This window comes from Paroedura picta, chromosome 1 (genome assembly GCF_049243985.1).
Source record: "Paroedura picta isolate Pp20150507F chromosome 1, Ppicta_v3.0, whole genome shotgun sequence".
Classification (NCBI taxonomy): Eukaryota; Metazoa; Chordata; class Lepidosauria; order Squamata; family Gekkonidae; genus Paroedura; species Paroedura picta.
The window spans coordinates 3,639,730-3,780,525 of record NC_135369.1 but is presented as its reverse complement, the minus strand read 5'-3'; the positions used below and the strand labels follow the sequence as shown (position 1 = coordinate 3,780,525).

At 49.6% G+C, this 140,796-nt stretch overlaps 5 protein-coding genes and 1 non-coding gene across 9 annotated transcripts in view; 2 read left to right on the top strand and 4 right to left on the bottom strand.

Annotated features, from left to right (window-relative positions):
• The window catches only part of LOC143829362 (hepatocyte nuclear factor 6-like), an 82,824-nt gene extending 42,630 nt beyond the window's left edge, over positions 1–40,194 (top strand). The window contains exons 1-4 of one of the 2 annotated variants that reach the window (XM_077320122.1): positions 5,574–5,751; positions 5,912–5,958; positions 6,446–7,536; positions 39,663–40,194. In XM_077320122.1, the coding sequence (XP_077176237.1) occupies positions 6,582–7,536; positions 39,663–39,970 (1,263 nt within the window). In that variant the 5' untranslated portion in view covers positions 5,574–5,751; positions 5,912–5,958; positions 6,446–6,581 and the 3' untranslated portion in view covers positions 39,971–40,194. Of the gene's footprint in view, positions 1–5,573; positions 5,752–5,911; positions 5,959–6,445; positions 7,537–39,662 lie in introns of those variants that run through there. The other variant, XM_077320114.1, reaches the window with a different exon arrangement.
• A 15,509-nt stretch (positions 40,195–55,703) lies between these two features.
• GOLPH3L (golgi phosphoprotein 3 like) lies at positions 55,704–78,476 on the bottom strand. The gene is made up of 5 exons (XM_077320170.1): positions 78,318–78,476; positions 72,196–72,394; positions 58,769–58,900; positions 58,561–58,675; positions 55,704–56,700 (listed from the first exon to the last, which is right to left on the bottom strand). Exons 2-5 carry the CDS (start codon positions 72,376–72,378, stop codon positions 56,273–56,275), a joined length of 858 nt encoding a protein of 285 aa, XP_077176285.1. The 5' UTR covers positions 72,379–72,394; positions 78,318–78,476; the 3' UTR covers positions 55,704–56,272.
• Positions 75,117–75,185, top strand: TRNAA-UGC (transfer RNA alanine (anticodon UGC)). Its single transcript has one exon. It is a non-coding gene; the product is annotated as a tRNA-Ala (tRNA).
• Positions 78,477–84,336: 5,860 nt separating the features above from the next.
• Positions 84,337–112,707, bottom strand: HORMAD1 (HORMA domain containing 1). The gene is made up of 15 exons (XM_077320106.1): positions 112,566–112,707; positions 110,151–110,221; positions 108,085–108,229; positions 106,988–107,051; positions 105,881–105,917; positions 105,732–105,752; positions 105,600–105,626; positions 102,902–102,969; positions 100,968–101,119; positions 99,126–99,370; positions 98,900–98,972; positions 97,329–97,405; positions 95,759–95,842; positions 92,906–92,992; positions 84,337–85,379 (listed from the first exon to the last, which is right to left on the bottom strand). Exons 2-15 carry the CDS (start codon positions 110,181–110,183, stop codon positions 85,299–85,301), a joined length of 1,194 nt encoding a protein of 397 aa, XP_077176221.1. The 5' UTR covers positions 110,184–110,221; positions 112,566–112,707; the 3' UTR covers positions 84,337–85,298.
• A 2,560-nt stretch (positions 112,708–115,267) lies between these two features.
• Positions 115,268–129,515, bottom strand: LOC143829350 (cathepsin S-like). 3 transcript variants are annotated; one of them, XM_077320083.1, is made up of 8 exons: positions 129,351–129,515; positions 124,764–124,909; positions 124,019–124,141; positions 122,911–123,063; positions 122,036–122,260; positions 118,936–119,101; positions 116,686–116,788; positions 115,268–116,305 (listed from the first exon to the last, which is right to left on the bottom strand). In XM_077320083.1, exons 2-8 carry the CDS (start codon positions 124,890–124,892, stop codon positions 116,206–116,208), a joined length of 999 nt encoding a protein of 332 aa, XP_077176198.1. In that variant the 5' UTR covers positions 124,893–124,909; positions 129,351–129,515; the 3' UTR covers positions 115,268–116,205. The 3 variants fall into 3 exon arrangements, with proteins under 3 accessions (XP_077176198.1, XP_077176187.1, XP_077176208.1); XM_077320072.1 differs by having other exon boundaries at positions 124,764–124,913; positions 129,351–129,514; XM_077320093.1 differs by having other exon boundaries at positions 124,764–124,913; positions 129,376–129,503.
• Positions 129,516–139,416: 9,901 nt separating this feature from the next.
• CTSK (cathepsin K) overlaps positions 139,417–140,796 on the bottom strand; it is a 13,854-nt gene continuing 12,474 nt past the window's right edge. The window contains exons 7-8 of the mRNA XM_077320004.1: positions 140,579–140,684; positions 139,417–139,686 (exon numbers count right to left, since the gene is read on the bottom strand). Of these exons, the coding sequence (XP_077176119.1) occupies positions 139,587–139,686; positions 140,579–140,684 (206 nt within the window). The 3' untranslated portion in view covers positions 139,417–139,586. The remainder of the gene's footprint in view (positions 139,687–140,578; positions 140,685–140,796) is intronic.

Here is a 140,796-nt window from a genome sequence, read left to right as displayed (position 1 = left end):
TAGTGCAGAAGAGGGCGGCCAAGATTTCGGGGTCGGAGCCCCTTCCCAAAGGAGGAAAGGCAGAAGAGTCAGAGACTTTTCAGTTGAGAAAACAGACAACTAAAGGCGGACGTGGTGTAGGAAAAGTTGACAAAGAAAAATGATCCTCCCTCTCCCCAAAAACTTGAACTCGAGGGGTGATGGGCAGTAGGTTCAGAATGGACACAAAGAAATACTACTTTACACAGATAGTGATGAAAATGTGGACACTGCAAGAGGGGTTAGTGATGGCCACAGGGATAAACAATGTTCAAATGGGATTAGATAGATTCATGGAGGATGCTGATCAGTGACAACTAGCATGGCAGCTGACAGGAACTTCCACATTCAGTGGTACTAAACCTCTGACTCACAGAGACAGGAGGCAACATCAAGGGAAGGCCTCGGCCTCTCTGCCCTGTGGCTGGCCCTGCAGAGGAAGTGGCTGGCCCCTGGGTGAGACGGGAGGCTGGACTGGAGGGACCCTCCCTGGCCTACCCAGCAGGGCTCTTCTGAGGGTCTTCTCAGGGGAAGGCCTCGGCCTCTCTGCCCTGTGGCTGGCCCTGCAGAGGAACTGGCTGGCCCCTGGGTGAGACGGGAGGCTGGACTGGAGGGACCCTCCCTGGCCTGACCCAGCAGGGCTCTTCTGAGGGTCTTCTCAGGGGAAGGCCTCGGCCTCTCTGCCCTGTGGCTGGCCCTGCAGAGGAACTGGCTGGCCCCTGGGTGAGACGGGAGGCTGGACTGGAGGGACCCTCCCTGGCCTGACCCAGCAGGGCTCTTCTGAGGGTCTTCTCAGGGGAAGGCCTCGGCCTCTCTGCCCTGTGGCTGGCCCTGCAGAGGAACTGGCCGGCCCCTGGGTGAGACGGGAGGCTGGACTGGAGGGACCCTCCCTGGCCTGACCCAGCAGGGCTCTTCTGAGGGTCTTCTCAGGGGAAGGCCTCGGCCTCTCTGCCCTGTGGCTGGCCCTGCAGAGGAACTGGCTGGCCCCTGGGTGAGACGGGAGGCTGGACTGGAGGGACCCTCCCTGGCCTGACCCAGCAGGGCTCTTCTGAGGGTCTTCTCAGGGGAAGGCCTCGGCCTCTCTGTCCTGTGGCTGGCCCTGCAGAGGAACTGGCTGGCCCCTGGGTGAGACGGGAGGCTGGACTGGAGGGGCCCTCCCTGGCCTGACCCCGCAGGGCTCTTCTGAGGGTCTTCTCAGGGGAAGGCCTCGGCCTCTCTGCCCTGTGGCTGGCCCTGCAGAGGAGCTGGCTGGCCCCTGGGTGAGATGGGAGGCTGGACTGGAGGGGCCCTCCCTGGCCTGACCCAGCAGGGCTTGTCTGAGGGTCTTCTCAGGGGAAGGCCCTGAGGACAGCCTCATTGCGGTACAACAAGGCCATGGAGACCACCCCCCCCCCTGAAAACAAACATCCATTTTATACAAAGGAAATGATTTCTGGAGATGAGCTGTAATTCCAGAGAATCCCCAGGTGCCACCTGGAGGCTGGCATCCATAGTTGGTGACCCTTGCTCTGACCAGGCGTTTTGCAAGTCTCTTAGCCCAGCGTGGCATCATGGGTAAGACCAGCAGCCTCTAATCTTGAGAGCCAGGTTCGATTCCCCACTCCTCCTCTGCTTGCAGCCAGCTCTTCCCACAGAGCAGTTCTCTCAGAGGCCCCTTAGCTCCACCTGCCTCATTGGGTGTCTGTTGTGGGGAGAGGAAGGGAAGAGCATTTGTAAGCTGCTTTGGCAGTGACAAACGGGGTATTAAAAAAAACTGCTCCCAGTGGATCTTGGCTGGTGTATCAGGAACATTGCTGTTGTGACAGGGGCAGTGCAGTAGTGGGTGCCCCTTGGGGTGGGCCCACGGGTCCCTGCATGGAGCCTAGAGTGCACCCAAGCCCTTTGGTCTGACTCTCACTGAGACAGGATCCCAACTTGCTCATGGGGTGCAGCTAAGTGCAGGTCTGGCTTGGCTGTATATATTACAGGCCCCGGTCTCTCTTTTGAAACGCAGTTTTAAAAAATGGCGACGTAATTATATAGGAACACAGCTGCTACAGACAGAAGGGTCTGCAGAATGCACAAAAGAGAATTCTTCAGGAGGGTGTACTTAGAAAAGTAGCAGAGCTGCTGTTGGAAGGGCTGTGAAATTTCAGGGGGCAGGCGTCTTCGACGGTTGATTGTATACATTTTATTGATTATTAAATATTTATTAGTCATCTCTCTTTCTTTGGGAACGGAACGTGGCTTGCAAGAGGAATAAAAGACGCTTTGCCGATTACCTAAAAGCACAGAAATCAGAACTGGAAACCACAATGTCGGGCTACCGAAGTATTTTATTTACTATTTTATTTCTTGCACTGCCCGGGGGGGGGGGAGGGATGATCGTAGGCATCACGCCGTTTGCCTTGCGGTTCCAAAAATCGTGTGACCTGCCTCATGTCTGATTGAGAAAGAAAGAAAGAAAGAAAGAAAGAAAGAAAGAAAGAAAGAAAGAAAGAAAGAAAGAAAGAAAGAAAGAAAGAAAGAAAGAAAGAAAGAAAGAAAGAAAGAAAGAAGGAAGGAAGGAAGGAAATGAACGAAGGGGTGGGAGGAAAGAAAAGACAGAATAGAGGGAGGAAAGAATAAAGGGGTGGGAAGGAAGGAAGGAAGGAAGGAAGGAAGGAAGGAAGGAAGGAAGGAAGGAAGAAGAAAGAAAGAAAGAAAGAAAGAAAGAAAGAAAGAAAAGAAAGAAAGAAAGAAAGAAAGAAAGAGGGAGGGAGGGAGGGAGGGAGGGATGAAAAGAAAGAGGGATAAAAGGAAGGAAAGAAGGTGGGAAAGAAAGAAGGAAAGAAAAGACAGAATAGAGGGAGGAAGGAGGGAAGAAAGAAAGAGGGAAGGAAGGAAGGAAGGAAGGAAGGAAGGAAGGAAGGAAGGAAGGAAGGAAGGAAGGAAGGAAGGAAGGAAGGAAGGAGGGAGGGAGGGAGGGAGGGAGGGAGGGAGGGAGGAAGGAAGGAAGAATATCCAGAGATAACAAAGGACACCTTGGGGCACAGATTTGAAATCCCGCCTCTGTTTTGTAGCATAAGTGGAGTGAAGCCCTTAACTTTGAGTGAAAAACAAACAAACAGATGAGGGCAGAGTAGGCAGGGTAGACATCTTGTAAATAAAATTTAAAACACTCCCTTCACCACCACCACCCTCAATAAATATCACGTCCTCCTGATGTTGAGACACAAGACGATCAGAGAACTATATCCACGTTGCATCCTCCGTTCCTAGGTACGTGTTTCTGTACAAACGTGAACTTCTTTAGAATATCGAGCAGGAAAATCCTTCATTATAATTTTTTTAAAAAAACAGCCTTCTTTGATTTTTAATTTGGCTTGCAGATTGTTCCCAGAATCAAGCGAAGGTAGGAAATAGAAAATACCTGAAAAGAAGCATTTTGCTTCCTCTGTCGGTTCTGGAAGTCACAGTCCTTTGGAGATGACAAAAACAATAGATTTGGGACACGCAAAAGAAAGCCATGCTGTGTTAACTTACGGAACTCATGGCCACAAGATGACCCCCTGGTTTTTAATGGGGATTGGCCAGATTCATGGAGGAGGGGAAGCCGCTCTTGAGCTATTGGCCACATTAACTAAACGGAACCTCCAAGGTCAGAGGCATTATACCTTTGAGAAACTGAATCGTTTGCTGGAGGCAAATAGCCACAGGTTGCCTCAAAGCCTTGCTTGTGTGTCACCCAGAATCGTTTTGCTATCCACTGTTGGGAAAAGGCTAGATGTTCCTAGCTTGATATATTATTAATTAATTAATTGGATTAATTAATTGGATTTATAGGCCGCCTTCCTCCAAAGATTCAAGGCGGGTTACTATAGTGGTCAAAACCGGCAGCTTCTAATCTGGCATGTCGGGTTTGATTCCCAGGTTCGTGACATGCAGCCAGCCTTGACCTTGGGCTAGTCACAGTCCTGATAGTGCTGTTCTCACAGAGCAGTTCTCGTAGAACTCTCTTAGCCCCACCCACCTCAGAGGGTGTCTGTTGTGGGGAGAGGAAGGGAAGGTGATTGAAAGCCATCACTAAAAAATGCATTCCTGAGAGCAAATATAGACGTGGTAATTAAGGATGACACAAATCTCTAATAATTAAACCACAATAATCTATTCTACACGAATCCCTACAACAGTATTTTATATGTATTTATTATTTATAATTATATTTATATACCGCTGCTCTCAAATGTCTCGTGGTGGTTTACAAACAGTAACAGGAAAAGTGCTCTCAATCAAACCAGTAGATGGGGTGCTGTTGCCAGTCTTCCAGGGGAAGGCTGGAGATTTGCCCAAATTACAGGGTTCAGTTCCCCAAGACAAAACTGCTGTTTGGAAGGTGGATTCTGTGGTGTTATAGCCCACCAAGGTCCCTCCCAAGTCTCCATCTCACTCCCCCCCCACCCAGTCTCTAGGACCTTGGGCCACTCCCAGTTCTCACAGAGTTTTTCTTGCAGAGCAGTTCTTCCCGCGCTCTCTCCACCCCATCTACCTCCCAGGGTGTCTGTTGTGGGAAGAGGAAGGGGAAGGAGTTTGTAAGTCAGTTTGGAACTCCTTTGGACAGTGAAAAGCTCTTTCTTTCTCTTTCCAATGTTCCTTTCCTTCTTTCCTTCCTTCCTTCTTTCACTTCCTTCCTTTTTGCTTTCATTCGTCTGTCCTCCCTTATTCCTCACTTCCTTTTTGCCGTCTTCCTTCCTTGCTTTTCTCTTTCTTCCTTCCTTTTTGTTTTCCTGCCTTATTCCTGCCTTATTCCTTTTTGCCTCCTTCCGTCTTCTCTCTTTTGTTCTTTCATTCCTTTGTTCCTTCCTTCCTTCTCTTCCTGCCTTATTCCTTCCTTACTTTTTGCCTCCTTTTTCTCTTCCTTCCTTTCTCTTGCATTCATTCTTTCTCTTCCTTCCTCTTTCATTCGTTTGTTCCCTCTTCTTCCTGCCTTCATTTTTGCCTCCTTCCTGCCTGCCTGCCTGCCTGCCTTGTTCCTTCCTTCTTTTTTGCCTTCTTCCTTCTTTCTTTCTCTTTCTTCCTTTTCCCCTCCTTCATTCCCCTTTTGTTCCTTCCTTCCTTCACCACTTTCCACTCCTTCCTTCCTTCCTTCCTTCCTTCTCTTTCGTTCCTTCCTTCACTTTCCAGTCTTCCCTCTCTCCCTCCCTTCACCACTTTCCCTTCCTTCCTTCCTTCCTTCCTTCCTTCCTTCCTTCCTTCCTTCCTTCCTTCCTTCCTTCCTTCCTTCCTTCCTTCCTTCGCGCCCGTCCCTTTCCCCGGCGTTTCCCGCCACGGGGCTCCAGGCCTCAGCGGGTTAAGCCGGCTTGGCTCCCGCTCGCGACCTGCCAGGCTCCAGCGGCGGCTGACGTGGGGCGGGCGGGCGAGCGCGGGCTTTGGGCTGGGGGATCGATACGCGTGGCTCTGGGCTGGGAAAGCAGCAGCAGCAGCAGCAGCGAGGCTGGGAAGGGCTCTCTGGAGAGGCAGGGCGGGCGGGCGGGCGCGAGAGACAAAGAGGAGGGCAACGCGAGCCGGACCCGCTTCAGAGGCGCCCGACTGCGCCGGGCAGGAGGCTGCGGGCCGTGGCTCACGGGGGACCCTCCGGAGGCGCTGCTCCGCCCGCCGCCGCCACTTGGCCGACAGACGCCCCCTGGCCGGCGCGGAGAGGGACTTTTGCCCCGTGCCTGGCGGCTGCCGGGCTCCTTCCTGACCCCAAGCGAGGAGTTTGCCTGCCTCTGCCCTGTAAGGCACCGCTGAAGGGGAAGAGGGACGGAGGGAGGGAGGGGGAAACGAAATCCGACCTGCCGTGTTGCTTGAGATTCGATTCGATTTTCCGCACGGATTTGGGAAAGACTCGCTTTCCTTCCCTCTCTTTCTCTCTCTCTCCTTTCCCCTCCCGCAGTCCTCTATGCCGCTCACCTGCCCAGGAAAGACAACCAGCGACAGTAGGTGAGCCCCATGGATCTGGGCCGGGGAATGGGGGTGGGGGGCGGGGGGTGGGCAGGGGGGCGCATGTTTTGACTTTGGCATGAAGCTGGCAGCAGTGATTCCTCCCTGGCTGCTTCTCCGCTCCATCCTGTGGCTGCCAGCCCAGCCACCTTGTGCGGAAGGAGGCATGGAGCTCTCCTTCACTTTGCATGCGGGAAGGGAGGGGAGATCTCACCGCTTCCTGGGAGGGTGGGTGGGGAGAGACGCCGCTGGGGTCCTCTGCCTGGCTCCGGTTGGGAAACTGGAGGCATCTTGCCGGGGAAGGGGGAGTGGGGGGCCGTCCCCCCCTCTGGTCCAGATCTGTCCATCTCCGGAGCGGGGGAAAAACGACTTGAGCGCGGAAGTTTGGCGCATGCATGCTTAATTGGGGCTGCCGGACGACAGCCAGCCTCCTCCTCCTCCTCCTCCTCCTCCTCTGTCTCTCTGCTCTCCTCTCTCTCCTTCTCAGGCTCCTTCAGACGGCCTGACAGCCTGCTCCTTCTGCTCCCGCAGGCGGAGAGCTCGGCGCTCCAGCGGCTGAGGGCCCGGAGGTTCTGATCCGGTGGCCGGGCGGAGCGAGGGAGGATGTCCTAGTGGCCGGGAGGATGAACGTCCAGTTGAGTTTGGAGAATGGCGGGGAGATGTCCGCCCAAGACCAGGACCTGATGCACGGTGACAGCCGGGCCCTGCACACGGCCCTGCAGAGGCCTTCCCTGATGGCCTCCGTCCTCGAGGGGGGCGACTACCACCGGGCCGAGCACGCCCTGGCCACCTCCCTGCACCCGGGCCTCGGCTTCGGCGGGGACTCCCCCACGGCCGGGACGGGCAACAGCTACACCACGCTGACCCCCCTGCAGCCCCTGCACGAGAAGTTCCACCACCAACACCACCACCACCACCACCACCACCAATGTCTGCCCATGGGCAACGTCATCGGGAGCTTCACCCTCATGCGGGAAGAGCGGGGCCTGGGGACCGGCGGCAACTTCTACAGCCCCTACCACAAGGAGATCGGGATGGGGCAGAGCTTGTCCTCCCTGCCCAGCCCGCAGCTGGGCCCCATGCACAACTACACGGGACACTCGGCGGGCCACCTGGGCAACGAGAAGATGGTGCTGGGCAACGGCTTCGAGGCCCACTCGGCCGCCATGTTTGGCCGCATGGACCAGCACTTCCCGCGGGAGATGTCTCCCTCGCAGAACTCCACCATGGCCTCGCCCAGCGCCATGGGACAGGCGGCCTACGGGCACCCTAGGTCGGACATGAACGCCCGGCCGAACCCTCCCATCGCCACCCAGACCACGGTCCTCTCCAGCCAGCTGGAGGAGATCAACACCAAGGAGGTGGCCCAGAGGATCATCGCGGAGCTCAAGAGGTACAGCATCCCCCAAGCCATTTTCGCCGAGAGGGTCCTCTGCCGGTCTCAGGGCACCCTGTCGGACCTTCTGAGGAACCCCAAGCCCTGGAGCAAGCTGAAGTCCGGGAGGGAGACCTTCAAGCGGATGTGGCGGTGGCTGCAGGAACCCGAGTTTCAGAGAATGGCAGCTTTAAGGTTAGAAGGTAAGATAATTTATTTAACAGCCGCGATCGGGGTGGGGGCGGGGGGCCAGAGGCCGCAGCCGCGTGATGGGCCGGGAGACCAGAGGTTGGAGGCCGAGGCAGATGAAGAACATCATGGAAACAGGGTGTGGGAAAGACCGCCAGGGACATCGAGTCCAGCCCTCTGTAGGATGCAGGAAACTCACGATTACCAGCCCACCCACAGTGAACCCAATTCCATGCCCAGATGATGCCCCCCCCATAAAGCAGAATTCCTGGCCAGAATCTTGATGGATCAGGTTAGGATCCATCTAGGCCCTCAGCCAGTCGCACAAAGAGGCCAACCAGTTCTTCTGGAAGGCCAACAACAGGGCAGCGAGGCTGAGGCCTTCCCCAGCAAGGAACTCAGGAGAGCCGTCTTGGATCTGTCCAGTGGTCCATCCCATCTCACACAGTGGCCAACTGGTTCCTCTGGGCAGCCAAAAACAGGGCATGGAGGCCGAGGCCTTCCTAAGGACCTCAGAAGAGCCTTGCTGGTCAAACCCAGTGGTCTACCTAGCCTAGCATCCTCTGTCAGTCATTGGCCAACCAGTTCCTCTGCAGGGCCAGCCACAGGGCAGAGAGGCCGAGGCCTCCCCCTGAGAAGACTCTCAGAAGAGCCCTGCTGTGTCAGGCCAGGGAGGGGCCCTCCAGTCCAGCCTCCCGCCTCACCCAGGGGCCAGCCAGTTCCTCTGCAGGGCCAGCCAAGGCAGAGAGGCTGAGGCCTTCCCCTGAGAAGACCCACAGAAGAGCCCTGCTGGGTCAGGCCAGGGAGGGTCCCTCCAGTCCAGCCTCCCGTCTCCCCCAGGGGGCAGCCAGTTCCTCAGCAGGGCCAGACACAGGGCAGAGAGGCCGAGGGCTTCCCCTCAGAAGACCCTCAGAAGAGCCCTGCTGGGTCAGGCCAGGGAGGGTCCCTCCAGTCCAGCCTCCCGTCTCATCCAGGGGCCAGCCAGTTCCTCTGCAGGGCCAGCCACAGGGCAGAGAGGCCGAGGCCTTCCCCTGAGAAGACCCTCAGAAGAGCCCTGCTGGGTCAGGCCAGGGAGGGTCCCTCCAGTCCAGCCTCCCGTCTCATCCAGGGGCCAGCCAGTTCCTCTGCAGGACCAGCCACAGGGCAGAGAGGCCGAGGCCTTCCCCTGAGAAGACCCTCAGAAGAGCCCTGCTGGGTCAGGCCAGGGAGGGTCCCTCCAGTCCAGCCTCCCGTCTCCCCCAGGGGCCAGCCAGTTCCTCTGCAGGGCCAGCCACAGGGCAGAGAGGCTGAGGCTGAGGCCTTCCCCTGAGAAGACCCTCAGAAGAGCCCTGCTGGGTCAGGCCAGGAAGGGTCCCTCCAGTCCAGCCTCCCGTCTCCCCCAGGGGCCAGCCAGTTCCTCTGCAGGGCCAGCCACAGGGCAGAGAGGCCGAGGCCTTCCCCTGAGAAGACCCTCAGAAGAGCCCTGCTGGGTCAGGCCAGGGAGGGTCCCTCCAGTCCAGCCTCCCGTCTCACCCAGGGGCCAGCCAGTTCCTCTGCAGGGCCAGCCAAAGGACAGAGAGGCTGAGGGCCAGCAACATACCCCTTGGTGTAGTGGTTAAAAGACCCACAGACTCTAATCTGGAAAGCTGGGTTCAATTCCCCACTCTTCCTCCACATGCAGCCAGCTGCGTGACCTTGCCCCAGTCCCAGTTCTCTCAGAGCTCTCACAGCCCTACCTCCCACACAGGATATCTGTTGTAGGAAGTGGAAGGGAAGGTGATTGGAAGCCACTTTATAATGCATGAGTTCTTCTGGGTGACTTTGGGCTAGTCCCAGTTCTCTCAGAGCTCTCTCAGTCCCACCTCCCTCACAGGGTGGCTGTTGTGGGAAGTGGAAGGGAAGGTGCTTTAAGACATGTGAGTCCTTCTTTGTGACTTGGGCCAGTCTCAGTTCTCTCAGAGCTCTCTCAGCCCCACCTCCCTCGCAAGGTTTCTGTTCTTCGGAGAGAAAGGGAAGGCGACCGTAAGCCACTTTGAGACTCCTTCGGGTAGAGAAAAACAGGGTACAAAACCCAAAATAACAGCTCCTCCCCCTCCTCCTCCTTCTTCATTCCCTGGCAGTAAATCCCCGGTGTTAATTGCTTATAGAATTGCTTCTGTTGAATAATAATTTCCATAATTGCTTGTCGGGTTGCCAGCCTCCAGGCGATGCCTGGAAATATGAACAAGGGCTCCAAATAACAGAGCTCAGCTCCCCCGGAGGAAATGGCTGCTTCAGAGGGTGTACCCCGGGGAATTTATCTGGCTGAGTTCTCTCCCCTCCCCAACCTTCAACCTTTCGAGGCTCCACCCCCCCTCCCCCCTAAAAAAAATATCCAGGTATTTCCAACCCAGAGTTGGCAACTGCGGAATGTCAGCTGGAATGTCGCATGAAACGTTTCCGCCTTTCAGGGTATCAGATCTATAAAAGCAGGACAGGAGGAGACATGCCTCTAGCAGCTGGAGAGTTGGATTTGCTTCTGTTTTCTCCCAGCCTGGACAGAGAGTGGCTCAGTTTAAAAATGCCATTGTTTTATTTACACTTCCAATCTGATTTTTCTTCCAAGCCGATCCTGTTAAATACATGAGATCCCCCCCCCTGGTTGACCCTCATGATGACCCTTTGGGCTAGGTCAGGCCTGAGAGATGGCTACCAGTCCAGCTTCACCTCATGGAACATAAAGCTGGAAGGGTACACTGAGGCCATCTAGTCCCACCCCCTGCTCAGTGCAGGATCAGCCTGAAGCATCCAGGAGAAGGATATGTCCAGCCGCTGATTGAAGACGGCCAGTGAGGGGGAGCTCCCCACCTCCTTAGGCAGCCCCTTCCCCTGCTGAACTAGACTCCTAGAATCCTAGAGTGGGAAGGGGCCATGCAGGCCATCTAGTCCACCCCCTGCTCAGGGCAGGATCAGCCTCAAGCATCCAGGAGAAGGATCTGTCCAGCCGCTGCTTGAAGACGGCCAGTGAGGGGGAGCTCCCCACCTCCTTAGGCAGCCCATCCCACTGCTGAACTAGACTTCTAGAATCCTAGAGTGGGAAGGGGCCATGCAGGCCATCTAGTCCACCCCCTGCTCAGTGCAGGATCAACCTCAAGCATCCAGGAGAAGGGTCTGTCCAGCCACTGAGCATGGATTCGCACCCAGGTTCGCCAAGCTCCATTTGCTATCCCTCCCTGGGTCTCTAAACCATCCCTTTCCCAAAGGCTCCAAAACCTGCTTAAGAAAGACCCCTCCCAGAAGCTATACCAGAGAAGAAAGGGACAGATACAGGCCCCCTCTGCGATTTGCTTCCCCTAATGAACCACAACAGCATTAAGACGTTTTTTTTTTTTTTAAATCAGATGGTCAAAATTCCCGTTCGGTGCCCATCCCTGTGCAATAATTAGAGTTTCCAGTGTTCCTTCCAAGGGTGCTATGATGGCCTCCAGCTGTATGAATCCCATTGACATCTGGAGATCTTCTCCAGAGGAGGAGGGTGGGCCAAAATTTTTGGGAGTAAGAAATGCCCCAGATCATAGACCCTAAAAGCAGGGGTAGTCAAACTGCGGCCCTCCAGATGTCCATGGACTACAATTCCCAGGAGCCCCTGCCAGCGAATGCTGGCAGGGGCTTCTGGGAATTGTAATCCGTGGACATCTGGAGGGCCGCAGTTTGACTACCCCTGCCCTAAAGGTACTAGACAGCCTCAAATTTCAGTCCACCCCCCCCAGCCCTCCCCCCCACCAAAGAACTCAGGGGGAACAAAATGGCGACCCTAAAATGGGACCCTGCCTACTAAATTTGCCACCCCAGACCTCTCCTCGGCCTGCAAGATGGCCGCCGGAGGGGAGAGCAGGGGGCCGTTTCCGCGGTCAACAGCTCCGCTGGAAGGCAGGATGGCCGATGGGGGATTTCACGGAGGGCTGGGGGTCCTGTGCCCACCCCCCTGCAGCCGTGGGGGGGAGATTCTTGTAAGAAAGCCAAAGGGTGGGGGGGGGGTTTCTCATTTTGACCAGGGAGAAGGAGGGAAGGTGACCAAAGGTGTCCTCTTGCAAATCAGGGATGGAGAACTATATCTATACGAGAAGGGAGGGTTTGCGGGACATCGTAGGCACATGCTTCACATTCGGGACCTCTGCTCTGCCTTTCCTCAGATGGGTCCGGCCGGATGACAAACCTCTTTCGTTGCTCCCCCTGTGTGCTGTCTGTCTGCAGCTCCTCCAAGAGGAGCCCTGACCTGATCTTGGAAGCTAAGCAGGGATGAGCCGGCTAATATTTGGATGGGGGACCCCCAAGGAACTGCAGGGGTCACACCGCAGAGGCAGGCAAGGCCATACCACCTCCAAACATCTATTGCCTGGCTGCGGGATACTCCTGGGATTTCCTGGGATCACACACTGCACAGTGCAGGGGGTTGGACTAGATGACCCAGGAGGTCCCTTCCAACTCTTTGATTCTATGATTCTATGACCCCAAATAATGAATAATTCTCTGAAAAGGGACCTCCCTGGCTCTCCTCACTCAGATTCCAAACTCCCTGATTATTTCTTTTTCAGAAATTGGAATCTTCTGGATGATTTTGATACTATTCAATCACGTTTATTAATGTTCTCATATTTTCTTTTATTTGTTTGGGAGAAGTGTGATATATGAAAATATACAGACAGAAATAGGAATCTTTATAATCTGGATGCAAATAGCGTTTCCTTCTCTTGGTTTTCCTGGTGGTGATTTTGCAAGTCCAAGGAGAGATCAGGTCAAAGTCACGCCCCATTTCTTTCAAATGGCCTTGGGGTTTCTGTTGACCTTTTCCCAAGATGCTTTGCCTCCTGCCCCTGTGAAGTCCGGCCCCTGGATTTCCTGGGTGGGAGACCACCCAGGAAATCCAGGGGCCGGACTTCACAGGGGCAGGAGGCAAAGCATCTTGGGAAAAGGTCAACAGAACTTTGCTCCCGAGATATGAAGGCATCAGCTTAGCCTGAACCAGCCACGTCGGGGCAAGAAAGACATGTGCCCAGAGGCCCTTGCCCAACTCTGCATGGTAACCCCGGGCTTTCTTGGTGGTCTCCCATCCAAGTATTAGTCTGAGCCGCCCCTGCTTAGCTCCCCTGCTTAGAGTAGCCCCGGGTCATCCATGCAGGGCTTGCACAGTGGATATTTTTATTTTTACGTTGATTGATGGTTTTGAAGGCCTGGCAAGCGGAAGGTTCGTCCCACTGAGTGGGCGACACCAACATCATAGTTCACCCGGGGGGGGGGGATGGAAAGTGCCATCAAATCACAGCTGACTCCTCCTTCTCCTCCTCCTTATTCTTCTTTTTCTTCTGCTCCTCCTCCTCCTTCCTCTGCTCCTCCTCCTCCTTATTCTTCTTTTTCTTCTGCTCCTCCTCCTCCTTCCTCTTCTCCTCCTCCTCCTTATTCTTCTTTTTCTTCTGCTCCTCCTCCTCCTTCCTCTTCTCCTCCTCCTCCTTATTCTTCTTCTTCCTCTTCTTCTTCCTCCTCCTCCTCCTTCTGCTTCTCTTCTTTTTCTCCTCCTTCTCCTCCTCCTTATTCTTCTTTTTTCTTCTGCTCCTCCTCCTCATTCTTCTTCTTCTTCCTCTTCTTCTTCCTCTCCTCCTCCTCCTCATTATTATTATTTGGTTTATTCCCCGCCACTCCCAGAACCGTCTTGTGGCGGGTTACAGGCGTCCGATAAAATCCCTTTAAAACCCCTATTAAAAGGACACAAAGACCCTATGGGCATTCAAGGGTGTTTTGCCGTTTCCGGCCTCTGCATAGCAACCCTGGACTTCTTTGGGGTCTCCCATCCAAATATGAATCAGGGCCAACCCTGCTTATTTTCCAAAATCACATGAGGTCAGGCTAGCCAGGGCCATTCAGGACTGGACAGTGCAAAAAAGAGGCCCTCGCCTACCTCTGCACAGCAACCCGGGGCTTCCTTGGCATTCTCCCATCCAAATCCCAACTGGGACCGACCCGGCTTAGCTTCCAAGATCTGAGGAGGTCAGACTAGTCATCCAGGGCCCTCCGGGTGAAGGCAGGAGATATTCAGATGTGGTTTTCCCTCGCCTGCCTCTGCAGAGCAACCGTGGACTTCCTTGGTGGTTTCCCTCCCAGATATTAATCAGGGCCAACCATGCTTAGCTTCCAAGATCTGATGAGATCAGGAGCCCGTGGGCTCTCCAGGTCAGGGCACTATTCACCTAGGGCACCAAGACCCCTTGGAACGGCCCTGCAACCTCGATTTGTGCTGTCATTGGCCTGGTTCAAGCCAAGTCTCTCTGGTGGCCCGGCAGGAGCTTTATGTGGATGTTCTAGGCAGTGATATCAGCCTAAGAGGTGATGGGAGGGGGTCTCCAGGTTGACATTGGGCAACAGGCTGGCCCTGTTGGTATTCCCTGCTAGGACTCTTCTTGGCCCTGTGCTCCACACCCCCGCCTTCCCTGCGTCTCCACTCATTTCCCCCATCAGTCTGAAGTCTTCCCCCCCTCTTCTGTCCCCTCCAGTGCCCCAGATGTGTCTCTGCAGGAGAGAAGGGGGGGTGGAGAAGCAGAGAGAGAGAGAGAGAGAGAGAAAGAGAGGCCGCAGAGGGAATCGGCAGGTTTGCTATACTTAGATATGCTGAGATGACGTTCTTCTAATAATATTTCCAGCCCTGTCAGAAGATGTCCATAAACCAGGGTTTCACGGTGCTGACCACTGCAAATGATATATAATGGGAAACTTGCCTTGATGGGAAATTAAAAGAGTTTCTTTTTCTTTCCCCCCCAAAGTCACTTAAGCATGCTTGCTTGGAAGTGATTTGCATAAATCCCAGGGACTCTCAAGAAACTGGCCACTGTTCCTTTGGAGAGAAAGTAACGGGGCATTTGTGAGCACAGGGGAAGGTAACCCACAAGCTCAGGAACAGGTCAGCTGTGAACCCAGAAACAGGACAACCGTGAGCCCTGAAACAGGAACAGATCAGCCGCAAGCCCAGGGACAGGTCACCTGCAAGTCTAGAAACACGTCAATCACAAGCCCAGGAACAGGTTGCCAGCAAGTCTAGAAACAGGTGAACCCCAAGCCTAGGAACAGGTCACCCACAGGTCTAGAAACAGGTCAACCATGAGCCCAGGAACAGGTCACCCAGAAGTCTAGAAACAGGTCAACCACGAGCCCAGGAACAGGTCGCCCACAAGTCTAGAAACAGGTCAACCACAAGCCCAGGAACAAGTCACCCACAAGTCTAGAAAAAGGTCAACCACAAGCCCAGGAATAGGTCACCCGCAAGTCTAGAAACAGGTCAACCATGAGCCCAGGATCAGGTCACCCGTAAGTCTAGAAACAGGTCAACCATGAGCCCAGGAACAGGTCACCCATGAGCCCAGGAACAAGTCACCCACAAGTCTAGAAAAAGGTCAACCACAAGCCCAGGATCAGGTCACCCGTAAGTCTAGAAACAGGTCAACCACGAGCCCAGGAACAGGTCAACCATGAGCCCACATCGAGGCATACAGAGAAGCACTAAATGGGGGGGGGCACCTTTCCTTCCAGAAGCCTCCCACCCAGGAGGCTGTCTAAAGCAAGATCCTGTGCATCTTCCAGAATTAATGAGACATGTCTGGTCATTTCAATAGTGCTCATTAGGGAGGGGGAAGCAGCAGAACAACATGCCCCTCAGGGGGATAGGACTGGGCCTGGGTTGCCAGATCTGGCTTGGGAGATACCTGGAGACTTTTGGAGTCTAGGCCTGGGGAGGGCGGATTTTGGAGAGTGGAGGGACTTCCATCTGGTGAAATGCTGTAGAATCCTCCCTCCAAAATATCTGTTTTCTCCAGGGGAACTGATCTCTGTCATCTGTAGATCAGTTGTCATCACAGGAGATTTCCAGCCACTGCTTGGAGGTTGGCCACCCACGCCTCACCAGCTCAAGGACTCCTTTTTGTGCCTTAGGTTGCAACTCCTAAGAGTCCTCCCTCCAAGGCAGCCGTTTTCTCCAGGGGACCTATCCTGGTCATCCGGAGATCAACTGTCATGGCAGGGGATCTCCAGGGGCCACCTCCTAGAGACTTAGAATTATAGCTCACCTCCGGACTCTGGAGATCATTTCCCCTGGAGAAAATGGCTGCTTTGGGGGGGCTCCATCGAATTGTACTCTACTGAGGACCCTCCCCTCCCCAAATCATGACCTTCCAGGGCGCCACTCCTGAATCTCCATGAATTCCCCAACCTGGAGTTGGCAACCCTTCTTCCAGGCCACCAGTGGGTATGTAGGCAGGGTTTAACAGGGATGACCAAACTGTGGCCTTCCAGATGTTCATAGACTGCAATTCCCATTTTTGGAGGCCCTGGTTCAGGTGCTCCCACCTTCTGAGATCAGGTGGGAGAGCACCGCAGAACGGAGATAAGTGTAAAGATAAGGGTAAAGTTCTGCATCTGGGTCAAAAAAATGAAAAGCATGCCTACTGGATGGGGGATACGCTTCTAGGTAACACTGTGTGTGAACGAGACCTTGGGGTACTTGTGGATTGTAAACTAAACATGAGCAGGCAGTGTGATGCAGCAGTAAAAAAGGCAAATGCCATTTTGGACTGTATCAACAGGGGCATCACATCAAAATCACAAGATGTCATAGTCCCATTGTATACGGACCACACCTGGAGTACTGTGTGCAGTTCTGGAGGCCTCACTTCAAGAAGGACATACATAAAATTGAAAGGGTTCAGATAGGCTAGATATCAGGAAAAAATTTTCACAGTCAGAGTAGTTCAGCAGTGGAATAGGCTGCCTAAGGAGGTGGTGAGCTCCCCCTCACTGGCAGTCTTCAAGCAAAGGCTGGATACACACTTTTCTTGGATGCTTTAGGATGCTTTGGGCTGATCCTGTGTTGAGCGGGGGGTTGGACTATTATTATTATTATTATTATTATTATTATTATTATTATTATTATTATTATTATTATTATTATTATTATTATTTAATTTTTAGACCGCCCTTCTCCCAATAGGTCTCAGGGCGGTTTACAACATAAATAGTTAAAACACAATAAAATCCCCATAAAAACCCCAATTAAAAGTTACATATAACATATCACATAACATATAGCGGCGGTGGTCACAATTCTGATCTTAGTTCAGCCTGGTGGAGAGCATAATGATCAGAAGAGGGTGGCACCAATACAATAGATCTAACCATGATCTCGGTGTTAGAGATCTCAATATTGGAGGGGATCCTCTGATGGATTAGTGGGAGAGCTGCCCTGGCCTCAACCATATGCCTGGCGGAAGAGCTCCGTCTTGCAGGCCCTGCGGAAAGCTGGTAGATCCTGCAGGGCCCTTAGCTCTTCTGGGAGCTTGTTCCACCAGGTTGGGGCCAGGACTGAAAAGGCCCTGGCCCGGGTCGAGGCCAGGTGCACATCCCGTGGGCCCGGGACAACCAGTAAATTCATACCCGCAGAGCGGAGTGCCCTGCGGGGGGCATAAGCAACCAAGCGGTCCCGCAGGTAGACGGGACCCAGGCCGTGTATAGCCTTAAAGGTCAATACCAATACCTTGAATCTGATTCAGAAACAGACTGGTAACCAGTGCAGATGACGAAGCACCGGCTGAATGTGGGCCCTCAAAGGTGTTCTAGTGAGGACCCTGGCAGACGCATTTTGGACCAGCTGTAACTTCCGAGTCAAAGACAAGGGAAGGCCCGCGTAGAGCGAGTTACAGAAGTCTAATCTGGAAGTGACCGTTGCATGGATCACTGTGGCCAGGTGGCCCCTTCCCACTCTATGATTCTGTGATTCTGTGATTCTGGAGCCTTCTCAGTCATGGCACCAAAGCTCTGGCATGCCCTCCCAGATGCTGCTGGCAGGGGCTCATGGGAACTGTAGTCTATGGAGACCTGGAGAGGGTGCTCTCCCTCTCTCTTTTGTGGGGGCAGGGCAGCAGAAGGTGGGTGGGACCACTAGGTCATGGACCTGCTCCCTCAACCTATAGGATGAGTGACACAGGGTTAAAAACCATAAAACAATTTAATAAAAAAAACTAGAACACTTGCTGGTGGTCCCTGGCCCCAAAGAGATTCACCTGGCCTCGATCAATAAAACCGGGGCCTTTTTGGCCATGAATCCTGCCTTGTGGAGGCCCAGCTGCCTGTGGACACCCAGGCCCCGACAGAGTCACCAAGAACCTACAGGGCCTGTGAAATGGCCATCTTTGACCAGGCCTGTGGTTGAAAGCCGGGGGGGGGGGGGGTTCAGATCATCCATACCCTGGGCCTCCCTCCTCCCTCCCTGCTTGCCCACGAACGTGCATATGGCTGGGAAAAGAAAGGGGGGAGATCGCCAGCAAGACAAGGGCAGCCGAACAAAACAGCAGAATGCTTTTAGCCTGATCCCTTTTTATTGTATCTTGATATTTGTGGAATGTTGGCTTTAAATGTCGTGAGCCACCCCAGCCCTTTAAGTGGGGTGGGTGTGGACAGTAAATGGAATGCAATAATTATTATAATTATAACAACAACAAGAAGAATAAAACGATAATAATACTGAACTCTTCCACCGAACTTTGGGTAGGGGCCAACGATCCATCAGCAGCGATAAACCTTTCAGCCGATAACGATATAGTGCAGTTCTATTGATACTTCTAATTATCAATTGGGTTTAATTGTTAATGTACCATTAACGTTTAATGTTTTATTGTTTTAACTGTACCCACAACTATGTGTATACCCCACCCTGAGCCAGTCTCAGAAAGACAGCCTAGAAAATAAATAAATAAATAAATAAATAAATAAATAAATAAATAAATAAATAAATAAATAAATAAATAAATAAATAAAAGGCTCTTCCACTCTCTCCGAGTGGTTATCTTTAGTACTGTCCTTCAGTTTCCTTGCAGAACAGATCCGCAGAAAGAAATCTGTTCTTTTGGCTGGGTTCCATGGATCAGTTCCAGTGACAGTGAATCCTGTCTCCAGAGGGAAGTCCAGCTGCCCCCCCCTATCAACCCCTGCAGTATTTTCCTCTTTCCCGCCCCTCATTCTCATTTTAAAAGGCCACGCAGATAAGTTTAAGAGAGGATGTCTTCAGGTAGGAGGGTCTGGGTCGCAGCAATGAAAAACAAAGAAGGGGAGGAGGGAAACAATCCCAAAATTGAGTTGAGACCCAAAAGGTTAAAGACATCCAAAGAAATCCAAATGCATCTTAAGGCATTTAAAAATGTGTTCTCAAATAAAGGACAATACATGTATTTATTACAGATAAATTAAAAGCACATGGGCCCATATAACAGTCTCAAAGAGTGTGGTGGTTAAGACCCATGGCCTCTAATCTGGAGAGCAGAATTGGATTCCCCATTCCTCCTCCACATGCAGCCAGTTGTGTGACCTTCAGCCACTCCCAGTTCTCTCAGGGCTTTCTCAGACCCACCTCCCTCACAGGGTACCTGTTGTGGGGAGAGAAAGGGAAGGCGACTGGAAGCCACTTTGAGACCCCTTCCAGGAGTAAAAACCAGGGTACAAAGAAACAGCTCTTCTTCCAGTCAGAATAAAATCATACAATTTAAGTCGACCCTATGAATTCATATCCTCCAAAACATCCTATCATTATCAGCCTCGCTCAGTTCTTAGAAACGGAGGGCCGTAGCTGCCTTGAACGAGCCCATCCATCCGGCCATCACTCCAATTTCTGGATCATGAATTTCTCTCCGAAAGAGTGCTCTGTCTCCACACTTAATCAATATTTATTTATTATTTATCTAGATTAGATTTTTATACCGCCCTTCCATTCGGCCCAAGTACTTGATGCAGGTTTGTCTGGAATCATGACAACAGCCTTGCAAGGTTGACCGAAAACCATTTCTCTCAGCCGCAGAGGGATGCACCGAGAGGGAGCCCAGGGTTATCCTGATAACTGAACGGGGGATTTCCGGCTCTTGGGTGCTTTCCACGCGGGGACAGGCATTTGTGGTTTCCCGGTGGCTGTTGTGGCTGCCGGTACATAGTGTGTGATAGCAAGGGGGTTTCCACGAGGCAGGTCTTGATTTCTTTGTACGTGTTTTAGCTGTTTTATATACATTTTAGCTCTGCCTTTTTTAACTTTTAAAAGTTGTTTCAATGAGGTACCATTTTAATGGTTTTTCTTATTGTAATTTCATCCTGTATATTTTAAATCGTTAACTTGGTGTGGGGGTCAAGAGCAGCGGCTTCTAATCTGGAGAGCCGAGTTTGATTTGCTCCTCTGCCACAAGCAGCCAGCTGAGTGACCTTGAACTAGTCACAGTCCTGCTAGAGCTGTTCTTACAGAGCAGCTCTGTCAGAACTCTCTCAGGCCCTCCAACCTCACAGGGTGTCTTTTCTGGGGAGAGGAAGGGAAGGCCATTGGAAGCTGCTTGGAGACTCCTTCAGGTAGAGAAAAGCGGCACATAAAAAAACAACTCTTCTTCTTTTAACTGCTTTGGAAGCTCCAGTGAAGGCAGAAAAGTGGGATATAAATTCCATAAGTAAATCCATAAAGCCAGAGAGCTTAAGACACCGATTGTTACGATAATATAACTATACATCAAGATTCAATTGCTTTAGAGCAATGCCCCTCAAAAGCAACAGAGAAGGTTTGGTAAAGAAGGGAGAAGATATGGGAAAACCTTGATGATGTCAACACTGGTCAACACTGATGTTGTAGAGAAGTGTGGTGGGGGGAGGGGAATCTCTGCCTCCTAATTAGGTTTATCAAAGTGACCACCTGAATTAGCCCACCTTTAGACTGCCATATAGAGGGTGGAGCAGAGGTGTTCTCTCTTGCCCTGGAGAGACGGACCAGACGGGATGAAATTAATTCAAAAGACATTCCGTCTAAACCTCCGGAAGAAGTTCCTGACAGTCAGAGCGGTTCCTCAGTGGAACAGGCTTCCTTGGGAGGTGGTGGGTTCTCCATCTTTGGAGGTTTTTAAGCAGAGGCTGGAGAGCCATCTGACGGAGAGGCTGATTCTGTGAAGGTTCAAGGGGGTGGCAAGTGACAGTGGATAAGCGAGAGGGTTGTGAGCGTCTTGCATAGTGGACTAGATGACCCAAGAGGACCCTTCCAACTCTATGATTCTATGACCCAGTAGGGCTCTCCTGATGGTCACGTGACACCAGTTCGCTCCTCCTCTCTCACTGCCGTATGGAATGACAGTGGGGACAGAGATGTTTGGTGGATGTTGCCTAGCTCCTGAAAACCTCCTATGAGGCTCAGGCGTTAGTCGTGTCCACTGTAGTCCCAACAGCATTCAAACCAGCGTAAATAACCAGTGTGGAAACGGGTTTTGTTTGTGCTCCGAGTCACGAGGGCATGCCAGTTTTAAGCTAAGTTCAGAACCAGGAGCCGAACTCCAGCCGCAGCTGGATCGATAACAGCCAGGTTCACCCCGGGAGCACAGCCACCCTTTACTGAAGGATCTTCTGTCTCCGCTGTATGCCAAGTTCGCTTCTCATGCAGCAAATCACCGGTACTGATCCGGAAGGTTCTTTGGCTTGCGGATCGATGAACTCCAGCACAGATGTTGCCGGTCCCAAGATGTGTAATGGCAGGTCAGGGAACCGAACGTGACTTCTGGCTCATGCACGACGTCCATTGCTCGTGTCCGTTTTAGTGCTCATGCGCATGATGCTTGATGCTCGTGCGTGTGAGTTTGGTGCGTGGGACAAATATGAACCCGCGTGGGGCTCTGGGGCTTAGACTCTGCTTGGCACACAGAAGGTCCCAGCTTCAAGCCCCGGCATCTCCTGTTAAAAGAATCTGATTGCAGCAGATGTTTAAAAAAATCCGCCTGGGAGGCTGGAGGGCTGCTGCCGGTCAGGGTAGACGATACTCGGTGGACCTAAAGTCTGATTCAGCAGAAGGCAGCTTCGTGTGTGTTCATGTGCATGCGTGTGAACACATAAGATGCAGCCTTATACTGAACTGGACCAGCATGCATGCATGCTGAGGACTAAAATTGACTGAAACATTAATCTCCAGGCCCCACCTGGAAACTGGCAACCACGGGTGCACATCCTGCTTTGGTGATGGGTCCGGTGAGCACCAGTTGCTGCTCCTTTCACGTCGTCCGCCTTTGCTGACTCTTCCTCGCCCCATTGGGTGCATCGGAGGCCTGAGCCCGGGTGCATAGGTCATGCCACAGGGACAGTGCTGTCCTGACACCGCAGGTCACAGTTTGACCTGTGCTGAGAAGTGCCGCTCATTCGTTAGTGGCTAATGAAACCGCCAAAGGGGCGATGGATCCATCAGAAGGACGGTCATGCGCCAAGATGCAGGAGATTTTCTTCAGATCCCCACCTTTCCTGAAACAGTAGGAAGCTCCGGAAGAAGCTGGTTTTTTATACTCTGCTTTTCACTACCGGAAAGAGTCCCAAAATTTCCCCTTCCTCTCCTCACAATACTCTGCGAGGTAGGTGGGGCTGAGAGAGCTCTGAGAGAACTGCTCTGTGAGAACAGCCCAAAGAGAACTGGGACGGGCACAATGTGGAGGAGGAGTGAGGACTCAAACCCGGCTATCCAGAGTAGAGGCTGGCCGTCTTCACCACCACACCAAGTTGGCTCTCACCTTATCAGAAAGATTGAGGGAATGAAAATGGGCCTTGAAGATCTGGTGGGGACGGATTGGTCAACTGGATTTCTTTGGGAAGAATCATGGAATCATAGAGATGTAAGGGACCGCCAGGGTCATCTAGTCCAACCCCCTGCACAATGCAGGACACTCACAATGACCGTACATTGAACATGAGTCAGCAATGTGAATCGGTGGCTAGGAAGGCAAATGGGATTTTGGGCTGTATCAAACGGAGTATCGTGTCCAGATCATGGGCGGTGATGGTTCCGCTTTACTCTGCTCTGGTTCGGCCTCCCTTGGAGTCCTGGGTTCAGTTTTGGGCACCCCAGTTGAAGAGGGATGTAGATAAACTGGAGGGTGTCCAGAGGAGGGCAACAAAGATGGTGAGGGGTTTGGAGACCAAGATGTATAAGGAAAGGTTCGGGGAGCTTGGTCTGTTTAGCCTGGAGAGGAGACGGCTGAGACCCCTCTTCTGAGAACCCTCTTCAAGTATTTAAAAGGCTGCCATGTAGAGGATGGAGCAGAGTTATTTTCTCTTTCCCTGGAGGGATGGACCAGAACGAATAGGATGAAATTAATTCAAAAGAAACCTCCGGAAGAAGTCTAAACCTCCGGAAGAAGTCCCTGGCAGTCAGAGCGGTTCCTCAGTGGAACAGGCTTCCTTGGAAGGTGGTGGGTTCTCCATCTTTGGAGATTTTTAAGCAGAGGCTGGATCTCCATCTGAAGAAGAAGAAGAAGAAGAGTTGGTTCTTATATGCCGCTTTTCCCTACCCGAAGGAGGCTCAAAGCGGCTTACAGTCGCCTTCCCATTCCTCTCCCCACAACAGACACCCTGTGGGGTGGGTGAGGCTGAGAGAGCGCTAATATCACTGCCCAGTCAGAACAGTTTTATCAATGCCGTGGCGAGCCCAAGGCCACCCAGCTGGCTGCGTGTGGGGGAGTGCAGAATCGAACCCGGCATGCCAGATTAGAAGTCCGCACTCCTAACCACTACACCAAACTGGCTCTCTGACGGAGAGGCTGATTCTGTGAAGGTCCAAGGGGGTGGCAGGTGACAGGGGATGAGTGATAGGGTTGTGAGTGTCCTGCACAGTGCATGGGGTTGGAATAGATGACCCAGGAGGTCCCTTCCAACTCTATGATTCTATGATTCTATGAACTATCTGCCCATCCACCATGAGCCCAATTTAATTCCCAAATAATCCCCCCACCAAAGATCTCCAGAATCCAGCCCGGCCTGGAGGGAATTCACCTCCCATCCCACAGTGGCAACCAGCAATTCCCTGGGTGTGCAAGGAAGGGCCACAAGAGACAAACCATGGCACATCCCTTACTGCCCACCCACTCACCATCTGCCTAAATTCATGGTTGCAAAATTATTTAGGATTTAATAAATCTCAACAAGACACAACATTTTGCCTATTGGTTTTGTTTGCTTTGGGTGTAAGTTCATAAAATTGGCATTTCTGTCAGATGACTATCCAGCCTCTGCTTAAAAACTGATATCATATTGGCCTTCTTAGCTGACTTGTATTCATAGGATCATAGAATCACAGAGTTGGAAGGGTCCATAGAGGCCATCTAGTCCAACCCCCTGCTCTACGCAGGATCAGCCCTATTCGACCTTTTGTCCACCAGAACTCCTAAGTCCCTTTCACAGGTACTCCTACCAGGCCAGGTGTCCACCGTCTTATATTTCTGCATCACATTTTATTCCCTGAATACTTCATACTCCTCCCTATTAAAATACATTTGGAGAGCTGCGGCCCAATTTCCCAATCTATCCGGGTCTCCTTGAAGGAAAGAAAGATGCAGGAAATTAACTCTCCCCTGTTCCATTAAGGGGGCCCAAAGATATTTTAGGACCTTGCCACCGGATACTTGCTTTTAAGGAGAAAAATCAATCCCAACCAAACCCTGGAGCCTTAAGAAACCCAGAGTCAAACTGGAAGAAGCCCAAATTGCATCGTTGACATTAAACAGTTAAGTGTATTTATGTTAATGTCTCCTTGGCTGTTTAACGAAGCCCATCGATTCCGTCCATCATACGTACGAATATTTAAGGGATCCTGTATAGGAGACTTAAATCATTATTCGGCCGTACAACACTGACGGGACAGGATATCTGGCGCCCTTTCGGGGTTTGGAAATCTACACCCTTGCCGAATTGGGGGGATGAAGAGAATCATTTCACACTCACCCCCAATAAATTGGCAGGTGTCTGTTATCATCCGCTATCAAATCTAACTTAAGACGAACAACCCGCTGTTAACCAACTCAAGCAGTTCTCTGATTTCAGAACGCCGGCCTTTCATATTAATAAGAAGACGGCATACCTTCTTCAGTAAATGAATTGGAGGGAGACTGGTTTTTGTGCGATTGCCAACATCCAGATGTGGCCTAAAGAGCCAGCTTGGTGTAGTGGTTAGGGGTGCGGACTTCTAATCTAGTAACCCGGATTTCATTCCTCACTCCTCCACATGCAGCCAGCTGGGTGACATTGGGCTAGTCACAGCACTGATAAAACTGTTCTGACCGAGCAGGAATATCAGGGCTCTCTCAGCCTCACCCACCTCACAGGGTGTCTGTTGTGGGGAGAGGAAAGGGAAGGCAACTGTAAGCCCCTTTGAGACTCCAGGTAAAGTGGCATATAAGTACCGACTCTTCTTCTTCTTCAGTAATATCAGGGCTCTCTCAGCCTCACCCACCTCACAGGGTGTCTGTTGTGGGGAGAGGAAAGGGAAGGCGATTGGAAGCCGCTTTGAGCCTCCTTCGGGTAGGGAAAAGTAGCATCTAAGAACCAACTCTTCTTCTTCTTCTTCAGTAATATCAGGGTTCTCTCAACCTCACCCGCCTCACAGGATGTCTGTTGTGGGGACAGGAAAGGGAAGGCAACTGTAAGCCCCTTTGAGACTCCAGGTAAGGTGGCATATAAGTACCGACTCTTCTTCTTCTTCAGTAATCTCAGGGCTCTCTCAGCCTCACCCACCTCACAGGGTGTCTGTTGCGGGGAGGGGAAATGGAAGGAGATTAGAAGAGTTGGTTCTTATATGCCGCTTTTCTCTACCCGAAGGCGTCTCAAAGCGGCTTCCAGTCGCCTTCCCTTTCCTCTCCCCACAACAGACACCCTGTGAGAGAAATGAGGCTGCTTTCCCAGTTAGAACAGCTTTCTCAGTGCTGTGGCGAGCCCAAGGTCACCCAGCTGCCTGCACGGGGGGGGGGGGGAGCAGGGAATCAAACCCGGCTCGAAGTCCGCACTCCTGACCCCCACGCCAAGCCGGCTCTCCAAGCTCCAGAAGAGTAGCCGCACGCCTTCAAAGCCAGAGACATTTCAGGTGTGTCAGCCATGTTGTTGAAAACCCATCAAGAAGGCAAGCCCATAGAAATATCATGCTCGCTGGGGGGGGGGAAGCATTGTCTGGAAACAAAGGTATCCTTTTAAGGAGCAGGCAGCTTGGTATTCCCCCCCCCCTTATTCCAAAATCCCCTGCTGCAATCTGGCAGCTGCGTGAACAGGGTAAGGGAAACCTCTCTCCTGCCTCCCCCCCCCCTTCGACCTACTGAGAGACTTTGTATAAGGGAAGTCATCGATTTTATTGTCCGAGGCAGAGACTGCCACCAGCTCGCAGCCGTACAAGTCCCCCAGAATTCCCTCTGCTCTCTTCCCTGGGGGGGTTTTTCTGCAAAGCAAAACATTGATTTTTTTCGTGTTTCGATTGGCCCAAAATTGCCCCTTCTCGGTTTTAACCGTGCCCTCGAATGTATTTTTTTTTCCCGCAAGGAGGGGGGGAAAGAGAGAGAGAGAGAGAGAGAGACAAAGCCAAAATTGGCAGCTCATTCCGACTCCAATTTGACCTGTTTCTCATTGAAAAGGCTGGGAGGCTTTTCGGGAGCTGCAAAAGAGACTCCTTGCCACAAGAGGTAGAGATGGCCCCTACCAGCCCTGAGAGCTCTGAAAAGGAAACGGGGAAAGAAATGCAAGGAGCAGGATATATCTGTCCATGGTTATTAGCCACGGCCTCCTCGATATTCAGATTTATCTGGTTAAACAAACAAACGACAACAATGCATATCTGAAATGACCAGAAATTTCAAGGGGTGATGTTGTCAAATTCAGAGCCAGTCATAGAATCATAGACTCGTAGAGTTGGTAGGGACCTCCTGGGTCATCTAGTCTAACCCCCTGGCATGTGCAGGGCATTCCCAACCCTCTCGCTCACCCACTGTCACCTGCCACCCCCTTGAGCCTTCACAGAATCAGCCTCTCCGTCAGATGGCTCTCCAGCCTCTGTTTAAAAATTTCCAAAGATGGAGAATCCGCCATCTCCCGAGGAAGCCTGTTACACTCAGGAACTGCTCTCACTGTCAGGAACTTCTTCCGGAGGTTGAGACGGAATTTCTTTTGTATTAATTTCATTGTTCATGGTTCTTGTCCGTCCCTCTGGTGCGCTTGCTTCTGCTCCTCCGGAAATATCTGCTTGACTTCTTCATTTGTACCTAAATGAGTGATAACGAACTTTGTTTCAGATGATTTGAACAGCTGGATTTGATCCCCTTGACCCCTTGGGAACCAGCGAGAATTTCGGGGTACAGATTTCCGAGAGGCAAAGTGAATCTGTCACTTAGCCAGATTCTGTCGCTTAGCCAGAAAGGCCCATCCAGTCCAGGAGCAACTTACGGAGCGGCACGATTTTTAGGATACGAATTTCCAAGAGTCAAAGTATATCTGGCAAAGGGTACTTTGATCTCCAAAATCTCGTTGCTCTTTAAGGTGCCACCTTAATCAAGTCCAATTTTTCTGGTTTGCTTGGCCAAATTCAAGTCCAGGCACAAGCAGATGTTTGAGTCATGAGCGTTCGCTGGCAGGGGCTCATGGGAATTGTAGTCCGTGCACATCTGGAGGGCAGCAGTTTGACTTTTGTTGTTGTTGTTGTTGTTGTTGTTGTTGTTATGTGCGAAGTCGTGTCCGACCCATCGCGACCCCATGGACAATGATCCTCCAGGCCTTCCTGTCCTCTACCATTCCCCGGAGTCCATTTAAGTTTGCTCCTACTGCTTCAGTGACTCCATCCAGCCACCTCATTCTCTATCGTCCCCTTCTTCTTTTGCCCTCAATCGCTCCCAGCATTAGGCTCTTCTCCAGGGAGCCCTTCCTTCTCATGAGGTGGCCAAAGTATTTGAGTTTCATCTTCAGGATCTGGCCTTCTAAGGACCAGTCAGGGTTGATCTCCTCTAGGACTGACCGGTTTGTTCGCCTTGCAGTCCAAGGGACTCGCAAGAGTCTTCTCCAGCACCAGAGTTCAAAAGCCTCAATTCTTTGACGCTCGGCCTTCCTTATGGTCCAACTTTCACAGCCATACATTGCAACTGGGAAGACCATGCAGTTTGACTACCCCTGGCTTAAAGAAAGTGGGAGGCAAAATGCTCTCGTTCGGAGACCCCGATCCGCGTCCTCTTCCTGCAAACGGACCCGAGTCCTTTCCTTCAACCCTCTGTCCACCCACCCCCCAAACCTCAGCGCTCCCAAAGGTGAGCAGGAGCTAGGCCGTTTCTCACCTCGCCCTTCCCCCTGCCACCAATCCTGCCCGGCAAGGGTTAACAAAAGCCAGCTGCTCTTTACTGCACAACCCAGAGCTTGGATCTGATCAATATTTTCTATCAGCGTGCAGTCAAAGATGAGGCGCAGAGGTGGGGGCGGGGGGGGGGAGAGAAGCCGAGGCTGTTTGGGGAAGAGTCGGAGAGCAGGAAAGGCAGGCGGGCAGGGCGGGGCGGCAAGGCTGTCCGTCACGTTTCACGGCCACAAGACAGACCCATCCATCAGGGCTTTTAAAAGTCTCTCTGCTTTGGGCCTAGCAAATATTTCCCTTCTCCCCCAAGCCCGTTTCCACCCCCTGGTTCCTTCATGGCAGCCCTCCGGCAGCTGCCCGTTCATCCGAGCGATTCTCGTTTCGGATCGATCGACTGTGCTCGGTCGGGTTCTGGCCCGCTAATGGTGGCCCCTTCCCCCGGACAGAGGGATTTCACACACACACACACACCCTCGCGGGAAGGTTGTGGAAGTAGGTTGCCAGCTTCCAGGCAGGGCCTGGAGGTCTCCAGGAGTTACGGCTGACCTCCGAGCTGCAGGGATCAGGACCCCTGTAGGAAATGGGTCCCTTGACGGGTGGCGATCCCCGAGCTTTTGGGCCTCGAGGGAACATTTGGAATTCTGGCGCTGCTTGGGAGGGCGCGGCCACAAAATGGCCGCTGCAGAAGGCGGAGCCAGCTACAAAATGGCGGCCCACAGCTTAACTCCAGTCCCACAGTGAAGGTCCTTGTGCTGGGGTGTCAGATTTTGCTTTTGACAAACTCTGCACAGCCAGTCAGGTCTCCAGTGGACAATAAGAAGCCTTGCTAGGCAAAAAAAAAAAAGACATTTTAGAAAAACACGGCAGCCAAGAAAGATGTCAGCAGATGACATGGCGCTCATGGGCACCCCCATTGGGGACTCCTGGTCTATGGCTTTATACCCTGCTGCAGTGATTCCCATCCCAAGCCCCTGGCCTCCCAAAGCTCCTCCCCAAACCTACAGGAATTTCCCAGTCTAGTATTGGGAACCCTGGTTGCAGGGGAGCAGTTCCAATTCGGCCTTCTCAGAGGTCCAATAAGGTACAGGCAGCTTCCCGCTGTTGGTGCTGTAGCCACAACGGTAGCATAAAGACAAGCTGTGAGTTTGCTAATGTGGGGGAGGGGCATTTAATGCACATCAAAATGCACATGAGGCCCTGGGAGAACGGTGCTCCAGCCCTCCCTGCCCTTCTGCACACAGGGGATAGTGAACTTATAGTGCGCTTTAGAAGTAGATTTTCCCGTTTTGCAGCGGAAAATTCACTTGCAAGAGCACATTGACCAACATGTGCGGAATGGGGTCTGCCTCCAGGCAGTTCTGTGGAGCACACCTGGGTACAGCAATTCCCACAAAAGTGCCAATTCTGGGCTGGGAAATCCTTGGAAATTTTGACCGGGGGGATAACCTGGAGAAGATGGGTTTGTGGGAGGGACTTTTATTTATATTTATTTATTTATTTATAATTTGATTTCTATCCCACCAGTCCTGTTGACCGGCTCATAGCACCTAACAGATTGCAAAGCGAAACCCACATTATAACCCATCGTAAAGCCGCTTAGATTATATAAAACATTAAAGCAATCCAGGTCGGTGGGGAGAATCCACTAAGGCCACCGTCCCAAGTAGCCACGTTCTGCCGCCCGGAGGGCAGCCATAATCCTAAGAAATGTCCAGGTCCGACCTGGAGGATGGCACCCCTAGTGCCGCTCTCGGGAGGACAGAATTCAGCCCGTTTGGCTTAGCTCACGTCGCCAGAGTGAAAGCTGAAGACGAATTGGGAAGTTTCGGCAGGAAGGACGGATTTTCAGAATGTGCATTTCAAGAGAGTGAAAAAATGCGTTTCAGGGGCAGGAGGAATTCCCATTCCATGCCCCAAAGGGGGCGCCTGTTGCTTTATTGCCCCAGTGTAAATTCAGGTTGCTGGTTGCTCCCCCAGGGTTGCCAACTCTATGGCATTAGACCCTGCTGTAGCCCCTCCCCTTGCCTAGGCCCCACCCCCAAATCTCCTGGCTGGAATTTTCCAATCTTAGGATCCTCCAATGTTGGGATATGTGAGGGAGGGGAGAGGGCAGTCCTCCACCACAGGGGTAGTCAACCTGTGGTCCTCCAGATGTTCATGGACTACAATTCCCATGAGCCCCTGCCAGTGTTTGCTCCACCGTCACATGCATGGAGTGAGAGAAAAGGGGCTAAAACAGGTCTTCCAGACAGGTCCTGGACATCTCCCAGAATTACTACCCTTTACCACACTTCAGAAAGCGGTTCCTTTTGAGGAAATGGGTACGTGAATGGTGGATTCTGGGGCATTGTACCCCACTGAGGTCTCTTCAGCCTCCCCCCGGATCCACCCCGCCCCCAATCTCCAGGAATTTCCCCACCTGGAGTTGGCAACCCTAAGGCAGGCAGAAGAATGCCAGGGTAAGCAGGAACAGGCATGGAAAAGATTCTCTCTGTTCATTGGGAACCCCCCGAAATCTCTTCAGATGGGGCCTGGGGCTCTCCCCAGAATTAAAAATGATGGTGAGGGTACAAAGGAGGAAACAGCTCCTTTTGGGGGAAGGATTCTATGGGATTGTACCCCGCTGACGTCCCGTCCCCATCCCAAACCTAACCTTTCCTGAACACTGGCAGTCTTCAAGCAAAGGTTGGATACACACTTTTCCTGGATGCTTTAGGATGCTTAGGGCTGATCCTGCGTTGAGCAGGGGGTTGGACTAGATGGCCTGTATGGCCCCTTCCAACTCTATGATTCTATGATTCTATGATTGTCCCCGAATCTCCAGGAATTTGTTGGCAACTCTAATTACACTCCTATCCAGGATTTACGAAAATGTTAACGCAGATTGTTAATTAAGATGGAAGTTGATCCACTCGGCTTAGATGACAGAGGGGGCTGAGCGCTGGATTTGAATCTTTCGGGTGAGGTTCTTGATCGGACCCACAAACCCTGTTTGAGCTCGGGGTTCCTGGGTTCGAGCGAGGACCCAAACTGAAGACTCGAATCCAGTGCTCACCTCCCACTGTTGTCTAAACTAAGTGGATTAGGGGGAGGGGGAGAATGCCAGAGGGGGAGTATGAATCAGACTGAGACGGCTGCCAGCAGCCATGCTGGTCACTCGCCCGATGTTTCCGACCTCGTTCTGATGGATAAAGATTGGATAGAAATCTGGCAAAGAACTCCCCCGCCGAAATCTCAGCCACCTTCGCGGAATCCCCCCTCCCCCCCCCCCACAGACGGCCTGTCCGACGGCCAATTGTTAATTAAAATAAAAGTCTCGTTTAGAAATCAAAAAATGTGCAGGGTTTTAACAGGGGGCGATAAAATCTCGGCCCATTAAACCTTAATGGAGACCCTTCTGCCAGGTTTGCTCCGTAACATCTGAGCTGTGCAGAATTACATCTTGTTTTAATAGGATGATGGACCTGGGCCGTGAAGGCAGGCCCCTCCCCTCTGCTTCGAAATGGTTTCTTTTACAGCCATCCCAGGTAGCTGCCAAACAGGCCTTGGTGGGGGACGGGGAGAGCTCAAGAACATAAGAGAAGCCATGTTGGCTCAAGCCAGTGGCCCGTCCAGTCCAACACTCTCTGTCACATGGTGGTCAAAACCCAGAGGCTATCAGGAGGTCCACCAGTGGGGCCGGAACTCCAGAAGCCCTCCCACTCTTGGCCCTCCAAGCATCAAGAAGACAGAGCATCACTGGCAGAGGGTTCCATGTATACATTGGGGCTAAGAACCATTCATGCACCCCTGGTCTTAAAAAGAAGGAGAGTTAGCTCTTATATGCCGCTTTTCTCTAACCGAAGGAGTCTCAAAGCGGCTTTCAATCCCCTTTCCTCTCCCCACAACAGACACCCTGTGGGGTGGGTGAGGCTGAGAGAGCGCTGATATCACTGCTCGGTCAGAACAGTTTTATCAGTGCCGTGGCGAGCCCAAGGTCACCCAGCTGGTTGCATGTGGGGGAGCGCAGAATCGAACCCGGAATGCCAGATTAGAAGTCCACACTCCTAACCACTACACCCAACTGGCTCTAATAAGAACATAAGAGCAGCCATGTTGGATCAGGCCAATGGGTCAACTAGCCCTGTGCTCTGAGACACTCAGTAGCCAAAACCCAGGGGTCCCCCACACTCCCCCCAAGTACCAGGATCACAAAGCATCGCTGCCCCAGCCATAGTGTTCCGCCTAGTTCCCATAGCAAAAAGCCACCGATGGACCTGTGCTCCAGATGTTGATCCAATCTCCTGTCTAGGGATGCCAACTGATGTGATAAAGCAGCCGTAGCCTGCTCTTGTGCCCTTCCCAGAAATGGGCGGGCTCAGCCAAAGAAGACAGTCCAGAGGGTTCTCCAAGGGGTACCCCGTCAACACTTTTCCTGGTGCTCACCTACCAGGCTTCTGATTGGCCACCCAAGATGGGAAGGGTGCTGCCAATATTTTTAGCAGCAGCTTCTGCTACAACACGGCTTAAGGTGAGCCGTATGCATGCAAGAAAAGGAGACATCCAAGTCCATTCTGTTTTGGGAGCCAATCCAAGGCAGGGAAGGACTCGGCTAACTAGGGGGGGGCAACTCTGGTTAGGAAATAACAGGAAATTTGGAGGGTGGAGGCTGAGGAGGGTGAGGTTTGGGCAGGGAAGGGAATTCAGCGGGGTCCATCTTCCAAAGTGGTAATATTATTACTATTTAATTTGTTACCCACCACTCCCAAGTAGGCTCGTGGCAGGTTACAGATGTCCAGTTAACAGCCTCCATTAAAACCCCATAAAAATGGACAAAAAATACCACTACAATAGACCAACCACCCAACAACATGGTGGAGAAACCCCCTCTATCTCCAACCCCCACCCCAGGGCAACTGATCTTTGTAGTCTGGAGATGAGCTGGCAATTCGGGAGATCTCCAGGCCCCATCCCCTAAATATTGTCCACTGTCGGTGGTAATCAGTGATGGGCATAGGATTGCCGGACCTCCTGATCGGGGTGGGGGTCCCCCGCTGGGTGCCCACAGGGCTAGGAAGTGGCTGAGGTAGCACCTCCCCTCTACCCACAGGGAGGTGGGCGGGCAGGGGGTAGGTTGAGCTCTGGCAGCCCTGCCCCCGTGCGGGACCAGGAGGCTTTGGGGAAGGCCCTGGCCCATGCAGCTGGTCTGATACACAAGCTGCAGGTAGGCTTGGATCACGTGGAGGTGGACAGCCAGGCAGTGGGGAGGTTTCAGGGTATGGTGTTGGCGAGGCCTTTCTCCCCACTCCCACAGGCAGTGTCAAGGCTGGGGATGACCTTCGTCCCAGGCCCTCCCTCCCTTCTCCCAGGGCCGCACCTGCGCATTGCGCAAGCGTGGCCAGGGCGCGCAAGCGCACATGCAGTATGCACGGCCGAAATCGCGCATGCGTGGCACTTTGGCAAGCTTGCGGCCCGGGAAGCTTCTTACTGCGAGAGGGGGAGAGAGGGAATCAGGGCCATGGCCGGGCTGCGCATGCGCACATGTGCCATGTGCGGCTGAAATCACGCATGTGCGGCACTTTCATAAGCTTGCGGCCCGGGAAGCTTCTTACTGCGGGAGGGGGAGAGAGGGAATCAGGGCCGTGGCCGGGCTGCTCATGCGCACATGCGCCATGCGCGGCCGAAATCACGCATGTGCGGCACTTTCGCAAGCTTGCGGCCCGGGAAGCTTCTTACTGCGGGAGAGGGAGAGAGGGAATCAGGGCCGTGGCCGGGCTGCGCATGCGCACATGCGCCATGCACGGCCAAAATCGCGCATGTGCGAAACTTTCGCAAGCTTGCGGCCCGGGAAGCTTCTTACTGCGGGAGGGGAGAGAGGGAATCAGGGATGCGCCCGCGCATTGTGCAGGCGCGGCCGGGCCATGCATGCACGCTTGCGCAGCATGCGCAGGCGGGCAGTTGTCCTGCCGGTCCCCAGCCTCAAAAAGGTTGGGGACCACTGCTCTAAGTCATCGTATCAGTTGCTTTGGCATATGGAACTCTCTGGATCGCCAAGGTGCAGTTTTCCCATTTGGAAAGAGGGATGTGAATTTTTACCTCCTGCCTTGTTTTATATGGGATATTACTGGGGGGGGGTATGTTTTCACGTGGGCCTTTTGACGTTGTGATCCACCACGAGACAGCTTTGCTGTGGGTGGTGGAACATCCATAAGCAAATAAGTAAAATAATTAATAAATAAAAATGGATCGGATGGAAAACGTCCATTTATCAGATCACAGTCCCCTTCTTTCAGGCTGCCAAGAAATTCTGCCCATGAAATCAGTACATGCATAAAGGCAGTTTGGTATACCACAGTATGGTATATCATAGACTTCATGGTATACCATAGACTCAGGCAGGGGTAGTCAAACTGCGGCCCACCAGATGTCCATGGATTACAATTCCCATGAGCCCCTGCCAGAGAATGCTGGCAGGGGCTCATGGGAATTGTAGTCCATGGACATCTGGAGGGCCGTAGGTTGACTACCCTGAGTCTAAGGGAAATCCCTCCCCAAATTCCCCCCTTCCACAGTCACCGCCCCTGAAGTCTCCTGAAATTTTCTCAGCCACGGATGTCAACCCCATCTGCTCCTGGCCAGAGAACCTCTCCTCTCCTCCCCTCTCCAAGGAGGGCCTGGCAGGCCAAGAAGGAAGCCGAAGATTTCAGTCACCACCAGAGCTATCGATTCGGCATTAAATTTCCACCCTCCTCCCCGCGCCCCTCCCTTCCCCACAGTTAAGTGCAGCCGTAAAAGCAGGATTCAGCAAGGTCGTCCCCCAGCTAGGACAGTAAATTTGGAAAGGTTCATTCTTTTGGGTTCCGGCCGTTCTGCGAGAGGAAAGCAGACCCGGGCACGTAGCGGGGGATGCGGTTCTCAGAGAGGGATTCACCTCTCCCCCGGGGACACGAGCCTTGGAAGGCATTCGGCATCTGTGGATTGTGGCCAGATTTGCACAGAGGCCCGTCAAAAGGGTTGCTAGAAAGGACAAACCCACTGAAGAAACATATTATTATTACTATTACTATTACTATTACTACTATTACAATTACTACTTCTACTACTTCTACTACTACTAGTAGTAGTAGTAGTAGTAGTAGTAGTAGTGGTGGTAGTAGTAGTAGTAGTAGTAGTAGTAGTAGTAGTAGTAGTAGTAGTAGTATTTCTATTTATTACCCGCCACTCCCAATGGCTCATGGTGGGTCACAATTGTCTGAATATAATCCCAGTAAAAAACCCCATTAAAACCCCCAGACATAAAATCATAACACAAACCCAACCCAAAATAGCAAAAAAGGATACAGTGGAAAAACTCTTAATCATAACACAAAAACTTAATCATAACACAAAAACCCTTAATCATAACACAAGGATGCAGTGGAAAAACTCAAAATCATAACACAAAATCATAACACAAACCCAACCCAAAATAGCAAAAAAAAACTCAACTTTCAACTATCATTCCCCCAATAAAAACCTCCTAGAGTGGGGTGGGAAGAGGGGTGCGGATGAAACCCACAAGACGCCACGCATACTGCTCTATCCTGGAAGGGGGACCATACAGATCTTACTTGCCACGCAGGCCTCAACCACAGACCTGGTGGAAGAGCTCCGTTTTGCAGGCCCTGCGGAAAGATGTCAAATCCCGCAGGGCCTGCAGCTCCTCCGGGAGCTCCTTCCACCAGGTAGGGGCCATGACCAAAAAGGCCCTGGCCCTGGTCGAGGCCAGGCACGCTTCCCTGGGGCCGGGAACAACCAACAAATTAGTGCCCGTAGAGTGTAAGGCCCTGCGGGGGGCATAGGGCAACAGGTGATCCCTCGGATATGTAGGTCCTAGACTGCGTAGGGCCTTACAAAGCCCTCAGGGTTGTCAGGACCCTCCCAGACCCCAGCAAGGGATGGGGAGGGGGTCGGGTTGCCAGATGCAGGTTGGGAAACCCCTGGAGACTTGGGGTCAGAGACTGGAGAGAACCAGGACCTCGGTGGGGTACAAGGCCTCATAGCAGTTGTTTTCTCTAGAGGAGCTGATCTCCCTTGTCTGGAGCTTTGGAATTTTGGAGGATTCTCAAGTCCCACCTGGAGGCTGACCTCCCTAGGGGAACTGATCTCTGTAGTCTGGAGAGGAGCTATAATTCCAGGGGATCCCCAGGTCCTGCCTGGAGATTCGCATCCCTAGGAGGAAGGGGGTAGGGTCAGCAGGTCCAGGTTGGGCAATTCCTGTAGCTTGGGGAGGGCAGGGACCTTGTAGGGATGCAAGGCCCTAGAGTCCACCCTTCAAAGGATCCGTTTCCTCCAGGGAAACTGTAGTCTGGAAATGGGCTGTATTTCTGGGGGATCCCCAGGTCTCACCTGGAAGCTGGCATCCCTAAAAGTCCTAAATAACGTTGGACACTCATGTCTGCAAAGCCACCTTTCTCCCTAAGCTCCACCACAACACTGTCACCCATCCGAGCAAGGCCTTCTGCGGGTGCCAGTGGGCAAACTCAATGCCTCCCCGGCCTCATGGAACGGCCTGCCCAAGGAGGTCAAGGAAGGATTTCATTGTCCTGGCTTTCTGCAAACTGCAAATTAGAATCATGCAGAGCTGGAAGAGACCAGAGCGGGCCATCCAGTCGGGGGTCCCGCCTTCTTTGGGACTTAAAAGATCACACACTCCTCCAATCTCCTCCTAAAATTTTCCACCACCCTCCGAGGCAGCAGGTCCCACCAACAAACAGAAAATGCTTCCTTGTGTTTAACTGGAAACTCCTTCCCGTAATCTGAACCCAGTGCTCCTAGTCCTAGTCACGAAGCAGCAGGAAGCAAGTTAGCCTCCTGGTGGTGTAGTGGTTAGGAGTGTGGACTTCTAATCTGGCGAGCCGGGTTTGATTCCTCACTCCTCCTCCACGTGCAGCCAGCTTCGGCTTGCCACTGACCGAGTAGTAATATCAGGGCTCTCTCAGCCCCACCCACCCCACAGGGTGACTGCTGTGGGGAGAGGAAAGGGAAGGCGACTGTAAGCCCCTTTGAGACTCCTTCGGGTAGGGAAAAGTAGCATATAAGAACCAACTCTTCTTCTTCTTCAGTAATCTCAGGGCTCTCTCAGTCTCCCCTCCCTCACAGGGTGTCTGTTGTGGGGAGAGGAAAGGGAAGGTGACTGGAAGCCGCTTTGAGACTCCTTCGGGTAGAGATAAGCGGCATATAAGAACCAACTCTTCTTCTTCTTCAGTAATCTCAGGGCTCTCTCAGCCTCCCCTCCCTCACAGGGTGACTGCTGTGGGGAGAGGAAAGGGAAGGTGACTGGAAGCCGCTTTGAGACTCCTTTGGGTAGAGAAAAGCGGCATCTAAGAACCAACTCCTCTTCTTCTTCTTCTCATTTGTGTGTCCCAGAGGCAGAACTCTGCAATTTATTGCCCACCAGAACTCCTAAGTCCCTTTCACCTGTACTACTATCAAGCCAGGTAGCCCCATCTAATAATTCAAATAATAATAGTAAATAATAATAATTTGTATTGATGTATCACATTATAATTCCCGGTACCAGTCTGTGGATCAGTCGGTACTGGGCCACAGCTCCTCCTCGTCCTCCTCCCCGGCTGCTGCCTCGGGGGCCGCCCTGCCACTCTGCCACCGGCTCATCTTTGGTGCTCTCTGGCAGCCGCCGTGGCTGGGGCTCCCCCTCGGCGTGGCACTGCACAGCTGCTGTTGGCAGCACCCCCAAGTGGGCGGCGGGAAGTCAGGGCCGCCGACAGGAAAGCAAGTGGAGCAGGGGCTCAGGCGGCAGCAGCCATGTCTCTCGGCAAAAGACTACCCCCCCCCCCGGGCCTCAGTAAATTTGTCAAGCTTTGACTGGCCCCTGGTGATAAAAAGGTTGGGGACCACTGCTTTACACTTCTCCCTTGTAAAATTCATTGTGTCTGTTATGGCCCAATTTTCCAACCTATCACAGAATCCTAGAGTTGGAAGGGGCCATACAGGCCATCTAGTCCAACCCCCTGCTCAACGCAGGATCAGCCCAAAAGCATCCTAAAGCAAGATCTCCTCTCCTCTGGGGCAGTAGCCACCCCACCCAATTCAGTCTCGACTGCAAAACTGAATTATTCAAGAGGACTTTTCTACTTGGGCAATCGAGTCTTGGCAGGGCACTGAACGTTTCACAAAATTAGCCGGGTGAATTACTAGAGGCGGACTCACAGCGACCAGGTCCCGACTGCGTGGACCTAGCTGCCACAAGGATCCATTTATGTAATTTTTGCTTCACTTAATGGGTAACGTTAATTCTTTGGCTTTTCTTCACTCTGTTTTCAGACTCCTGGTTCATTCTCCAACCCTGTTTCTAATTGTCTTATTCACTGAGCTCCCCATATCGGTGACTGTATGGACCAGGGGACGGGTCCCCAAGCCAGGGGTCTGTGGACCCCTAGGGGACTACTCGAGCTCCAGAGGGGGTCCGTGGCATGTCCCCTCCTGCCTAAATGGACTTTGCCACAAGCTAGGGAACTGGCTGCCTTCACCCAAAGGACTTGGTGGGTAGGGAAGGTGTCCAGGCCATCTTCTCAGCTCCTGCCCTTCTCTCCGGCCTACCCAAGGCAAAGCCAACATGGTAGTAGTAAAGGTGGGAGGTCGGAGTGAAAGAAGGGCGAAGGGTGCAGGTGATATCACTTCTGGGGGTCCTCAAAGCCTGAAAATTTATTTCAGGGGCTCCTCTGCGGTCAAAAGGTTGGAGAAGTCCCATCCGGCCTCACGGCTTTCTAATCCAACTTAAATCCGAGTGGGGAAGGCGAATTTTAAATAGAGTGAACAAAATAGATTAGTTCAGGGGTAGTCAAACTGCGGCCCTCCAGATGTCCATGGACTACAATTCCCAGGAGCCCCTGCCAGCATTCGCTGTCAGGGGCTCCTGGGAATTGTAGTCCATGGACATCTGGAGGGCCGCAGTTTGACTACCCCTGCAGGAATCTCTCTGGCAGACCCACTCCTGGGCCGCCAAACTGAGACCGAACCCAGGAATGATTTCCTTGTATTCCGAACGGAGGGGAGCATTAAGCTGACCAACCGGCCGATCCCACGTCTTTCTCCATATGGAGAAAGCCAGGGGTGACTCTTTAGGTGGCACGGATGGGACTGTCGCGCGTCTGCCAATGGCTCGGTGGTCAAGGGCACGGTGACAGAGCTGGTTCAGATGTTGTGGTGTCACCTGATCTTTGTCCCTTCTCAGAAGCTAAGCTTGATGTTTAGATTGTAGGGAGCCCACGGCCAACCATCCCTGCTTCTCCCTTGCCTTGGAAGCCCTTTGCTGGGATCTCTCTATGTCTAAGCTAAGGAGGGTCAGTACACGGAAGGGAGACCACCAAGGAAGGCTCTGCAGAGGAAGGGAAGAGCCGACCACCTCTGATGCTGTGTGTCCTGGCAGTAGGATTCAGAGGTTGACCTCCACTGGATGTGGAGATTCCCCCCTGTCACCAGAGCTAGAAGACGCTGATGAATCCAGCTTAACCCCCTTTGAAAGCTGCCTATAGTGTCCGGCATAGTGCAGGGGGTTGGACTAGATGACCCAGGAGGTATCTTCCAACACTATGATTCTGTGATTCTATTGCCGTGGCCATCACTACACCTGCTGGCAGCAAATTCCACATTTTCACCATGCTCTGCATAAAGCAGTATTTCCCTCTGTCCGTCCGGAATGTACTGCCCATCAGCTCTATTGGATGCCCTCGAGTTCTGTTCTTTTGGGAGAAGAGAAACCATTCACTTTGGCCACTCTCTCCACCCCACGCAGAACTCTACGAACCTCTGTCATGTCCCCCTCCCTTAATAACAGGCCAGGACGGGGGGGGGGGGTTTGCTCCCGGCCTGTTGGCGATCGTACCGCGCCGAATGACCGAAAAATTAGTTTGTTTCGATGCGTTTGAATGCTTTCTTGCTTTCCCTCTCCGACTCATCTTCTTTTCCCCCCCTCTTCTTCCCGCTCCTAACCCTGCCTCCCACCAACACCACCGCCACCACCGCCACCACCAGCCTGCAAAAGGAAAGAGCAAGAGCAAAGCAAAGCCGATCGAAACCACGTCCCTAAGCGCCACCGGCTGGTCTTCACCGACATCCAGCGGCGCACCCTCCACGCCATCTTCCACGAGAACCAACGCCCTTCCAAGGACCTCCAGATCACCATCGCTCAGCAGCTGGGCCTGGAGCTGTCCACCGTCAGCAACTTCTTCATGAACGCCCGGCGGCGCAGCCTGGACAAGTGGATGGACGAGGGCCGCTCCCCGTCCTCGGGGGGCCACGGCTCCAGCGCCACCTCCGCTGTCACCTGCACCAAGGCATGACAGACTCCCTGCCCCCAGCTGGCCCTTCTTCCCTCCACCCTCCAGGCAGACCAAAGATGGCGGGACGGGACGGCGCTTGGCCGACGTCTCGCCCCCCAAGGGCCGCCCTAGGCCCCTCTCCGGACCGGAGCCCGCCTCGAAACCAAAGCCGGACGCCCTCCGCGAGGTAACCGCACCGTTCCCGAGACTCTGAGGAGGGCGGCTCCAAAATCGATGATAATAATAATAATAATAATAATCAGGAAAAGAAAGAGAGCATCTATCTCCCTTTGTGGAAAGGGGGAGGCTTTGCAGGAGGAGGAGGAGGTCAAGGCCCCATGCGCGAACTTTCGCTTCCGCCACATTTCCCTTTTGCAAACCGTCTTTGTGGATCTTGTAGAGGAGGCAGTGCCATCTAGTGGTGAGAGGCGGGTTTGGAGAGAGAGGGGGAGAGAGAGAGAGAGCGTTTGCAGACGACGGGGAAGGGCCAGCCAAGTATTGTAAAGTCTGTGCAAAAGGAATGCAAACTGGGAATGGGAAGCTGAGGCCAGTTGAGGCCGAGGGAGGCTAGGCGAACGCCCCTCCCCCCAACTCTGCAGTGACAGCTGGCCAGAGAAACTTTGAGCCAACCCCCAACTAGCTACTAGCATGCTTAACATAAGAACGCAAGAAGAGTCCAGTTGGAGCAGGCCAATGGTCCTTCTAGTCCAGCATCTCACGTCACTCAGGGGCCAACCAGCTCCTCTGGAGGGCCAACCACAGAGAACGGAGGCCGAGGCCTTCAGTAGAACACTGCTGGTCCAGACCAAAGGTTAGTCCAGCATCCTGTCTTACACAGTGTCCAACCCATTCTTCTGAAGGGCCAACAACAGGGCCGAGAGGGCTAAGGCCTCCATAAGAACCGAAGAAGCACCTTGCTGGATCAGACCAGGGAGATCCCATCTCGTCCAGCCTCCCATCTCACCCAGGGGCCGGCCAGTTCCTCTGCAGGGCCAGCCACAGGGCAGAGAGGCCGAGGCCTTCCCCTGAGAAGACCCTCAGAAGAGCCCTGCTGGGTCAGGCCAGAGGGGGTCCCTCCAGTCCAGCCTCCCGTCTCACCCAGGGGCCAGCCAGTTCCTCTGCAGGGCCAGCCACAGGGCAGAGTGGCCGAGGCCTTCCCCTGAGAAGACCCTCAGAAGAGCCCTGCTGGGTCAGGCCAGAGAGGGTCCCTCCAGTCCAGCCTCCCGTCTCACCCAGGGGCCAGCCAGTTCCTCTGCAGGGCCAGCCACAGGGCAGAGAGGCCGAGGCCTTCCCCTGAGAAGACCCTCAGAAGAGCCCTGCTGGGTCAGGGCAGAGAGGGTCCCTCCAGTCCAGCCTCCCGTCTCACCCAGGGGCCAGCCAGTTCCTCTGCAGGGCCAGCCACAGGGCAGAGAGGCCGAGGCCTTCCCCTGAGAAGACCCTCAGAAGAGCCCTGCTGGGTCAGGCCAGGGAGGTCCCTCCAGTCCAGCCTCCCGTCTCACCCAGGGGCCAGCCAGTTCCTCTGCAGGGCCAGCCACAGGGCAGAGAGGCCGAGGCCTTCCCCTGAGAAGACCCTCAGAAGAGCCCTGCTGGGTCAGGCCAGGGAGGTCCCTCCAGTCCAGCCTCCCGTCTCACCCAGGGGCCAGCCAGTTCCTCTGCAGGGCCAGCCACAGGGCAGAGAGGCCGAGGCCTTCCCCTGAGAAGACCCTCAGAAGAGCCCTGCTGGGTCAGGCCAGGGAGAGTCCCTCCAGTCCAGCCTCCCGTCTCACCCAGGGGCCAGCCCGTTCCTCTGCAGGGCCAGCCACAGGACAGAGAGGCCTTCCCCCGATGCTGCCTCCTGGCTCTGGCATTCAGAGGATCAGTGCCTCTGAATTGGAGGTTCCCCTCAGCCACCAGAGCTAGTAGCTGCCGATGGACTGTTCCTCCATGAATCTGTTTAATCCCCTTTCATAGCTGTCTTTCCCTGTGGTCATCACTAGTCCTCTGGCAGCAATCCCCACACCTGAATCGCCATCTGTGCAAAGACACCTCCAGGTGGGGCCTGAAGATCTCCCAGAATTGCAACTGATCTTCAGACCACATAGATCAATCCCCTGGAAGAAAACGGCAGCTTTGCAGGGTGGAGAGTCTCCAAATCCAGGCCGGGTCTGGACAACTCCATGAATCACAGCTGATTTTCAGATGACAGGGTTCAGTTCCCTTGGTGAAAATGCCTGCTTCAGGGGATAGTTCAGAGTGAGGCGTGCTGAGCTCACTTCCCTTCCTTGAGCCCCACCCCTCCAGGCTCCGCTCCCCAAATTTCCAGGAATTTCTTCCAGGGTCACCTTTATGACCAACTTCATGAGACAGAGTCCGGGGGGCAGCTTCAAGGCCACCAAGTTTAACTCTGGGTAGAAGCTTCCGTGTGGACACTTACTCCTTCAGACACCACAAAACTCAAGCTTTGCGTCTGACGCACCCATGCACACAAAAGCTTGTGGCCAGAATTTGTTGGCCTTAAAGGTGCCACCGGTTTTGCTGCTTCAAGCCTACATGGTCGTCCCCCCCACCCAGGGCCTAGAGGTTTGCAGAGATCTGGAATCTGGACCCTAGACTGGAATCTGGACCCTATAACCCTCCCTTCACCGGGTTCCAAGCCCAAATCTCCCGGGATTTCTCAACCTGGGGTTGGCCACCTTACACAGAAGTTATCACAATCAAATTTCTAAGCGGGCAGCCATGTGGGCCTCTGGTAAAAGAGCTGGATTCGAGTCCAGGAACAATTGAGAGACCAACAAGATTTGCAGGGCATAAACTTTTGAGTCGAAATCTCAGTGGCCAGCTGAGTGGGTCTCCGGTTCAAGAGACGGATTCTAATCCAGGGACATCTAAGAGACCAAGCAGATGTGCAGGGTAGAAGCTTTCAAGGGACAAAGCTCTTGACACAAAGGAACGGGGTGTGCAAACTCAAATATCTCTATTATAACTCATATCTCACAATGACAGGTCTGCCTCTCTAAAGGTTAGATCCAAAACATCTTGTTGGTCTCTGAGATGGGAACAGACCGGAACCTAGAAGTCCAGCTACAGACCCGCATGGCTGAAGGCAGGGCGATCCGGAACCCCTAACCTTCGTCTTGGAAGGGGGGAGGTTCCGAAGGAGGGAGCCGGGATGCAAAGGTCCCATGCAAAATTTAACCAGCTTGATTTCCTCTGGGATTACCTTTTTGGGAACCGCCCACTTTCCGGCTGCCATATAAAAGCTCCCGGATCTCCATTCCCACCTGCAGCTGACAAAGGGAAGGAGGGGGGGGGGTTGGCTCTCAAAAGTTCGCCCCTCGAAAATCGTGTGGGTCTCGAAGGCCAACTCGAAACTTTCTGCAGGCCCATCCGACCGAACAGCCGAGCTGATCCAGGGTTGAGCTTTTTTTACAGCCAGTCCCCGGTTTTTCCAGCTGGGGGGGCTTCAGGCAGACTCTGCCCTTTGCAGAGACCCCCGGGCGGGTCCCCAGGCAGGGCTCTCCAGAGCATCAAGCAGACACTCCAAAGGACAGGAAGGGTTTTGATGTTCTTGGTGACCTTTGCAGTTGAAAAAGAAGCGGACAGGATGGTTGTTGGGCAGAGGACAAGAAGGGGGAAGGAAGATAAAAGTGAGAACGGGAGGGTCTCAAGGGGGGTGATCGTAAACCAATAGCAGCAGACCCGCAGCTGTTCGGCCAGGAGAGGGCCCAGCAACTCACGAAGGTCAGAGAGCGGAGGGTCTGGCCTACTCCCCCACCGCCCAAGACGCAGTTCAGGTTCAAAGCAGCCACTGTACAAAAAACAGAAAGATTCTGTTGGTCAGCCGTGTCAGTCTGAAGCAGAGACGACCCGTCAGCCGAAGATGAGTAGCCAAGAAAGAAATGTTCAAGCTGGCGATGGCAAAAACTTTATTCAAACCTAATTTTCGTATTTTTCTTCATCAGTGAACTTATTTCTTATTGGGTCTTTTTTCAAGGATACTAACAAAGTCTTCAATACACTACCTTATATTTTATACCTTATATTTTATTTTTAAGCCATATAACTTGGGTCTATTAATATCAAAGGTCCATGAAGGTAACTATCTTATAAATGGAACTTTGATGTTAATAGACCCAAGTTATATGGCTTAAAAAATAAAATATAAAATAAAAGGTAGTGTGTTGAAGAATTTGTTATGATCCTTGAAAAATACTAACAAAGAAATAATTTCACTGATGAAATAAAATACGAAAACGAGGTTTGAATAAGGTTTTTGCCATCGCCAGCTTGAACATTTCTTTCTTGGCTACTATGTCAATCTGAAGCAGCAGAACAGAGTCTGGGGGCGCCTTTAAGGCCGACAAAATTTAATTCTTGGTATCGGCTGCTGTGTGCCTGCGCGGAATATCACGGCATCTGGAGAAGTGCGCCTGCACATGAAAGATGCCCTGAATAAAACTTTGTGGGTCTGAAAGAGGTCCCTGGATTCATACCCTGTTCTACCATTTTGACAAAATACTCCCTGAGAATCGGCCCATGAGCTGAGAAGCCCCTGGTCCCCTACTTTTCTGGACAAATGCCTGGCCCCAATGCGTAAACGTTCCTGAGAGGTGACGTGCAGAGACACAACAGCCAGCCTCCCGGGGCAGAATGGGGAAGAGGTCTGTGGGCATGGTGGCTTCAGGAGGAGGCTCAACCATCCAACCCCAGAGGATCACAAGAAAACACAGGACAACCAACCCCAAGCAGAAGCTGGGAGATAGAGGGGGGTGTGGCTCAGGGGCAGAGCCCCTGTTTGGCAGGCAGGAGGTCCTCGGTTCAATCCCCAGAGCATCTCTAGTTAAAAGGACCAGGCAGGAGGGGGTGGGAAAGATCTCCACCTGAGACCCCAGGGAGTTGCTGCCAGCCAGAGTGGACAGTACTGACCTAGATGGACCAAGGGCCTGATACAGTATGAGAAAGCTTCATGGGTTCTGTGTGAGAGATGCAATGCTGCAAAAAACCCAACTTATAGGCTGGATCCTGTGACAGCCTGTCTCCTGCTACAAGGCACCTCCTCCTAAAGAGGAGTCTCCTTGCACCAAGGTTAGGAGTGCCCAACACTAAGAGATTATCCTTGCTCTCTTCCCAAACATCCCTTTTCCTACCACCAGGCAAATGTTCTCACCCCCACTTCCAAATCCGACCCGAGCGGTTGGTTTCCAAAATATTTTGCCCCATCGCCCCGTTGGCAGCATCTGCCCCTACCCAGTTTAGATTTTCACTGCCAGGATACGAAAACGGTTCATCTATAGCAACGACAGCAGCATTTCGGGTGTTACTGAAGATCTGGAGGGGGGGGGAGACGACTGGGAGTACTTCTGGAGCTTTCGAAGATAGGCGTATATTTTTTTTCCCCTAGTCGCTGCCAAAAAGGAAACGTTGGCCAGGAAAATGTTAACACTCGTAAGGATACATTCTTGAGGTGTGAACATGTGTTGGTCACAGGAAAGAGGTGAGGTTTAAGCCCATTTTCCGGTCACTGGAAGGCGGACCCCCATTCCAGATGCAGACTGATCATCTAGTTATCTAGACAGCCGGCAGAGCCAGGAATCGGAGTTTGCAATACAGGGTCAATCCCACCTTGCAGGAATGTTGTAACGAATGCGACGATGTCCGCGAAAGACTCCAAAAAGCCCTAAAACGATGCAAAATAATTCCAGATATGCTGAGGGTTCCCTGACCTCATTCATGGCCAGCACTGGCTTTGCTTCTGTACAATCGGCGGCTGCCGCCACCACATATCCAGCGGGCGCAAGCAAGCACGGCTCGGCACCCTGTCCTCCCCTGGTAGCACCTCTCCGCTGACCACTGCCTCCTTCCCCTGTTCCTGTCGAGTGTTCCCACTGTCTGGAAAAAAAACAAAATGTCGGAATCGCTGAAAAAAAAAAAAACTTCTACCTCACTTTGTCTCTTGCACCAAAAGATACCAAAGATTTTTTCGTTTTGTTTTGTTTTTTGGCAAAGGAGTCTTTGTGCGTCTGCGTGGGCGTGCATGTGTTCAAGGATGCGTGGGTGCGTGCGCCGTAATATATCTATATTTCTATATATATTTTTTGCATGGCTTTTCGAAGTACTCTGTTTTGTGTCCGAACGCTCAGCTTGCTCCGGCCAGAGGGGGCAATGGCCTTCCTGAGTCGCTGAAACAGACAACGGACCTCACTCCGATTGTCACAAATCATCCGCTCGCCCCTCCCCGGTACCACGTTGATTTATCCTACTAATAAAATGCACTTTAGTGAGTGGCCACAGGGTTAGAAGTCTGGAAGGTCCTTTTCTACAGCTCCAGAGAGGGGGGGAAAGGCATTTTGGGGGTTCTAAATTACATTATTTCCACACACAGTGATTTTTCTCTGCAAGTGTGGGGTTAGAATGTTTGCAATTGGGGAAGAAATCTCTTAAATCCCACTCTTCAGAATAGCTTTGCCCAGCGCAAAGATTTCCCTACGACCAGATGCTTTCCACGTTCCCTCAAAATGTCTGAGGTTATTCCACTGCTAAGCACGTCATGTAGATGAAAAACAATAATGGAAGATAACAAAGCACATCAAAAGCTTATTTTGCCTGTTGACAATCTCGAGATTTTGCCAGTTATAATTTTCCTGAATTTTATATGGGGGGGGGATAAAAGACTGCGGGGTGGAATGCCAGCCTTCTTGGAAACCGTGCTCGACTTCTATGGTGCACGTCCCTCATGGGCTCTCCCAGTTAGGATCGCCAACTTTCAAGTAGTGGTAGGAGGCCTTCTGGGATTACAGCGGATCCCCAGTCGACAGGGATTAGATCCCCTGGACAAACTGGCCATTTTGGAAAGTGGATTCCACTAAAGCACCTCCCTCCTTAAAGTCCACCCTCTTTAAGCTCCACCCCCCAAATATCTGGGTATTTCCCGACTGGGAGTAGGCAACACGCCTGCCAAGAATCAGGCAGATAATTCCAGAACTAGCCGTTTGAGTGGTGATCAAAATCAAGTCTTTCTCTGCTGTTTTGGCCACAACTCTGAACACTACTGTTCAAGCCCTAACGAGAAACCCTTGTGCCTCTGCCCGTCTCACCATTTTCCTCCCAAGGACTTCAGGCGTGTCCAGATTCCCCACCACCTGCAACCGGGATAAGGCATCTTCGTCTTCTCCCGGCAGTTCAGAGAGACCCAAAAGCAGTGTTGCTGCAGCGCAGACTGTCTCAGGACCCACATGTTGAGGCAGGGTTACAGCCATGCACAGTTGCCACCTTCCAGGTGGTGCCTGGAGCGTTCCCACTGCCTCCAGACGACTAGAATCATAGAATCCTAGAGTTGGAAGGGGCCACACAGGCCATCTAGTCCAACCCTCTGCTCAACGCAGGACTAAGATCAGTACCCTGGAGGAAAATGGTAGCTTTTGAGACATTATAGTGTGCTGAGGTCCTTCATGTCCCCAAACATCACCCTGAAATTTCCAGGTGTTTCCCAACCCAGAGCTACCCACGCCCCAATCAGAGCTAAAATAAAATGGGAGAGGTAGGACCCAGTGAAGGACTAAACACAAAGCAAGTTATGAGGCACTGGGATGTCCATATGGCGAATTAAATATACAGAGCAGACATCAAACGCAATAAGCAACGAGTAGCATGTGCTAAAACAACCTTACTCCCTGTTAAGAGACTATTTCACAAAATCGAAGTTGGTTTTGAAAACATGAAAACTGATGTCCCTTGAAAAAGCTAAAGAGCGAAAGGCTTTGGGACTTGTTGAATATCAAAGAATAAAGAACAATGGAAGTTTGAAGACTCCATAGAAGTCTACTCTGTATATTTAATTTGCCATATTAAATGGCCAGTTTGGTGTAGTGGTTAGGAGTGCAGACTTCTAATCTGGCATGCCGGGTTCGATTCTGCGCTCCCCCACATGCAACCAGCTGGGTGACCTTGGGCTCGCCACGGCACTGATAAAGCTGTTCTGACCGAGCAGGAATCTCAGGGCTCTCTCAGCCTCACCCACCCCACAGGGTGTTTGTCGTGGGGAGAGGAAAGGGAAGGCGACTGTAAGCCGCTTTGAGCCTCCTTCTGGTAGGGAAAAGCGGCATATAAGAACCAACTCTTCTTCTTCTTCAGTAATATCAGAGCTCTCTCAGCCTCACCCGCCTCACAGGGTGTCTGTTGTGGGGAGAGGAAAGGGAAGGCGACTGTAAGCCGCTTTGAGCCTCCTTCTGGTAGGGAAAAGCGGCATATAAGAACCAACTCTTCTTCTTCTTCATATTGGCATCCCAGTCAGAGCTAGGCATATTTGGCAGGGGAATTCATCTTACCTCGTGGCTCCAGGGGGACTGTGCACAATGCTTTTCCCTACTCATCGAGTAATCAGTGTCTCTTGCTTGGTGACAAAACTGTGGTTCAGCTTGGGTCCATGCCATGACTATCAAATGACGTCAATAAACAGGCAGCAACAGCAGAGGCCTAAGCTGCATTTGGGGGCAAACATTTGACAAAGCAAAGCCATTTCAATGGTTGTTATTTGGGGGGGAATGGTTAAATTGAGGGCACCCCACACACTGCTGAGGAACCCCTAAAATGAGATGTGAGAGACGGTAGGGATGCCAGCCCCCACCCCAGTGCAGGCGGAGGTCCCACTGTTTTGGGTTCGCCTCTGGCCAACGGGGCATGGGGGGAGGGAAATTATCCTCCCCCAAAAACCTAAGTAGAGTTGGTTTGTATACCCTGCTTTTCACTGCCCAAAGGAGTCTCAAAGCAACCTACAATCGACTTTCATTCCTTTCCTCACAAGAAACATCCTGTGAGGTCGGTGGGTCTGAGAGACCTCTGACACGATTGCTCTGTGAGAACAGCTCTAACAGGACTGTGACTGGCCCAAGGTCATCCAGCTGGCTGCACGTGGAGGAGAGGGGAAATCAAACCCAGTTTTCCAGATCAGAGACCACCGCTCTTAAGCACTACGCCACAGGCAAGAAGTCGGAAATAAATGCAGCCTGCCTACTTTAATCAGAAGTTGTGATATGGGAGGGCAACACTCTGGTTTGGGGGCGAAACTCTATGGTGGAAGGCTAATTCTACCATAGAGATTTTGCCCACAAACCAGAGTGTCATCCCCGACATCCCTAGATTGAATCCATGAGACACAGCAACATGGCTTTCATTTCTGACTTCTTTTCCTTTCTGCTCCTGGTATGTTTACCCACAATCTCCCTTTGGCAGGTCCATGGGACAGCCCTCTCAGACCGCCATTTTGACTGGAGTGTTGTAATGCAGGGGTAGTCAACCTGTGGTCCTCCAGATGTTCATGGACTACAATTCCCATGAGCCCCTGCCAGCCTTTGCTGGAAGGGGCTCATGGGAATTGTAGTCCATGACTGGCTGGCAGGGGCTCATGGGAATTGTAGTCCATGAACATCTGGAGGACCACAGGTTAACTACCCCTGGTGTAATGGTTAGGATCTGGGAGACGCAGGTTCGAATCCCCCGCTCTGCCACAGAAACATGTTGGATGGCCACAGGCCAGCCACACACTTTCAGCCTGGCCTACCTCACAGTGTTGTTGTGAAATTAAAGCCGATAAAGATGTCAGCTGCTTTGGGTCCCCATTGGGGAGAAGGGGACATATGGGTGAAATAAATTAAGCAAAACAAATCATTCTGCCACCCCATCACTTTGGGCTTTCCTTTTTCCCTGTACGTGCTTGATGTCTTCTTGGTAGACTGTACCAGTTGAGGTGACATCTTTGCCCAATAGGAATCAGCAATCAAAAAGCATTGCTCAGACCCGGTGCAGAAAAACCAGTAGGGAGGTCAGCTGGAGATGGACACAATAACCAAGGGGTTCCTTGCACCTTTGGGGGCTTGGCTGGTGTTTCCTGCCAAGACAGGAAGCGTGGACAGCAGATGTGCATTGTGGGTAGAGCACACACATACTGGTTTGGCTGCAGTTGCCATGATTTTCTCCCGCGAACACGTAGCCATCACGCTCGGCAGATTTGCTGCAGGAAACCCGCTGGCAGGGCCATAGTAGGGGGGAAAAAACAGCTACAGAAAGTGCGAAGCAGCATTTGAGCTGCAAACGCAGAAGTCACCTTGGCAGGTGCCCTGAGAAATCTCAAGAGTTTTCCAGCCGAGGTTCACCCGAACTATCTCGGGAAACCTGCAAAAGATTCCACAACCACCCCTGAGCAATTTCCCCCGAGAGTTGGGAAACGTTATCCTTTGTCCAGCAATTTGTCAGGATATTTGGGATGCAGGGGGACGATTCCAACAAATTGTCAAGCAACTGAAAGGTCGTGTGAGAAGTTCTTGTGGGCTAGATAACCCCCTCCCCCTGCTATAATTTACCCTCCTTGCATTAGACCAGGAGTGGCCCAACGGTGGCTCTCCAGATGTCCATGGACTACAATTCCCATGAGCATATGCTGGCAGGGGCTCATGGGAATTGTAGTCCATGGACATCTGGAGAGCCACCATTTGGCCATCTCTACATTAGACAGAACTTGCTTTACCTCCGAAAAAAATACAATCACTGGATGAGAAAACGTCACGCATGCTATAAAATGCCACGCCCTCTGCATTAAAATCAAGGACTCTCCCACGGGTCAAAAAATTCAAGGCCCGGACATTTCGCAGCAGGTTGCCACGTTTTCCCTCTGGCCTCGCTCCTGTGCCTCTGCAGAAATCAGCCAGTAAAGCTGCACCCTGCAAGCAGACAAGGGAAAGCTTCATTTGTTTAATTCTTAAATCTGAAACTATTTCGGCTGCTGCAGCAACAAGGACCGGCACTGTGGCGCTAAACGCGAACCGGGGCGGCCATTTTGTCACGTGCTCCACCTCCTGCAGCAGCCATTTTGTTTCTGCACCCGCCACACTGTGCCCATAGTCCAACAGGCTCGGAAAAGGTGGGGAGCCACGGGATAAGCCACCAGAGTGATGCCAATTTGGCAAGCCCAGTTGGGTAAATGCTGGGATGCCCCCCCGTTCCCTCCCTCTGCCCCCTGCTGTGGGCAAGCTGAGTGACGTAATCATGTTTTTAAAATCAAAACAGTGCATTACGATATATTAATAAACTGAATGTTTCTTCTTTGTTTGTCAACCGTGCTAACTTTAAAAAAGAGAGAGAAAGAAAGAAAGAAAAACCAAAGTCCTCTTCTTTTTTTTTTTGTTGCCTGTAAAGAAAAAGGAAAAAAAAAAAAAGTTGGAAACAAACTGTACATTTTATACCAAAGTTTTTTCTCCTCAGATACCTCATCCTGTACCTGTTTGTGGTGAAATGTTATTCACAAGAGTAAACGTCCTTAATAGAAGTACAATCTAGCTCGTCACGTTTAATTGGGGAGGGGAAACGGACGGGAGGGGGCGGGAACAATATAGAATATCTTCCACAATATAGAACAGGGGTAGTCAAACTGCGGCCCTCCAGATGTCCATGGACTACAATTCCCAGGAGCCCCTGGCAGCATTTGCTGGCAGGGGCTCCTGGGAATTGTAGTCCATGGACATCTGGAGGGCCGCAGTTTGACTACCCCTGATATAGAATATCTTTACTAAGAATTGCAGAAGGCCACAGAGAGGAGCATAAGCGATCTTCAGACCATAAGAGATGCCCTGTTGGATCAGCCCGTGGCCCCTCATTCCAATGCTCTGTGTCACGCAGTCGCCAAAACCTGGGTCCATCAGGAGGTCCACCAGCAGGGCCAGGACTCCAGAAGCCCTCCCACTGTAGCCCACCAAACAGAGCATCACACAACCGCAGACATAAGAACATTAGCGAAGCCATGTTGTCAGGGGCTCGTAGTAATTGTAGTCCATGAACATCTGGAGAGCCAGTGTTTGGCCAACCCTGGACTAGATTCTGGAAGACTCAGGTTCAGATACCCAATCAGCCAGGGGATCATACTCTTTGAATCCTTCATAAGATTCCAATCTAGGAGCCCCTTAGAGACCAGCTGGACTTTCAGGGTATGGACTTTTGAAAGTCAAAGCTCCCTTCCTTCAGGAATCTAGCCATCACTTGCCATTCCAGGGCTCAGGTCTGAGACAAGCCCTCAGCTGCCCTAATTAAAGGTGAGTAAATGGAGTAAAGGTGACTGCAAGGCGAACAAACCGGTCAGTCCTAGAGGAGATCAGCCCTGACTGCTCCTTAGAAGGCCAGATCCTGAAGATGAAACTCAAATACTTTGGCCACCTCATGAGAAGGAAGGACTCCCTGGAGAAGAGCCTAATGCTGGGAGCGATCGAGGGCAAAAGAAGAAGGGGACGACAGAGAATGAGGTGGCTGGATGGAGTCACTGAAGCAGTAGGTGCAAACTTAAATGGACTCCAGGGAATGGTAGAGGACAGGAAGGCCTGGAGGATCATTGTCCATGGGGTTGCGATTGGTCGGACACGACTTCGCACCTAACAACAACAACAAAATGGAGGGGATTTCTTTATCTTTCTACCACCACTTCCTGGCAACACCTCTGCTCTTTAACGCATAGCAACCTTGCAGTCTTATGACAAACAACCACAATTTGGTCTGAAGACTGCTTCAGACCCCGTGATCCTTTTGGTTGCTGTTTTCTGCATCTTTTCAAGGTTTACAGTACCCCGTTTTCTGGTGCGAGGAACGGAAAAAGATATTCTACGTGTCTGATTCGGTATAAGGCAGCAGCAGGTGGGAAGGGTTTGCAGGGGCAGCATCTCAGGAAACAAGAAGATGTGTATTTAGAGGAAGTGAGTTCCTGACCATTCCTAGAACGACCCTTGCACTTTTAGGTAGCTCTGTGAATCCTTAGGCAGTCTATGGTCAGAACATCCTCCAAGTGTACAGGTCTTGGGGTTTCTTGACAACCCTGGAAGGGTTTCCTGAATGGGTGGGAGTTAATAATTTTTTAAAAATATATTTTTAAATGTGTAATTGGGTGATAGGACCCCTCTCCCACAAAGGCCAGTGATGAACCTGGAGGGGGTGCGGAGGGGGGGCCCCACAGGTGAGTGTCCACACAGCTCTGCTTCCCAACTATATTCTGCACCATCACACCACGTCTGGGGTTTCTTGAAGCCTGGAGAATGTTTATTATTGTTGTTATTATTATTGGACTTATTGTCCGCCACTTTCATTTCCGGCTCGTGGCGGGTTACAAATTTGTCCGAAATTAAAACCCCATTAAAAACCCTACCGGACGTAACAATATACACATCAGACTGCAACAATAAAAACCGTAATGGAGAAACCCCTCTAACCCCACCAATAGCGGAAGGAGGGATGCAATCTCCAATAAGGGTATGCTCTTAACACTGGGGGGGGGGGAAGCCCGTCAGATCTTCCTTGCCCCGCTGGCCTCAACCGTAGACCTGGCGGAAGAGCTCTGTCTTGCAGGCCCTGCGGAAAGCTGGAAACTCCCACATGAGCTCCAGCAGATCCAGCAGTTTGTACATGGGCCAGTAGTTAGGAATTTCCTGCCTTGTGCAGGGGGTTGGACTAAGATGACCCTGGAGGTCCCTTCCAACTCTATGATTCTATGATTCTGTGTAGCCTCACCGCAGGTCTGGATAAGGACAGGATGAGGGTGGCAGTTTTATTCTCTATTGCTGTTCTAATTATGGCCGGCATGGATCTGGGATACCTGTGTTTGAATCCCCACTCGGCCCCATGGGCTAGATTCATGAGCTCCCCCTCACTGGCAGTCTTCAAGCAAAGGCTGGATACACGCTTTTCTTGGATGCTTTAGGATGCTTAGGGCTGATCCTGCGTAGAGCAGGGGGTTGGACTAGATGGCCTGTATGGCCCCTTCCAACTCTTTGATTCTATGATTCATTACAGAAAGCAAAAAAGGAAGTCAGAGGGACAATCTGCAGAACTCGGGAAGGATCGACATTTTCATCAAGTTCTTGACGACCACCCCACCCTCACTACTCACCCCTGAATCCAGATCATTTATGAACCAGATACCAAGTGATTCACAGCCATCCTTTGCAGGAAGTGGCCATTTAATTTAATCCTGTTTTTTAGCCTGTTTGCAATCTGTAGAGGGCTTGTCCTGATACCCTATGACACTGATGTTTACTCAGGAGTATTTGGTGAGGAACTTTGTCAAAAACCTCCTGGAAACCCAAAATAACGGTGGCTACTGCTCAATCCTGTTCATGTTAATTTCGAAGACTCAAAAGGTTAGTGAGACAGGACTTACCTTTGCAGAAGCAATGCTCATTTTTATTCAGCAGGGCTTGTCCTTCTCTACGCTTGATAATTTTACCTTTCATAATGCTTTCCCATCAATTTATCCGGAATGAACATTAAGCTGACTAGCCTGTAATTCGAAGGACTGACTTCAAAAAGGGCGTAGACAAAATTGAGAGGGTTCTGAGGCGAGCAACAAGGATGATCCGGGGACCAAACCCTATGAGGAAAGGCTGAGAGACTTGGGAATGTTCAGTCTGTAGAAGAGGAGGTTGAAAGGGGGCAGGATGGCTGTCTTCAAGTATTTGGAACATGCATTTATCCCACCAATACGAGAGTGGCTAAAGTTGCCCACTATTACAATTCCCTTGACTTCAAATGCCTCTCTGGTTTCATTTTCCATCTCAAAATCATCCTCAGAATTCTGGCCTCATGATTCCATCTCTGGATATTCCTCAATGCTCAAGCCCTTTTGATTGGAGTTCAAAAGGGCTTGAGCATTGAGGAATATCCTTGGCCCAAAACCCTGCATAGCTGCCGCCTGAGTCAACAATTCTGCAATGGACGGACGGAAGGCTGGATTCAGCGCAAGGCAGTGGCTACTCTCAATGATTAGAAACCAGACCCCTGTTTATAATGAAGGTGAGACGCTCACAAGTACCACACTTGCACATGAACACATGGAGTTGTTTTTACTGAATGTGATCATCAGTCCGTCAAGGCCAGGATTGTCTACCTAGGCTGGCAGCTGCTCTCTGGGGTCTCAGGAAGAGAAAAGTCTTTCCCCTCCCCTCCTGCCTGGTTCTTTAGCTGGAGATGCTGCCGGGGATTGAACTGGGGACCGCCTGACTGCCAAGCAAAGACTGTGCCATTGAGCTATGGCCTCTCCCCATGGATCTCCAGGGTCTCCGGAGAAGGTCTCTCCCATCCCCTGGTCCTTTTAGGTGGAAGTGCTGCTGGGGATTGAACCGGGGCCCTCCTGCCTGCCAAGCAGAGGCTCTGCCCCTGATCCACAGCCCCTCAACTAGCACTTTACATTAGGTACAAGCCTATGTGAATGCTTTGATCCTGGAGAAACACAAGACTTGGCTTCCTAAGAATATCCTGCTTTCCACACTCAGCTTCTATCCCCTGGGTCTATGAAAATGTGTTTGAAAATACCTCCCAAGCCAATGTGGTATAAATTGATTAATCTCTGACTGGGGAGTCCTGAGATCGAATTCCCACTCAGCCAGGAAACTCATGGGACAATAAAACAGTCAAGGAAGAATCATGCTCTCTGCATGCCAAGTAGGGGCTCTTCCTCTGAGCTACAGCCCCTCCCCAAAACTGGAGCTTGGGCCAAATGCTTCTGCCTGATGCCATAAAACAGGGCTTCCTCCTTCTATGACTAGAATTTGCTTAGTCTGCTTATACAAGCTAAGGACTCATTTCCAGTCTCTGCTCCGTCTATAGAGGAGATGTAGTTCACGAAGTTCAACATTTCTGAGCACCTAATTTTAACCTGTTAGCCCTGAACTTTTACGAGCGGTATGCTCTCTGTGCCAGGCGAGTGACTCGAACATGGAAGCAGCCACAAACGAAAAGAAACACCAGAGAATGCATAGAAGTTGTGCTGTAATGAACTTTCGCAAACGAACACACGGGAGAGCAGAGCCGAATGGGAACCGCTCAGACCGAAAACGAGACAGGACCAAAACAGGAGGCGAAATTAAAAACAAAACGAAAAATGCACGGCACAATTCCATCCTTCCTAAAAACATGGGAAAAGAAGAGAGTTTGAAATAAAAAAAAATAAGAGACGCATCTCAATTCAGTTCGATCAGACACAGGCCTTCATTTAGTTTTTTTTTTTCGGGGGGGGGGACGAAAAAATTACGGGGCTGGGACCGGGGGCGATGGGGATGGGGAGGGGAAGGGAGAAAAAATGGATACAGATTTCTTTGCTCCTTCTAATCCAACAGTCCCCAAACTGGAGGAAACAGCGGTGAAGATATCGGCATTCCAAGAGAAGACATTCTCCACCACACCCAATGTCTGGAGATGGGGGGAGGGGTGGGCGTGGCAGGAAGTAGTCCCCGACGGCTGTCGCTGTGCAGCATGGGAAGATTCCATAGAGCGAGAGGTCTCATTCCTAGAGGGGAAAGGCGGAAGTCCGCTTGGGAGGGTTTAAGACTTGTTGAAAGCGGCCAGGACGGCCCATATCATCTCCACGCTGCCCGTCTTGGCCGCTTCGACCTCGGGCTCTCTGTCCAGCAAGTCCTTGGACCGGTTCATCGCAATGTCGTATTTTTCGTCAGCCAGGCTGGTGAAGACGTTCTCCAGCACGTCGGAGGCGTGGGCCAACACCAGTAGAGCCAAGGTCCTCTTGTCCATGCGGTGGGGGTCGTTGACCCACCGGTCCAAGACGCTCTCCTGGAGCTTCTTGACCAGGCGCTGCTTCTCGGTCGTGTTCGTCACTGGGTGGGTGGTCATGTCAAAGAGGAGGAAGTTCTGCTTCTCCGTGGTCAGGATCCCCTTCTCCACCAGGTTCTTGGCGATCCTCTCCCGTACGTTGCGCAGCTGGTACTGGAGCTTGAAGGGGTTCCAGGTTTCTCCTACGGGAGAGCGGGTTTAGTGAGCGGCAAATTTCTCCGTACCCGGCAAACATTAGGGAGCGATCCCCTTGGCTGCCCACCCCCCAAAACACATCATTCATATGCCATCATGAGTGAGCTTCCTGCTGTGAGCACAAAACCAAGTGGGGATGCACCTGGCCACCCAAGAGACAACTTGCTGTAGTGGTTAAGAGAGGCCGCTTTTAATCTGGGGAAACCGGGTTCAATTCCCCGCTCCTCCTCCATGTGCAGACAGCTTGGTGCAAAGTAGGATCTTGGGCTAGTCACAGTCCTGTTAAAGCTATTCTCAGAGCAGTTCTCTGAGGGCTCCCTCAGCCTCACTTACCTCACAGGGTGTCTGCTGTGGGGAGAGGTAGGGAAGGCAGTTGAAAGCCAATTCGAGACACCCTTGGGGTAGTGAAAAGTGGGGCATCAAAAGCAGCTCTTCTGCTTCTTCTTTATCCTCCTACGGAACTGGTAGGGAGTGTGAGTGAGGGTGGGAACGGGGGGAGAAATTCTATCTACATATTCCCAAAGATCTATAGAGGAAGGGGACAGATACTAATTCTATCCACCTCTTGTCAGATAAGAGAAGCGATGTTGGATCAGGCTAATGGTCCCTCCAGTCCAACACTCTGTGTCACGCAGTGACCAAACCCAGGGGCCATCAGAAGGTCCACAAGTGGAGCCAGAACTCCAGAAGCCCTCCCACTGTGGCTCAACAAGGAGACAGAGCATCACTGCCCCAGACATAAGAGAAGCCATGTTGGATCAGGCCAATGGCCCCTCCAGTCCAACACTCTGTGCCACTCAGTGGCCAAAGCCCAGAGGCCATCAGGAGGTCCATCAACAGAGGCAGAACTCCAGATGCCCCCCAAGAAACAAGACGACACTGCCTCAGAGTGTCACATCCATACCTTGTGGCTAATAGCCAGTGGTGGAACTCTGCTCCATGTTTTTACCCACTCCCGTCTTGAAGCTGTCTATGCATGTGCCTACCACCACTTCCCGTGTCAATGAATTCCAGGGGTTCATGACCCCATGGGTGAAGAGGGATCTCCTTCGATCTGTTCAAAGCCTCCTGCTCATCAATATCATGGCAGGCCCACGAGGATTGCGAGAAAGGGAGAGAAGTCCTTCTTTCTTTACTTTCTCTGCCCACCGGGCCTGCCTCATCTACCTGTTCCTCTTCCTGTCTCACCCTGGGGAGGGGCCAGAGCTCAGGGGCAGAGCCTCTGCTGGGCAGGCAGGAGGTCCCCGGTTCTGGGGAGGGGCCAGAGCTCAGGGGCAGAGCCTCTGCTTGGCAGGCAGGAGGTCCCCGGTTCAATCCCAGGCAGCATCTCCAGCTGAAAGGACCAGGCAGGAGGGGATGGGGAAGACCTTTCTCTGCCTGAGACCCTGGAGAGCCCTGGGGAGGGGCCAGAGCTCAGGGGAAGAGCCTCTGCTGGGCAGGCAGGAGGGCCCCGGTTCAATCCCAGGCAGCATCTCCAGCTGAAAGGACCAGGCAGGAGGGGATGGGGAAGACCTTTCTCTGCCTGAGACCCTGGAGAGCCCTGGGGAGGGGCCAGAGCTCAGGGGAAGAGCCTCTGCTTGGCAGGCAGGAGGTCCCCGGTTCAATCCCAGGCAGCATCTCCAGCTGAAATTACCAGGCAGGAGGGGATGGGGAAGACCTTTCTCTGCCTGAGACCCTGGAGAGCAGCTGCCAACCAGAGCAGACAATACAGACCCCGGGGTCTGCTTCAGTGTAAGGCAACTTCATGCTGGCATCATGCAAAGAGGAATTACAGGCACAAAGGCGCCCCTCAGGTGCCCGGCCAGGAGGGCTCTAGAACCCGCAGAGGGAACCGCCCTCCCGCTTACCCGTCAGCAGCTCGATCCAAGTCTGCACCGTCTCAGCGGGTTCCGTGGCTTTGAGGTGCCGGAGCGTCTCGTCCAGGAGCACGTCCCCGGTGGGGGTGTCTGATTTGAGGAGGACCTGGAAGGCAGAGCAGGGAAGAGAGAGACGCTTTGGCCCCGCCGGCCAACCCAAGGGGAGGGGCGTCTTTCGTAAACCCCCGACCCCCCTCACCTTGCGGTCCAGCAGCCGCTTTTTCCTCAGGGTTTGCGGCTCCAGCTGTATCCTCCCCCTCATGGCCAGCTCGATGAGGATGCCGCCACGCAGGCCCGAGGAGATGCAGTCGTTCCAAAACGACGTGTAGCCCTGAGGAGAAACGGAAGACGGGGACGGAGGTGAGGGGGAGACGGCATCGGTGCGCTAAAGGGCCAGGAGCCAAGAAGAGCAAAGCCAAGCTATCAATGCCCCTGCCCAGGAATTAACAGCACCCATAGAATCATAGAGCTGGAATCATAGAGTTCCTGATTGTTCCGCTGACCAAATAAGCTCATGGTGTGGGGGCACGCAAGACGGGGGCTTTTTGGTGGCAGCCCCACGCTTCTGCTCCAGAGAGGTGCAGTTCCCCCACCCGCTTTCAATCTTTAGCCAAAGTTTTGTTTAGGCCTGTCTTTGATTAAAGCAACTCTAACGTCATAATTATAGCTTAATAAATGATGCTGTTGTAGTTTAATTAATATAAGGTAAAGGTATCCCCTGTGCAAGCACTGAGTCATGTCTGACCCTTGGGGTGACGCCCTCCAGCGTTTTCATGGCAGACTCAATACGGGGTGGTTTGCCAGTGTCGGGAACCCGCTTGCTAACTGAAAAAACAGGGTGCCCCTTTGAAGAAAACGTCACGCCAGGCCTGGTGAACGATACAACAGGAACAAGCTTTATTTCAGCAACGTGGAGTCCGCTGGTATGGAGTAAGAGCTTCCACCGAACTCCAGGTGGAAGCTCCCTTTTATACAAAACCCACCTCCTTAGGCTGTATTGCCCCACCCAGTACTTGCGGAGGGAACATGCTGATACAATCATGACTCATGCACATATGCGAGGTTTTCCGGGGTTCCTGATGGCCCATTTTCCTGGAACAAAGGGCCATCTCCGGGCCCTTGTCAAAAGGTGGAGGGGGACATTGAGGTTCTTTAGCGGCCATTGCCACCTCAACGATCGGGTGGGGCGCCCAGCTGCCGGCTTGCCTATGATCACCATGCCCTACCTCCGTGATCGCGGGCGCCTCTGATGGCGGGGTTCGGTCCGGTTCCCAAGCCACCAAGGACCGAACCACGACATTCTGCCCCCCCAAAGGTCCATTCTCCAACCCCCCGGGACGGCCAGGATACCGCTTGTGGAAACGTTCAGTGAGTCGGGGCGCAAGGACGTCCGCTGCCCAGACCCATTCCCGGTCCCCCAAAGCGAAGTCCTTCCATTCCACGAGGTACTGCAACTTCCCCCTGTGGAGTCTAGAGTCCAGGATATCCGCCACCTCGTGGTGCTCCCCCCCCGGCAGGACCTCGGGCGCTGGCGGGGAAAACACGGGGTGCCAAACGTCACCGTCCGGAGTTTTTTTTAGAAGGCTCACGTGAAAGACGGGATGGATGTGCCGGAGGTTCTTGGGGAGCTTGAGCTTGACCGAAACTTCGTTGATCGGGGCCAAGACCTCGAAAGGCCCCAAAAACCGAGGGCCTAGCTTCTTGCTGGGCAAATTCAACCGTAGGTTCCGGGTGGAAAGGTAAACTCGATCCCCCGGTCGGATCTCCTCAGCTGGTCGTCTCTTCCGGTCGGCGTCCTCTTTCTGCGCTGCCTTGACTTTGTGGAGCTGCTCCTGCAGCGACTTCCAGCAGCTCCCGGCACGCTTCCCCCACTCGCGAAGGTCGGCCGATTCCCGGGCGGGGACCTCTCCAAGCTCCGGGAAGTGTCTCAGGTCTGTCCCGTAGACGACGGCAAAAGGCGACATCTCCGTGCTGCTGTGGTCTGCGTTGTTGTACGCGAACTCGGCCAGGGGGAGCAGGGGCACCCAGGTGTCTTGATGATAGGAACCGAAACACCGCAAGTACTGCTCCAGTACTTGATTAACCCGCTCGGTCTGCCCGTCCGTCTGGGGGTGGTAAGCGGAGCTCAGCCCTTGCTCGATGTCTAACAGGCGCAGGAAAGCTTGCCAAAACCGGGACACGAATTGTGAGCCCCGATCGGAAATCACCTTGTCCGGCAGCCCGTGCAGTCGGAACACGTGATCCAGGAACATCCGAGCCAACTGTGAAGCACTGGGGACACTGGCGCAAGGAATGAAATGGGCCTGTTTGGAAAATAGATCTACCACCACCCAGATCACCGTTTTCCCCTTGCTGGGAGGCAAGTCTGTTATAAAGTCCATGGAGATCACTGACCACGGCCGGGTCGGGACCTCGAGCGGGTGCAGCAGACCTTTCGGCTTGCCAACCCCCGGCTTGCAGGTCAGGCAGACAGGACAACCACTGACGTAAGCTTTTGTGTCCCGCCGCAGACTGGGCCACCAAAACCGCCGCCGGGCCAACTTCCAGGATTTTACGAAACCGAAGTGCCCGGCGGTCTTAGCATCGTGGCAGAGGCTGAGGGCTTCCCGTCGTAGCCCTTCCGGGACGTAGACAGCCTCCCCCCTCCGCCAGAGACCGGAGTCCAAAATCAAAGAGTCCCGGAGCTCAGCCAGCTCCTCGTCTGTCCCGTAGGCTGCCACTAGGCGGTCTCGGAGCGGGGCGGTCGCCGGGTCGGGCTCCCATTCCTCCCTGGCCCGACGCCTAGTGACGACCCCCCGTCCCAGCTGCTCCTCACCAAACACGGACCTGGTGCAGGGAGCGTACCCCTCCCCATAATGCGGCAGACGGGAGAGGGCGTCCGCGAGGAAATTCTCTTTGCCGGGGATGTGACCAAGCTTGAAATTGTACCGCGAAAAGAACTCCGCCCACCTCATCTGCTTGGCGTTCAGGGATCGCGGTTGCCGGAGCGCCTCCAGATTCTTGTGATCTGTCCAGACCTCGAACGGCTCCTCTGTTTCCTCCAGCCAATGCCGCCATTCGGTGAGGGCGAACTTAATCGCAAACGCCTCCTTCTCCCAGGTAGACCAGTTCCGCTCCGTTTCGGCGAATTTTCGTGAGAGGTAGGCCGCCGGCCTCAGCTGTCCCGCCTTGTCTCGCTGCAGGAGAACCGCCCCGGCTGCTGCGTCGCTGGCGTCGACTTGTACCACCATCGGCTGGGTTGGGTCGACGTGCAGTAGCGTGGGCTCAGACGCGAAAGCTTGCTTGAGGGCCAGGAACGCTGCCTCCGATTTCTCATTCCAGCCGAGCGCTGCGCTGGGCCGCGTGGCGCGAGGACCTCTCCCCTTGGTACCTAGCAAGTCCGTGAGGGGAGCCACTACGGAGGAGTATCTGGGGATGAAGCCTCTAAAAAAGTTAGCAAACCCCAGGAAGCTTTGTAGCTGTTTCCGGGTGCGGGGCCTTTCCCAGGCCAGCACCGCCTGCACCTTCTCGGGGTCCATAGCTATGCCCTGGGCTGAGATGCGGTAGCCCAAATAGTCCAGGGAGGGACGGTGGAATTCGCACTTAGCCAGCTTCACGTATAGGTGGTTTGCCAGCAGGCGCTTTAACACCTCCCTCACCAGGGTCACGTGCTCTTGGGGATCTTGGCTGTAGATCAGGACGTCATCCAAATAAACAACCACCCCCTGAAACAGAAGGTCCTGCAACACCTCATTAATTAGACTCATGAAAACCCCAGGTGCCCCGCTTAAACCGAACGGCATCACTTTAAATTCGAATTGTCCCAATTGACAGTTAAAAGCTGTTTTCCACTCATCCCCCTCCCGGATGCGTACCCGGTAGTACGCCTCCCTTAGGTCCAGCTTAGTGAACAGAGTCCCTTTGCCCAGCCGGGCCAGCAAATCCGGGATCAGCGGGAGGGGGTAAGCGTTCCCCGCTGCGATGGCGTTGAGGCCCCGGTAGTCCTGGCACAGCCGTCGGGACCCATCCTTTTTCCGGACGAACAAGACTGGAGCTCCCATGGGACTGGAAGCGGGCCGGATGAAACCTCGGGCCAGATTTTTACCCAAAAACTCCCGGAGGTCCTTGAGCTCACCCTCACTCATCTTGTAGATGCGCCCTTTGGGTAGTACCGCCCCCTCTGGGATGTTGATAGCGCAGTCCGTGCGGCGGTGTGGGGGTAGCTCGTCCGCTTCCCGCTCGCTGAAAACGGCTGCGAGGTCTCGGTACTCTGGCGGGACCTCGGGCTCTGGTATCTCCTGCTGCGCCGCCGCCGCTCCCCTGGGACGCGCCGCCGTCCTCTTGTGGCTGGAATTCTCGTGGGGGACCCGATGCCGTGCACCCACCGTCAAGTCGAACTTCAGGGTCCCCGCCCGCCAGTCCACCACGGGGTTGTGTTCCTTCAGCCAATCCAGGCCCAACACCGCCCGATATCCCGCTACGGGGACCTGGATCAGCCACCGCAGCTCTTGGTGGTCCCCTATGTGGATGGCGATAGGACCCACCTCCTCCCCGAAAGGTCCCCCCTGAATCGGGCTGCCGTCCATCTGGACGAAAACCAGGGGAACCTTCCGAATGCGCTTCGGTAGCCCCAAAGCCCGGGCTATCTGGGGGTGGACCATGCTGTGGTCGCATCCAGAGTCCAAAAGAGCCTCCCCCACCCAACTTAGTCCGTTCTCCGGGTTCCGGAGCTCTAAAATTACCACGTTCGGAGGTCGCGCCTCATGCTGTAGGGGTTTTCCCTCGCACCGCGGGACCTGCTGCCCGGCGCCGTCTACAGCAGGTCCTGGCCGTTTTCCGTCGCCTGGGCGCTTCCCGGTTCGTTGCGGAGGTCCTCCGCCCGGCGTGCCTGCTGGGGGCGTGTCGCACCTCCCCCCCTGGGAGAGCCCGCGGTCCTCCCCCCCTTGCCGTTGGCACGCTGCTGCGAAATGTCCTGACCCCCCGCATTTCAGGCACAGACCTTCCCGGCGTCTCCTTTCCCGCTCGGGGTTCGGGGGTCGTTTGGGGCGAGAGTTGTCGGGGCCCGGTCTCGGCGCCTCGGCTGACCCGCCTTTGGCCTCCCGGGGGGGTGCGGCGGCCCAACCCAGGCTGGCTTCCAGCTTGGCGACCACAAAACACCACCCCTCCAGTGTAGACAGATCTTCTTCCGTCCCCTTGATCACGGCCCATTCCCTGAGCTTCGGGTTAAGGCCCTCCCGGAAGTACTCGATTTGGGTCTCCTCGTTCCAGGAGAACACCTTGCCTGCTTCCCTCCGGAAAATGTCTATATAGTCCATAACCCCCCTAGTACCCTGTCGAAGTCCCTTGATCCGACTCTTTGCCTTGTCCTCAGCCTGGGGGTCCTGGAATCGTCGGCGGAGCGCGACCACGAAGTCCTGCAGGTCCCGAGTTGCCGGGTCGCCGCGCTCGGCCAACCCTAGGTACCACTGACCCGCCTTGCCCTGGAGACACGAGGCCACCCCCCAGACCAAGTCCTCGGAGTCCTCATACCGGTCTCCATACCTCCGGGCATGCGTCAGCGCGTGGAGGAGGAACTGCGGGAGATCGTCCGGCGTCCCGTCGAAACGCGCCTTAAGCTCTGGGGGGGAACGTTTTGGAGAGTAGTCCGACCCCCTCCGGATCCGGGATTCTCGGCGTCCGCCGTCTCGTCCTGCTCCGCTCCACCGGCTACCAACTTGCCCAACGACGCCGTGCCGCTCCCTGCCTTGCACGTCGCTCCTGCGTTGGTCCGGCTCTCGCCGCCCCGTCGGCTCACCCGCTCCCCCGAGATCCTCTGCTGTCTCGCCTCTCCGCTGGCCGTCTCGCCTACTCGGGACTGAAAACTGCTCCGGGTCGGGGTCCGGGGCCCGCTCACCAGTGCCGGGCTCGTCCTCGTCGCTGGAGACGTCCTCACTCGACGCGATCCCCTCCGCCGTTGTATTACCAGTCCCTCCGGGCCCGGCCCGAGCTTGCTCACGGGCTTCAGCTGCCTGCAAGCGCCTGGCCAAGTCCGCCATGGCCCGCCGCAGGTCCTCTAGGGATTCCTCAGGTCCTACCGGGCGAAGCGCCTGCCTCAGCTGGGTGTCCCAGGTTGGGGCCAACCCCCCAGACCTCGGCGCGCTCCCCGCCGTGCTTGGGAACCCCATGGCCCGGCGCCTTCCCTTGGCCGCCGCTGCCGAGGGTCTCGGGGTCCCGGACAGCTGCTCCTGGCCCCCCGATTTTCGGAGGAAATCTCCCGGGGACATTAAACTCATGTTCCCGGGGTTCGTGGGGGTCGAGACCGCCCCGTTGCTTGAAAACGCCATCTCTGGATCCGTCCCGATAAGCGCTCGGATGCGATGCCGACCCTGGAGTTCGGTGGGAAGCTCTTACGATGTCGGGAACCCGCTTGCTAACTGAAAAAACAGGGTGCCCCTTTGAAGAAAACGTCACGCCAGGCCTGGTGAACGATACAACAGGAACAAGCTTTATTTCAGCAACGTGGAGTCCGCTGGTATGGAGTAAGAGCTTCCACCGAACTCCAGGTGGAAGCTCCCTTTTATACAAAACCCACCTCCTTAGGCTGTATTGCCCCACCCAGTACTTGCGGAGGGAACATGCTGATACAATCATGACTCATGCACATATGCGAGGTTTTCCGGGGTTCCTGATGGCCCATTTTCCTGGAACAAAGGGCCATCTCCGGGCCCTTGTCAAAAGGTGGAGGGGGACATTGAGGTTCTTTAGCGGCCATTGCCACCTCAACGATCGGGTGGGGCGCCCAGCTGCCGGCTTGCCTATGATCACCATGCCCTACCTCCGTGATCGCGGGCGCCTCTGATGGCGGGGTTCGGTCCGGTTCCCAAGCCACCAAGGACCGAACCACGACAGCCAGGGCCTTCCCCAGTCATTACCGTTAATTAATATAGAGCACAACAAATTGTGGTAAGTTCTTGAAGAGATGGGAATACCAGAGCATCTTATCTGTCTCTTGAGAAACTTATATGCAGGTCAAGAAGCAACAGTGAGAACCGGGCATGGAATCCCTGATTCGTTCAAAATTGAGAAAGACGGGGTTAGATGAGTCATAAATTGGGATCAAGATTGCAGGGAGAAATATCAACCTCAGATTTGCACTCTAATGGCAGAAAGTGAAGAGGAACTAAAGAGCCTGTTGATGCGGGTGAAGGAGGAGAGTGCAAAAGTTGGCTTGAAGCTCAACAAGAAAACAAAGATCATGGCATCCGGCCCTCTCAGTTCCTGGCAAATAGATGGGGAAGAAATGGAGATAGTGACAGATTTTATTTTCCTGGGCTCCAACATCACTGCAGACTTCACACCTAACAACAACATTCTAAACTGCAATGTTAAAATGCTGGTTTTACGACGTTTTAATTATAGCTTAATAAATAGCTTGCACAGCCCTTGTCCATCATCTTTGGGACCTCTTTAAGGACTGAAGATGTCCCAGAGGACTGGAAGAGAGCAAACGTTATTCCGATCTTCAAAAAAGGGAGGAAGGATGACCTGGGAAACTACAGACCGGTGAGTCTGACCTCTGTTGTGGGGAAGATAATGGAGCAGATATTAAAGGGAGCGATCTGCAAACATCTGGAGGACAATTTGGTGATCCAAGGAAGTCAGCAAGGAAGTCCACCCCCTCATCTAGATCATTAATAAATATGTTAAAAAGTACCGGGCCGAGCACCGAGCCCTGAGGTACCCCGCTACTCACCTCTCTCCAGTCTGATGAAACACCATTGACAACAACTCTTTGAGTGCGGTTCTCTAACCAATTCCCTATCCACCTAACTATCTGAAAATCCAGATTGCAGTCTTTCAAGGTCAACCTTCCTCCTGGCCCCAACCTGGTGGAATGAGCTCCCAGGAGAGCTGAGGGCCCTGAGAGAGCTTTTGCCGTTCCGCAGGGCCTGTAAAATGGAGTTCTTCCACTGGGTCTTTGGTTGAGGGCAGGGCAGGGGAGATCGAGGGGCCCCTTTAGAATTCCATACTCTATACCGAATAAGACATTCAGAGCTAGGTCAACTGGCACCCCTGGAGTGTTTCTCCTTGGGCTTGCAAGAGGAGGGCCCTGGCAGCCTTGACGGACCCCGCCAATCTCATCTTGGGCCTTCCAACAGGATCAGACCCCCCCGCCCCCCGAGGAAAGGCTGGGGGACTGGGGGGAGTTGAGCCTGCAGAAGATGGGGTGGAGAGGGGACAGGGTGGCTGCCTTTGATTTGATCAACGTAGACATTAAAGATAAGTTGAAGAAGATGACTTGGGTTTTATATGCCGCTTTTCTCTACCAGCATGGCGTTGTGGTTAGGAGCGTGGCCTTCTAATCTGGCAAACCGGGTTTGATTCCCCACTTCTCCTCCACATGCAGCCAGCTGGGTGATCTTGGGCTAGACACAGCACTGAGAAAGCTGTTCTAAACAAGCAGGAATATCAGGGCTCTCTCAGCCTCCCCTCCCTCACAGGGGGAGAGGACGGATCCTTGTGGGGAGAGGACATGTCCTTCTCCTGGATGCTTGAGGCTGATCCTGCACTGAGCAGGGGGTGGGACTAGATGGCCTGGATGGCCCCTTCCCACTCTAGGATTCTAAGAGTCTAGTTCAGCAGTGGGAGGGGCTGCCTGAGGAGGTGGGGAGCTCCCCCTCACTGGCTGGACAGATCCTTCTCCTGGATGCTGGAGGCTGATCCTGCCCTGAGCAGGGGGTGGGACTAGATGGCCTGTATGGCCCCTTCCCACTCTGGGATTCTAGGAGTCTAGTTCAGCAGTGGAAGGGGCTGCCTAAGGAGGTGGGGAGCTCCCCCTCACTGGCCGTCTTCAAGCAGCGGCTGGACAGATCCTTCTCCTGGATGCTGGAGGCTGATCTTGCACTGAGCAGGGGGTGAGACTGGATGGCCTGCATGGCCCCTTCCCACTCTAGGATTCTAGGGGTCTAGTTCAGCAGTGGAAGGGGCTGCCTAAGGAGGTGGGGAGCTCCCCCTCACTGGCCGTCTTCAAGCAGCGGCTGGACAGATCCTTCTCCTGGATGCTGGAGGCTGATCCTGCACTGAGCAGGGGGTGGACTAGATGGCCTGCATGGCCCCTTCCCACTCTGGGATACTAGGAGTCTAGTTCAGCAGTGGGATGGGCTTCCTCAGGAGGTGGGAAGCTCCCCCTCACTGGCCGTCTTCAAGCAGCAGCTAGGCAGATCTTATCCCGGATGCATGTGGTGTAGGTGGGGGGGATCAGACCAGGTTCTCCAGATTATAGGCTGCCACTCTTAATCACCACACCACACTAAGAACCAGAATATCACCCCAATCATAACGGCTCCTGTTCATGTTACGAGAACTACAAGCCAAGTTAACGGATCTTCTCGTCAACCTGGAATTGTGAGTTTCCTGCATTCTGCAAGGGTTGGACTAGATGACCCTGGAGATCCCTTCCAACTCATGATATACACATTTCATGAGAACTGAAACAGGGCTGGACAAGAGGGAGCTGCAGTTTGCCATGTGGAAGCCCTCTGCCTTGTGCAAACACCCAGTTAGCCGTGTCCGTCTGCGCCACACCTCAACTTACCCAGAACTCATTTCCTTGTGGTAAAGCATGAATCGCCCCATTTGCTCCCAACACTCTTAGCTTATGTAAGACTCTTCGGCAAACAATTCCTACCAGCCAGGATCTGTTATTTGCTTTTTAGTTCCTGCCTTTCCTCATGTCACCGGGAGCCAGGAGGAGTCTTTCTTTACAACCCAAGTCTGGCCTTTTTCGTCCCGACAAGGGCAGAACGCGGCCATGGTTTCAATGCATAGTTGTCGTACACTCTGTAATACATGCGTATTTGGGGGGTTTAATCTGCTTCTTTTTAAAAAAAAGAACAAACTGCTTTGTCTCACACAATCTTTCAGCCTGGAGAAAAGGAGGTTGAGAGGGGACATGATAGCCCTCTTTAAGTATTTTAAAGGTTGTCACTTGGAGGAGGGCAGGATGCTGTTTCTGCTGGCTGCAGAGGAAAGGACACGCAGTAATGGGTTTAAACTTCAAGTACAACGATATAGGCTAGATATCAGGAAAAGGTTTTTCACAGTCAGAGTAGTTCAGCAGTGGAATAGGCTGCCTAAGGAGGTGGTGAGCTCCCCCTCACTGGCAGTCTTCAAGCAAAGGTTGGATACACACTTTTCTTGGATGCTTTAGGATGCTTAGGGCTGATCCTGCGTTGAGCAGGGGGTGGGACTAGATGGCCTGTATGGCCCCTTCCAACTCTATGATTCTATGAAATCCAATTTCGATTCCCCACCTGCTGCGGAAGCTGGCTGGGTGACCTTTATTTATTTACTGGATTTGTTAACCGTTGCTCTTGGGCCAGCTGGCTCGCTGCAGTTCACAACAGAACAATAAAACAACAACAAGTGTGATAGCTTGGAGTGGTAGATCTGAGGCCCTGAGTGATACCAGAGGAGGAATGCAGCTGTAGGTGGGCAGAGCCAACTGGAATAACGAGAAGGGTTATATTATTAATTGTTGTGGGTGTTTAGATTTGAAACGGCACGGGTTTTATGTTTTAGGTTTGGTCCTGTAAGCCAGGGGTAGTCAACCTGTGGTCCTCCAGATGTTCATGGACTGCAATTCCCATGAGCCCCTGCCAGCGTTCGCTGGCAGGGGCTCGTGGGAATTGCAGGCCATGAACATCTGGAGGACCACAGGTTGACTACCCCTGCTGTAAGCCATCTCAAGATGACTTTGTCAAGAGAAGCGGGATACAAATTATAAATAAACAAATAATAAAATGACAAGAGCTGTCTGTCATAAAAACCTGTCCTACCCCAGTAGCAATGTTCAGCTTGATGGGTCTAACCGAGCTCCATGCCTCAAGGTAGGTGTTTGGAGGCGGGGCTGCACAGATCGTCCTCACCCTGGCCTCAGATAAACATCTGGTGGAAGAGCTCCGTCTTGCAGGCCATGCAGAGCTGTGATGCCCTCAGCTCTTCCGGGAGCTCATTCCACCAGGCAGGGGCCAGGACCAAAACGGCCCTGGCCCTGGTTGAGGCCAGGTGTACACCCCCATGGGCCGGGGACCACTAACCTGTTGCAATTCTCAGAGCAAAGAGCTCTGCGGAGGGCATAGAGAGCTGGGCGGTCTCTGAGATACGCTGGGCCCAAACCATCAATGGCCCCTGAAGGTCAAAATCAAGACCATGAACCTGATCCGGAATTCCACCGGCAGCCAATACAGGCTGAATTTGGGCTCTCCTAGATGGCCTCGTGAGAACCCTGGCAGCCGCATTCTGCACCAGTGGCACCTTCCGGGTCAGGGACAAGGGCAGGGCAGCATACACCGGATTACAGAAATCTAGCCTTCAGGTGACCGTCCTGTGGATCACTGTGGCTAGGCCCTGAAGGGCCAGGGAGAGCACTCGTAACCTCGCCAGGAGAATCTGGAAGAATGCCAGTTGGGCTACCCTCGCGACCTGAGCCTCCAAAGACAAGAGGATGACCTTGGGCAGGTTGGATCCTCCCTCGCAGGGTTGTTGTGTGGATGAAAACGGAGGAGGGGAGAAGGAAGCCGTGACCTTGGGTCCCCACTGAACACAAAGAAAGGCAGGGTGTGACAGCAGGAACTAAATCTAACGGGGCCCTACAAAAGCCACCTGCGAGAGGAAACCCATTTGAAAAAACTATGAATGCAGCACAAAGACTGGTCAGACCAGTTCGACGCCGGTCTTGGAACATGCTCTGCCTGTTCTGAATGAAGTCACCGGTGGCGCGGCGGCTGCCTTCATCCGGGTCTGAGTCCGTGAAGGCCTTGGCACAGTCAACTCTATGCAAGGAAACGTTGAACTATCCCAGTCTGCAGGAAGAGAGCCTGCAAAACTCGCTCACTGCCCTCCGGCCACTCCCCCAAAGCGAACAGGCCTTTGATGCTTTCTCGTGTCCCACCCAAAAGCGAACGTCTAGTTATCCGGTTAAAAGTCACCGGCCTATTTGCTGCCAGTCTCCGAGCTTGCGAGGGGAGGAGGGATTTGCCTCCTGGCTTTCTTTTCGAAGCAAGAGAAGCCGTTCCTTGCCTGTTCAATCCCGAGATTTATTTTGCGCCTTAAGCTGCCTGTTTGTGCATGTTGGAAATTGTGGCGGTCTATAAATCAGATAATACATACTTATAAAATTAAATAAGCTGCCTACATCCATCCAGGGATCCCCGGCCTTCTCAAGACAGTAGGCAATTCATCCACAACACGAAAAAAAGAGAGAACCTGTCCCAGGCTATCAAAATCTGTATATAGTATCATATTTATACAATACTCCTTCATAAGATCTTGAATCCAACATCAAAATGTGTTGGGTTTTAATGATTAATGAAGCAACCAAAACGGACTCTAGATCCGTGCCGTTTTCAATGTTGAATTTTCATCCGTGGTTGTTTCCTCCAATGATGGTGAAACGTATCCTAGCATCCGGCCCTCTCAATTCCTGGCAAATAGATGGGGAGGAAATGGAGGTAGTGACAGATTTTATTTTCCTGGGCTCCAGGATCACTGCAGATGGGGACTGCAGCAAAGAAATTAAGAGACGCTTGCTCCTGGGGAGGAAAGCTATGGCAAATCTTGACAGCATCCTAAAAAGCAGAGACATCGCCCTGCCAACAAAAGTGCATTTAGTCAAGGCTATGGTCTTCCCAGTTGCAATGTATGGCTGCGAAAGTTGGACCATAAGGAAGGCCGAGCGTCAAAGAATTGCGGCTTTTGAACTCTGGTGCTGGAGAAGACTCTTGCGAGTCCCTTGGACTGCAAGGCGAACAAACCGGTCAGTCCTAGAGGAGATCAGCCCTGACTGCTCCTTAGAAGGCTAGATCCTGAAGATGAAACTCAAATACTTTGGCCACCTCATGAGAAGGAAGGACTCCCTGGAGAAGAGCCTAATGCTGGGAGCGATCGAGGGCAAAAGAAGAAGGGGACGACAGAGAATGAGGTGGCTGGATGGAGTCACTGAAGCAGTAGGTGCAAACTTAAATGGACTCCGGGGAATGGGAGAGGACAGGGAGGCCTGGAGGATCATTGTCCAGGGGGTCGCGATGGATTGGACTTTGCACCTAACAACAACAACATCTTAGCAAGTTCCTAATATTTCAGCATTCGCAGACAAACTGTGGGCAGAGCTCTCTTGACAAAGCTCTCCCATCCCTGCAAACTGGAGGCCGGTGTTATAGGAATAGAGAGTTTACGCTACAACTTTGAGTTGGATAAATACTGAAATATTGGAAACTTGCTGGGATAGGTTTGCCATGGCCTGCCTCTGCGCAGCGACCCTGGACTTCCTGGGGGGCCTCCCATGCAGATACAAACCTGGGCCAACCCTACCTCTCAGGTCTATTGAGATCAGGACGGGGTGGTCGGTCCAGGACAAAGCAAGATACGAACAGATTCTGCCATTGCCTGCCTCTGCACAGCAACCCCTGGACTGCCATCCAGCTACAGGCCAGGGCTGACCCTGCTTAGCTTAGGAGCTATAAGGAGATCTGGCCAGCCTGGGCCCTCCAGGTCGGGGGGACTGAGAGCTTAGAAAACCAAAGAAACCAGGAAGAGAAGAGAGATTTCAAGGCGCTTGGCGCTCATCCGGGCCACGCGCTAGGCGAGCAGCTCCCAACGTTCCCGTACCTCCTTATCCTTCAAGCCCAGCAGAAGAACCTCCTCCATGAGGGTGAGGCGGATGTCTTTGGAGTCGCCAGCGTCCCCGTCGTCCGGCTGCCCGTCTAGCTGGGGGTCCTCCTCGCCTTCTGGCCGCTTGTCGGCGCTCCGGCCGACCTCCGCCCGCCGCGCCCGGTGAGTGAGCGTCGTCATGGCCTCCCCGCTGCAGCTACGAGCAAAACACACCTCAGACTTCACTCACAACCGGAGTCGGGTGGAGACGCACCCTTTCCGGAAACCTGGATGTCGTTGGGGAGTGGGGCAGCCGGGAAGTTCGGGCAAAACTGAAACCAATGCGGTTTTAATGTCCTCTCAAACCTAGGCTAATCGGACAGCTTGAAAAATGTAGAAAACAACTGGATAAGAGTCCAGTGGCACCAAATTTTGGTCTTAATTACTAGGGGCCAAGCTCATTACATTCAGTAATACAACTGGCACTAGATTGGGGGGGGGGGGGGGTGGAAGATGGCCTCCTCCTAGGACCTGGAAAAACTGCAGGCAGCTGTTAGGGAACTCACCGGCAGGGACAGCTTGCTCTGCAGCCTCCGAGCCTCCGAGGGAAATGGGAGGAGGGGGGGTGGTTAGGGACGGGGGACGGAAGGCGATTGGTTGGCCGCAGGACAAACAGGCAAGCTGGCTGGAGGCGGGACAGCTGCCCTGAGTGGGTGTTAAGCGCTGAGTGGCACTTAAGCTGTGAGACCAGCTCCTCCTCCAAGGCCTTACCAGAAATATTATCTATCTATCTATCATCTATCTATCTATCTATCTATCTATCTATCTATCTATCTATCTATCTATCTATCTATCTATCTATCTATCCACACACACACACACACACACACACACACACACATATACCAGAGCCATCAAGAAACCCCAAGGTATTGTATTAAAGCAGTTGGTGAGACCTGTGAATAGTGGCAAATTAGCAAACAGGTCTCATGGCTTAAGTGCCACTCAGCGCTTAACACCCACTCAGGGCTTTCCTGCCTGCCCACCGGCCAGCCAATCACCCTCCGTCCCCCACCCCTGACCACCCCCTCCTCCTTCCACTTCTCTCTGAGGCTCGGAGGCTGCAGATCCCTGCCATGTGAAAGCTGCCTCTGCCAGTGAGTTCCCTGCCCGGGAGTCTGAGGCCTTTCCAGGTTCTGGGGAAGGGAGAGGCTATCCACCCCACCCACCCCCAATCTAGCGCCTTGTTGTATACCTGAATGCAATGGGGGCGGAGAGAGAGAGAGAGAACCCACCCCTCCCCAAATGGCCAATGATGGGCTTGGAGGGGGTGGGAAGGGAGGGCTTTTGGGTGGGCATGTGCACAGCTCTGCTTCCCAACCATATTCTGCACGATCGTGCCATTTCTGGGGTTTCTTGAGGCCTGGATAATGTTGCAGGGGTTTCTCAATGGTAAAAAAAGTCAAGAAACAGGTAAAAACAGGTAAAATGGGATTCAAGCAGTTGGCAAGACCTGGGAAGAGCAGCAAATCAGCATACAACATCTGAGCCCTGCGGCGGCTTCAAGACCAGCAAAGTTTAACTCTGGGTATAAAACAGCATTAATACCAGGCTAGGCTGGACAGATTTGTGGGATTTAAAATTCCTAAATGCCTTTGTTTTCTACACCTAGGTCAGGGCTCTACCATACTTTTCAAATCCTTACATGAGTATTTTTAAAGCATTAACTTCCAGGGCTCAGATCCAACTAGGGGTGAGCACTTCGGCACGGTTCGGCCACCTCAGTGCTCACCAAAGCCCGAGGCGGCCCGCACCGCAGCGCAGGAAGGAGGGGTGGCGTTGGTGGCGGCGTGCAGGGTGGCGCACACAAGCAGGCGCAGAGCCTGTGATGTAGGTAAGGCTGAGGGAGCTCTGAGAGAACTGCTCAATGAAAAAAACTTAATGAGGACTGTGACTAGCCCAGGAGCACCCAGCTGGCTACATGGGGAGGAGGAGGAGGAGGAAATTAGGGCTCGCCAGCTTAGAAGCCGCCACCGGCAAGCCGGGGGCCAGCAGTCTCCAGGGGACAGATGTAGGAGTGCACAGGAAGTGCTGGACACAAAGCCTCCCTCAGCCCACGCCTGGTTCGGCCGTCGGATTAAACATTACCCAAAAGGGTCACAGGTGTTGGCTGTAAACGCACTCTTTGCGTGCGGAAAACTCTCCCTTCTGGGCCAGGACAGCCTGTGCAAACTGAGAGGAATCCGGCTCTCTCTGACGTACCACAAAGTGCATCACGCCCAAAGTCACAAAAAGGAGCCACAGTAGGTCCGCGTGGACGGAAGCGTGGACAAGCCTTCCACTTATTCTTTTCAAACCCACTCCCCACCCCCATAACAGCACCGTGATTATTTGAGAGGTGACTCAGGGGCAGAGCCTCTGCTTGGAATGTAGAAGGACCCAGATTCAATTTCTGGCATCTCCAAGTGAGGAAAGACCAGGCAGGAGGGGATGGGAAAGTTGCCTGCCTGAAGACCCTGGAGAGCGGCTGCCAGTTAGAGTAGACAATTCTGACCTGGACGGACCAGGAGACTAGTTCAATGTACAGCTTCATGTTTTAGTGAGTGGCCATGGCTTAATGGTAGAGCATCTGCCTGGCGTGCAGCAGGTCCCAGGTTCAATCCCCGGCATCTCCAGTTAAAACAGACTTCTGCTGAAGACTCTGGAGAGCAGCTGCCAATTGGAGCAGACAATACTGACCTGGATGCGCCAAAGGTGAGGAGGAGCTATGGCACACTGGCAGAGCATCTGCTCAGCATACCCAAGATCCCCGGTTCAATCCCCGGCATCTCCAGCTAAAAAAGACCAGGCAGGAGGTGGTGTGGAAAACCTGAGACCTTGGACAGCAGCTGCCAGTCTAAGCACTCAGCACTGACTTTGATGGACCCAGTGTCAGGAGGGCCATGGCTCAGTGGTGGAGCATCTGCTTTGCATGCAGAAGGTCCCTGGTTCGATCCCTGGTTGCAACAGTTTAAAAGGATCTGGTAACAGGTAGCGTGAAAGACTCCTCCCTGAGACCTTGGCAGACCCAGCTGAGTACAAGGCAGGTGTATGTAAGAGCCCATGTAGTGTAATGGCTAGAGAGGGTCAGACTAGGATCGGGAAACCCAGGTTCGAATCCCTGCTCTGCCATGGAATCCTCCTGGGTGACCTTCAGGCCAGTCATGTACTCTCAACCTGACCTACCTAAAAAAAGAGGAGAAGAACTGGGGAGCCATGGGGGTACAGATAAAATAAGTATGCTCACAGCGCCTCTACGAACTATGTGGCATTTCTGAATCTCCAGGGCGAATCATCCGATAATCAATTGCAGACTTTCTCGACTTTTTCACCGCTGAGAATCCCCTGAAACGTTCTTCAGGCTTTGAGAAACCCCAGAAGTGGCAGAATATGCAGAAGAGGGTTGGGAAGCAGAGCCGTGGACATGGGGCCCCTCCCCTTCCCACCCCCTCCGGGCCCACCATCGGGGCAGGTTGACATGACTGTGTCTAGTCATATCACCAGATAATTGTTTAAGAAATTTCAATACAGGGGGTTGGACTAGATGACCCAGGAGGTCCCTTCCAACTAAATATAAATAAACCCTTCCAGGACTGTAGCGAAACCCTGGTTGAGAGAGCCTGCTCTGTTTCCAAGCTCATCGTACAGATCGGCCCTCCACGCTGCCAGGAACTGCCTTCCAGCTTTGCAAGCTCTTGTGTGTGAGGCAGCAGGTCAAACCGTGCCGAATTTTGCTGCCAGAAAACAGGCTTTCTGCTGGCATTACTCCCACTTCCGTAATCCTAGCCTCACCGGATTGCTCACGGATTGAAACAGTTTCCTATCTGTTTTTCTTCTTCCGTAACCCGCCTGAAGCTTCAGCGAGAAAGGAGAACTAGGCAGGAAGATTCAGGTGAGGAGCCACGTTGGTCTGAAGCGACAGAACCAAGTTTGAGTCAAGTGGCACCTTGAAAAGCCACAACATTTTATTCTGAGCTTTCATGTGCCTGCACAAGCATTTCGCCCACATTTAACCAGGCTGCATTAGGACAGAAGGTTTTGTAACTGACTGAGGAAGCGTTAAGGGACCGGCTTGCTTCTTGGGTAAAAGCTGAGTTGTAAACGAAAGGGAAGTTATTTCTTTGGAAAATCTACTATAAATAACTTCTGAGAAAGGTCAACCACGAAACGGGTTTACAGCTAGATCAGTGGTTCTCAACCTTACTAATGCCAGAACCCTTGAATGCAGTTCCTCATGTTGTGGTGGCCCCCCAACCATAAAATTATGCACGTGTTCTTTCACAGAAAATAAACCACAGCAATTGGTTGTAGTGCATTTTTACACTGCAATCCCAGTTTAGGTTTCTGCACAAACCTGCAGGCGCATGAAAACTTATGCCCTTAATTAAACTCGGTAGATCTTCAAGGTGCCACGTGACTCAAGAAGTGTGCATGCTTATCCCCAGAATTCAATTCTGTTGGTGCTAAAGATGCCACTGGACTCAAATTCTGCTCTACCTGATAAAGCGTGCATGCGCATGAAATGCATACACGTGAAAAGCTTAAACCCAGAATGAAACTTCTTCAGGGTGCCACTGAAACTTTCAGCTCTAAATGAAGTTATTATTTATTTACTTTATTTATATACCACCCTCCCCGAAGGGTCAGGGTGGTTGACAGGAAACGGGAACAATGCAAATAACGCAGTTAATAGTAATGCGGTGATAACAATCACAACAATATAGTGATAACAATAAACGTTGTAGAACGGTAGTATATTAGTAATAATGGTAGCCGTAGGAATGATTTAAAAAGCAGATTTGGCAAAAAAGCACAATAAGGCCACACTTTTCCATCATCACCAACCCGCTGCGAAATCCAAGTCCTGCCTTTTAAAATCCACGTTCCTTTAACAGCTACCACCAAGACGTGTCACTGTGAGAACACGTGCTCTAAGAACTAGAGACAAGGGGGGGAGGGCAGTCTATGTACTTATTTAGGTGTGAGATGAGATAAATTCACCTGTGTGGGTTTACTGCTGAGCAAACCAGGATAGCAACTACACATATTTGCATACGTTGTTTTCCCTGGCCCAGAGGGGGGAATTTCACAGCCTGGAAAATAGGAGCACCAAATCCAAACTCTAAGCTACGGCTCTCCGCCCATGTAGGGGAGATTTCCTGCCACCCTCCAGGGTGCCAATTTTCCTGTCTGGGTGGTGCTCGTTTGCCTCTGGCAGGCCCATATTTAGCAGCCTTTTTCAAGCATGGCAAATTAACAAGGCGGGGGGAGAGGAAGCTGCAAGGATCTTTTGTTCTGCATTGCAAACGGCAGCTGGTAAAGCCACAGGAGGAAAGCCAGTTAGACCAAGAGGCAGAGACGGGCACCCGAGCCAAGAGTCTCTCCTTGGGAGCAACGCATTGGAGAAAGCCCAAATCAGAGCAGCTGCACCAGATCAGGCCGGCAGTCAGAACCTACGTTGGGCCAGGTCAACAGCCTACCCAGACACACACCCTGTGGCACACAGGGGCCCAAACCCACCTGGCCCAGGGTCCTGCTTCCAAAAACAACAAGCCAGGAGCCCCAGAGAGGACCGGCAGGCAACCCCCCACCCTCCCCTGCTGACCATCCCGGGCCTTTTGCCTCCGCATCAAGAATGCTCCTCCTCTTCCCCGGGCTGACAACCAACAGTAGGCACCCCCACCTCTCTGCAAAACCTGTCCCAGGTCCCTTTAAAGGCCCTCTAACCTTGCAGCAGGGAGTTCCACAGGCCAACCTGGCAGCTGAGCGCCCCTTTGGCACGTCATTCCCAGGAAAGCCATGATGGCCAGGCTAGCGGAAGGCAGGGAGGGGGCAGCAGTGGGGGGGAGGGGGCTGCAGTGGGGAGATGACGCACCCCCCGCCCAGCATTTGCACATTAAATGTCGATGCAGGACTCAACCCATGTTGCTGACCCCCCCTGCAGACTCACCTGTCCTGGTCTTCCCCCCTTGCAGACTCACCTGTCCTTCTCCCCCTCTGCAGACTCACCTGTCCTCCCCCCCCCCCGTAGACTCACCTGTCCTGGTCTCTCCCCCCTCCCCGCAGGCTCACCTGTCCTCCCCCCCTCCCTGCAGGCTCACCTGTCCTGGCCTCCCCCTCCTGCTGCTCAGACACCTGAGCTGGGCTTCCTCCTCTGAAGGCTCCAGCAGCCCCAACTTCACTTCCTGGTTCAAGTAGCCAAGGAAGGAGGCGGGGACAAGAAAGTATCACAACACCAGCCCCATTGGGGCTTCCTGGTTTCCCTGGGAAACCCTACCCTGCCGCTTCCCCAGCGGACCAACCAGAGGCCGGCTCGGAAGGCGCTTCTCCAATAGAATCCCCGAGGAGGCGGGGCTGTGTGGCCGCAGCCAAACTTGCCTCTAGGAGGCGAGGGATTCATCCCGAAGGGCGGGATTGGACGGACTTGGTGGACGGCGGGCGCAGCCAATGGGGAGCGGGAGAGTGGCTCTCCACCTGGCCCGGGCGCTAATGGGCGTGCGCGGGAGGCGGGGGGCCGCTGGGAAATGTAGGAATCCGGGCATGCGGTGGGGACCTGGGCTTTGTTTGCAGGGAGGGAAAGGGAAGGGTGGGTGGAGCGTGCGTCTGTTTACTTGGGAGTAACCCTCCCTGGCTTCGCTCGCACGGAAGTTTGCACAGGCCTGCCGTGGCCGGGGTTGCCAATCTCCAGGTGGTGGCTGGAGACCTCCCGGAATTGCATCTGGTCTGCAGGATGCATAGGTCATCTCCCCTGGAGAAAGGGGCAGCTTTGGAGGGTGGGCGTGAGGCCCCCAATCTCCAGGCATTTCCCAGCCAGACGGGGCAGCCAGGCAACCTGCTAACCTCCAGGTGGACGTAAGAGAAGCCATGCTGGCTCAGGCCAGTGGCCTGTCCGGGCCACACCGTGGCCAAAACCCAGGGGCCATCAGGAAGCTGGAGCGCGCCTGGCCTGTTTAGCCTGGAGAGGTGACAAAAAGTGACCCCACAAAAGTTTGTATGCAAGCTAGGGACTGATATAGATTATATAGATTTGTGGAACACAATTGAGAACACAAATACAGATTTGTGGAACACACTTTAGACACAGTCTGTCTATGGTTTATTTTTAGGTCAGGCAGAATGTATCTTGAGTTCATTGTGGCACTATGTGTATAGTTATTTCTTTGTCTCTCAAAGTAACCTTGAGTTTGTCAAAAGCAGATAGCTCCTGAATGTAGCATCCCTCCATATAAAGGAATGTATTCTTTGAAACAAAGAGCGAGAAAACTGTAATAAGATATATAGCCATCCGTGATAGGTCAGATTGTACGCCCTTCGTCATTGACCTGATTGGTCAAAGGGACAGTGAGGGACTGAGCGTCAGGATACCTCATGATATCGTATCAAGGTCTTAAAAATGAGCTGCACTGATGCAGACTTCAGAGAATGCACCAATTAGCTTTCTCTCCATACTTGCAAACATATATCCTAAATAAATCCTCTTGCTGCTTAGCTGTCTTTGTTGTGGTCTTGTAAATTTTACACTGTATGATCCATAACGACCTAAAAGGTTGAGCGGCAGCAGACTAAATGTTAAATATTAAAATGCAATTATTTATTTCAATACAGGTGCACATATATGTTATCTGTATCTTTTCCAGTTTCCTGTAAACCGCCCTGAGCCCTCGGGGAGGGCGGTATATAAATATAATAATAATAGAATAAATAATAAAACTTAAAAGCATCAACATATATCAAGCTCTGTTGCACAATTTTGAAACATTTTGACACGTGGATAAATGACCAAACGCGTTTCAACCCTCCCTGGGGTCTAATATTTAAATGCACTCATGGGATGTTGTAATGGGCATTGTAAGGTGGTAAGATGAATTCAGAGGCTCCCACACTAATTTATTAAAATTATTATTATTGGATTTTTTACCGCCCTCCCATATGGCTCAAGGCAGTATGAAAAGTATATATATATATATCTCTTGGAGCACCTCAATTAGAATATCTAAAGTGCCACCCTTATAGAAGTCCTCTGAGACACATGAGACCACTTGGGCTGTTCTTCAACCTTTTAGGCTCCTGGCCTGGAGAGAAGACGACTAAGAGACGATACATTCAAATGGGTCACCGTGTTGGTCAGAAGTAGCATGACAAGATTTGAGTCCAGTTGGGCACGTTTAAGACCAACAAAAATGTATTCAAGGTGTGACCTATGTCTGAGGAAGAGTGCTTGCACTTGAAAGCTCACGCCTTGAATAAATCTTTGCTGATAAAGGTGCCAGCCTGGACTCAAATTTTGTAAAGAGGTGATATGATAGCCATCTTCTAATACACGAGGGGCTGTCCTAGAGAAAGCTTTAAGAGACTAGATGCTAACAAATTACTAGAACAGGAAGAAACTTGAGCTATCTTCAAAATTGGAAATATGGGAGCAAAGGGGTTAAATAACTTGCTGGATTTTCTCTGCTTTCTATAACAATCTTAACTTTTGACACATTTGGTGTTTTGCTGTGTCTCAGCTGTGGGCAATTATAGATAGTATTTAGTATTCCCTTCACCCCTAGGAGCAGCTGCTGTTATAACGACCTTGTAAGTCTCTGCTTTGTTTTTGTTTTCTAAAAATTTAAAATGATAATGACAATATAGAAGAAGAAGAGTCAGTTCTTATATGCTGCTTTTCCCTACCCGAAGGAGGCTCAAAGCGGCTTACAGTCGCCTTCCCATTCCTCTCCCCACAACAGACACCCTGTGAGGTGGGTGAAGCTGAGAGAGCCCTGATATCACTGCTCGGTCAGAACAGTTTTATCAGTGCCCTGGCGAGCCCAAGGTCACCCAGCTGGCTGCATGTGGGGGAGCGCAGGATCGAACCCAGCTCGCCAGATTAGAAGTCCACACTCCTAACCACTACACCAAACTAGGCTGTTGCAATTTGATAATGCCTTAGTAATACATGAGATTCCTATTATAACAATTGTATTGTTTATTTCTGTTCTAGATACTTTGTTTAAAAGCCGTATATTTAATAATCTGAAGTTTGTCTGAAAACTATAAGTATGTATTCATGACATTTATCTTTTATATTATATTTATTTATGAATTACTGTTGTACAACCACTAATTTCCTTTGTATTTCCCAAGGTTTTATGTCCCTTGACAAAGCCAGTGGGCGAAACGCGTTGGGACTGCTTTGTACAATAAAGAATAAAGAAAGAAATAATAGAAGATTTGAGACTCTACAGAAGTCTGTTTTGAATATTGCGCTTGCCACATTGTTATCCCAGTGCCTCTATACTTGATTTGTATAGAAAAGATGGAGCAGAGTTGTTTTCTGTTGCCCTGGAGGGATGGACCAGAACCAACAAACAAAATTTGTTTGTTTGTTTATTTATTACATTTTTATACTTATACTCAGGTTGAAATTCATTCAAAAGAATCTTCAGCTAAACTGCAGAAGAATAGATTTGTCTGAAGTAGCACAATAAAATCAGAGTCCAGTAGCACCTTTAAGCACCTTTATGGCAAATCTAGACAGCATCCTAAGAAGCAGAGACATCACCCTGCCAACAAATGTGTGTTTAGTCAAGGCTACGGTCTTCCCAGTTGCAATGCACGGCTGTGAAAGTTGGACCATAAGGAAGGCTGAGCGTTAAAGAATTGAGGTTTTTGAACTCTGGTGCTGGAGAAGACTCTTGCGAGTCCCTTGGACTGCAAGGCGAACAAACCGGTCAGTCCTAGAGGAGATCAGCCCGGACTGCTCCTTAGAAGGCCAGATCCTGAAGATGAAACTCAAATACTTTGGTCACCTTGTGAGAAGGAAGGACTCCCTGGAGAAGAGCCTAATGCTGGGAGCGATCGAGGGCAAAAGAAGAAGGGGATGACAAAGAATGAGGTGGCTGGATGGAGTCACTGAAGCAGTCGGTGCAAACTTAAATGGACTCCGGGGAATGGTAGAGGACAGGGAGGCCTGGAGGATCATTGTCCAGGGGGTCGCGATGGGTCGGACACGACTTCGCACCTAACAACAACAACAGCACCTTTAAGACCAACAAAGATTTATTCAAGGCGTGAGCTTTCAAGCGCAAGTATGTTCATAGTCTGAGGAAGAGTGCTTGCATTCAAAAGCTCATGCCTTGAATAAATCTTTGTTGGTCTTAAAGGTGCTACTGGACTCTGATTTTATCATCCAGAAGACGTTAGAGGGGTTCCTCAGTGGAACAGGCTTCCTCGGGAGGTGGTGGATTCTCCTCCTTTGGAAGTTTTCAAGCAGAGAGAGTCATCGGACATTAATGCCAGATTTTATGAACTTAGATTGTGAGTGGGCGGGCAGGAAGGGATGTGCCAGTGTTTGTCTCTTGTGGCTCTTCCTCGCAGACCCAGGGAAATGGTGTTCTCTCCCTTGTCGTAGAAAAATGAAGGATTGCAATAGCGTTTCTTGGGAACCCCTTTTCTTCCTATTCTCGGTCTCTACTGATTGTAAGCTATTGGAGGCAGGAATCTGCCTTTCTGGGTTTTTATCTTGAAGATGGGGATGTGACAAAACTCACACAGGACTGTTCTTCAGGCTCAACGTTCAAGAAACCTGGCCCTTTTTGGCACCCGAGAGCTGTTGAGGAATAAATTCCTGACAAGAGACACTGGGGTCTGGATGGTTCATAAGAGAAACCATGCTGGATCAGACCAATGGCCCATTCAGTCCGTGTCATACAGTGGCCAAACCCCAGGGGCCACCAGGAGGTCTACCAACATGGACTCCAGAAGCCCTCCCGCTTTTCCTCCCGAGCACCAGGAACATAACTGCCACAAATAGGGTTCTGTCTCAACCCTTGCTCTGCATGTTCATCCGATCCCCTCTTCAAGCTGTAGTTGTAGCTACCTCCACTTCCTGCAGCAAGGAGTTCCAAAGGTCCATTACCCTTTGCGTGAAGGACTTCCTTTTATCTGTTCTAAGCCTACTTCTCATTAATTTAACTGAGTGCTCGTGAGCTCTTGTACTGTGAAAAAGGGAGAAAAGGACTTCTTTCTCCTCTTCTCTATCCCATGCCTAAACCTCTCTCATGTCACCCCGAGTCATAGTTTCTCCAAGCTAGAGAGCCCTCGCCTCTTTAACCTTTCTTCATAGGGAAGGTGTTCCATCCCCCTAATCATTTTAGTTGCACCTTTCCCAGTGCTATAATACCTTTTTTTGAGGTTTGGTGACCAGAATTGTACACGGTGTCTCAAATGAGGCTATACTGTAGATTTGATCCTTCCCCTTCATCTCCTGCTGTTCCCTAACCCTGTATATTAACCTGCTTATGGATTGATGATGATGATGATGTTATCCGTTCAGTCGTGTCTGACCCTCGGCGATTCTATAGGAAAGTTTCCGCCACGTGTCTCTGTCAATGATTGCTTATTTCCGTTGGTTCATGGTCATCCCTGTATCGGCTTTGATCGTATTGAGCCAGAGGATCCTTTGGCGACCACGTTTCCTTTTGCCGTTGACCATACCGAGCATTAATGATATTTCTAAGAAGTTTGATGCATCCAAAGTAAATGAGCCTTAGCCATAATATCTTCCCTTCTAATGACATAGTTGGTTTGCTCCTCTCCAAAACTGTCTTTTTGGTAACTTTGGCTGTCCATGGGATTCGCAGCATTCGTCTCCAACACCCTAATTCGAAGGCATCTATTCTCCTCCTGGCTTCTTTCCTCAGGGTCCAGCTTTCACATCCATAGCTTGTTATGGGGAATAGCATTGAGTAGCTGGCACTTTGTATTAAGGCTGATATCCTAACTCTTCCATATTCGGTTCATGCCTAACATTGCGTTCCGGCCCAGTGTTGTTTGCCATCTGATTTCGCGGCTGCATCCACCACTTTGAGTGATTATAGAGCCAAGAAAGATGAAATCATCTATACATTCAATGTTCTCATTGTCATTCGTGACTTTGGCGCTACTGCCAGTAGTTGTCATGCGATTCCCCGTAATCTACTCTTGTGCAGACTTCTGAGCCCTTGTGGCTTTTACACACAGCGTTTTTGAAATCTGTGTGGCTAGAACAGATTCGGAGTGCTCCAAAAGAGCCCCAGCGGAGGGGAAGGAAATCAACACAGTGCGTTTAAAAACAAATAGCCTGAAAAGTGGTGACTTGTTCAAATTGTAAACGTTTTATTGCGGCTATAAAATGGGAAGGCCTAAAACAGGACGCATATGCATTTGCAGACCCTCTATAAACGTTTCATTGCAAATCGATAAGTTCTTAAGTCAAAATAATACTTCCATTATGGTTCAAGAATTATACAGCAAAATTGTTAACTTTTCTTTTTCTAAATAAAGAGAACCGAGACGGTCGTAGTTTTACAAATGAGTTTTTAGCTCTGGTCAGGAGAACGTACATAACTCCTCAGTACTATGGAAATCAATGGGGCTTGTCAGTTGTGATTTCCCATTCAGGAGGATGTAGGTGTAATTAACTTTCTCTGCATTGGCCAGGGCTTAGAAACTGCAGGGTATTCTCCCCCCCCCCCCCTCATTTCAGTTGCATCAGTAGCTATTAGTGAAAACCAAAAATAATGCTGTATTTCTACCTGCAGCAAGGAAAAGCTTAAAGACACAGTGTTTTTAACTTCACTTCTTTGACATATTATTCCACTAAAAACTTGTGTTTTATGTTCCTTCAGTTTTGAAGTAAGGTGACATAGAGTGTTCTGGAGAACTTTGGCACGCCCAGGGCCAATATGCATGTGTGCACAAGAAAAATTAAATTGTGTGCTAATCCAAGCACATAAAATCACATGCAATTGACCCCCAACGCAGACTGTGTGTATGTGTAGCAGCTCAGAGCTCATGTTAAAGTAGCAGTGAGCAGATGCAAGCATCAGGTAGTTAGTTCCCCAGGCATGCTAATAAAAATAAACCTGGGAGGTCTTTCTTGATTTGAGCTTCACGTGCCTCTGGATTCAAAGGCTGTCCTTTTGGATTGCAAATAAAAAGACACTGAAGAACATTAAACCCAGTTGCAATTAAAATCTCTTCGAAACGTCAAAAGACTAGCAACAATGAGACAAAACATTCTAGAACAAAGTGGAAATAAAACATCCAGAAGCTACCATCTAAAACTGCTCTTTCGGTTCACTAAATCTTCTCCGCTTGGGACCCAAATCTTGACTAGAAGAAAACTCAAATTTATAGACCTAGAAAAATAAAGATAACCAAAAAAAAATAATTATAGAGCATCTCATTGTGTTGATCAAATTGTTGGCACTGATAATAAGGATTTTTAAAAAATGCTCAGATACAGAGAACAAAGAATTTCCCAACATCCTTGTTGTTCTGACACTATACCCATTCATCTGCGATGCTGGGCCACTGTGTCAGGCCAAGCAGGCGCTAGGTCCTGGGATAGAGCACAGCTATAAATCATTGGCTCCCCAAATGCAGAGCAGGCATCCCACGGAGGTATGGGCAGTTATCAGGAGAGACATAAACTCTGCCTTCATCCTCTGCCCCCATCCAGTTCCCGCCCTCTGTGTGTCTCAGATGTAAGCTCTGCGGCTGCGAGGCCAAATAACTTCTGGAAGCTTGAAGAGAATCATCCCATTTATCACAGGATTATGATTGGGAGGGGGGAGAGTTGCTATCTCGGGGACCTAATTAAAGTGCAGTTAGAAGTCAAGTCGCTTCAGGTGAGCCTTGAGAGCTGTGGCCTACTTTCCCATTGATTGATTTGTCTCCAGATCTAGAACCACACAGAGGGTAACGCCCCTTGGGGTGACTCAGAACACCTATTTGTCATGCGAGGAGTCGTTCGCCATTTAAGAGAGATTTGTCACAAGAATGGCCTGAGCATTCCTGTCCCGGATGGACCACTGCTCTTTTCCTTCAAGAGAAAAGAGGTGCCAATGTGGTATAAACTTCCAAGTAGAGAAAACTTTCTTAACTCAAGCTTTTGACAGAAAAATGCTCCCCAAAAAGTTCTAGAAAAAGGTTTGAGTCCAGTGGTGTATTTAAGAACAGAGAAGTTTATACCCAGAATTAAATTTGGTTGGTCTTACTCTGGGGAATGATAGAGGACAGGAAGGCCTGGAGGATCATTGTCCATGGGGCCGCGATGGGTCGGACACGACTTCGCACCTAACAACAACAACAAAAGGTGCCACTGGACTCAACCTTTGTTGTCTTGCTTCAGACCCACACTGCTGCTTGCCTGAAACAAGGGTATGTTTCCCATTAGGGAGAGGGCTTAGACAAGGTGGTTCTGTTTGGCCATTATTACTATTCAATATATCAGTCGAAGTCCTAGCATTAGCTGTATGTTGACAGGCCAGTGTTGAAGGAATTGACTATCAGGATAATATCATGAAATGAGTATGATATGCGGATGACATAGTATTTATCCTGCAAGTTCCAAAAGAATTTGTCGTGGGGCTGGTAGAATGATTAAAGGGTATTGGTTAAAGCTCTGTATATAAATAAATCAAGGGGCGGTATTAATGAGAATAGATCTAATGAGGCCAAACACAATATCACAGAGATTACAGGCTCCTTTGGGGAGAACAGTAATATATTAAAGTGTACAAAAATTAGAACAAAGTAAAAACTATATAAAAAAAATATGCAGATCTAACTGCACATGAACAGACCAAGCGCGTTTCAACCCTACTGGGTCTTCCTCAGTGGTCAATAATATTAAGTAATGCACTCTTATCTAAAACCAATTATGAAGTATAGCTGGGTGGTCAATGGAAATCTGTTAGATGTAGCCCCAATGAATACTGGTACAGTGTTTCTTTTTGGAGTCCCACCTTCAAAGATATGTAATATCTCAGCGATTGTTTTACTCTACATAGACTCATGTGTGTCAGAAAAACAGTTAATAAATAATTTTAAAAATTTTATATTGCTTTATAGCTCAACTTTTGAGTTCCTGACTTTGTTAAGGTTGGGTTTTCGTTCCCTGTTTGGTTTTGAAGAACAGTGATATATAACATATGGGTGGGCTTTTCCCCCAATAATCTAGGACAAAACAATTCAACAAAATCTGAGTCCTTTATTCAGGAAGGTAGGAAATGATCTGCATAGTTGGTCTAATAATTATAAACTATAGTGGCTGGGACAAATCTTGGTAGTTAAAATGAAAATTCTGCCCAAAGTCCTCTTTTGTAATGACAAATCCGTTCGGGAGAAAAAGAAACCAAGAAGACATGCACAAGTAATGCAATGAACTTGGAAGATAGGCAGTCTGGCAGCTTCAAATATTAAATGATATTATGGAGTGATTTGTCTCCCTGCAGCATTGGCTTAAAGAACACCAAAACAAACTGATCTTGGAGAAAGAGCAAGCGGAGTTATTTTGCTCTGGATCTCGTTGGGAAGGGGAACAACGCAGCAAGCAAAGTCCCAATGCAATTGGAAACAGCATTAACTAAAAAATAGGATAAATGTAAAACTAGGTTAAAACGGAAATCATCCTTGTGTATCCTGGAATTGCAACATTGCAACATGCAAATTTTGCTGGGGCGTTTCAACCAAGCAATTTTCATGCTGGAGGGAAATAGGATTGAGCAGAAAATATTGGAGATTATTCGGGAAGATGCTATCGCCTCTTATGCGGAAATATAATATAAGGATGCAGCTGTTGTTGTTTTTTTCAGCATTTGCAAATCAGTCATTTCATACAGAGTAAGCAAGATCAAATAAATATATCTAGGTCACTTAACCCTTCGGAGGCCACCTTATTACATGTGGATAGGCAGAGTTGTTCAATAGCTACTATTTACCACATACTGGTGGAGGCAGAACAAAAGGTAACCCCATAAAAGGGGAGGTGGGTAAATGAACAGCTAATCCATTTAATTGGTGGACAGATCTCCATAAAAGCATAAGAAACGTTTCAGAGAATGCAGAGATAAGGGGAAACGTTATTGAATTCTTAGATCGGTGGTATTTGACATGAGATAGGTTAAAGAAAAGAACGTCTTCCGCGTCAAACATATGTTGGTGCTGTAAAAGACAGGCGAGCTCATTGATTCACAGAGACTGATTATAAAGGTTTTTTTGGGGAATAAGGTATTTTAGTTAGTGAGAAAAATTATTAAGACCCTAATGTAGCTTTTTCGGGTATTATGCCCAGAGGGATTTCAGTTAACAAGATGTGATTAACAGGGAATTTATTTACCGCAGTCAGAATGTTTAATAGCTGCGGCATGGAGACAGGAGAAAGCACCAGATATTGGGAAATAGCTGAGGAAAGAATGGTACACCGTGTTAATGGGGAAAATATCTGCATATATTTATTGTTACTTTTTTATTGCTACATTTATTTGCCGTCCTTTCTTCAGGGGCTCAGGGCAGAGAAGTACCAGGGTAGAGACAGATATGCACAAGAGAAGTTTGTACAAGCCTCCGTTCATTACTTCCTGGAATAGAAATAAACCTAAAGAATTAGTCAAAATGGAGATATTGAACCTTGTTTAGATTGCCATATTTCATCTCATGGGAATTGTATTATATGGTATACATTAAGCAGTCTTGTGTATTGAATATTGTTAAATAAACAATATATCTGTGGCAAAAAGGAGAGGGGAGTGTTCAAATGGCTTGCCGTCGACCTTCCTAAAACAAACTGCAGTCTGAAACACAGTCATGTATAAACGCAGACACAATGAACACTATTTCCATTCCAAAATAAATCTGGAATAGAGTCGGGTTAATAAAGAATAAACAAAGGCAATAGAAAAAGGCTGTGCCTGATTTTGAAATGCTGAGATTGAAGACAACAGGCTGAACATGTGTGTGTGTGTGTAGGTATATAATATACATATACATATCTTGTAAAATTTGCACAAGTTGTGTCATTAGAATGGAACGAGTCGTACTTATCTGAGCTCCTTTCTGTCCCCCAGAGCTGAAATGATACGGCAGCCTCACCCTGCTGCTGTCTCCCTAAGAGCAGTCTACTGTCTCAGTCTGATGACAGGCCACTTACCGAACAGATGGAAGTGTGTATTTGTCAGGATGAATAAAAGAAAATCAATAAATGTAGGATTCCAGGTGTGTGTGTGTGTGTGTGTGTGTGTGTGTGTGTGTGTGTGTGTGTGTGTGTCGGGGGGGGGAGCACCCATATGCACACCCACAGCATTAACGAGAGAAGGAACAGTGATCAGGAGCTAGGTAAACAGGCTGCAGAGGTGAAAAAGGCAAACGCTGTTTCAGGGATTTTTAGGAATGGCCTTGAGAATAAAAAGGCCGATAATTGTAATGCCTCTCTATAGATCTATGGTGCAGCCTCACTTAGTATACTGGGATTAGGGAGCTGGAGCGTCTTCTTTATGAGGACCGGCTGAAGAGTCTGGGAGTTAGAAAAAAAAAAGATTGTTGGGAGGGACATGAGAGAGGTTTATAAAAGTATGCATGAGGTAGAGAGAAAGAGCAAAGAGAAATTTTTTCTCTCTCCCCAAAAACTAGAAGAAGAAGAAGAAGAGTTGGTTCATATATGCCGCTTTTCTCTCCCCGAAGGAGTCTCAAAGCGGCTTCCAGTCGCCTTCCCATTCCTTCCCCCACAACAGACACCCTGTGGGGTGGGTGAGGCTGAGAGAGCCCGGATATCACTGCTCGGTCAGAACAGCTTTATCAGTGCCGTGGCGAGCCCAAGGTCACCCAGCTGGCTGCATGTGGGGGAGCGCAGAATCGAACCCGGCATGCCAGATTAGAAGTCCGCACTCCTAACCACGACACCAAACTGGCTCCCCCACTTGAAGACATCTGAGGTACAGAACTTTCTAAAGTATATATGTAAATGAAAGTGATGGACATTAGGTTCAGCAAGGAAACTCTATGCAGAGAGTCATTAAAATGTGAGATTCGCTGCCAGAGGATGTAGTGATGGCCACAGCAATGACCAGACGAGGATCAGGTAGAGAAGTCTGTCAAAGGCTACTTGCCATGTTGGCTGAGGGGAACCTTCAGGGATTATTCAGTCTCAGAGGCACTAATCCTCAGGAAACATCAGGGGAAGGCCTCGGCCTCTCTGCCCTGTTGTTGGCCACCTAGAGAAACTGCCCAGCCACTGTGTGAAAGAGGGTGCCGGACTAGATGGACCATCGGTCAGATCCAGCAGGGCTCTTCTGGTGCTCTTTTCAGCAGAAGAATTCCAGAGTCATTAGGCTCTTTGTCTGTTCTGAATCACAATAAAAATGAATCATTATTTCCCATGGCTAGATTCAACTCTTAGAGCTTAGAGATCAGCAAGATTTTTGGTGTATGAAATTTCGAGAATCAAAGCTCTCTTTCATCAGCTTTATTTATCATGGGATTTATATTCCGCCATCCTCAAAGGCTCATGGCGGATCACAGTATCAATGAAACACCCAGAGCCATTCTGCACCAGGATCTATGTCACAAATTGGTTTCGGAACGAAAAAACACCATTTTAAATAGTGGAATTCGTTGTTATGCATACCTGCCTTGGTAGTGGAATCCAGGTGCGTTTCTATTGTTTCCCACAACCAAAGACCTGGTGGAAGAGCTCCGTTTTACAGGCCCTGCGGAACCTGCGTCAGGGCCCAAGCTCTGCTGGAATCTCATTCCGCCAGGTCAGAGCCAGGACCAAAAATGCCCAGGCCCTGATGGAGGCCAGGCTCACTTCTTTTGGGCAGGGGACTTCCGGTAGATTCACACCCACAGAGCCAAGAGCTTTGCAGGGGACATAAGAAGGCAAGCAGTCTCTCAGATATGTAGGGCCCAGGCCGCATTTGGCCTTAAAAGTCAATTCCAAAACCTTGAATCTGATCCGGGTTGCAGCCGGCAACCAATGCAGCTGCCTCAGCACAGCCTGGATATGGGTCCTTCCAAGATGTACCTGTGAGGACCTTTGCAGCTGCATTTTGCACCAGCTGCAGTTTCCAGGTCAGGGATAAGAGTAGACCTGCATAGAATGATTTACAGAAGTCCAATCTAGAGGTGACCGTTGCGTGGATCACTGTGGCCAAGCAGTCCCTAAGCCGATACCAGACAAAGGGAGCTTTGAGTCTCAAATGCTTTAACACAAAAAATCTTGCTGGTCTCTGAGGAGGCATTGGATCTACCTGTTCTACGGCGAACCAACTTGGCTAGCATTCGAGCACCGTTTTTTTATGCCTGCGCCTGAAATCAACAGGACTTGTTAAGTGTGAATGTGTATTGGCTTGCAATAGAGGTAAAGTTCAATGAGATCTGAACATGCTGGAGAAGTGGGAGAATGAGAACAAGATGCAATTCAGTAAGAAGTGCAAAGTTCTACCCCTGGGTCACACAAATGAGAAGCAGGCATACTGGATGGGAGGGGCACTTCTGGGCAGCAGTCTGTGTGAACATGATCTTGAGGTACCTGTGGACTGTAAGCTATTTATAAGCAGAAAGTGTGATGCGGCGGTAAAGGAGGTGAATGCAGCCTTGGGCTGTATCAACAGAGGCATCACATCAAAATCACAAGATGAAATAGTCCCCCTGTATAGCACATTGGTCAGGCCCCACCTGGAGTCCAGGGTGCAGTTCTGGAGGCCTCACTTCAAAGAGAACATGGACAAAATGGAGAGGGTGCAGTGGAGAGCGAGGAGGGTGATCCGGGGCCTGGAGACCAAGGAAGGCTGAGGGGCTAGGAATCTTCAGCCTGGGGAAGAGGAGGTTGGGAGGGGACAGGGTGGCTCTCTTGAAGGATCTGAAAGGTTGTCCCTTAGAGGAGGGCAGGGAAAGGTTCCTGTTGGCAGCAGAGGAGAGGACCCGCACTAATGGGTTTAAACTACATGTAGAATGGTATCAGCTAGATAGTAGGGGGGGAATTCACAGTCAGAGTAGTTCAGCAGTGGAAGGGGCTGCCTCAGGAGTTGGGGAGCTCCGCCTCACTGGCCATCTTCAAGCAGTGGCTGGACAGATCCTTCTGGATGCTTCAGGCTGATCCTGCACTGAGCAGGGGTGGGACTAGATGGCCTCCATGGCCCCTTCCCACTCTAGGATTCTAGGAGTCTAGTTCAGCAGTGGAAGGGGCTGCCTAAGGAGGTGGGGAGCTCCCCCTCACTGGCCGTCTTCAAGCAGCGGCTGGACAGATCCTTCTCCTGGATGCTTGAGGCTGATCCTGCACTGAGCAGGGGTGGGACTAGATGGCCTCCATGGCCCCTTCCCACTCTAGGATTCTAGGAGTCTAGTTCAGCAGTGGAAGGGGCTGCCTAAGGAGGTGGGGAGCTCCCCCTCACTGGCCATCTTCAAGCAGCGGCTGGACAGATCCTTCTCCTGGATGTTTGAGGATGATCCTGCCTTGAGCAGGGATGAGACTAGATGGTCCCTTCCAACTCTAGGATTCTATGATGCAGTGAACAATCTAATTTTTCCTGGATTGTGATGCCAGTTCAAAAAGCAGGGAGGAAAATGTTGGTCACTTCCTTGCCAGTCATATAAGATCCAAGCTGACCACTCCCTTCCCTTCACATTGCAGGCATAATGCCTAAGCACAGCAGCATGATTCTTAGTCTTGCTTTCTCAGATGAGGCAGGCCTGTCGATCCAGCGTTAGCCCAAGATGTAGAGTTTTGGGTCTTTTTAAATTGTATTTTCGTCAACTCTTTTAGGGTTCCCATTGAAGAAAAAAAAAAGTCAGGGTAGAAATTACCTGCATACATAAATATATTTCTGAATTTGGACTCCAAAAGTTGCATTATTGAGGTGGGAAAGACCGTGTCTGAACTTACTGGCTTGCTTGACCCCGAGTTGTGCCTCTTCTGTAGTTCCTTAGGACATTTCGGCGCTCGCTGGGCTTCGCCCTTCTCCACGCCACCCTGCACAGAGACAGAGGAGCTGTTAGCTTGAGGAGAGAGGTCTGCAGATAGCTATTAAGAAGCACGCTGAGCATCCGTCGGCTGTTCGTCTTCCTCATCGTGTGTTAAAAATTAATGAAGGCGTCTTAAGAGTGGCGACAGTAAGGGCAAGCCTTACTTTTGTCATGACGACCTATGATTTACGTTCCCCACTGTAAGTCCTGAAGGGCATTGCCTAAGTTGCTGATTCCACCGGAACCCTCCCCAGAATGCTTACAGGTGAAAATGGATCTGTGAGTGAAGGGACGAGGAACGTGTCATTTATTTGTACAACGGCTTGTTTTTGTACCAATTTGGCAGAACGATATAAAGGGTGGAAACCGTTGTGGCAGGAGAGGAGCGTTGCCAGCTGTACAGTGGGGAACTATTGGAGGTTTGGGGGTAGATCCTGGGGAAGGTGGAGTTTGGGGGAGTTGCGGGACTTCAGAAGGTTTAGTCACTTTCCAGAGGAGCTGCTTTCTCCAGGGGAAGTGGCCTTTGTGGACGGGAGATCAGCTGCCATTCCAGGAGATCTCCAGGTCGCAACGGGAGGGTGGCTAACCTCAGAATCCTTCTGTTTGTTTGTTTTCTTGTCAAAGGGTTATAAACACATGAAACTGCCTTAAACTGAATCAGTGAGCTGACCCTTCTGTTTTGGGGGGAGGACCCTCCCACAAGACCCATAATGGAGTGGTGGCTCTTGCAGGGATCTTTAGGCCCAAAAGAGACTGTGTGTCTATCCCTGGGGACACCCACCAGATGGTGGGCTCTCCATCTTTGGACATTTTTAAACAGAGGCTGGAGAGCCATCTGATGTTGTAAAAGTTCAAGTGGGTGGCAGGTTACAGTGGATGAGCGATAGGGTTGTGAGTGTTGTGCATAGTGCAGGGGGTTGGACTAGATCAGGGGTAGTCAACCTGTGGTCCTCCAGATGTTAATGGACTACAATTCCCATGAGCCCCTGCCAGTGTTTGCTGGCAGAGGCTCATGGGAATTGTAGTCTATGAACATCTGGAGGACCACAGGTTGACTACCCCTGGACTAGATGACCCAGGAGATCCCTTCCAACTCTGTTATTCTATTCTATTCTATTCTAGACTGTTAGTCCATCATCAAAATCAACATTGCCTTCTCAGACTGACAGTAACTCTCTCCAGGGACTTGGGCCAAGATCTTTCACATCTCTTACTGCCAGATCTTTTAAGTGGAGATACTGGGGATTGAACCTGGGAACTTCTGCATGCCAAGTAGAGGATCTGCCACTGAGCCACAGCCTCTTATGGTGAGTTTCCATAGCCCTGTAGAATTTCCAAGGCAAGAGAAGTTCAGAGGAGGTTTGCCATTGCCTACCTCTGCATTGTAACTCCGGCGTTCCTTGGTGGCCTCCCATCCTAGTACTAACCAGGCCTGACCCTGCTTAGGTTCTGAGATCTGACAAGCTCAGATAAGTTAACAGTATAAATATGGAGGTTCCATTGTTGCTGTGTATTAATGCCACAGCCTTGACTTGGATTTTGCCCTGAAAAAATATAGTTTGACCACAGGCATAATCATACAAAGGACATCTTGAAGATGTCAGAAGAGATATTTTTGTACTCCGCTTTTTACCACCCGAAGAGTCCCAAAATAATGCCCAAGGACACCCAGCTGGCTACATGTGGAGGAGGAGTGGGGAATCAGACCCAGTTCTCGAGTTTAGAAACCACAGCTCTTCACTACTACACCAAACCGTCTCGCAAAAAAAGCCAAAACAAGAGCAGTCCTGAAAAAAACCTAAACCTTAGAGTGATACATAGTACCTTACTCACCACAGTGTGAAATTTTAAATCTGGCCTACATTAAAAACCAACATGGCTAACAATAAACAGGAAAATAATTTTTTCCCTGTTTTTCACTAACCCTAAGGCTCAGAATTTATGCAGTGCCCAACTACTCAGGACACAGAGGTTATCTGGTGTGGCCACACTAGAATCATAGAATCATAGAATCATAGAGTTGGAAGGGGCCATACAGGCCATCTAGTCCAACCCCCTGCTCAACGCAGGATAAGCCCAGAGCATCCTAAAGCATCCAAGAAAAGTGTGTATCCAGCCTTTGCTTGAAGACTGCCACTGAGGGGGAGCTCACCACCTCCTTAGGCAGCCTATTCCACTGCTGAACTACTCTGACTCTGAAAAACTTTTCCTAATATCTAGCCTATATCGTTGTACTTGTAGTTTAAACCCATTACTGCGTGTCCTCTCCTCTGCAGCCAATGGGAACAGCATCCTGCCCTCCTCCAAGTGACAACCTTTCAAATACGCTACTATCACCTATGCAAAGCAGCATGCTGGGTTAGAGATCCAGCTATCAAACTCTCTCTCTCTCTCTCTCTCTCTCTCTCTCTCTCTCATATGGCCACTCAGTGAGAATCACAATATGGCTGAGTTTCTGTCTTCAGTTTTTTAAATCCAAATTGACTGGTGTATTATGACTATTTCTGCTTACCTAGCTCCTAACCTGCTTTATGCCAGTAAAGGTATTGTGTGTGTGTTTTGAATACAGCATCATATTGTAAGTGGACTACAGAAAATAGTTCCAGAAATTAATCAATATTAATTGTAACAAGTTCTCTTAACTGCATTCAGCAATAAACTGAGGCAATTTTAGTCCCATACATTTAGAAAGCCTGAAAATCTGCATGTGTTCTCCCTTATTCTTATCTTTGAAGCCAATGTTTCACTTGTTGTTTAAAAGTAAGACACTAACTTCGTTGCGTTGAAATCTCCTTCCACTTCGAGTTTTGCCCTCAGAGACTTCAAGTTCTGAAGTATTTTTTACTAGATGTTCGACCTAAAAAAGGCAAACAAATGGCTCAGTAGAAAAACATTATTTCTTGGGCTGCGTACTTAGAGACAAAAGTTTTCTGCTTTCTTTTTTCTCCCTCACTGTAGGAGCCCAACTTTCCCCAGTTCTTGTAATTAAATCAACATATGGACTGGGCTGGGATTTAAAAGTCTTCAGGCAGGTTGTGTGTCCTTTGTGCTATTGTTTAAGACTTTAAACCTTTCCTTGTATGTTTATACAAATAAAAGTTCACTGCAGTATTCTTAAAAAAAATAACTTGAAAAACTGCTCCAGAAAGGAAAGCTATGCACAGCACTTACTGTAAAATCAGAGTCCAGGGGCACCTTTAAGACCAACAAAGATTTATTCAAGGTGTAAGCTTTCGAGTGCAAGCACTCTTCCTCAGACTTCCACAGCACTTACTGTGACAATGAGTCTAGCCCTCTCCCTACTGCAACACTTTTTCCCAACTTTTAAAAAACCTGTAGAGCAGGGAATTAACTTTTAGTTATATAAATAAATGTACCAGGAAATGTTTGAATAACAGCATGAAGGATGCATGACCTGCCTGAAGCATTCTTCAGAAATAAAGCAATAAAAGATACAAAAAAGGTAAAATACTTTGGTCACTAAAACAAGGCAGATTCAAGTCCTTTGATCTGAAGCATTAGAACAAAGTTTGTGCCCAGTTGCACCTTTAAGACTAACAGAGTTGTGTGGTTTCTGTAGACATATCAAAGACCAAACTTGAGGTTCGAGGCAGGACTGTAATCCTGCATTGCAATTAGCCAATGTGCAGGTAGATTCCAGTGACCTTATGGGAGGGCGGTACACAAATGCAATGAATGAATGAATGAATGAATGAATGAATGAATGAATGAATGAATGAATGAATGAATGAATGAACCACTACACCAAACTGGCTCTCTAAGATTAATTAACTTTTTCAGTATTTTAAAATATTTTTTAAATATTAATTTATCTTTGAAAACAGGTGGAACAGGTCATGCAGCATCACTATAAGTGACATGTATGTTGTGCAGCTATTTTTTGGCAACATTTGTTATGTCCTGCCGCCAGTGTTTTTGCAGCTAGAAAGCTGGCCAAATCTGGAAAGCTCTGATATTATATACATTTGTTTGTTTGTTTGTTTTAAATTTTTATACCACCCTTCCATACAGCTCTGGATGGTCTACATTCTCTTCATATGTAAAAAATAGTTACATAGAACACTGTAACAATCTGTCAGATAACAATCATAGCATAACATAGCATGTCAACCCAAGAAGTACTTCAACAGAACAACAACACTGACATATCCCTGGGGAGGTCAAATTGTTCAGTCATGAAAGGAGCATCTGGGGGGGGGGGCAGCAGATGTTTTGAGTCGGTCAACCTCAAGCAAATGCCTGGTAGAGGAGCTCCCTTTTGCAGGCCCTGCAGAATTGCAGAAGTTTGGGCATGTTAGAATAAAATAAATATTGCTTTATACCTGAGTATCATCGATGGACAAATTTTGGCTTTCTTCTATTTTCATAATTTCGTCTTCCTCACATGTTAAATTTAGCTCTGTGAATGTCAAAAGATTTTTTTTAATCAGTTTATATTTCTGGACTTAAGTTACAAATTAGTGTAGACAAAATGGGTTTGATTGAAATACTGATACATCGGGAAGGCCCTAGTCCTCTCTGTTCTCTGAGAAGAAAGTAGATTTTCCCTAGGACATATAGGCAGTTGCTAGGGGGTTGGACTAGATGACCCAGGAGGTCCCTTCCAACTCTGATTCTATGAAATTATTCCTTTGCCTCTCCTCATCCCCTTCTGCAAGTGCATGAGGAACCAGAGGGCTAATCTTACCAGTCATCATTTGATTTGGGAAACTCAGAAGGGGTGGAACCTGAAATGATTTTACTTTAATGAGATATTTGTAAGCGAAATGCCCTTTATTCATTAAGGGGTTTTCACAAGACTAGAATTCACCTGCAGCCATCCTTAACTTCTGTAACCTTTCTGTAAGTAAAGGGAATGGAGGGAAAGTCCATCTTTTGCAAAGTTCTTCTTGAATCAGGTAATTTTTTAAAAATCAAAATATTTAGGACATTTATTGTATTCAATCATAACATAAAACACTTGTATGCAATAATAAAATCCCAATAAATCAAATGGTGGTAAAAAAGCTTTATAGTGGCAAAAACAACTTAACAAGATTAAGGGGAAATGAAGAAAGGGTGGGTGCCATACCATTGCATACTGCGTACAAAAGAGGGCTGGTCGAATGGAATAGTCCAAACTAGAAAAATTCAACCCATTGCCTAGTACAAAAATTATTCCTAGTCAACTCAGTGATGATTTTGTTAACAGGTTTTGTTATATATTTACACAGAATGTTTTATATTTGTATATTTTTGTATATTTGTATATTTTTTCATAGTAATACTTAATAACATTGAGACATGACTCATTCTTAAATAGGTGGAAGTTTGCTAGTTTAACAAGGAAACATTACATATGTAAATATTTACTAATACTTTGTAATAATTTGTTTTAGATAAAAGCCACTGAGGAAGAAAAGAACTTTGAAAACAGGCAATTGAAAAAGAAAAAAAAATTGTGTTTATCCCGAACCTGTTTATGTTTGTACATCATTGATATGAAGGCAATATCTACAGAATAAATTGGAATAATTATAAACAAAAAAGATTACATTTTTGTACTAGCCAATCGGTCGAATGCTTCTAGTTTATACCATTGCATACTGGCATAAAGCAGTTTTATATAGGTTTTGTACCTCTGGTGTAGAGTGGTAAAGCAGCAGACATGCTGTCTGAAGCTCTGCCCATGAGGTTGGGAGTTCAATCCCAGCAGCCGGCTCAAGGTTGACTCCGCCTTCCATCCTTCCGGGGTTGGTAAAATGAGTACCCAGCTTGCTTGCTGGGGGGTAAACGGTCATGACTGGGGAAGACACTGGCAAACCATCCCGTATTGAGTCTGCCATGAAAACGCTAGAGGGCGTCACCCCAAGGGTCAGACATGACTCGGTGCTTGCACAGGGGATACCTTTACCTTTACCTCTGGTGTGCAGAGCCTCTTTTGCATTTTTCTGCTCCCTCATTTTATTTTCTGTAATAAAATCCTCCTGTGTAAAGAACACAAAACAAGGACTGCTAAATGCTTTGGTTAAGGCTTTTGATAGATCTGTAATAAAAACAACGGACTTTGCAAATTTCAGCTCATAAAACGTAACGATAACAACTTCACCAATCAATATACGTCATATCGAAATCCTTACCTCCATTTTCTGGTCCTGTCCTCCATCAAGTTGCTGTGCCTTTGGCGGTGTCAGTGAATCGGCTTGCTTTAGTATGGCCCTGTCAACGTGCTCCATCCGGTCTTTCTCGGTGGTCATTTTCACTTTCAGCATATGAAAAGGTGTGGGGACCTCGCCCACATTCAGGTAGATAGGCTCCCCCTCAAACACCATCTCTTCACAATCACCTTCTTTGAAACCAGGCGGCTGATAGTCGGGTGGGGTAACTGCAGAGAAAGGTTGGATTTCAAAGTGTTCTGCATAGGTGGAAACTTTTGTTTCACTTTTTGTGCTGTGTACAGCTTCTGACTTAGCGTGACTGAACAAGTTAATGACCTCCAAAATGTCATCATTAATATTCTGGCTCATGTCTTGCAGATGGAAGGCTGTGGCTTCCTTGATGGAGTGAATCCATCTCATGTTGGCTTTTCCTCTTTTCAGCTTCTGAGATATGATGACAGCAGGATAACCTGGACCGTCCAGGTTAGGGCAAGGGATAAACAGAGGTGGTTTACCATTACCTGGCTCTGTATATTAATCCTAGATCTTCTTGGTGGTCTCCCATCCAAGTAGGAACTAGGGCTGACCTTGCGTAGCTTCTGAGACCTGATAAGATCAGGCTAGTCCAGGTCAGAGAAAGGACAGCCTTTCTCAGCTTTTTCACCACTGAGAAAACCCTGAAACATTCTTCAGGCTCTGAGAAACCACAGACGTGGCCCGATTGTGCAGAATATGGTTGGGAAGCAGAGCTGTGGACACGCCTACCTGGGGCCCCTCCCCTTCCCATCCAGGCCCATCAGTGACCACTTTGAGAGGGGCGGGCAGGCCAAGATAACTATAAATGGTCATATCTACCAAATTATGTTTTAACAAATTTGTAAAATATATATCATTAACTCCCAACCATTTGGAAATCCATTACAGGGCTATCACAAAACCCTGTTGGGAATACCTGCTATAGGATGATGTTATATTTTAATTTGCTTGACCTAAGAGATAGAAGCCTCTTGTGGCGCAGAGTGGTAAGGCAGCCGTCTGAAAGCTTTGCCTATGAGGCTGGGAGTTCAATCCCAGCAGCCGGCTCAAGGTTGACTCAGCCTTCCATCCTTCCGAGGTGGGTAAAATGAGTACCCAGCCTGCTGGGGGGTAAACGGTAATGACTGGGGAAGGCACTGGCAAACCACCCCGTATTGAGTCTGCCATGAAAACGCTGGAGGGCGTCACCCCAAGGGTCAGACATGACTCGGTGCTTGCACAGGGGATACCTTTACCTTTACCTTTAAGAGATAGAATTCTAGAATCCTAGAGTTGGAAGGGACCTCCTGGGTCATCTAGCCCAACCCCCTGCACTATGCAGGACCCTCCAACCCTGTCGCTCATCCACTGTCACCTGCCACCCCCTTGAGCCTTCACAGATTCAGCCTCTCTGTCAGATGGCTCTCCAGCCTCTGTTTCAAATCTCCAAAGATGGAGAACCCACCACCTCCCGAGGAAGCCTGTTCCACTGAGAAACCGCTCTGACTGCCAGGAACTTCTTCCGGATGTTTAGACAGAATTTCTTTTGCATTAATTTCATCCCATTGGTTCTGGTTTGTTCCCCTGGGGCAAGAGAGAACAACTCTGCTCCATCCTCCATATGGCACCCTTTTAAATACTTGGTTATCATATCCCCTCTTAGCCGCCTCCTCTCCAAGCTAAACAGTCCAAGCTCCCCCAACCTTTCCTCATACGTCTTGGTCTCCAAACCCCTCACCATTGAGCCTACTCTTCCCAGAAAAGGAGCATATAAGACAAATAAAGCAAAATTAAGATATGAAACAATACCTTCATCATAATAGAAGAGCTTCATTGTCAGACAGACATCATCAGGTAGAGGGCCCAAATTTTGCATCAGAACATAAATCTTCCTTAGCAGCAGGATGCTGGCTTTCTTTGTATCTGCACACGTGACGTTGGAATTGTCCCCCTGATTTTTACTAGAAAGTCACAAAACATCCATTGATGGTCATGCACAGCTTCCCTCTTTAAAGAGGTAGAAGCTAGGATTGCCAACAACCTGGAGGGAAAATGTTCTGCCCTATTAATGGAACTTTAATATGCAGAAATGTGCAGTTGAAGGGAACTTAGCCAGAAGGCAACATCAGGGGAAGACCTTGCCCTCTCTTTCCTGATTGTTGGATCTCGAGAGGAACTGGTTGGCCACTGTGTGAGACAAGAGGCTCGACTAAATGGACCATTGTTCTGATCCAGCAAGGCTCTTCTAATGTTCTTATGAAGACCTTGGCCTCTCTGTCCTGTTGTTGGACCTCCAGAGGAACTGCTTGGCCAGTGTGTAAAGCAGGATGTTGGGCTGGATGGACCCTCATTGGTCTGCCCCAGCAGGGCTCTTTTGAGGTTCTTCTCGGGGGAAGGCTTCTCCCTCTCTGCCCTGTTGTTGGTCCTCTAGAGGAACTGGTTGGCTACTGTGTGAGGCAGGATGTTGGATTAGATGAACCACTGATCTGACCCAGCAGGGCTGTTCTTAAATAATATCCCATAAAGCCTCTGCTAAAGGGACTGGGTTTTTTCTCCAGATTGTTGGCAACCCTAGGTGAAACCTATCACACACACACACCAAGCTCTGTCCACTGAGTTTGCTTCATCTCCATCCAGGTAACCTCCTCCTAATTGCACTAATAGTGAACATTACCATTTTCTCTCAGAAAACGTTAACCTTGTGCATCATGTGAACACCAAGGTGGCCTGCATAAGCAAAAGTAAAAAGCCAATCCCTACAAACCAAGCAAGGCACTGACTCCAGGTACAAAACCTAGCAGTGGTGTTATGTTGAATCAGGGACCTGTCATTGATGGACACATAGAATCATAGAGTTGGAAGGGCCCTCCTGGGTCCCTTCCACACATGAAGCTGCCTTCTACTCAAGCAGATCCTTTATCCATCATGATCAGTTTCATCTAATCAGACTGGCAGACTGGCAGTGGCACTCTAGGGCCTCAGGCAGGGAGCTTTGACATCCTCTACTGACTGGTCCTAACTGGAGATTGCAGTGGTTAAACCTGGGGCCTTCTGCACGCCAAGCAGATGCTCTGCCCCTGAGCCATGACCCCTGCCTACGTCATGGAACAAATCTCAGGGGGGAAAGAAACAGTTAGTGCTGACATTCACTAAGTTTCCTTGGCATTTAAAAGTATTCAGGTAAACAATTTCCCCAACATTTGTTGGACTTTTAAGTATCTGCAAAAATATTTGGTAAGTATATCCTATTTCCATTATGCCTTCTGCTAAAATGCAGCTAGAGGCCGATTCAGAGTGCTGCCAAACATGTCCAAAATCGCCAGCTTGGTGAGGTGGCTAAGAGTGGTAGCTTTTAATCTGGTGAGCTGGGTTTGATTCCCCACTCCTCCACATGCAGCCAGCTGGGTGACCTTGGGCTAGTCACAGTCCAGTTAGGAAAGTTCTCACAAAGCCCTTCTCTCAGAGTTCTCTCAGCCCTCCCTACCTCACAGGGTGTCTGTTGTGGGGAGAGGGAAGGAAGGCATTTGTAAGCCACATTGAGACTCCTTCAAGTAGTGAAAAGGGTATAAAAACAACTCTTCTTTTACAAAATGGAGATGAATGTTTCCCTGGTGAATAGGGCCGTGTTAACATTCTGACCCTAGAAGCACGAAATGCATTTTTCACTTAATTCTTATTGGAATAGGCAGCTACAGAAATGTCTCCTAAAACTGCAGGGTGAAAGGAGAAAAATAAGATAATACCTTATGAAATCCATCTCTGGTCCTTTATCGGTGTATTTGAACTTAAACTGGTAGCATTCTGTAATTGTCTAAACACAAAACACAGCAGTCACGTAACCAATATGAAAGTTAGGACATTTCAAAAGAATGCAAAAATAACTGTTTTAGATTTGCCATTTCCAAGAAATAAAAAGGTAAAGGTAAAGGTATCCCCTGTGCAAGCACCGAGTCATGTCTGACCCTTGGGGTGACGCCCTCTAGCGTTTTCTTGGCAGACTCAATACGGGGTGGTTTGCCAGTGCCTTCCCCAGTCATTACCGTTTACCCCCCAGCAAGCTGGGTACTCATTTTACCGACCTCGGAAGGATGGAAGGCTGAGTCAACCTTGAGCTGGCTGCTGGGATTGAACTCCCAGCCTCATGGGCAAAGCTGTCAGACGGCTGCCTTACCACTCTGCGCCACAAGAGGCTCTCTTCCAAGAAATAGTATTCCTTTTAATGGATTGACTGCCAAGAGTCCGTTCTGCTGACCATCTTACGCTGCTCCCACCTTGTGCTGGGAGAAAACAGCACCACTGACACTGAAATGGATACTCAGGATCCAACCCTTTGTCTGTAAATGTTGATTGAACAAACAATATAGGCACTTACTACTGCAAGCACTGGATTGGGACCTCATGAACAGCCAATCCGGGATGGTTCTTACCAGTCCACTCAAGCATAGATTTACACCTCAAGCTAGCCATTTGCTTTAATGGTTGCCTGAACAGTTCACTTGTGGAACAGGGAAACTGCTTTCACACTCTCTTCCACAGCAAGAGAGTAGGCTGCCTAAGGAGGTGGTGAGCTCCCCCTCACTGGCAGTCTTCAAGCAAAGGTTGGATATACTTCTTGGATGCTTTAGGATGCTTTGGGCTGATCCTGCATTTAGCAGGGAGTTGGACTAGATGGCCTCTATGGACCCTTCCAATTCTATGATTCTATGATTCAAGAACAAATCCACCGATAAACTGCACAGAATAATGCCATGCAAACAGGAGCAAACAAGGCTCTGGAGCCAAGCACTGGTGTATTGGATTTGAGTACTCAAGGTTACAAAATTAATACTCTTTTATATTACCACATCATACAGATAAGTGGTGACACCTTGTGGCTGGTTACTTTATTACTGTATGTGTTAAAAAATGCAAGTCTGGGCCCGAAAACCGGTTCGCTTGATCCCAAATAATGAGAACAGCAAGATGGTAATGGAATATACTGATTCATGCACTGAAATTAATTTTTTTACAAGCAATTAACAAAGTGGTCTGAGAAAGCAAAAATTCAATATGGAATTAGAAGGAAATAGGAAACATGAGTATAGTTTAATATATTTTTAATATGGATGGATGGATGGATGTAAGCATGATGTAAGCATCCCCATTTATCTCTATTTTAGCAAAGGGGGTCCAGAGTGGAGGCAGGAAATTACAGGGCAGATAACCTAGTATTTATCCCAGGTGAATCAGCAGACACTGCAATCAAAGATAGGCAAATAGAGGAACAAAGCCCGCTGATAGAAAATGACAATAAAATCAGAGTCCAGTAGCACCTTTAAGACCAGCAAAGATTTATTCAGAGCGTGAGCTTTCGACTGCAAGCACTCTTCCTCAGACTAAGAAAATCAGCATGGCTTCTACAAAGGAAAACTGGCCTCACAAAACTTTTGGAGTTCTTTGAACAAGTGAACAAGCATCTAGACAATGGTGACGTGGTAGACATTATATACCTGGACATTCAAAAGGCTTTTCCCAGAGTACCTCATCAGACTCCAACGTAAGCTTAGCGGTAATGGGACAAGAGGACAAGTTCTCTTATGGATTATGAATTGGTTAAATGGCAGGAAGCAAAGGGTAAGAATTAATGGACGGTTCTTGCAATGGTGGAAGTAAGCAGAGTCCCGCAAAGTAGCGATCCCCAACCTGTGGGATGCAGACCACATGTGGTCCTTCGACTAATTGGAGGTGGGCCGCGAAGGACACCTTTTCTCCCCAGCCCTTTAATTCATCCCCCCCCCCCGGCCCTTTACAACACACTTTGGGTGTCATTGTCTCCCATCACTCCCAGATGGGACTATCTCGTTGCAGAGAAACAAGCTCAGGGTTCCCATTGATTTGTCATTGTCATGAGTTAAAATTTCCATGAAAATGAAATGTTCCTTATGTTCATTGTTGTGGCATGTCTGTATCTTATTTTGAAGGGATGTTTAAACATGACCATAGCAATCAGAGAGCGTTAGGGCAGTGGTTGAGAGTAGAGGAGTAAACTACCCCCCCCCCACCGGGCCTCAGTAAAAGGCGTTGAGTGGTCCCCGGTGAGTGGTCCCCGGCGTTGAGTGGTCCCCGGTGATAAAAAGGTTGGGGACCACTGCCGCAAAGGATGTAGTGATGGCCACGGGTATAGACTGATTTAAAAGGACAGTAGGCAGTTTAGACAAAGAAAGGTCTCTCAGTGGCTACTAGCCACAATGACTAAACTCAGGTGAAGGCCTTGTCCTCTATGCTGGACCTCCATAGTAATTAGTTAGCTACTGTGTGAGACAGTATACTGGACTAGCTAGACCACTGCTCCAGGAGGGCTGGTCATAGGCATGTCTTCATAAAAATTGCAGTGTGTGTTTCAATCCAATACGAAGCAGATGTTAGTAAAACTCTATTAATAAAACATTATCTTAAACATACCTGAGGGTCTTCCTGATTAGTGTAGACCTGTGTGTAAAGACAAAGAATATAGTTAGGACAACTCATAGTAATCTACAGCAGAATCAATACTGATTAATTCTGATATATTGACAGCTCCTTTTAAAAACTTACTGCTAAGACGATCAACCTGAGCTGATTAAAAAAAGAGAGTTAAAAATAAAATTAGTAATTAGAGATATTGTTTGTTGTCCTTAACAAGTATACCCAAAGCTCAGTTCACAGTGGTTCATTGTAGAAAAAAATTACTGTATCCAACTTACGTATTTTTTCTGCAGTGCATCATAGCATCCTAACATCCTGTAAAAAGAAAGTGCTGTTGCTGCCTCGGGTAAATTTCTGTAGTTATTTTTAAAACCAAAACATTCATCAGCAGGAGGAGGAAGAGGAGGAGGAGGAGGAGTTGGTTCTTAGATGCCGCTTTTCTCTACCCGAAGGAGTCTCAAAGTGGCTTCCATTCGCCTTCCCTTTCCTCTCCCCACAACAGACACCCTGTGAGGGAGGGGAGGCTGAGAGAGCCCTGAGATTACTGAAGAAGAAGAAGAAGAGTTGGTTCTTATATGCCGCTTTTCTCTACCCGAAAGAGTCTCAAAGTGGCTTCCATTCGCCTTCCCTTTCCTCTCCCCACAACAGACAGCCTGTGAGGGAGGGGAGGCTGAGAGAGCCCTGAGATTACTGAAGAAGAAGAAGAGTTGGTTCTTATATGCCGCTTTTCTCTACCCGAAGGAGTCTCAAAGTGGCTTCCATTCGCCTTCCCTTTCCTCTCCCCACAACAGACACCCTGCGAGGGAGGGGAGGCTGAGAGAGCCCTGAGATTACTGAAGAAGAAAAGTTGGTTCTTAGATGCCCCGTTTCTCTACCTGAAGGAGCCTCAAAGCGGCTTCCATTCGCCTTCTCTTTCCTCTCCCCACAACAGACAGCCTGTGAGGGAGGGGAGGCTGAGAGAGCTCTGAGATTACTGAAGAAGAAGAAGAAGAGTTGGTTCTTAGATGCCGCTTTTCTCTCCCCGAAGGAGTCTCAAAGCGGCTTCCATTCTCCTTCCCTTTCCTCTCCCCACAACAGACACCCTGTGGGGTGGGTGAAGTTGAGAGAGCCCTGATACTCTCGCTCGGTCAGAAAAGCTTTATCAGTGCTGTGACTAGCCCAAGGTTACCCAGCTGGTTGCATGTGGGGGAGCGCAGAATTGAACCCAGCTCACCAGATTAGAAGTCCGCACTCCTAACCACTACACCAAGGATGGCTCTCCATCGTGACCATTGTGTGCAGCTCTCAGACGACTGAGCATGAAATTCTCTGGCCGCATTCAATCTATACATAAGGCTACCGCAAACACTTAAGGATCCACCATTGAAAAATTACAATGCACATACCATTTTACTAGCTGACCAGAGCTGGGGCAGTTTTTGTCTTCCTTTAATATTTTCACACAGAGATCTTCAAAGACACAAGCAAAAACCAAAAATCAGCTTTGGGAATTAAATCTACCCCATGAGATAAGACTGTTAATTTTGTTTATGTAATTAAAATTTAACTTTATGCATAAATACTTTTAAAAATATTACTTTCTGTAATTTTCTAAAGACCTAGGGCTGCCAGTTCCAGATTGGGACGTTCCTGGCTATTTGGAGGAAGCCTTAGGAGGACATGGATCTCAGCAGGGTAAAATGCCTCAGAGTCCATTCTCTAAAGCAGCCATCCTCTCCAGGGGAACTGTAGACCAGGGTAGCCAAACTGTGGCTCACCAGATGTCCATGGACTACACTTCCCATGTGCTATTGTCAGCATGTGCTCATGGAAACTGTAGTCCACAGACATCTGGAGAGCCGCAGTTTGGCCAAGGCAAGCCCAATCCTGACAGATCTTGGAAGCTGATAACAGAAGAAAGAACCTACCCTAGGCTATAATAAACATTTAAACAATTTAACAATAAATACAAATAGAAATGTCTTATCCCTTCTTTTAATTGTCATAAAACAACCAAACGGCCTCCAGATTTAAACCGTTTTCAAAGGTATTTTCATCAGTGGTTGTTATCAGTGGTCGTTTTTCCAACTTAGTATTTGAATCACAGAATCACAAAATCACAGAGTTGGAAGGGGCCATATAGGCCATCTAGTCCAACCCCCTGCTCAACGCAGGATCAACCCAAAGCATCTTAAAGCATCCAAGAAAAGTGTGTAGCCAACCTTTGCTTGAAGACTGCCAGTGAGGGGGAGCTCCCCACCTCCTTAGGCAGCCCCTTCCACTGCTGAACTATTTGCTGGTAAAGTCCTTCACTATGATCTATTCTTCTTCACAGAATTTAAACAATATATATGTTGGCCTTTGGTATGGGGAAGTTTAGTGCAAAGACATCCCTTGCCTAAGTACCAGACAATCCTCAGATCCCCTGGTTATACTACACATACCATGCAATAAATCAGAGAGAGAGTGAGAGAGAGAGAGAGTATTCCAAAACAACCATTACCATCTAGATATCTTGTTCCATATGCATATTCTGGAAAGATCCCTCTGAGATAAGTAATACAAGACACGGCTATCGCAAGCAGCCTCTTCACTAATACTAGTGATTGTTGCTCAGTTGATATCTTGTTAGGGAATATCACTGCACTCTACAACAAAAAGAAGAAATCATTCATCTTCCAGGGAAACAGGTTATTTCCAGGAGCTCGAATTTTTTTTTTTAGATTAGCTGGACCTTCTTGCATTGGTAAAGGTAAAATGATAAAAACAAACAAATGATGACACATTCATGGTGACTCTAAGAAGTTAGGCTGAATTGATAATCCAGATTCAAAATCATTGCTGATATTGTGGGGATATGCTAGATCTGCAGTGAGCATGGTTGAACAGAATATGAAGAATACCCCGTTAGAGGAGCTATGTGGCTGGCATATTTATATTAGGAACTTCCTGATATTTTTAAATTAGTTTCCTCCTGTGTCCTGATTAGCGCGATTGGAGACTTCCTGCTCCTTTAAACACACTTCTTCCCTGCTTGAACAGACAGACCAGTTAGTTAGATCCTCTCTTTCCTCTTTCTTTACAAAGTTGTTTCTCTTCTAAATGAAACTATTTTATTCTTTCAAACAGCCTAATGGGTGGTTCTATATGCATAAATATCATGCTTCTGACGTGGAAAAATAAGCAATTTCTGAAACAAGACAGTTGCTGGTTCTGGGATTCTGAACTGTTGGATGACTGTGCTGGAAGATTGACTTACAACTGTACTGCAACCTTCTGGTGCATTACAATAAACACGTAATTTTGGTGTTACTGGCTTTAATTTAATATAAATCATTCTAGTTCTTATGGAACCTGAGACAAATGGAAAATAAGAAAGAATAAAACGTAAAAAGATTAATAAACAAGGAGTGGCATGTCCAGATTCAAAACCATGTCCCTCGGTTTTGCAAGCGGTTCAACTTCTTTTTTCTGTTTGAGACCACTAATTTCAGAAAAGAAACTAGTATATTGAATATTAAAGAATACATTCAAATTGCTCCTAAAAACCTGGAAATAAGTTCCCATGAATAAAGTAGGGCTTACTTCTGAAAGACATACTTAGAGTTGCTCTTGTTTGCCATTCTCCATGTTAATGAAAATCACCTGTGATAGGTACCTAAATGAAGCCAAATAACTTTGCTAAGGACAAGAGGAGGCCAACAAGTTCTGGGGCCAAAGAGAAAACCCTGCTGTTGACAAACCGGATTGGCTCAGTTAGAGACTTCCTGCTCCTTTGAGCACACTTCCTCCTTGATTGCCTCCAGAAGAACACAGTCAGTTAGACTGTTAGGACTATCTTTCTCCTCTCTTCTTTACAAAGCTGTTCCTCTTCTCAGTAAATCTATTTCTTCTTTAAAGCGCTGGTGCTTTAACCCTCCTTTGCATATTTAAACCCTGTCAACACTCTCTGCATCTGAACAGCAGCCAGTGAGTAAAACAGGATGGAGGACCAGGTGGCCAGCTGGTCTAATCCCAGTGGCCATTCTTACATTCTTGCTGCAGAAGGTAAAGGGCATCCCTTGCTTGGAGTGACAAAGTATCTTTTGCTGGCTCTCTGCTCAACTGTCAAACTAAGGGCAAAGGACATCTGGGCACTGTCTCCAGCCAGAGAGCCAAGGGCTACGATGGGTCGTCAACCTGTGGTCCTCCAGATGTTCATGGACTACAATTCCCATGAGCCCCTGCCAGCAAACGCTGGCAGGGGCTCATGGGAATTGTAGTTCATGAACATCTGGAGGACCACAGGTTGACAACCCCTGGGCTACATGACCGTAGCGCTGCTGACATCCAAGCAAGAGCAGCAGGTAGGGGGATGCCTGCCTGGCCCTCACCTCGGAGAAAAACTGGCAAATTTAGTTCCTTCCCCTGCCGTTCCTCCTTGTCTTTTTCAGTTACTCTTAATAGATGAGAGCCACTTTGGGAAACAATGGTCAGAAATCTGGGAAATGGATATGATAAATAGAATGGCTACAAAAACCCATAACATCTGAGTGCAAGAATTAACATTCCTAAGGAACAAACACTCACCAAAGAATTCCGTTGCTTCTGTGCTGTTGCCATATTGACACTTCTTTCTTAAGGTGTTATATTTCTGTGAACTGAGAATGAAACAGTTACATTAGTACACACAACACTCTGCAGACAAATTCCTTACTACATGGAAATTACTTCTTTAAAACCCAGACCTGCTTATATAAATTAGACAGACAGATATCCTGAGGATTGATCCACATTTTAGGAAGCAACCTCTGTGCCGTGAGACAGTCATTCCACACATGTAGAATAATGCACATTCAGTGTGTTTTTGCAGCTGAAATTTCCTGTGCAGAACAGGAAAATCTACTTCTAAAGTGCAATGAAAGTGCATTAACCAATGTGTGCAGAATGGACCATGGGGTCTCAATGTATAAGAAATCTGTGGGGGAAGATTTTCATGCTTACAGATCAGCATCATATTTGCCATAGGAGTCTCTTTGCACATTTAACTTTGCAGTTAAAACTACAGTAATCGGGGCCCATATGAAAAACTGACAACCGTATTAATTGCTAAGGTTGCCAGCCTCCAGATAAGAACCTATCCAAGGCAATATTCCTGTTCTAACAATATGTTTTCAATTTTAATACGATTTTTTTATACATGAAGAATCAACCCTCACAGTTTCTAGATAATTTCTGTTTTCCATATCTTTTCTCCAGTGGTCAAGTCCTCCAACATAAGATTGTTATATAACAATAGTGAAAGTTAGTCAGTGTGGAAAAATCCTACAGTATTTCCTTATATTAGTGTTTTAATAATAGCAATAGGCCATTTGGGGAATGGTCCTTGACTGACATTCCCCAATACCTTTGAGCCAACGGCCTGTTGATATTTTTAAAACACTAATATAAGGAAATACTGTAGGATTCTTCCCACACTGACTAACTTTTACTATTGTTACAACAATCTTATATTGGAGGATTGGACCACTGGAGAAAAGATATGGAAAACAGAAATTATCTAGAAACTGTTAGGTTTGATTCTTCATGTTTGTAAAAAAAATTGTATTAAATTTGAATATATATTGTTAGAACAAGAATATTGCCTGGGATAGGTTCCTTGTTTTTCTGTTGGTTTTCTATTGTGAACCTTCCTTTTTTCTTCTTGTAGTCTCCAGATATCTCCCAGAATTACACTTATCACCCCGTCCTCCCCAGGCTTCATTCCCAAATCTTCATCCCCCACCCCCTGCCAGTGGCCATGGGGCAGTAGATCACCTTAGTTCAGGGAAATCTCCAGGGCTTGCCTGGAGGCTGGCATCCCTACCCACTGCCCCCCAAAACGCCAGGTCTTTTCCAGTCCTGCGTTGACACCAAAGATAAATTTGGCATGACCATGACAGGAAAGGTCCGATCCAGACGGCCAAAAATTCTGGCTGATAACGAGGAAGAAGGGGGGAAATAAAACAGGATTCTTGTGGCACCTTCAGGGCCAGCCCCTTAGAGCAGCGGTAGTCAACCTGTGGTCCTCCAGATGTCCATGGACTACAATTCCCATGAGCCCCTGCCAGCGAACGCTGGCAGGGGCTCATGGGAATTGTAGTCCATGAACATCTGGGGGACCACAGGTTGACTACCCCTGCTTTAGAGATTTCGCAATGTCTGGTTATGTCTCTTGGGGAAGAAGGAAGCAAGAAAGGGGAGGCAAAGGGAGACGCTGCCTCCCGACAGGGACGCCTTTACTGGCACTGTTGTCAAGGCCTGTGGGGGAACTTTAGCCACATTGGTCAAAAAAACACAGATTATTGCCATTTCAGCACAAACTCCTGACTTTTCTCCCTCAGGATCCTCGCCACAGGCCTTCCTGAGCCAGCCTCCCCTCAGCGAAGGTCTCTTTCGCCTGTCTTCCCCTCCCCCCCCCCCACTGACAAGCCTCCCTCTTTCCCGCCTTTTTCTCTCCTCAGAAGCTCCTTTTTTCCCCGCCTTTTTCTCTCCTCAGAGGCCCCTGTTTTTCCCGCCTTTTTCCCCCTCAGTGGCCGCTCTTTTTCCATCTATCCATCATCTGTCCAGAAGAAGAAGAGTTGGTTCTTAGATGCCGCTTTTCTCTACCCAAAGGAGGCTCAAAGGGGCTTCCAGTCGCCTTCCCGTTCCTCTCCCCACAACAGACACCCTGTGAGGGAGGGGAGGCTGAGAGAGCCCTGAGAGAACTGAAGAAGAAGAGTTGGTTCTTAGATGCCGCTTTTCTCTACTCGAAGGAGTCTCAAAGGGGCTTACAGTCGCCTTCCCTTTCCTTTCCACACAACAGACACCCTGTGAGGGAGGGGAGGCTGAGAGAGACCTGATACTCCTGCTCGGTCAGAAAAGCTTTATCAGTGCTGTGACTAGCCCAAGGTCACCCAGCTGGCTGCATGTGGGGGAGTGGGGAATCAAACCCAGTTCACCACATTAGAAATCTGTGCTCCTAACCTCTCCACCAAGCCATCCATCCCTCCATCTAATCTAATCTGACTTTTGCCCTGGCACTCCTGGCGTCTTTCCACCAATCTAAAATAACACACAGCAGATTTAAAATAACCTACGAATAATACACAAAATATTAATTAAACTGTCCTCATAAATTAATGAAACTGTGCTCCTTAGAAGGCCAGATCCTGAAGATGAAACTCAAATACTTTGGCCACCTCATGAGAAGGAAGGACTCCCTGGAGAAGAGCCTAATGCTGGGAGCGATCGAGGGCAAAAGAAGAAGGGGACGACAGAGAATGAGGTGGATGGATGGAGTCACTGAAGCAGTAGGTGCAAACTTAAATGGACTCCGGGGAATGGTAGAGGACAGGAAGGCCTGGAGGATCATTGTCCATGGGGTCACGATGGGTCGGACAAAACTTCGCACCTAACAACAGCAACAACAAAATTAAAACAGCCTGACACAAGGGAATAGCAGCACCATTAAAGTGACCTGTGGGGGAAGCCTTTTGCATTTCTTTCTATCAGGGGTTGCTAAAAGGCATGATTCTTTTTAGCGTTACCTCTAAGGGGTGTCCTTTTTTGGTTTTAAACTGCTCACAAGGGTTAAACTACCACAGAAATAGATAATATCACCAGCAGGGCCTGAATTCCAGGCTGCAAACTTTGCAAAAGTCCTAATGGCTTCTCATACAAAGTTGGCAAATGTGTCAAATGACCAACATAAGACCATGTGTGTTTCGGCTTCAGGGGCCTTCCTCAGTGGTCAATAATACAAACTCATTTAAGAAGACACACATTCAGAAATTGTTATATATTAACCTTGCCCAGGTGTTGCTATCTCATATATTGTGTGGTGTGATGCACATTTATAAAGCAGCCCATGGATCCCTTGGTGCCTGCAACCATTATGGCTGAAACGGGTCTGATTTGTGACTAGTAGCCTTTATGAATTTGTCTGTCCCCTTGAAAGCCTTCCTTGTTGGCCTCCTTCACCACATCCTGTGGCGAGGAGTTCCACGAGTTAACTAGTTGCTGTGTGGGAAAGTCCTTCCTTGTTGCTGGACTGAATCTTCCAGCTTCAGCGAATGACCCTGGGTTCTAGCATTATGAAAGGGGGATAAAATGGGCATTGTGTGGTATAATAGCTAGATTGTCAGACTAGGGTATAGGAGACCCCAATTTGAATGCCTTTCTGCCATGGAGACCTTGGGCTGATCACACATTCTCAGCCAAATCTACCTCACAGGGTTGCTGTAATGATGCTGGAGTGACCAAAACATATACAAAATGGCTCCACTTATGCTATATCATTCACCTATTTTCTGAACAGAAACTGGATTCACATGAGTCACAGTCTGAATTTCTCGTTCATGCATCCTGAGTAGCAGTTCTACTCAGTTTGATGCAGTGGTTAGAAGTGCAGACTTCTAATCTGGCATGCCAGGTTCGATTCTGCGCTCTCCCTCATGCAGCCAGCTGGGGGACCTTGGGCTAGTCACAGCACTGATAAAACTGATCTGACCGAGCAGGACTATCAGGGCTCTCTCAACCTCTCCTCCCTCACAAAGTGTCTCTTGTGGGGAAAGAATAGGGAAGGTGATTGTAAGCCGCTTTGAGCCTCCTTCGGGTAGAGAAAAGCGACATATAAGAACCAACTTCTTCTTCTTCTTCTTCTTCTTCTTCTTCTTCTTCTTCTTCTTCTTCTTCTTCTTCTTCTTCTTCTTCTTCTTCTTCTACTAGATGGCCGTTGTATTCAGAGCAAGTTATGTGGCTAACATAGATTCGAATGTATCTAACTATCCAAAGAACAAAGAATCATAGTTGTAAAATACTGTTTCATGCCAAATGAAATGACCACAGGTAACCAAATGGAAGGCATTGTAATAATCTGTTCCACATCATATATTTTTGGTAAGGCCTTGGAGGAGGAGCTGGTCTCATGGCTTAGGTGTCACTCAGCGCTTCCTTACACAAAACCCTGCTTGCTGGTGGGCTGCTGCTTCCAGACCCTTCTGTTCTCACATTGGACGGTAAATATTCTTTGACCCAAAATCTTAATTCTCTTTTGCTTCCAATCACCTCTTTTGTTTCCCCTGTGTGTATGTGTTTAGCTTAAAAAAACTGTTCTATTAATTTCTATGTTAAATTGTCATCTTTATTTTAAGGGGTTTCTATCTGGGAAAAGGACCCCGTAAACATTGGTAAAAAATGATTTTGCACCTCTTGGTGTATATTTGAAGTCCCCCTAATTCCCCTTAAGGGATCCATTTCAGGTAACAATGCCAAAACCCAGGGGCCACCAGGAGGTCCCCCAGCAGGGCCAGAACTCCAGAAGCCCTCCCACTGTAGCCCCCCAGGCACCAGGAAGACTGCCCCAGGCAGAATGTTCCCTCTAGAACAGGGGTAGTCAACCTGTGGTCCTCCAGATGTTCATGGACCACAACTCCCATGAGCCCCTGCCAGCAAACACTGGCAGGGGCTCATGGGAGTTGTAGTCCATGAACATCTGGAGGACCACAGGTTGACTACCCCTGCTCTAGAGTCCTTGTGGCTTATAGCCATGCACGGACCTCTGCTCCATAGGTTCATCCAGACCCCTTTTGAAGCTGTCTATGCTTGTAGCCACCACCACCTCCTGTAGCTGTGAAGCCCCAATACCTCCATGCCCTGGGCCCCCCGAAAGAAAAAGATCTGTAAAACCTGGAAATAAGTGATTTATTTAACAACAATTTCAAAATTCAGATGCAAAATAGGTGGGTTATTTGTAAAATGTCACTCTGGGAAGGTAGTTGGAGAATGGATTAAAGGAAAGGAAATTTAAAAAAGCAAATCCTTCCAAAGCTGGCAGGACATGCAAATGCTTTAAAATCCCACGTTTTTCCTGTTGTTCCCTATGAATTTTGCCTGCTAGCAGAACTTTTTCAACCCCAGTCCTTCTCAGCTTAAACAATCTTGGGGAGAATCATGGTAATTAAGGGGCTTTGGTTGTTTGCTTTGCAACACACTTTGAATTCCTGAATAGAAATCGGAATACCTTGAATCATAACCAATACAGGAATGGCTTTGTAAAACCATAGCACCTTTGATGATTATGTACACTAGATTCCAGAAATTCTGCTTTCCTTTCTTGATGTAGCAGAACTCACATGGCTGTATGTGTCGATCCAGCAAAATGGGGCAAGAATGTGTTTTCCCACAAAACACAAATCTTAACACGGGATGCTTCGAAGTGGAAACAGTGATAATACTTAGTTACAGGAAATTACGCTCATTCAAAGCAGTACCACAGACACTATCAGCTGATCCAGCCTCACAAAGCCTGCGGGAACAGCTCACAGGTACCAAGATAACTATCATTATGGTAGAATCCTAGAATCATAGAGTTGGAAGGGACCTCCTGGGTCATCTAGTCCAACCCCCTGCACTATGCAGGACACTCACAACCCTATGGTCACTGGTCTCAGATCTACAGGTGCAGCGGGCAGGAAGACCTTGTCCTGGGGAACTACTCCCCTCTTCTTAAACACAGCAGTTTGATTAAAAGAAGCCCAAGATTAGTTGCCTGACTGGCTGTGTTTTCTTTAGGCTTCACTGGGGGCAGTGGGGGGGACATCAACTGCAGAGATGAATTGCTTCTCTAGGCAAGTGGGTAGCAGCCAAAACTGGCGATGCCGCACAGATTCCCGTGATTCCGTGCCATCCGAATATATCCTTGATCGCCGAATTTTACGCCCCAGCTGTTGGAATAAAATGAAGAAGGTGATGTCAGGGGAATCATTCATGTGCATCTCCAGTAGCAGCAGAGACTTCTTTCTTCCAGTGTTGATAAATGTTCGATAAACACTGCCTCGCCCACATATAGCCCACCGGTACATAGCTAAGCCTGCCTGTCAAGGTGGGTGGTGATGTCACTTCCGGGGGCGTGGCAGGGAGGCGTGGCCAAGTGACATCACTTCTGGGGCCCCTCGAAGCGTGAGACATTATCTCAGGGTCAAAAGGTTGAAAAGGTAGCTGGAAACAGCTCCTTATAATTTCCTTGCTCGAAGTCCACTGAATGTTTTCTCATTATAGACTGAATGAGAACGGATTTATTGTTTTCCTGGCAGGATGTTCTTACCTGTTCTTCACAAGCCAGTAGTCCTTGCTGTCCAGGGTGCCGTATCCCACCACAAGAACGGCATGATTTACTTTCTGAGAACAGCTTTGATCATCATAGACTCCTGAATTTAAAAAGATTCACAGTCACTTTCAAAAGTGGAGGAGACAGTAGAGCAGGGGTAGATAACCTGTGGTCCTCCAGATGTTCATGGACTACAATTTCCATGAGCCCCTGCCAGCAACGCTGGCAGGGGCTCATGGGAATTGTAGTTCATGAACATCTGGAGGACCACAGGTTGACTACCCCTGCAGTAGAGCACTAGACTTTAATAAGAGAGCTCTGGTTTTGAATCCCAGTTCAGGCCACTCGGTTTAAGAAGAGCTCGGGGAGGGGGGGGTTATACCCCGCTTTTCACTACCCAAAGGAGTCCCCTCCCCACCACAGACACCTTGTGAGGTGGGTGGGGCTGAGAGAGCTCTTAGAGAACTGCTCCTTAAGAACAGCTGTAAGAGGACAGTGACTAGCCAAAGGTCATCCTACTGGCTGCATGCGAAGGAGTACAGAATCAAACCTGGTTGTAGTGGTTAAGAATGTCAGGTTTGCCATGGAAACATAGTGGTTGACCTTGGCCTTGTCTACTCTCTGAGCCTCACCCACCTCATAGGATTGTTATGAAGAATGGGGAATTGGGCACCACAATTGAAGGAGGATGTAGACCAGGGGCATTCGCTGGCAGGGGCTTCTGGGAATTGAAGTCCATGGACATCTGGGGGGCCGCAGTTTGACTACCCCTGTTGTAGACAAACTGGAGAGAGGTTATATGATAGCCATCTTTAAGTACTTGGGCTGTCACATAGAGGATGGAGCAGAGCTGTTTTCTGTTGCCCCTGAGAGTCGGACCAGAAACAATGGGATGAAATGAATTAAAAGATCTTTCAGCTAAATATCCGGAAGAAGTTCCTGACATTTAGAACGGTTCCACAGTGGAACAGGCTTCCTCAGGAGGTGGTGGGTTTTCCTTCTTTGAAAGTTTTTAAGTAAAGGCTAGATAGCCATCTGACAGAAATCTTAGAATCATAAGAGTTGGAAGGGACCTCCAGGGTCATCTAGTCCAGGCCCCTGCACAATGCAGGAAATGGCCACAAGAGCCAAGCACCTACACAATCCCTTCTGTCTACCCACTTAAAATCTGTCTAAATTCACAGGGCAGTTCCTCACCCATTAAATGTTGTGAAATGCTTACCTTAGGTAGCCATTATATTCCAGCCACTCCGCATGATGTTGTCAATATCCAGTGTCCAGGCAGCAAACTTCTTGCTACATCCTCCATTTTAAAGCGGTAGTTCGGGAATCACATAAAGTAGATTCCCCAACCTAAAAAGCCCAGGCTACAGGAGAGCAACCAGCAAGCCACCAGTAAAAGAAAGGCATGGAGGCGAAGAAGCGCTGCCTCTGCCTCCAGTGTTCTGCCCTTGTACCCGCCTCCCTTTCCCTTCTTCTGGGGACAGGAAGTGCTTTTTAAAAAATTAAGAACAGCCTGGAGCAACGAATATGTGGACAAGCATGCAGGTGATGCTGGAAAATAATTTTCTCCCAAACTTGTGACACAAAGCATGCTTCTCTAAAGTTCCCACCCTTCAAAATCAGGATCGAGATTATTTTTTCAAAGTATCAAGACTCATGATTCCATAAGGGGTGGCGTTCAAAAAACATCTATGATTAGAGGCACGGGTGTTTAAACGGAGAAGTATTGAATTTTTAAAAAATTAGTGGGCATTGCGGGCCTTTTAAAACATTGAGAAAGGAGATTGGTTGTCTGGCTTGATTGACAGGTGGAAGAGAGTCATGTGTAAAGCGCATTGCTCTCTTCCGCCAGAGGTGCGATAATTTTTAGCACTACGCCAGACCACTGGCATAACACTATTTTTTCAATGTGCGGAAATTCCCACAGAATTAGCCTTTCTGGCCAGGGATTCTGGGTTTTATTGGGGGACATCACTTGGGCATGGAATTGGGTTCACTGTGGGTGGGCAGCTAAGTTGTGAATTTCGTGCATTCTATAGGAGGTTGGACTAGATGACCCTGGAGGTCCCTTCCAACGATTTGATTCTATGTTTCCAAGTAAATAAGTACATTTTTAAAAACTGAATAACTGAATTTCTAAACGCTTGCTCCTGTAATACGTGGGTGATTTTGCAGGGCCATAAAAATGATATTTCCTCTTTTCTTATCACAAGACCCCATGTTGGAAAGCACCTTTGGACTCACCTGACTTATACAGAAAGAATGTTTCTTTAGTTGCATCGATAGCCACGGACACGGGGCCAACAGTAGCCACGGCACTCTTCAAGGCCGCTTCATCAGTCTGTGGCAGCTGGACATATCTGGAGCACGTGGCTGCTCGGGCACTTGGGTTGTAGCGGCACGGCCCCACCTGGGAGAAACCAAGGTCAGATAAAGCATTGGGACAGAGAATAGGTACAGGTGGGTCACCATGCTGGGCTGAATTGGCAGAACTGAGTTCAAGTCCAGGAGCACCTTGAAGACCAGCCCCGTTTTATTCAAGGTATAAGTTCTCACCTGCAGGCACACTTCTTCTGATACAAAGATTGTATCGTGTTGTATCCGAAGAAAAGTGCATGTACAATAAAGCTTAAACCTTGAATAAAACTTTATATACTGAGCCAGGCCGGACAGAAGAACACCGTTAATTTCTGTGACTGGTTCGTAAAAGAATGATGATGGAGCAAAATTAAATGTTTGATATTTCATGTCCAGATCATGGGAGTATCGTGTCCAGATCACGGGAGGTGATGGTATCGCTTTACTGTGCTCTGGTTCGGCCTCACTTGGAGTCCTGTGTTCAGTTTTGGGCACCCCAGTTAAAGAGGGAGGTAGACAAACTGGAAGGTGTCCAGAGGAGGGCAACAAAGACGATGAGGGGTTTGGAGACCAAGACGTAGGAGGAAAGGTTGGGGGAGTTTGGTCTGTCTAGCCTGGAGAGGAGACGACTGAGAGGGGATCTGATAGCCATCTTCAAGTATTTAAAAGGCTGCCATATGGAGGATGGAGCAGAATTGTTCTCTCTTGCCCCATAGGGATGGACCAGAATGAATGGGATGAAATTAATTCAAAAGAAATTCCGTCTAAACCTCCGGAAGAAGTTCCTGACAGTCAGAGCGGTTTCTCAGTGGAACAGGCTTCCTCGGGAGGTGGTGGGTTCTCCATCTTTGGAAATTTTTAAACAGAGGCTGGAGAGCCATCTGATGGAGAGGCTGATTCTGTGAAGGCTCAAGGGGGTGGCAGGTGACAGTGGATGAGCGACAGGGTTGTGAGTGTCCTGCATAGTGCAGGAGGTTGGACTAGATGACCCAGGAGGGTCATGCACATGAAAGCTTATACCCAGACTAAAACTTTCTTGGTCCTAAAGGTGCCCCTGGACTAAAACGTAGGGGGGAACAAGAGGAGGCATTTGCAAGCCGCTTTGAGACTCCTCCAGGTAGTAAGAAGTGGGATATAAAAACCAGTTCTTCTTCTAATATTTATGAACATGTCACATGGCTGAGCAACCAGCTATATTTCATGGAAATTCTGCCTGGTTTTGCAGCGGGAAACCCAAATCTGCCAGGGAGCAGTTTTTCCTTATTCGCCCTCTAGCCATGACTATTCCTTCACCCCCTTTCCCCTGCTGGTTTTGCATGCTAACTGAGAGCAACTGCCAGCGAACTCCTGCCTGAGGTAACTTTGAGGTTTGACAGTTAACTGGAACAGTTTCAGAAAACTTAAACTAATTGCTTTTTAATAGAAGGTTAAGAGTTGAGGTTGGCCTTATCTTGCTCTGTCAGATTTAAACTCGTGGATGCGAACCGGCTTTGGCAGCTACGCAGAACTGTTGTTCAAATGGGGCAAAATTATTATTGATTTATTGTACGGCACGTGCCGCGTAGCTAGGAGATTCGAGGATTGTATGGCAGCAAGGCAAAGGACGTTTGGTGGTGGCTTGCCATTGCCTGCCTCTCCTAGTGTTTTGGGAGGAACTAGCACCCAAATCCCTAGAGGTCTCCCATCCAAATGCTAACCAGGGTCAGCCTTGCTTAGCTTCTGAGTTCACATGGGATCGAGCTTGCCTGGACTATCCAAGCTCAGGGCTGGGACAAAATACCAGGTCCCAGATGTGATTGCAGTGCAGCCTGCCAAACTATTTTCTGTGAGCATCATACTTTCCAGGGAGATGTGACGGAGCTCTTTGTACTCTTCCCAGCTACAACGGGATAAAATTGAAATTTTAGACAGTACTGTTTATACACCGCTGTTCACTCCCTGAAGGAGTCTCAAGGTGGCTTCCAATCGCCTTCCCTTCCTCTCCCCACAACAGAGACCCTGTGAGGTGGGAGAGGCTGAGAGAGCTCTAAGAGAACTTCTCTGTGAGAACAGAATTATCAGGACTGTGACTAGCCCAAGATCACCAAGCAGGCTGCATGTGGAATCAAAACTGGTTCACCCGATTAGAAGCCGTTGTTCTTAACCACTACACCAAACTGGCTCTTTTAACAACAACACCAAGCTGGCTCTTTTAACAACAACACCAAGCTGAGATTGCCCAATCTGTCTGCATAACCACCACTCCTACACATGCAGCCAGCTGGGTGACCCTGGGCTAGTCACAGTCCTGTTAAGAACTGTTCTCACAGAGTAGTTCCATCAGAGCTCTCTCAGCCCCACCCACGTCACAGGGGAGAACAAATTTAGAGTCCCGTGGCATCTTTAAGACCAACAAAGTTTTATTCAGTTCATACTTGTAGGCAAAGTGTGAGGGTAAATTAGCATACAGCATAGTGAAAACGGTTATTCATTTGAGTGTATTCACTTGAGACTGAATTGCATGGGAAGCATCTTGGGTTCAATAAACATGCCTAGATGAAGAGAATCATGGGCAGCTAGATAATCCATTGCTGACAACAGCTAGCTGAGATCCTGCCCTTCTGTCTCCTGCCTGTCCGTTCAAGCATGGAAGCATCTGGGGGTACCGCCTTTTTTGAACTAGAGCATTTGGTTGTCTCTGTTTTCAGACCAGAGAAAGGCCTATACAGACCATTCTAAATTACATTGCATTATACTAGTCACGGTTACATTACAGTCTACTGGTTCAAATCAATTATTCTGATTAAGACATAAATTAAAATACAGAGGATAGTTGGCCTTTCCGAAGGACTGTTACAAATGCCGGTTAGCCTCTATAGTGAGTTAAGAAACCATTGTCCCTGTTGAGTCCTGGGGGTTCCATGGTTCTGAGTGCGGTAATAACTTGCATTCCAGCCATTTCCTTTTCTGTTAACGTTTTTCCCCACAGGAATTAAATGATACAAACCTTGCCGGTGTATGGGTAGGATGCTTCCGAGTCGATACCTTTATTATCAATGACATATTGGAAAGCATTGGCCATGTAGCCTCCGTTACATCCCTTGTTCCCATACATGCTGGAACAGTCCACGAGGTTCTGTGGGCTCAGAGAGATCAGTTGTCCAGTTTTGCGTTTCCACTGGCATTCCAGAGCCCCAACAGCACTGAAGGCCCAACAAGAGCCACAATCACCCTGGAAGAGAGAGGCTAGTCTGAGATACAGCAGTGTAGAGTGTTGTACCCATGAGCGGTGAGTGAATAGTCCCCTAGCGCAGGGGAAAGGTTAGGCAGGAACTGGAGCTACCTGGAGAGGAGGCGACTGAGAGGTGAGAGAGGTTAACCACCTTCAAGTATTTAAAAGGCTGCCATGTAGAGGATGGAGCAGAGTTGTTCTCTCTTGCCCGGGAGGGGCGGATCAGAACCAATGGGATGAAATTAATTCAAAAGAAATTCTGTCTAAACACCCGGAAGAAGTTCCTTACAGTGAGAGTGTTTTCTCAGTGGAACAGGCTTCCTCAGGAGGTGGTGGGTTCTCCATCTTTGGAGATTTTTAAACAGAGGCTAGATAGCCATCTGACAGAGAGGCTGATTCAGTGAAGGCTCTAGGAAGTGGCAGGTGACAGTGGATGAGCAATAGGGTGGTGAGTGTCCGACATAGTGTGGGGGGTTGGACTAGATGACCCAGGAGGTCCCTTCCAACTCTATTATTCTATGATTCTTTGGAGCTATATAGGTGTTGTTTTGGGTTCAGGTGTTGCTGGTTGCAGAAGGGATTGGTTGTGTGAATAAAGATACTCTTCAGATAACTTTGTGGGGGAACCTAAGTAAAAAAGGGTCCCTTACCTGGAATTTCACCTCTGTGACACATCCTTCCTCCCTCCAGTCTACGGAATCAGGGATTCCAACCTCTGCTTTTGACTTGAAATAGGTCGAGTTCTGTTCCCATGAGTCAGGAATTTTCAGTCCGGTGAGCTGAGTAGCTACTTCTTCACTAGTCTACATAAAGAAGCATAGATTTTTTAAAATATATATATACTTTTGTGTCATATTTGTCCTCCAGTTGTGAACGGGAGAGTTGAGCTAGAGGTTTACTGAGAATCATCCCCTTTTCCCTTTCGGAATTCCTTTTGAATTTTTCTGAACCCTCCCTTGCCTCCTTTGCCAGGTTTTATGGCCCAGAGAGGCCTTCTCTCCCCAGCTGTGAGATCTCACTCTTATCTACCTGTGTCCTTGGTCTGCCTGGTAGGTGCTGGAAATTTACTGCCAGGTACAACAGGCAGGGCAGACCAGATATCTCCAGTTATTTCCACCTTTTTAGATTAAAAGTCTTTCCTACGTGAACCCCTCTTCCCGCCTAAACTGCCCCCCTATATATACCACTATGGGGGCTCCCTATGCCTGTCTCTGTCAATATCTCCTGCACTTACCATGCCCCGTCCTGTTTCACCTCATGGATCTCTTCAATAAAGACTGACCTCTTAGCACCACCTGTGCCTGGAGCAGTTCTGTACAAGGGAGTCTCTTCTGATTGAGCGGACTAGCCCATGGTTCATGAATATTTGTTATTTTATTCTATTTTTTTGCCCTTGGAGCTCAGGACAGGCCTGGTTTCACTTCCCTTGTATCCCTTCCATAACCCCAGAGATAAATTGGGCTGAGAGAGAGAGAAATTGGCCCAAGATCATTCTAATGCTTAACAGATGGGGTGGAAATTTAGACCAGGATCTGCCACTGGATATCTGGCAAATATGGTGCAGGGAATAGCCCTGAACGGCTGCATAACAAAAGAGACCCTGCGGCATTCTACTCCACGGAAGTCCCTCCCATCCCCAAATCCAACCTCCTCAGACTCCAACCCCAAAATCGCCTGATATTTCCCAACCTGGAGTTGGAAACGCTATATGGAAGAGTACTTTGGGGGTGGAGGGCTCTGTACACTATTTTTACTAACCATATCACCGAGATGATTCATGCCGAGCTCATACGAATGCAGCCCCAGCGAGTGTTCGAGGTTATGCAACGTTATGAATTTCAAGTTCTTTTCCCAAGTCATACGGTGATTCTCTTCCTCTTTCTAGAAATCAAAGCAGAAGCCCCCGTTTATTATACAGACAAGAGGAATATGTGGAGGAAACGATCTATGTTTCAGCCTTAATCCTCCGGAGATCTTGAATTCTTTATCTTTTTTTTTTTTTTTTTTTTTGCCATAAGAACACACAAGAAGCCATGTTGGATCAGCCCAATGACCCCTCCAGTCCAATGCTCTGTGTCTGCTGGATCAAACCAGGGGTCCATCCAGCCCAGCCTCCCGTCTCACTCAGTGGCCAACCAGTTCCTTTGTAGGGCCACCAACAGGGCAGAAGAGCAATGGCCTTCCCCTGACGTTGCCTCCTGGCGCTGGGATTCAGAGGATTAGTGCCTCTGAACATGGAGGTTCCCCTCAGCCACTATGACTAGTAACCAGGGACAGACTTCTCCATGAATCTATCTAATCCCTTTTTCAAGCTGTTTATTCGTGTGTCCATCCTCTGGCAGTGAATTCCACGTTTTAATAACACACTGTGTAAAGTAGTATTTCCTTTTGTCCATCCTCAGCCTACTGCCCATCAGCTTCATGGGATGCCCTGTGGTTCTAGTCATTTGGGAGAAGCAGAAAGTTTTCACCGAGGCCCGAGGACTATGGCCTGTGCCCTTACCTCATTTCGGTATTCCTTGCTGTGCTTCTTCTTCCAAAGCTCCCAGTGGAGGTCGAGCGTGGTGTCTTCCTGGCACCCCGCCGATGCCAGAGCAGCAAATGCCAGCACAACCCAAGGCCACAGTCCCATCGTGCAGAGATACAATGCTGCCTTGGGAGGAGACAGAGCACACAGGTCACAGACGAGTTTGAACTCGCTTAAAAGCCTGTTATTGGTGGGAGTGCTGAAGCTCTTGATCACAAAGACCCATGCACAAAGGAGCAAAATTAAATGGCTGGACATGTGACACTCATATTCTCATGAAAACAATGTGAGCTGATACAGGAGCAATACTTGATCCATTTTCCACCCCATGGTCTGCAATTTTCAGCTATTCCTAATACATCATACAACATTATCTTAAAACATTCTAATAATCATGGCAATGCAGGTTATTTGTGCAGCAGTTTGCATATATCTAAAATAATTCATGACATAACCATTTAGTTTGGACAGATACCTCATGAAATTGGTTGTTATTATTCTTCCTACACTGATAGGAAAATGCAGCTAAGGAAGAGTATCTTGCTCCTGTCCAGGAACACTCACCTGAGCCTTCGGGGAGGGCGGTATATAAATCTAAATATATATATATATATAATGTTACCCTTGGTATGTGCAAATCTATATATACACATTAATAAGGAACTTTTAGAGCCTCTTGTGGCGCAGAATGGTAAGGCAGCTGTCTGAAAGCTTTGCCCATGAGGCTGGGAGTTCGATCCCAGCAGCCAGCTCAAGGTTGACTCAGCCTTCCATCCTTCCCAGGTTGGTAAAATGAGGACCCAGCTTGCTGCTGGGGGGTAAACGGTAATGACTGGGGAAGGCACTGGCAAACCACCCCATAGTGAGTCTGCCATGAAAACGCTGGAGGGCGTCACCCCAAGGGTCAGACATGACTCGGTGCTTGCACAGGGGAGACCTTTACCTTTTTAAGGAACTTTTGTGCAGGCCGAATCACGGCAGAATCTACAGGAGATGCAGACCTGAGGGGGGGATGAGGTTGCTAGGGTTGCCAGATCCAGGTTGGGAAACTCCTGGAGATTTGGGGAGGACAGACACCTCAGTGGGGTATAATGCTGCCAAGTCCACCCTGCAGAGCATTCATTTTCTCCAGGAAAACCAATGACGGTATCCTGGGGCTGAACAGTAATTCCAGGGGATTCTCCTAGGTCCCACCTGGAGGCTGGCATCTCTAGTTCTAGGTACCTGAATAAAAGAGCAGCAACAGTTCCTCCCCTGCCCCAAATTTTGTTAGTTTTCTGGACTCTTGCTCTTTTCCAATGTTCCTGGGGGACTGTGTGACACATATGCAAAAAATGTCCTGCCCTGATGTGACGCTGTTGTTGTTAAAGAGCCCCGCTCGCATACCCAGTGGAGGATAGTTTATCATAAACCGGAGAAATTGAATCTGAGATATAATTATTTTCTTGAAAATGTTCCTGACAGAGCAGTTCCTCAGTGGAACAGGCTTCCTCAGGAGGTGGTGTGTTCTCCTTCTCGGGAAGCGTCATGCCAGTCAAATATAGGTGTTATATTCCAGCCGCTCTGCATGACGTCATCCACATCCAGCGTCTGGCCAGCTGACTGGTCATTACATCCTCCATTTTAAATCCCTTCTTGGGAATCGCATCAAGTGGATTTGCCATCCTAAAAAGCGCTAGCAACCAAAGAGCAACCAGCAAGCAACTAGCAGAGGGAAGGTATGGAGGCTTCATCCCGCCCTCACACCCGCCTCCCTCTCCCAGGGGCAGGAATTTCTTTTGAAAAATGGCCAACTGCCTGGAGCAACGAATAGGCAGACATGCATGTAGGTGATGCCAGAAATAAAAGACCTGGAATGGAGACAGACGCGGCGGGGGGAGGGAAGGCAGGGGAGGGGCGATGGATGAATAAAGACAAAGATTTGTTTGTGGCACAAAGCGTGGCTCTCAAAAGTGGCATTCAAAAGCACAATGCATCTATGATTCCATGTATTGGCATTGCAACAGATAAGTTTTAAAAAATTAGCGAGCATTGCAGGACCCTCAAACGGCTTCAAAATACGGAGGCAGGGAATTGGTTGCCTGGATTAATTGACAGGCAGAAGTGCAACATATATAAAGCACGTTGCTCTCTTCTGCCTTTACCAGCAGCAGGTGAGGAGGGTAAGATGCGTGACAAAGGCGAAACAAGAAAAAGGTGAGGAGGGCCTGGGAGGCACGATATAATTTTGTGCTTTGCCATTCTGCGGGCGTGACGTTATTTTAACTAATGTGCGGAAATGCCTATAGAGTTGGATAGGACCTCCAGAGCCATCTAGTCCAACTAGCCCTTTCTGCTTGGGTTGACTTCCCTGAAACCACCAGAGCCCATGACCGATATGGACTCCAATACAAAATTTATTTACTGTGCCACCATCCTAGAGTCCCCCCACGTGCTAAAGAGCAGCGTTCAGCTTTTCTAGAGGAAATGCTTTTATGGTACTGTTTACTCAGCTACAAAGAAAATCTGTTGAGAAGGCGGAGGTTTAACTTTCGCTAACTTCCTCCAAGGCCAAAGCTTAGATCAGGATTTCTTGATGACCCTGGAAGGGTTTCCTGAATCAGTGAGAGTTAATTAATGTTTAATGTATATATATATTTAAAATGTTATATGTTAAATGTTAACCATTTATTGGGTGATATGACCTTAGGTGGTCATGTTGACCTGCCCCTCCCTCCTTCCCAAAATGGCCAATGATGGGCCTGGAGGGGGTGGGAAGGGGAGGGCCCCCGGGTGGGCACGTACACAGCTCTGCTTCCCAACCCAATTCTGCACGTTTGCGCCACTTTGCGGGTTTCACGAAGCCTGAAGATTGTTCCGGGGGCTTCTCAATAGTTAAAAAGTTGAGAAAGGCTGGGTTAGAAGAAGAAGAAGAAGAAGAGTTGGTTCTTATATGCCGCTTTTCCCTACCCGAAGGAGGCTCAAAACGGCTTCCAGTCGCCTTCCCTTTCCTCTCCCCACAACAGACACCCTGTGAGGTGGGTGAGGCTGAGAGAGCCCTGAGATTCCTGCTTGGTCAGAACATTTTTATCAGTGCCGTGCCGAGCCCAAGGTCACCCAGCTGGTTGCATGTGGGGGAGCGCAGAATCGAACCTGGCATGCCAGATTAGAAGTCCGCACTCCTAACCACTACACCAAACTGGCTCTCGTGTTAGTGACACTTGTGTTAGTGACACAAGTAGGAGCATATCTCCTGTGACAGAAGTGAGTTTCAAATGTTCAGTACTTTGGCTTTGCTCCAAAGGTGGCCACAAGTTAATGCCAGGGACCCCCAACGCGGTGCCCATGGGCACCAAATATTTTCCTAGATGCCCACTGGGCTTTTCAGAAAGGGGAGGGAGCCATTGCAAGGCAGGTCTTGTTACTGGCAGCTCTCATTCAAATGAAAGGCTTTTCCAGTAGTGTATCTGGAGGACAGGGAAGCTCCCATGATTCCCTTAGGGTGGTCCTGCTGCCCCCTTTCAGGCATTTCTTCTCCTCAGGAGAAGGTACTCTGGTTCTGCCGCCTGCAGGAAGCCGTCTGGGGTTTGGCACCACTTCCGTGCAAGCTGTTTTTGGGGAGACACACACCACCTCCTCTCAACATTTCAAATCTCCTTGCAGACTCACAAAAAATGTGTCATCCTGGTTGAAGCTATGAACAACTCAGTTAGCTAGTCAAGCGTCCCAACAATCAGAGTTCCAAGCTTTGAGGAATGGCAGACTCGGGGGCTCATCCAGCTTGGTGTCGTGGTTAAGAGCGGCAACCTCTCATCTGGAGAGCCGGGTTTGATTCCCCGCTCCTCCTCCATATGCGGACAGCTGGGTGACCTTGGGCCAGTCCCAGTTCTCTTGGATCCGTTCTTGCAGAGCAGTTCTCCCAGGGCACTCTCAACCCCACCTATCTCCCAGACTGTCTGTCATGAGGAGAGGAAGGGGAAAAAAACTCGAAGTGTGCATGGGGAGAACCGGTATTTTAAAAGATGAGAATCGCCCAAGTAAGGCAGTCAGAACGGTGGGATAGGTTGGTGGCATTTATTATATTCTATTAACTTTATATAAAGCCAAACTTTCTCGCCAGGACTCAGGACGGATTACGTTGTGGGGGTCCATATAACCAATGGATGGGACCTCGGATAAAGAATGAAACGGGATTTGGGTTGCAGGGGGCGATTCAAACCCCAGTCTGTTCTCCCCAAGTCTGTGGCCAAGGAGGGGCATGCAGTTGTGGTTGGGGGCAAAAAGTGCCACCAGGTTGCTGCCAACTGGAAGGGAATGCAGCTGCAGAGGTGGCTTGCCCTTGCCTGCCTCTACGTAGCAGCCCCGGCCTTCCTCAACAGTCTCCCATTCAAGTATTAACCAGAGCACTGCTTTGCTCTGAGATCTGGCCATCCTGAGCCACCCAGGGGCTACCCAAACAAAATATACATTCAGATTAAAAAGCGGCATTGTTCTCCGATAGCTGTTTCCAAAGTATAGCTCACTTCCTCTTAGACAGTGCTTTGAAAAGAGAGAAGAGTGCCAAAAAGAGGAGCTTGTACCCACCTCAAGCTCTTTCAGAAGGCTCTACCTGCGGGAGATTCTTCGAGGCCGGCTCTTCCAACCACACGAGCGAGCGAGGAATCTATCCTGGCCTTGCTGTTTGCCGTGACTCAACTGAACTCCTCACGCACCGTGCTGAAGGTAGTTAGCAGAAAGGAGAGTTTCATTTTTAGAGTCTCGTCACATGAGCCCTCCCAGAACAAGGAAATGGTCTGTGATTTTCACTTTCAGTGTCTCTGTAGCCAACTGAAGTGTGAGATACAGCTGGGGTGGCATAACGTGCCCACAAGAAAACTTTGCTCGGGACTGTACTGTGTTTTATACAGTTTTCTTGTGTTTCAAAACCGAGGGCCTTTCCGCACCTGTTAAATGCAGTGAAATGCTTACCTTACTCCCAACCCTCTCGCTCATCCACTGTCACCTGCCACCCCCTTGAGCCTTCACAGAATCAGCCTCTCCATCAGATGGCTCTCCAGCCTCAGCTTAAAAATTTCCAAAGATGGAGAACCCACCACCTCCCGAGGAAGCCTGTTCCACTGAGGAACCGCTCTGATTGTCAGGAACTTCTTCCAGATGGAATATAGAATAATAGAATCCTAGTATCACAGAGTTGGAAGGGACCTCCTGGGTCATCTAGTCCAAACCCCTGCACAATGCAGGACACTCACAACCCTCTCACTCACCCCCTTGAACCTTCCCAGAATCAGCCTCTCCGTCAGATGGCTATCCAGCCTCTGTTTAATTGACAGGTGGAAGACAGTTGTGTGTAAAGCATGTTGCTCTCTTCTGCCATTTCCAGCAGCACTTATGGAGGCTGAGAAGCGCGAAAATGCGGCAGACAAAAATGACACAGCAAAAAGACAAGGAGGGGCTTGTAGGCGGAATGGTGTTTAGCGCTACGCCATTCAGCTGGGGTAACGCTATTTTTTGCTGATGTGCGGAAATGCACCTAACAGTTAACGTTGCCTACTTCTCTTTTCCTGGCTTATACTTTGGGCTAGCTCAGCAATTTCTCTTTCTCTGGACCCGTGTCGACACAGTACATTTAAACTGGTTTGAAGCTGGTTTGAAACCAGTTTAAGAGTAGAAGAATTCTTTTGCTACGTCGCAGCAAAGAACCACCTATTCCGCCGTTGTTGCTGTTGCTGAAGTATTCATTTCGAGCAGAAGGTGTATTAAGAGCATGAGTGAGCCTCTGCCTGGGGACATGGAGTGGAGTGGTGTAGCACAATCACAGCAGCACTCAGGATCTAAGCAGGGTCGGCCCTTGGAAAGGAAACCACCAAGGACGCCTCTGCAGAGGCAGGCAATGACCAAACGCCTCTGCTCCTCACTTGCCCCCAAAGTGTGCGTGTGGGGGGGGGGGGGGCTCACCATAAGTCTAAGCAAAATCCTTATCCATTGTTGTTCCTCTATATATTTCTGAAACAGCCTAGGGGGTGGGACGCGTCCGGCTGTCCAAGTTGGAATAGGGCCAATCAGAGTGCAGCCAGCTTAGTCCTGATTGGCCCTGCCCCTGCAGCTCCCACCCTGGACTCTAGCCTCTTTGCTCTCAGACGCCTCAGTACCTGGAGCCAGCAGCAGGTGAGGGGAGAGGGCCCTGGGCAAAGGGTCGTGGTGGAGGGCCTCCTAATGAGGGCCTGTTGGCCTGCTAGGCTGGGCCTGCTGAGAAGGGCCTCCCAGCCTGCTGACTCCTCATTAAGGACTGCTGAGGAGCTGAATAGCTGACTGCCAGCTGCCCAGCCCCTGCCCTCCCCACTTGATCTGGCTGCGAACTGCCACCCAAAGCCACCTTAAGCTGCCTGGCCAGGGGCCAGGGGCCAAGGGAGGGGGCCCTTTCAAGGCCCGTTCTTAGGAATGGGCTTTGAAGCTAGTAAATAATATATTCCATTTGTATGCCAGCCCATCCTATCAGCTCAAGATAGTTAACAACAATGTAAAAACATACATAATAAAGGCATGTGTTTACACCATACACTGAACAAGAATTAAATAAATAATGTGAGCAGTGAGTCAGCAGTAAATAATGGGAGTCAGCAGTGTGACTCAGCAGCTAAAAAGGCAAGTGGGATTTTGGGCTGTATCAAATGGAGTCTCGTGTCCAGATCACGGGAGGTGAGGGTACCGCTTTACTGTGCTTTGGTTCGGCCTCACTTGGAGTCCTGTGTTCAGTTTTGGGCACCCCGATTGAAGAGGGATGTTGACAAACTGGAGCGTGTCCAGAGGAGGGCAACAAAGATGGTGAGGGGTTTGGAGACCAAGACGTAGGAAGAAAGGTTGGGGGAGCTTGGTCTGTTGAGCCTGGAGAGGAGACGACTGAGATGGGATCTGAGAACCATCTTCAAGTATTTAAAAGGCTGCCATGTAGAGGATGGAGAGGAGTTGTTCTCTCTTGCCTCGGAGGGACGGACCAGAACCAATGGGATGAAATTAATACCAAAATAAATTCCATCCAAACCTCCGGAAGAAGTTCCTGACAGTCAGAGCGGTTCCTCAGTTGAACAGGCTTCCTCAGGAGATGGTGGGTTCTCCATCTTTGGAAGTTTGTAAGCAGAGGCTAGAGAGCCACCTCTCAGAATTGCCGTTTCTGTGAACTTAGGCAGATTATGAGTGGGTGGGCAGAAGGGACTGAGTTGTGGCCCTTCCTTGCAGACCCAGGGAAATGCCGATTGCCACTTTGGCCGAACTTCCTCCAGGCCAGACTGGCCAGGGATTCTGGGTATTATTTGGGGGGGGGACATCATCTGGGCATGGAATTGGGGTCTCTGCGGGTGGGCAGCCATTCCTCATAAGTGCTCGCCAAACAAGCTTTTGTTTGAAGACTGCCTTGGAGGGGGAGCTCACCCCCTCCCGAGGTAGCCCTTTCTACTGCTCTATGATTCTGTTTTTTAAAAAATTCCTAATATACCTTTCCATAATTTAAACCTATTATTGGGAATCCTTTCTTCTGTTGTCGACAGGAACATTTCCAGCCCGCGGTTCTTTAAGACCAACAAAGTTTTATTCAAGGCATGAGCTTTCGTGAGCACGCACACTTCCTCAGATACAAAGGAATCACAAATGCATTAAATCGAACGTGCCAATGTGTGTGTTATTTCACATGCGCCAAGAAAAATAAGAAGAGGGAAAGGAAGGGGTGGGGCTGCCTGCCCCGAGGAAAACACAGGAGCAAATTCCTCCAAAGTAGAATCATAGAATCACAGAATCATAGAGTGGGAAGGGGCCATAGAGGCCATCTAGTCCAGCCCCCTGCTCAACGCAGGATCAGCCCTAAGCATCCTAAAGCATCCAAGAAAAGTGTGTATCCAACCTTTGCTTGAAGACTGCCAGTGAGGGGGAGCTCACCACCTCCTTAGGCAGCCTATTCCACTGCTGAACTACTCTGACTGTGAAAAACCTTTTCCTGATATCTAGCCTATATCGTTGTACTTGAAGTTTAAACCCATTACTACGTGTGAATACAAGAGAAGACAAACGGCCTGAAGCGAGACCATTCCTGGGCATTGCCATTCAGAGTTGACATGGGCGGAAAGCCAAGTGCAAATTTGATGTTTACTTCCAGTGACCAATACAAAGGAGACCCAGAATATAACAACTGCAGAAACGCCCTAGGTCAAGTCGTTTTTTCTTTTAACCCGCCGTTCTCAGTACTCATAATACTGCTCTGTACTCTTATTGGTTTCTGGATGATTCATGTTTGAAGTTGTTTCTTTTTTAATGGACGGTTTTATAATCTGCTTTTCAATCCTCTTTGTTAACTACTTTTAGCTTGGGATAACGTGGCATAGAAACATTCCATATATACCCGAAGTAAATCTGGAATTCCCTCCAAGAGACGTTCACCTCGTCTTCCCTCCAAGAGACGTTCACCCCGTCTTCCCGTTGCTGATGTTTGCACACATCAGAAAGCCCTTCTTTCGAAATTTCCATGTGACTTCTCAGTCATACTGGTTCTGTTCGGATTAGCTTACTTCCGCAGATGAGTTTGATGATTTTGGGTTTCTCTCCCATCACTTTTTAGGTTTATACTGTAATTCGGTGCGGGATCATTTTGCAAGCTGCATTGATCAAAGTTTTCAGAAAATTTGCCCAATCACTGATTTTTTAAAAAAATTCCGCAAAGAAACCAGAAAAAAACGCCCCACTCTTTGCTTGCAGATCACACTGAATCTAGTAGCTTTATTTTGCTAGTGTCAGAATATTCCTCTGGCAGAAGAGGGGCATGCTGGACCGGCAGAAGGTTCCGGGTTCAATCAGCGGCACCTCCACTTAAAAGGGCCAGGCTTTAGGTGGGCCTCCTGATGCCCCCTGGGTTTTGGCCACTGTGTGGCCCAGAGAGTTGGTCTGAATGAGCTGTTGGCCTGATCCTATGGGCCTGATCCTATGGGCTTCGTGAGCTGCACTGACAATCCCTCCCCCGCCCTTCCATCTTCTCCTGCAGTTTCAGCAGCTGCTGCATGGAAGACATCCTCATGAAACTCAGCTCCTTGCACTTAGGGTGAGGGGGCTAACCCTCACTCAAGGCATTTCCGCACATCGAAAAAATAGCGTTACACCAGGGAAATGGCTTAGCACTAAATATTACCGTGCCTCCGGCCATTCCTCACCTTCTTGCTCTCTCACTTTCATCAGCTGCCTTTCCGCACTTCTTCCACACCATAAGCGCTGCTAGAAATGATGGAAGAGAGCAACATGCTTTATATGCAACTTTCTTCTGCCTGTCAGTCAAGCCAGGCAGCCAATCCCCTTCCGCAATGTTTTAAAGGGCTTGTGATGCCTGCTAATTTTTTTTAATTAATACTTTTCTATTGAAACGCCTATGCGTCTTATCATAGATGCATAGTACTTTTTATAATGCCACCCCTTATGGAATCACGAGTCTGGAATCTTAAAAAAATTAATCTCGTTCTTGATTTGGGTGGGGGGTGGGCTTTAGAGAGGCATGCTTTATGTGACAACTTCTTCGGGAAATTATTTTTGGCTGGATTGGAGGTGGCTGGATGGAGTCACTGAAGCAGTCGGTGCAAACTTAAATAGACTCCGGGGAATGGCAGAGGACAGGAAGGCCTGGAGGATCATTGTCCATGGGGTCGCGATCGGTCGGACACGACTTCGCACATAACAACGATTTAATAAAGATAAGTGTAAAGTTCTGCATCTGGGTCAGAAAAATGAAAAGCATGCCTACTGGATGGGGGATACGCTTCTAGGTAGCACTGTGTGTGAACGAGACCTTGGGGTCCTTGTGGATTGTAAACTAAACATGAGCAGGCAGTGTGATGCAGCGGTAAAAAAGGCAAATGCCATTTTGGGCTGTATCAACAGGGGCATCACATCAAAATCACAAGATGTCATAGTCCCATTGTATACAGCACTGGTCAGACCACACCTGGAGTACTGTGTGCAGGTCTGGAGGCCTCACTTCAAGAAGGACGTAGATAAAATTGAAAGGGTAAAGAGGAGAGCGACGAAGATGATCTGGGGCCAAGGGACCAAGCCCTATGAAGATAGGTTGAGGGACTTGGGAATGTTCAGCCTGAATCATAGAATCATAGAATCATAGAATCATAGAGTTGGAAGGGGCCATACAGGCCATCTAGTCCAACCCCCTGCTCAACGCAGGATCAGCCCAAAGCATCCTAAAGCATCCAAGAAAAGTGTGTATCCAACCTTTGCTTGAAGACTTCCAGTGAGGGGGCACTCACCACCTCCTTAGGCAGCCTATTCCACTGCTGAACGACTCTGACTGAGAAAAACTTTTTCCTGATATCTAGCCTATATCGTTGTACTTGAAGTTTAAACCCATTACTGCGTGTCCTCTCCTCTGCAGCCAGCAGAAACAGCATCCTGCCCTCCTCCAAGTGACAACCTTTCAAATACTTAAAGAGGGCTATCATGTCCCCTCTCAACCTCCTTTTCTCCAGGCTGAACATTCCCAAGTCCCTCAACCTATCTTCATAGGGCTTGGTCCCTTGGCCCCAGATCATCTTTGTCGCTCTCCTCTGTACCCTTTCAATTTTATCGATGTCCTTCTTGAAGTGAGGCCTCCAGAACTGCACACAGTACTCCAGGTGTGGTCTGACCAGTGCCGTATACAATGGGACTATGACATCTTGTGATTTTGATGTGATGCCTCTGTTGATACAGCCCAAAATGGCATTTGCCTTTTTTACCGCTGCATCACACTGCCTGCTCATGTTTAGTTTACAATCCACAAGTACCCCAAGGTCTCGTTCACACACAGTGCTACCTAGAAGCGTATCCCCCATCCAGTAGGCATGCTTTTCATTTTTCTGACCCAGATGCAGAACTTTACACTTATCTTTATTAAATTGCATCTTGTTCTCATTTGCCCATTTTTCCATTGTGTTCAGATCTCGTTGAACTCTGTCTCTATCTTCCGGAGTATTTGCCAGTCCTCCCAATTTGGTGTCATCTGCAAACTTGATGAGTAGTCCCTCCACCCCCTCATCTAGATCATTAATAAATATGTTAAAAAGTACCGGGCCGAGCACCGAACCCTGAGGTACTCCGCTACTCACCTCTCTCCAGTCTGATGAAACACCATTGACAACAACTCTTTGAGTGCGGTTCTCTAACCAATTCCCTATCCACCTAACGATCTGAAAATCCAGATTGCAGTCCTTCAACTTATCCATCAGAACATCATGGGGGACCTTGTCAAAAGCTTTACTAAAATCCAAGTAAATGACATCAACCAAATTTCCCCGATCCAGCAAACCTGTTACTTGGTCAAAAAAGGAAACTAGGTTGGTCTGGCAGGACCTGTTGGAGACAAATCCATGCTGACTTCCTTGGATCACCAAATTGTCCTCCAGATGTTTGCAGATCGCTCCCTTTAATATCTGCTCCATTATCTTCCCCACAACAGAGGTCAGACTCACTGGTCTGTAGTTTCCCGGGTCATCCTTCCTCCCTTTTTTGAAGATTGGAATAACGTTTGCTCTTTTCCAGTCCTCCGGGACATCTCCAGTCCTTAAAGAGGTTCCGAAGATGATGGACAAGGGCTGTGCAAGTTCTCTGGAAAGTTCTTTGAGTACTCTCGGGTGCATTTCATCTGGACCAGGGGATTTGAACTCATCCAGTGCAGCTAAATGCCTCTCGACCACCTCTCTATCCATGTTAACCTGCCACCCAGACACTATCCTTTGGCTACAGCCATCTCTAGATGTGCCTAAACACTTAGACCTGTGGGAAAAAACAGATGTAAAATAGGCACTAAGCCTTTCTGCTTTCTCTGCATCTTTCGTTAGAGTTTGTCCATCCGCACCCAACAGCGGGCCTATTGCCTCCTTTACTTTACGTTTGCTCCTCACGTAACTGAAAAATCTTTTCTTGTTACAATGGGCTTCCCTGGCCAATCTTAGCTCACTCTCAGCTTTGGCCTTTCTGATGATTGATCTACAGTGCCTAGTAACCTGTAGGTACTCTTCTTTAGAGCTCTGTCCTTCCCTCCATTTCCTGAACATTTTCCTTTTCTTTCTTAGTTCCTCTTGAAGTTCTCTGTTCATCCAAATAGGCTTCTTAGAGCTCCTGCAGTGTTTTCGTATTTCTGGAATAGTCATTGATTGAGCATGCATCTGGAATAGTCATTGATTGAGCATGCCTGGAGAAAAGGAGGCTGAGAGGGGACATGATAGCCCTCTTTAAGTATTTGAAAGGTTGTCCTTTGGAGGAGGGCAGGATGTTGTTTCTGTTGGCTGCAGAGGAGAGGACACGCAGTAATGGGTTTAAACTTCAAGTACAATGATATAGGCTAGATATCACGAAAAAAAATTTCACAGTCAGAGTAGTTCAGCAGTGGAATAGGCTGCCTAAGGAGGTGGTGAGCTCCCCCTCACTGGCAGTCTTCAAGCAAAGGTTGGATACACACTTTTCTTGGATGCTTTAGGATGCTCTGGGCTGATCCTGCGTTGAGCAGGGGGTTGGACTAGATGGCCTGTATGGCCCCTTCCAACTCTATGATTCTATGATTCTAAAAGGCTGCAATGTAGAGGATGGAGCAGAGTTGTGGTCCGTCGACTAATTGGAGGTGGGCCGCGAAGGACCCCTCCCCCCTCCGGCTTTACAACACACTTTGGGTGTCCTTGTCTCCCATCACTCCCAGATGGGACTATCTCGTTGCAGAGAAAAAAGCTCAGGGTTCCCACTGATTTGTCATTGTCATGAGTTAAAATTTCCATGAAAATAAAATGTTCCTTATGTTCATTGTCTGTATCTTATTTTGAAGGGATGTTTAAACATTACCATAGCGATCAGAGAGCGTTAGGGCAGTGGTTGAGAGTAGAGGAGTAAACTACCCCCCCTCCCACCGGGCCTCAGTAAAATTGTCAAGCGTTGAGTGGTCCCTGGTGATAAAAAGGTTGGGGACCACTGCTCTATGGCATTATCCCCTAATGAGGTCCCACCCTCTTAAAACCGTGCCCACCTCAGTCTCCATGCCCCCTAAATCTCCAGGTCTCCCCCAACTCGGAGTTGGCAACTCTAGCAGGCTAGATTCAAGTGCATAGATGCGTGGATCTTAAAGACCAACAAAGTTTGACTCAAGGGGGGAGCTTCTGTGTGCAAACACACTTTGTCAGATGCCACAGTGGTACGCAGAAGGGCCCAGGTTCAATCCCCGGCCTCTCCGCTCCAAGGATCTGGTAGGAGACAAGGGGGAAGACGCTTCTTCCTGAGATCCTGGAGAGCAGCTGCCAATCTGGGTAGACCGTACCACCCTAGACGGACTGAGGATCTGACTCAGTAGAAGGAAGCTTCACGTGTCTTCAGGAGAGACTTGCATTTCGCCCTCTCTGCCGGCCCATGTCAGAGGAAGCATCTGGACCCATCGACCTGAGCTGTTTCCACCATGTGATTTCCCCCACCCTGGAGCACCCAGCATGGCCGTATTTTGTGTAGGTGTTTCTACACATTGCGGTGTTCATTCCAAGCATGTCTCGTGGCCTTCTGGGACTTTCCCCTGAAGATGGGAGTGAAGAAGAACCTCCTTTGTTCCGACTGAAAGGGGAAAGGAAGGGTTTTGCAGCATTGCCAATTCCCAGTTGGGGCCATAAGTTGTCCTGCAATGTCTGGACGACAGATATTTATTTATGTTTCAATTTATATCCCGCCGCTCCCATCAAGCTGGCTCCCAGCGGGTCACAATCAAAGCCCCACCAAAATAGATAGAGAGTAATAGATAGAGAGTAATAGACCTTTGCTGGACGGGGGGATTGTGACATTGTGTTTTAATGACATTTTAATGGGTTTTTATGGGATTTTATTGTTCTTATGAATCTCTATAAACCGCTGCGAGACTTTTGAGAGCAGCGGTATAAAAAGGTAAAGATAAAGATAAATAAATGTTGTTCTAGTTGGTATGTTATTGTTATATCGATATTGATGATATCGTTCTATGTAAATGTTCTAAAACGTTTTATGTAAACCGCCCAGAGCCGTAGGGAAGGGCGGCATAAAAATATAAATGAATGAATGAATGAATGAATGAAACATACAATATTATCCCATTAAAACACCCATTAAAAAAAACCCCGATGGCAGGAACTGTTCCAAATCCCATAGTGCTAGCTACCATCCGGTCTCAGAGGGACCCCACGTGCCAACCCCGTCACCCACAGCGATGGTCGGCTGGTGGGGACTCTCCAATTCTAGATCTTTCCTTCTCATCTGCCAGGGGGGTGTCAGATCTTCCTGGGCTGGCTTCAGCCGCGGATCTGGCAGAGGAGCTCCATCTTACAGGCCTTGCGGGACACCAAAAGCTCCCGCAGGGGCCCTCAGCTCATTCCAGCAGGTCAGGGCCAGGACTGAAAAAGCTGGAGAAAATGGCTGCTTTGCAGGTTGACCTCTATGGCACTATACCCTTTGAAGTCCTGCCCATCCCCAAGCCCCGCCTTCCTCAGGGTCCGCCCCTCCCAAATCTACAAGTATTTCCCTACCCAGAGCCTGCGGGGCAGGTGACATTTCAGCACAGAAGCCAGTTCATTAGTATATATTTCTCTGTCTTTGCAAATTTCCGTCGGGAAGGGGAAGGAGAACGAGAACACTTTTGATTTTTTTTACAAAAAGCTTTTTTAATCGATGTTCTCAGGCCTGCCTAGGAGGCCAAAGGGCTGTCGTTCGAGTCCTTCAAGATGGCGCCAGATTTCCCAGATTCCAGCTCAGGGACCCGGCGGTTTCCAGACCCGGGGACGGGAGGCAGTACGTCGAGGCTGCCGCTCACATCTTCGGGAAGCTGGCCAAGTTGGCAATTCCGCAGGCGTTGTTCATGTTCCGGGCCATCAGGACGTACCCCTTGTCACCCCAGTCCTCTCCCCAGCTGTGGGGCAAAACGCAAGAGAGAGTAGTGGAGAGGGGAAAGTTCCACCGAATTGCAGCTGACTTGAGAGTAACCTCTTAACCTAACAGCTTGTAATTCCACAGTCTCCCATTCCAGGCTGTTCCGGAAATTCCTTTGCAGTAAAACAGCTACTTTGAAATCCCCCATTGAGAGCCATTCCACAAAGTCTTGGTGCCCCTAAGAGAGGTGTTCGTGGGGAGCCCACAAGGACCATGTTGGGGATCCCTGCCCGAGGGCATTGCTGATAAGATGTCTCATACGATTTGACTGCATTATTTTGTGCTCAGAAATCCACTTTTGAGTCTCAGTGAGAAGGGAAGGAGAGCAAGAGAGACAGAGGGGTGATGATGATGATGATGGTAGGTAGGTAGGTAGGTAGACAGGTTGATAGGTAGGTAGGTAGACAGAAAGGTGGGTAGGTAGATAGGTAGGTAGGCAGATAGGTACAGTATTTGCTGGCGTATAAGGCTACTTTTTCCCCCTGAAAAACATGCCTCCAAGTGGGGGGGTCGTCTTATACGCCGGGTGCACTTCAGTCGGGATAGACATAGTTGCCCATAGTGGCCCATAGTACTGTATTTTGAATTGAAATGTTGGGGGGTCGTCTTATATGCCCAGTTGTCTTATACGCCGGCAAATACGGGTAGGTACATAGAAGGGTGGGCAGGTGGGTTGACAGATAGGTAGACAGGTAGATATGTAGGTAGACAGAAAGAATCATAGAATCATAGAGTTGGAAGGGGCCATACAGGCCATCTAGTCCAACCCCCTGCTCAATGCAGGTAGGTAGGTAGACAGGTAGGCAGACAGGCAGGTAGCTAGAGAAGGAAAGAGAGAGAGAGAAATAAAGCCAGGAAATGCTCGGGGTTACCTGTTTTTGATGATCCAGTGTTTGGTGCCTTTCTGGGTGCCATAGCCCACGGTCAGGACTGCATGGTTGATGTTGGCAGCATCGCAGCTCTCATCATAATACACACCTGAGAAAGCAAGCGAGTCTGTCACTCCAGGCGCCCGGGAACTTTGGGGCTGGTAGCCAACTGCCTGGCAATCCCCAGCAGCAAAATGAAGCCAGGCGTTAAAAACCAGTAT

Bases quoted from the DNA above. Each gene is read 5' to 3' on its own strand.
- GOLPH3L (XM_077320170.1), bottom strand. From the start codon at position 72,378: ATGACGACGCTCACTCACCGGGCGCGGCGGGCGGAGGTCGGCCGGAGC. The intron at 58,676-58,768 runs GTGAGGGGGGTC...TCTGCCTTCCAG, and splicing joins AGCGGCTGCTGGACCGCAAG to GTCCTCCTCAAATCAGACAC. The intron at 56,701-58,560 runs GTAAGCGGGAGG...GCTCTCCCGTAG, and splicing joins TTGGATCGAGCTGCTGACGG to GAGAAACCTGGAACCCCTTC.
- HORMAD1 (XM_077320106.1), bottom strand. From the start codon at position 110,183: ATGGCAACAGCACAGAAGCAACGGAATTCTTTG. The intron at 101,120-102,901 runs GTATTATCTTAT...GTGACTTTCTAG, and splicing joins CCAGAGATGGATTTCATAAG to TAAAAATCAGGGGGACAATT. The intron at 92,993-95,758 runs GTTAGTGTCTTA...GTCTCTGTGCAG, and splicing joins GGAGATTTCAACGCAACGAA to GGTGGCGTGGAGAAGGGCGA.
- LOC143829350 (XM_077320083.1), bottom strand. From the start codon at position 124,892: ATGGGACTGTGGCCTTGGGTTGTGCTGGCATTTGCTGCTCTGGCATCG. The intron at 122,261-122,910 runs GTAAGGGACCCT...TCTCTCTTCCAG, and splicing joins TCACAGAGGTGAAATTCCAG to GGTGATTGTGGCTCTTGTTG. The intron at 116,306-116,685 runs GTAAGAACATCC...TTATTCCAACAG, and splicing joins TACTGGCTTGTGAAGAACAG to CTGGGGCGTAAAATTCGGCG.